The sequence below is a fragment of the Drosophila arizonae genome, chromosome 2 (genome assembly GCF_054131065.1).
Source record: "Drosophila arizonae isolate 15081-1271.41 chromosome 2, UAZ_ARI_1.0, whole genome shotgun sequence".
Classification (NCBI taxonomy): Eukaryota; Metazoa; Arthropoda; class Insecta; order Diptera; family Drosophilidae; genus Drosophila; species Drosophila arizonae.
This window is the reverse complement of record NC_142922.1, coordinates 1,116,030-1,257,798: the sequence shown is the minus strand read 5'-3', so window position 1 is coordinate 1,257,798 and position 141,769 is coordinate 1,116,030. Positions and strand designations below refer to the sequence as shown.

General features: G+C 42.8%; 14 protein-coding genes, 2 long non-coding RNA genes and 2 other non-coding genes across 32 annotated transcripts; 13 read left to right on the top strand and 5 right to left on the bottom strand.

Annotated features, from left to right (window-relative positions):
* Window positions 1-7,583: 7,583 nt before the first annotated feature.
* LOC149270169 (uncharacterized) lies at window positions 7,584-9,330 on the top strand. The gene is made up of 3 exons (XR_016271138.1): window positions 7,584-8,140; window positions 8,217-8,546; window positions 8,608-9,330. It is a non-coding gene; the product is annotated as an uncharacterized LOC149270169 (long non-coding RNA).
* Window positions 9,331-23,595: 14,265 nt separating this feature from the next.
* On the top strand, window positions 23,596-25,574 carry LOC108621662 (uncharacterized). The gene has a single exon (XM_018019103.2). The coding sequence runs from the start codon at window positions 23,683-23,685 to the stop codon at window positions 25,039-25,041; it is 1,359 nt and encodes a 452-aa protein (XP_017874592.2). The 5' UTR covers window positions 23,596-23,682; the 3' UTR covers window positions 25,042-25,574.
* Window positions 25,575-35,221: 9,647 nt separating this feature from the next.
* Window positions 35,222-38,137, bottom strand: LOC108621667 (uncharacterized). Its single transcript, XM_018019118.2, has 2 exons — window positions 37,874-38,137; window positions 35,222-36,971 (listed from the first exon to the last, which is right to left on the bottom strand). Exons 1-2 carry the CDS (start codon window positions 37,889-37,891, stop codon window positions 35,637-35,639), a joined length of 1,353 nt encoding a protein of 450 aa, XP_017874607.2. The 5' UTR covers window positions 37,892-38,137; the 3' UTR covers window positions 35,222-35,636.
* An 18,924-nt stretch (window positions 38,138-57,061) lies between these two features.
* Window positions 57,062-88,580, bottom strand: LOC108620934 (uncharacterized). Of its 8 annotated transcripts, XM_018017977.2 has the most exons (8): window positions 73,216-73,671; window positions 68,143-69,706; window positions 65,019-65,821; window positions 64,295-64,892; window positions 64,053-64,227; window positions 60,102-62,888; window positions 59,634-59,939; window positions 57,062-58,947 (listed from the first exon to the last, which is right to left on the bottom strand). In XM_018017977.2, the coding sequence occupies exons 2-8, from the start codon at window positions 68,792-68,794 to the stop codon at window positions 58,926-58,928; spliced, it is 5,343 nt and encodes a 1,780-aa protein (XP_017873466.2). In that variant the 5' UTR covers window positions 68,795-69,706; window positions 73,216-73,671; the 3' UTR covers window positions 57,062-58,925. The 8 variants fall into 8 exon arrangements, with proteins under 8 accessions (XP_017873466.2, XP_089318197.1, XP_089318198.1 ...); XM_089462071.1 differs by having other exon boundaries at window positions 64,295-65,821; window positions 68,143-69,748; window positions 73,614-73,727; XM_089462072.1 differs by having other exon boundaries at window positions 64,295-65,821; window positions 73,614-73,715.
* Window positions 79,992-82,222, top strand: LOC149270168 (uncharacterized). The gene is made up of 2 exons (XR_016268553.1): window positions 79,992-80,299; window positions 80,360-82,222. It is a non-coding gene; the product is annotated as an uncharacterized LOC149270168 (long non-coding RNA).
* On the bottom strand, window positions 80,670-88,580 carry Usp12-46 (Ubiquitin-specific protease 12/46). 2 transcript variants are annotated; one of them, XM_018017987.2, is made up of 2 exons: window positions 88,442-88,580; window positions 80,670-82,409 (listed from the first exon to the last, which is right to left on the bottom strand). In XM_018017987.2, exon 2 carries the CDS (start codon window positions 82,096-82,098, stop codon window positions 80,842-80,844), a length of 1,257 nt encoding a protein of 418 aa, XP_017873476.1. In that variant the 5' UTR covers window positions 82,099-82,409; window positions 88,442-88,580; the 3' UTR covers window positions 80,670-80,841. The 2 variants fall into 2 exon arrangements, with proteins under 2 accessions (XP_017873476.1, XP_089318206.1); XM_089462080.1 differs by lacking the exon at window positions 88,442-88,580 and adding an exon at window positions 82,501-83,768.
* On the top strand, window positions 85,142-86,722 carry LOC108620944 (uncharacterized). The gene is made up of 3 exons (XM_018017992.2): window positions 85,142-85,332; window positions 85,429-85,610; window positions 86,000-86,722. The coding sequence occupies exons 2-3, from the start codon at window positions 85,599-85,601 to the stop codon at window positions 86,564-86,566; spliced, it is 579 nt and encodes a 192-aa protein (XP_017873481.1). The 5' UTR covers window positions 85,142-85,332; window positions 85,429-85,598; the 3' UTR covers window positions 86,567-86,722.
* Window positions 87,350-88,119, top strand: LOC108620946 (uncharacterized). 2 transcript variants are annotated; one of them, XM_018017993.2, is made up of 3 exons: window positions 87,350-87,496; window positions 87,574-87,650; window positions 87,710-88,119. In XM_018017993.2, exons 1-3 carry the CDS (start codon window positions 87,479-87,481, stop codon window positions 87,984-87,986), a joined length of 372 nt encoding a protein of 123 aa, XP_017873482.1. In that variant the 5' UTR covers window positions 87,350-87,478; the 3' UTR covers window positions 87,987-88,119. The 2 variants fall into 2 exon arrangements, with proteins under 2 accessions (XP_017873482.1, XP_089318208.1); XM_089462082.1 differs by having other exon boundaries at window positions 87,356-87,496; window positions 87,552-87,650.
* Window positions 88,581-88,610: 30 nt separating the features above from the next.
* Window positions 88,611-91,683, top strand: Nepl15 (Neprilysin-like 15). The gene has a single exon (XM_018017986.2). It carries the CDS (start codon window positions 89,518-89,520, stop codon window positions 91,573-91,575), a length of 2,058 nt encoding a protein of 685 aa, XP_017873475.1. The 5' UTR covers window positions 88,611-89,517; the 3' UTR covers window positions 91,576-91,683.
* A 336-nt stretch (window positions 91,684-92,019) lies between these two features.
* Nepl14 (Neprilysin-like 14) lies at window positions 92,020-94,215 on the top strand. Its single transcript, XM_018017984.2, has one exon. It carries the CDS (start codon window positions 92,068-92,070, stop codon window positions 94,150-94,152), a length of 2,085 nt encoding a protein of 694 aa, XP_017873473.1. The 5' UTR covers window positions 92,020-92,067; the 3' UTR covers window positions 94,153-94,215.
* A 782-nt stretch (window positions 94,216-94,997) lies between these two features.
* Window positions 94,998-102,836, top strand: Nepl13 (Neprilysin-like 13). Of its 6 annotated transcripts, none has more exons than XM_089462077.1 (5): window positions 94,998-98,762; window positions 98,861-99,225; window positions 99,861-99,958; window positions 100,054-100,173; window positions 100,240-102,836. In XM_089462077.1, the coding sequence occupies exon 1, from the start codon at window positions 95,040-95,042 to the stop codon at window positions 97,329-97,331; it is 2,292 nt and encodes a 763-aa protein (XP_089318203.1). In that variant the 5' UTR covers window positions 94,998-95,039; the 3' UTR covers window positions 97,332-98,762; window positions 98,861-99,225; window positions 99,861-99,958; window positions 100,054-100,173; window positions 100,240-102,836. The 6 variants fall into 6 exon arrangements, with proteins under 6 accessions (XP_089318203.1, XP_089318200.1, XP_089318202.1 ...); XM_089462074.1 differs by having other exon boundaries at window positions 99,459-99,958; XM_089462076.1 differs by having other exon boundaries at window positions 98,861-99,958; window positions 100,240-100,434; window positions 100,491-102,836.
* A 253-nt stretch (window positions 102,837-103,089) lies between these two features.
* LOC108620940 (O-glucosyltransferase rumi) lies at window positions 103,090-104,801 on the top strand. Its single transcript, XM_018017988.2, has 2 exons — window positions 103,090-103,333; window positions 103,399-104,801. The coding sequence occupies exons 1-2, from the start codon at window positions 103,207-103,209 to the stop codon at window positions 104,490-104,492; spliced, it is 1,221 nt and encodes a 406-aa protein (XP_017873477.1). The 5' UTR covers window positions 103,090-103,206; the 3' UTR covers window positions 104,493-104,801.
* A 331-nt stretch (window positions 104,802-105,132) lies between these two features.
* dgrn (degringolade) lies at window positions 105,133-106,503 on the bottom strand. The gene is made up of 4 exons (XM_018017990.2): window positions 106,344-106,503; window positions 106,033-106,288; window positions 105,856-105,975; window positions 105,133-105,760 (listed from the first exon to the last, which is right to left on the bottom strand). Exons 1-4 carry the CDS (start codon window positions 106,389-106,391, stop codon window positions 105,300-105,302), a joined length of 885 nt encoding a protein of 294 aa, XP_017873479.1. The 5' UTR covers window positions 106,392-106,503; the 3' UTR covers window positions 105,133-105,299.
* Window positions 106,504-106,529: 26 nt separating this feature from the next.
* Window positions 106,530-107,591, top strand: Sec20 (vesicle transport protein Sec20). The gene is made up of 2 exons (XM_018017991.2): window positions 106,530-106,724; window positions 106,788-107,591. The coding sequence occupies exons 1-2, from the start codon at window positions 106,644-106,646 to the stop codon at window positions 107,388-107,390; spliced, it is 684 nt and encodes a 227-aa protein (XP_017873480.1). The 5' UTR covers window positions 106,530-106,643; the 3' UTR covers window positions 107,391-107,591.
* Window positions 107,592-107,996: 405 nt separating this feature from the next.
* tex (THO complex 3 homolog tex) lies at window positions 107,997-112,242 on the top strand. Its single transcript, XM_018017989.2, has 4 exons — window positions 107,997-108,205; window positions 108,277-108,811; window positions 108,869-111,772; window positions 111,915-112,242. Exons 1-3 carry the CDS (start codon window positions 108,116-108,118, stop codon window positions 109,210-109,212), a joined length of 969 nt encoding a protein of 322 aa, XP_017873478.1. The 5' UTR covers window positions 107,997-108,115; the 3' UTR covers window positions 109,213-111,772; window positions 111,915-112,242.
* A 20,720-nt stretch (window positions 112,243-132,962) lies between these two features.
* TRNAT-CGU (transfer RNA threonine (anticodon CGU)) lies at window positions 132,963-133,034 on the top strand. Its single transcript has one exon. It is a non-coding gene; the product is annotated as a tRNA-Thr (tRNA).
* Window positions 133,035-133,343: 309 nt separating this feature from the next.
* Window positions 133,344-133,415, top strand: TRNAT-CGU (transfer RNA threonine (anticodon CGU)). The gene has a single exon. It is a non-coding gene; the product is annotated as a tRNA-Thr (tRNA).
* Window positions 133,416-138,145: 4,730 nt separating this feature from the next.
* Ktl (BTB/POZ domain-containing protein Ktl) lies at window positions 138,146-141,534 on the bottom strand. The gene has a single exon (XM_018000907.2). It carries the CDS (start codon window positions 141,161-141,163, stop codon window positions 140,471-140,473), a length of 693 nt encoding a protein of 230 aa, XP_017856396.1. The 5' UTR covers window positions 141,164-141,534; the 3' UTR covers window positions 138,146-140,470.
* Window positions 141,535-141,769: the final 235 nt, after the last annotated feature.

The window sequence follows — 141,769 nt, the reverse complement described above, 5'->3', positions numbered from 1 at the left end:
GAAGACTAAAGTATAAAGTAACCGAAAGCTTTCTTAAGCTTAAGCTAAACCACTATGAGTCATAGCTCGATTTAACTCAGACTCTAGTTGTACGATCTTAGTGAAAACTTGAGGGCTGAAGAATGGTAATTAGATGTATGTGTATGCCAGAACTCAAGAATATACTAGTCGAACTACCAATTTTATTCCTCATTTCTCATTTCAAATTAAGTTGATGCATCGAATTCTTATCGATTATAGGCGAATGCTATGATTTATCGGAAAAAGGTAAATGAAGTATGTGGCTTTGTATATATGAGAATCTATATTGTAAATTTCAAGTCTCTACGTTTCATAGTTCTCGAGATCAAGTCGACGAAGATAGACAAACAAGACCAGCTCTGGCTTGGCTTTGTTTCACCTTGCGCTGCCCGTTACATAAATTGGACTCGAGTTCTGATATTCTCTCTGTACATTAGCAATCAAGTCAAGGTATAAAAAGCATCAAAGCCAAACATGCGAAAGCCACAAAACCATTTTCCCACACACAGAGAGGCACGCACGAATGGGCCATTCGATATGGTTAAGCTGTTGAGGGCTGCTGCTGAAATTGAAGCGTAAACTTGCCAAAGGACCTTCGATAAATGATTATTAATTATGTAAACACTCGTTATTTTCATAACGACAAAACAACAACAAAACATTTAAAATTCATGCCCTCCACATGCTGGCCATGTGATTTGTGAAGTTTTAATTGCTTGGAAACTTTGTGTAATACTTTAGGCAAACGCATGTCGCATTGTTGCCGCCTCACTGGCTGTCTGTGAAAAAGTTGAGCAAATCCAATTTGCAGAAGCCTGAGAGAGACAGTTAGAGAGAGAGAGGGATAGAGTGAGAGGGTGAATGGGGGTAGGGTGAGCGAGAAATATGGGTAACGCATGTGGTTTTGGTTTTTGCACTGCGCAAAGTCAATCGAAACTTGAGGCGGGCACGAGTCAATTGGATAGAAAACTAAAATCATCCTAAGTGCACGTTGCAATCAACTAAAACTGACTATGAAAAACTAATAAAATGTTCAGCAACGAAAATTTGCCAATGCCAAACCGCAAATGTCTGGCAATTGATACGAAAAATTTAATAAACCCTCACTCAGCCACCATCTCTCTCTCTCTCTCCCTCTCTCTCCCTCTCTCCCGCTCTCTCGCTCACTGTGTCTGTCTCTGCTCATACGAGTTAAGTAATTTGTGGGCTCATGCACAATTTGTGGAAGCAAAAACTGAAATTAGAGCAAAGTGCAAGACAGACTGAGCTCCAGGGGTAGCCAAATCCAAAGGTTGCCCCAGAGCTGAGGCTGATTCAAGAGATATTTCCCATAAAGAAATATGAGGCATTCGTGGTCGGATTCCTGCAGTGCTCGCTCGGCATTTAGTTTCCATAGTTGTTAGTGGCATAGCCTCAATTCAAAAGCAGGCAGAACTAATTACTCGACTAATATTTGCTTAAGTACGAGGCATTTGGCCCCGCTGACCAGACCACATAAATTCCGTCTTGGCTCTCATTAGAGAGCCGCTGCAGCTGCTCGCACGCACACACACACACATATACAGGGACACATGAACTGATGATAAACGGAGCTTGGAGTATGCCAAGTGAAGGGGCGAGGCGCTTAATAGGCCACACACACATGCAGAACTAACAAATACATGACTAGGCTCAAAGCACGACATGTGTGTGTGGCTCCACTGTACAGTGAGCATTAATACTGATAGATAGTTAGACAATGCAGCAGCAGCAATTAGCGTTGGCATTTTTGTCCAGCTTGGCCAAAAACTAAAGCTGGCTAGACAACTAGACAACTCAAATGAATATTTCAGCAAAACACGGAGCAGCAGCAGCAGGAGAAGAAAAGAAATATTTTGTGCAAATCATTTTGTTGCCAGAGAAAGATAAATATTAATAACTCAGATGGAACTGGTCAGAGCTCAGATAGAGAGAGAGAGAGAGAGAGAGAGAGAGAGAGAGAGAGAGAAGATAAAAAAAGCAGAGCTGAACAGAAAAAAGGTGAAGGCTAAGCTGATCCCCATCAACGAGCTGCAGTCACAGCAGTTTTCTGTATGCAGCTCAGTTCGCAGTGCAAACAAAAACCGGGTCGATGCTGTCACTGGGCAAACTGAGCCGAGAGCTGAGCTGAGAGTCCCAGCGAGGGCGCAAGAGAGGGGGAGAGAGAGCCAAAGCCTTTTAAATAATAACAGCAGAGTGCGGTAGATATACACACACATATATATATATATATATGTATGTATGTATGTACAGTTGAGTAAGGGCAAGACAAGTGAATAGTCGAATGGCTCTGTTGTTGATGACAATACGGCAATGAATGAAAAGCAATGAAAGGCAAAACAAAGTGAGCGCCAAATAGCCCCGGCGCATAATAAAGTATGGCCAAGGCTAAGCCGAGAGGTGAGCTGGGCGAGAGAAACTGTTTTATATTATGTGAGTGGGTGAGCGGGTGAGCGGGTGAGCGGGGGAGTAGGGCGGCAGAGGTGGGGCTAGCCTTAGGTAGCTGGCTAACTGTATCTGTATGCAGAGCCACACAGTAACCGCCTAAACGGTCCGGCTTCACTGAATATTAAAATTCATACGCCATGTTGTACGGTCAAATCACTTTCAGACTATGGCCAACAACGGCCACGACAACGGCAACGGCAACGGCAACGACAGCTACGACGATTTGAGTTTCTGGCAAACAGCAGCAAGCAACGGCAGCGGCAGCAGGAGTAGCAGCAGCAGGCAGCAGCAGCAGTAGCATATTTTACATAGGGCCGAACGAATACAGCTGCACAGAAACAATTGCACAATTTATGTGGCATTTAGCATTTGCACATCATTCAAGTCCGGCCCAACCCACTCGGCCCTGCTCGGTCACCTAATGCCTGCTGGCAAACTAACATGCCTCGTGCACCTCCCCAGCCCCGGTTGGCCCCAGTGTTGCCATGAAACGAGCCGTTAAGCATTAAAAAAGAAAATACCACTAAGACTGGCATAGACGAGGGCGTGCATGACTAAAACATACCTGGTACAGAGTAATAAACGTTTCTTCTGTGCAAGCTGAGAACGAGGACGGTCGCATTGCTCCCTTTAGCTTTATGTAGCCACTGCGCTTTCCCAGACCCATGCTAGAAGTTGTAGATGCTGCAGATATACGATCTTAAGTCTATTTTAATCGTAGAAATACAACAATTCAAAAGACTGTTACTTAAGGTAACTTTTCATTAGAAATTATCAAATATTCTAATTTGTATCTCAATTAATTTTATCAAAATTATAAACTTATCCTCTTCATATATGAAATATCAGAGAGATGACTCTAGCTCGATCCGCTCAGCTCTTTAAATGCGGATATAGTGCCTGGACTCTACCAACTTGTCTCTCTACTCTTCTTTTAACTCTTACTCCTTCTGTGGAATAGCAAAATAAAGAATTGAATTATCATAAAATCACACGTCTATGATATGATCTATACCCAAATTAAAGAGAAGTTTGCATAGAGCCAACCTATTCATAGAATCTCCTGCATCAGACTCTATCACTACGATAGAGTTTATCCCTTCATTGGGTCCCTTGACCCAATGACGTTTTCACTTCAAAGAAATTACTCCTATCTCCTACCTACATATGAACCATGCCAAGATAAGGAGTCAACCGCTTTAACAAATTAGAGATTAGACTTTATAGAGTCCCTAACTTTATAGAGTCTCTTACCCATTACATCCTTGTGAATACCAAAGATTTCGCAGAGTTTATCACTTCATAGAGTCTTCTGTCCAATAGGTTCATATGAGAAAATTCACATTACAAATCAGGCTTTAAAGTCTTTGAAGTCGTATGTCGATAAGCTAAATATGATCTATGTAATATTGAAGTGAAGATGATATAGACTTCTTTCGATCCCCTTACCCGGCATATGAGCTCTACCAACTGAAGGAAATCACTCCATAGACCCTATCACGTTATAGATTCCCCTGTCTATATATGACCCATGTGCTCTACCAAAACACCCGACTGAAAGCCCTTTCCCAGCGATTCATGATGAGTGTGCAGGTCAGACACTCACTACAATTCATTTTCGAGCCGTTCTCAACACATGGTCGACAGCAAACTAACCTGCAAAAATATTACAAATTCAAAATGCTAAATGTGCATTTAACTTATGTATTTATGTAAATCCCTCGAAATTATTTTACCCAGCAGTCCCCTGTACACACACACACACACACATACACAAAGGCAAGCAACTCCAAGGACCAAGCCCTGCCCGTCACACGGCAGGTTACAAAACAAACTGACGTCATTTAAATATACATATTTTCGAGGCTCTATGTGTTTAGTAATACTTTTTTTGTTGTCCTGCTTCTGTTGCTGTTTCTGTTTCTGTTAGCTGTCCTCGGTCGACAGCTCTGTCAATTGTCAGCATTTCAGATTGATGGCATAAGCCGTCCCTCCGTCCGTTCGTCCGTTCGTCCTGCTGCCAGCTCCTGCGGCCAACTCTGGTCAATTTCCTATGCCAGTTTTTATATGATTTTTGCATTAGTTTGCAATATTTCAGCTTTTGTTACATTTTCAATTCATAACTGTGAAGCCGATTCGATTCTGCATATTTCACACACTCGGCCATTAAATTTGCACAATATGTGAGCCAGACTCCCGCCCTGCCCCAGATACGTGCATATTTAAATAGGCGGCTAGCGTGCTCGACTTCACTTCCATCATCATTTATTTACTGCCGAGCATCAAATAATTTAAGATAATGCAGTTAGACCAAGGTGCCAAATCCGATTTGGCCACACTGTCTTTGGCTTATAGTTGCATGCGAAGAGCATGTAAGACTCTCAAATGGAACTTCAATGCAAACAAACTTGCATAAATGCATGCATGATGTGTGGCACAGGGAGTGAGTGAGAGGGAGAGAATGAGAGAGGGCGAGCAAAGGCAGCTGAAGACTTTAAGCTTAAATTTACCTTTCATAGAGTTGCACTCTAATATGAAACACTGGCCAGCAAAGTTGAGTAGCGACTAGGCAAGGCATATGAAACGGCAGCTGAAAGGGGTCAAAGGGAACTTTCTTAGCCCGCCGCAGCTCTGATTCGAGCCTCATCATGCTGTGCTGTGTGATTAGCTGACCGAATCCTTTAACAAACTGGCGACGCAATGCGGACGTCTGTCCGCCCTGTCCGCTCCGTCTGCCCTGTCTGATCCGTCTCGTCTGCAGCGGGAGATAAAGCCATACAATGACGCGCCATGAAGCGCGTCGTCCGCCATTGTTTATCCATTTTATGCAAATCTTCCGGGCGTCAACAGTTTTTTGCACCGTTATCGCTGGGCCGGCATAATTTGGTGAGTGAATTGAGTTACCTTTGGCAGAATCGAACACAGTTGTTGATGATTCCATTTAATAAGCCGGCGATGTCGCGCACGTGCTTAACGCTTAATCAAATAATTAAAATCTAAAACTATTCAAACTGAGTTTGGGAATTTTTACAGAGTCACTGCTCCAGATGCCCCGGAGCTGACAGCGAATGTCCGCCCGCCTGCTTTCAGTATATTTCGTTGCGATTCAGGGAATTTGCCGATTAGCAGTAAGCTGAAAAAAGTAAGCCGCCCAATCCACCCACAGCCAGTGACATATGCGTGGAAGCAAAACTTTCACTTTTCGACGGGATGTCGTGGGCATAACTGAAACTCAAGACTTTTGAATCGCTCCAGGCCGCACTGACACCCACAACCAGTGGCCGAGGCAGTAACTGTGGCCGAGGCAGTAACTGTGGCTGTGGCTGTGGCAGTGGGTCTGGAAGTAAATCCCATGCCCTGGGCTCTACACGACTTTGTCAGCCAGATTTTAATTCAATTACATCTGTAGCTGCAAGTTGTGTGCAAATATTATCATAGGAAAAATTAAAACGCAGCCCCCTGAACCGTGAACCCAAACGCACCCAAAAAATGAAAAAGGAACGAAATAAAAGAACTGAAGCACCCACCCGACACCCCCAGGCATGATGTGCGTGCGCCGTTATTTGCGCCGCTGCTCTCTGGCAGCTGTTTTCAAAGCAACAACAAATTTGGGCAAAGCAAGAATCGAAGCGGTGTGGGAGTGATCTAGTGGGGTGTGCACGACTAGCAGATACCATAAAGTATAAAGAGAGATGGAGAGATGGGAGAGTGGAGTAAGCTTATGAGAGATGAAGAGAAGATGAAGAAAATGAATAGAGATGACTCAATAGAAAGAAGGGTGAGTGAAGACTGGACAGAGGTGAGATGGGAGCGAGTCGAAAGTAGGTAAGGGAAACAGAATTAAGAGTACAGAGTTGACAGTGTAGAGTTGAAAGTTACGAGTTCAGGGTGGAGAGTTAAGACTAGAGAGTTGAAAATGGAAAGTTTTAGAGAGGAAAGTGTAGAGTTCAGGGTCGAGAGTTATGAGTGGAGTGTTGAGAGTGGAGAATTGAGTACGAAAAGTTGGGAGTGAAGGATCGAGAATGGAGAGTTGAATGTGGAAAGCTTAGAGTGGAGAGTGGTGAGAAAGAAAGAGAAGGAGAACAGATTAAATATAGGGAATAAAATCAGAAGAGAGAAGACAAGGGGAACTAGTCTAAAGCGACTCATCATATACTCCTGATCTGCCACGCCTCTTCCCCCATACTGCATATGTACATTTTGTAGAACAGTACAATATACCCTTCTCATATATGTATATTCAATTCTATGAATAGAAAACCCACTCAGAACTTTCCACAACGTACTCTCAAGCCTTATTGCGGCTCAATTTAATTTACAATACGCTTTCGTTGCCCTGGAATAGAGGTGAAGTAATGCCGGAGCATGCTTAAGCTTCTTTTGTGTAAGTATACAATTTATATGCACTGCAAAGGTTCGCTACAATCAATAAATAATAGAGAACTACCGACTAGCCAGGCGCATGTGAGAAACCTCTGTTTTGGCAGCTTCGCAATATCTGGTCTAGTGACACCAATTAGCATTTGAAAGGTAAAACCGGCAGCAGGAATAACAAGAATCGGAATAATTAAAATTAAGACAAAGGCGCTGAGCAAATCCGCCGCAAGTTGCCTGACGCGTGGGATAAGCAATAAAAGCGTTAGGAAAACTTCGCGCAGGAAATCGCTATGGGGCGAAAATCTGTAGCGGAAATCGAAATTTGTTAAATGGAGCAATCGATGAATTGCGTTGGCTCTGACAGCCATGCCACGCCACGCCCACTGCCCATCGCACCCCGCCCGCCGCCTCTTCGCAGTTCGGTTTTACATTTTATCGCTTGTACGTTTGCACCATTTCAATTACAAACAATAACAATAAAATGTGGACGATGAAGAGCTCTGGGACGCAAACGGCTAAGTCGTTAAAGTTCAAGAAAGCGCGTTGCAGGAAAAAAATACGAATGAGCAGGCATCGCTCGGACAGCATCGACTGCAGCATGCTCGTTCGCCTAAAGAAGATGAAATGAATTTGCATGTAAACATATGCAGAGGCGGTTCCGGGTCAGGCACTACCCAACAAGGAGAGAAACATGAGTCATATACGAGAAGGGTCACTACCTAATGAGGAAACTACCAACAAATTTTGAAATTCTTTTCATCATTTCTCCTTTTAGCTCAGCTGGGACTATCTGTATAAGAATCCAGTAATACTAACTCTCAAAACCCTGAGATATACAGAGATTTCCAGTTTACCATGCCTTCAATTCGTGTTTAGATCTCTAGAACCTAGCAGCCTCACATGAGTGTGTCTAAAATTGGAATGTAACCCATTCGATCCTTGGACTCCTATAGTTCAAAAAGATGTAGTTGATATCTTGACATTATCTGACCTACAAAGGTTTATACATTTGAAGTTTTTCAAATGGATTCCAATCCAATGTAATTTCCAGTCTCTAAACCAGGTCAGGTCTCCCAGACCTATATTTACAGACAACAAATATACCCTCTCAAACTCGCTTGAGCGCGCATGGAGAGCAAAAAGAGTAGTGCAAGGGAATTAGTTCACACGGAAGTGGCTGTCAGTTGACCCCAGTGCCGAGGCGCCCACGCTGATATCCGGGTGCACGGCTCATGTCCAGGCGGGCTATTGGCGTACGTGCGGAAGGCAGTTAAAGGTGCGCAAAGGTAGATAAATATTATTGCAAAGCAAATTTAAATAAACATTTTTTCATTATCCGCTCTGGAAAACAGCTTAAAGGGAATGCAAAGGGAAGCGAAATTGCTTACATTATTTTTTGGCCATCAACTTTCAAAGTGCCTAAGCAAAGTTTGGAGCGATTTGGCAGGACGCATCTCATATTGATGGCCCTCGTGGCTGAGAGGTCTGTAAATCTTTGCTGTCTTCCAACTATTCATAGAACATGTCAACATTTAATATCTGCCGACTCGAGCGAAGTTCTGCCCACTAAACATAATTAATGGACCAAGTTTGTGGGAGAGGGAATCTACTTTGCATTAGGCTGTCACAATATCCCGACCTAAGAGCTCTCTGTCCATTGTTGCAAGGACATCATGCAAAAAGTATATAACGAAATCTTATACCTCAAAACTTATTTCATTAGCAATTTCCATCAACTCCCAGGCCAAGTCAAACTTGTATCGAGCCACTCACCACTCACCAGTGGCCACTGGCCACTGGCCACTCGCCACTTACCACTCGCCACTTACCACTCGGACAATTGTATTTCTTTTGCTCGATGCTCTGGTCAATTTAATTCAACGCTAATAAAACTTCAATAAAATGAAATTTGTACGAATTGCCGTTGTTCCCTGGCAAGTCCTTGGCAATCACCGCCGACGATTATCACTGACAGTCGCGCCGTATACGTGACAAACGCTGGCCGAGTGTTGATCTGGAATCGCCGCAGCGCAGTGCGAGATTACAAGCAAACCAGAGTCTGTCTCCACACTAACAGCATAGCCAACAAAGAAATAAATATACTAAGAGCCAGCACACAAGCAAAACTTAGACATAAGACCGAGAAAAATAAATAAAAAATACCAGTGGCATTGAGCCTGTGGACTGTGGACGACTAGAAGATACCGCAAGACGTCCGCTAAGCGTGGCTTATTTTGAATTCCTAATGGGAGAAGCAATGCTCATGACTCTTAACTTATAAACTCTGAGATTGGACACATACAGAGGCGGACAAGGCAAGACGGATAAGCGGACAGACGGACAAACAGGTGTAAGCTAGTAATAGCCTTGGTATAGAGGGATGGACAAATTTAAAGTTATATATTCGGATGAAGGTTCATTGAAAGAATTGGGAGGAACGACGGACGGAGGAACAGACGAATATTAACAAAGACAGGCTCAATCTAGGCCAAATCGATTTCATACTTATTATTAATCCAATCGTTTCTTACACTCACACCAATACAACCAAGATACCCGCTTGCCCATTGGCAAGGCGTGCGGGGCATCAAGGAAAAGAGCAGCGAAAAACTTTATGGTCAACATTTTTAGTTGCGGTCGAATGAATAGCAAAGTGTATTTCGAGTACAACGGCAGCACGCACATTAATACAGCTACTATTGACGTGGACACATACGTAGAAACACATAAACAAATGCATGTGTATTAGTGTGTATATAAAACAGATTTAGGGGCCGCCTGGCAGAGGCCAGCGTTGCCTTGGCAACATTTTTATTTCTTTTATCATCGCAAGTGGCCAGCTGAAAACCACTGATGGCCCCTTGTTCATTGTTGACTCTCGTAGTCGGACTCGGACTCGGACTCGGACTCGCACTCGGACTCGCCTCACTTTTATTATTATTGATGACAGTTTTGAGCGGACAATAAAAAGGAAAAGCGCACAATATGTATGACTAGCACAGGCCTAGCCCGGGCGAGAGCAGCACAAATCAAAATACGCAAACAAACAGAAGATTAAATACACTTGTGCTCGTAAGCCGCTGAATTGCAAAATAATTCCATGTTTATGCATCAGCATGGACAAGGAGTTATTTGTAGAGGAAATCAATTTTTAATAGAATATGCCAAAGGCAGCTGATTGCGGAATGCTGAATGCGAAGTGCTGAATGGCTGGGCATAGAGGATATTGAGTAGATTTAGCTCAAGTCTAAGGAAGGGGAGAGAGAGAAAGAAGGCAAGTTAAAGCTAGACTCTAGGTGAGTTCATGGCATCGGGAAACTTTATCAATATCAAAAGAAATTCATAATAAAAATCAGACATCAACTACTGCGAACTGCCACTAGCTGGCACTTAGCGCTGGCATATAATCAAATAATGTGAGCAAGAAAGAAATCCAGACTTGCGAAAAGAGAATTTCATTAAGTTGGCAGCAGCCGTCACATGAAACTGCGGCAAGTAAAATATAAAAGTTTTGCTCCTTCAAAAAATGTATTTATTTCCATAAAGCGATGTGTGGGAGCCAGGCCACAAAAAATGGAAAGGAAACAGAGCCACAAGGCAAGATAAATTACCGTGAAGCATACACACATAGTATATATATATATATATATATAGGATAGTATGCTCTATACAGACATCTGTTGTCCTATTTGCCGTGAGCAGCAGATACTTTTGTAACGTTTTCGCTCTACAAAGTTAAGCCAACTCTGATGCAGCACATCAAAAAAGGGGCGCAAAAAGTGAGAGAGAGAGAGGGGGGGAGAGAGAGACGAAAAAAATGAAGAAAATTTTGATAATTTTTGCTCCAGTTGGATACAAATGTCTGACAGGCACGTGCTCCATCAATTTTATACTTTATATTCTCCGCCTACTTAGTTTGCCCACACACACACACACGCACGCACACACACACGCCTCCACATATTGAGCTGACACACCCAATTGATTAACCTAAGCCACACGCCGTAGCAAAACTTTGCTGAGCTCAACCATGCAGCCCCAGCATGCCTCAGCCCCCGCCCCAGCCCCCAGCCCGCAGCCCGAGTCCCAAGCTCAGGCAGAGGCACTGGCAAGTTAATTTTGAATCGTTTATCAAATGATGCAGAGCTCAAAAAACTTGAAATGCATGTGCTGCCAGCTGCCAGACTCTTGGCTATGCAACTCTAGGCTGCGCGCCGCTCAGCTATCTGATAGCACATGGCATAATGCAAAATAGCAAACAGGTAAAAGCCAGAAAGTAAGACGTTGCCATGGGGTGTCATGGACTGCATGATGCTCGTTCGCGGCTTGCTACTGCTCCATGAAGAATCGATTTGATTTATGAGCTGTTTTCTTACGAAAGTCAAATAGAACTAAAGTAAAAACTTAACTGATTTTAACTAATACTTAAAGAGGCATATATGTTTATACTCAAGCCTGGTTAAGATGTTCTATTCCAAGTCTACAAAATGCAATAACTCTTAAATCTCCACCACAAGTATATAAGTTTCCCATCTAAAGACAAAGATCTTATCAGAAAGAGCGCAAGAAAGATGTCGAATTTCAGGTTTAGATATTACCGAAACAGACTTATGCAAAAGCCAATATGCCCGTTTCACTCAATCTCTGGGCGAGCAGGGAAAGTACATTTCGGAAGTCAGTGAACGAGAGTAAACATCATATATGACGTTGGGAAATCTATCGGCTCAGCTATTTGTTCAATTTAGGTTTGTTTGGCGCTACAGCTTAGGGACACAAAAAACTAGATGAGTTGTAGAATTTTCGATGGAGCTAAGCGAAGGCCCCGCCTGCCTCGCTGAGCTTAGCGGAATGGGAGTACTTGGGAAATTTGACAAGCGCTGATTTCTCACACAATGCGAGGGCAATTTAAATGCACTTAGCGTGCGCTCGCTGCACCGCACAAAAGGAGTTCTTCATGAATTATCCTTGACACGTATATGCCTTGAGGCGCTGCTAGCTGAGCAGCCACTAACTGCTGAGGTGTAAACATTTGCCGCTCGACTGCAGCGCCCAATGAGGCGACACACAGACGAGAGCATAAAGCATCCGACGCCAGCTGCGCCAGCGTGTGTGTATGTGTGTTTAACTCGGGGTTAACCCGAAAACAAATAACTGAAACAGGGCCGAGCAGGAGTCGCATTGACTGCGCTAGACCCTACGCAGTCGGGCCCAAGCTGATGGCAAGCTAAAGGAGCATCGATGGAGGCCATCTCTAATGGAACGCGAAGCCAGTGTCAGCCCAAGCATCTGACTGGAGCTTCTCTAATTTCGCATTATGCAAGTGCAACCACAAGTCTGTGCAGCGGCTGAGCTCCAGCCAGAGCCCGCCGTACAACGTGTTAAACAAGGCATCCGCTCTCAAGTGCGCGTATTTTCCGATTCATTTATCACAGCAAGAGCTCAGCTCACATTCAGCAGCAGCAGCAGCAGCAGCGGCAGCTCAGCTCAACCGGGCTAACAAAGCAGCAGCAGCCTATAGAAGACCATTATAGCCAGGCCCGAGTATGTGCGGAGTTTCAGAGCCAGTTAACGGAAAAATGCAATAAATGCAGCAAATGTGTTGCTTTGTGTGAGCTGCTGCTGTCGCTGCTGCTGCTGCTGCTGTCGCTGCTGCTGCTGCTGCTGTTAAACGCATTTTATAGAAACTGCATTCATGCAATGCAGCCAACGCCCATTTGTATGCAATACATTTCCCCCTTTTTCCTCTCTTTTTTCTACCTCCCACTTTATGTGAATGGCTTTTATTATAATCGTTTGCGCGCCCAGGCGGGAGCAACTAGCGCAGCGGCTCTTTAGCGCAAATTTCCATCACAAAACGATGCCAATTAGCGAGCGTTTAATGCAAACGATTTCGATTTTGCAAAAATAAGAAATAATACTGTCCAACGGGAGTTGGTAGAGGTACTAAGCTAGTAGGCAACGGGACCAGACTAGGGTAGCCTCAGGTGAACTACCCACGAGTGCGAGCTAGACTACAATAGGCTAGAATTTCAGTTGAGTTCATTAGAGTAGACTAGGATAAACTAGGCTACAGTGCACTAGACTAGACTGAGGGAGCGTAGGCTGGAGTAGACATGACAGCACTAGACTAACCTATCCTAGCCTAGCCTAGACTTCACTCACCTACCCTTAACTCAGCTGACCCCTCCTGGGTCAGACTACATTATATGACTGTAAAATAGAAACAAAAGAAGGCAGGAGTATATAGGCTTTTCCTATATAGAGGCGGCAGCAGGACTCTAGTGAAAAGTAGAGATGAGTACACTAGACTATACTAGAGTAGTCTAGATTAGACTGGAGTTGACTAGAAACGAGTAGACGAGACTAGACTACCTTAGACTAGATTACTAATTATGCTATTAGATTAGGCTAAATAGACTAGTGTTGGCTAGACTTGACTACACTTGAAAAACTAGAAAACTTGACCTATCTAACTAGACTAAAGTGGACTAGACTACACCAGGCTAGGGTACGCCTGACTAGAATAGAATACATTGAACAGGAGTAGGCTAGACTCCAGTAGAGAGGACTAGACTGTGTTACACTAAAGACAGGTGGAAGACATTTGTTTACATAGGATCAGAACGGTGGAAGACATTAGTTTTGATAGGATTAAACAAGACTATAAAAGGATAGACTTGACAACGCTAGAGTAGACCAGAGTGGACTCTTCCTAAAAGCCTTTAAGAGAATACTTATACACCTACCTACGTACACCTATTTTCTCTAACGGTCCTTAGACTTCTTGCGTGTATAACCAAACTCCTTTGTGACCAAATCTAATCTGATCTTCGTATGCTAGCTTAAAAATCGTATGAAATATTCTGAAAGTTTATTTAATAGAGTTTTTTTTTTTTTTTGCTAGCTAAATTAAGTATATTAAAAATGCTTTGCTGTGAAGGCATCTAGTTTTTCGAAACTTTAGCTTGATGACGCATCGCCGTAAACGTGTCAAAGAGCTGAGACAGAGACTGCCGGCGTGTCTCTAGGATTTCAATAGGGTATACATTAAAAACAAAGTCTGCTCCGCACAGCCATAAAACTTGTAGTATGCATATTAAGTCCCACACCGGTATATGCAGGCACGTCAGGTGGAGTCACCTGGGCAGCGCCAACGCACAAATTTGAGTCTCCAGAGCCTCGGGTCAGAGCCAGACCAGCTGGCGCACACAAAATTGCGGATTATCTAACACGCACACAGAATTATCTGGAAATTCCTGGACTGCTTAAATATTTGAAGTTTTAAGTTAAGTCTGTTAAAAAAAATTGAGGCTTCTGAGAACTGACAAAAGCAATTTACATGCAATCGCAGCGAAGGCCATAAATTAAAGTTCTCATCTCACTCTCTCTCACTCAGTCTGTCCCTCTGCCTCTCACGCTCTGTCGGGGCTGACCACATTCAAATTTTTCAAGCTACACAAATCCGCGCTGAATGGCTTTGGCACTGCAAAGCGCCAAAGCAAGGAACTTTGAGCGGAGCGAAAGTATTTGCCCTTCAGATACCATATTCCATGCATCTGGCGCCAGGGCCTGGCCCATGGACAGTGCCGACGAGTGCAACTACAGGGTATATTCAACAAAATTGCTACAAGGGTTAACATGGCCAACTGTAACAGTCGTGGCAGCCACCGCAACAATTTCTACAGCCATGGGCAACTTAATTTCAATATAAATAAATAAAATTCATACAATGTTTTCAGCTTCCACATTTTTTTCGTTCTTCCTCTTCTTCTTCCCCAGCTCTTTTCAACATCATGTGTTCGCGCTGCTGTGAGCAAGCTTTTGCAAAGACCTGCCCAGTGCAGTACCTTGAGCTGTTGGGGCACTCGCAACCGCTCCCACCGCTCCCTCCGCTCCTTGCCGCGCCAGCATAAGCGCTTTAAAAGCAAGTAAGCAAGCTTTGGGGGAGTATTCGACTAACAGATACCTGGCATGGCATTTCTATGTACAAGAATATATAAGAATATGTTCTTCCCACCCAAACTATCAGTCATAGCCTGATTGAACATGCATATGGCAGTGTTATGTGTGTGTGTACCAAAAATCAAAAGTGTGCTTTGCAGAGTAGGCATATTTTCCTTAATTGTTGTAGAATGGGAAATATTATTCATAGTCTGTAGTAGAAACTTAAGCCTACATACTAAATTTGCTTAATGTAGATAATGTAAATAAATATATAGATATTTATCGATATTATGAAGATGAAATAAAATATCTAAGAAAAATATTTAGCTTGCTCTGCTTGAGATGTATAGGATAACCTATATTCAAGTTTCAGGCAATAGCTCTTATAGTTTTCGAGATTCAGCAATCAAAGGCAGACTATCTTCTACATCTTGAACCTTCTGCTACATACATCAGCATAGGTTCAATATACCCGCTTCACTGATGCCCAGGGTGTTCAAAGAAATGCTTGATTCAGCAGAAATGACCTTAAAGTGGGGAATACTTTTCGGAGCCATCAGTCGTGAGTCGTGCGCTCGCCTTTGGCAACCGCAAATGCCACGAAAAAATTAAGATAAATTCAATTTGCTTGGCTCCAGCAAGAGACATACACAAATAATCCCATTTACAGTTCTTATGGCCAGCGCACATCCGGTCAACAAGTTGTTGGTTGCTTGCTCCCTCCCTCCCTCTCTCTCGCTCTCCCTCTTTCTCTCGGTCTCTCTCTTGTCTCTGCTTAAGATGCTGCAGCATCTCTGTGCGCTTTTGTCATTGCCACATAAGTATAAATAAGTGTAGGAGAGCGTATGTCCGCATGGCCATAGATGCTTACTGGAACGACTTTGGTTAGACATTGAAATTCAATAAGGACGACTGCTCGTGGCTTATACTACGCTGGCAGGACGACAAAGTCGTCTATGGCTGGCCACTAACATTGTCCTTATCCCTCGCACACACACACACACACACACGCGTCCTGCTGCTGCCCGACTTTCTTCATCTCTTCGTTTTCTCGTCTTTTTTATGAAATTGATTTCCGCTTAGGGCACTTTGGTGTTGCTTACATGTTGCGTCTCCGCAAACACACACTGAGCGCCGCAGCCGCCCCCTCTCACGGACAGTGCCCGAATGGCATTCAGATGGCGGTGCCTCGAGTGGCCCGAGCTTGAGCTAATGCCTCCATCAGGCCTGCCCTTCGCTGGCAATTAGTTAATCAAATATGTTTACGCATTCAATTAGAATTTCGACTCTTTTGCTTTTTGTTTTCCCTCTGAGTGTTGCTCCGCCTGCTAATTGCTCATAATTGGGCGTTGCACATGCACTTCGAGTGGCAGCAACAAAGGGTAGCCGCACAGTAGCAGCGCATTCCGACGCACGCTAATTAAAGGACACACTCAGCGCCTCGAGGAACATTTTTCTATGGCTGCCGCGAAATTAATTGGCCTAAGAAGATGTTTTGACTTTGCTGCAAACTTAATTGCAGGCCAAGCGCTAATTGCTCGGCGGATGCGGCAGCAAATTGATTGCGTATAATTATGCAGCTCGCAGTGTTTCAGGCGACTCCAACCAACTGCCAAAGGCTCGCTCATAGCTTGCACTGAGGCAGGTGTCGAGCTTAGTTATAGGGCTTCCTGAAGACTAGGGCAGACCACAAGGCAGCTGCCTGGATTCCCAACTGGAGCCTCCTTTGAGCTGTAATTGGCCTCAACTTGCATAAGTTTATAATTTGGAGGAGCTCGAGTGCTAGAAATGTATTCAAAATATTAATAGTAGTACTCCAATCAGATAATTTATATAAATATTTTCAATATATTTCAATTTATATGCAATATTTATTATTCTGTTTCTCTTACTTCATACAAAACATTTTTCAACAAATTTTAATGTTTTTTATGTCTACATTGTATAGACTATATAGACATATTCTCAACTTTCTATACCTTCATATGGTACTCAATCTATACCGAGTCGATAAGTAAATTAATCAGACTTAATTGCGAGCGAGTATTATGAAGTCGTTGACAGCACATTCTGTGACCCGATTCTTATGTTTGACAATGGAAAAGAATATTCCTCTCCATATGCCTGCAGATATCGATTTGGCTAGTCAAAAATAGATCGCAGAGCGCAACGCTCAAAATATTTTGCAGCTAATTGAAAATGGCAATAGCAATGTTGACCAAGCTTTTTACGCGGTCAGAGAGCCAATAGAAGTATGTGTATATAAATCGCGAAACAAACAAAAAATAGAACGTTGAAAGCTGCCTGGATTTGGCGAGGCAAACTAAATAACAGTGCGTATGCTTAATATGCAGCTGCAACCACTCGGCGCCCATTTGGCCAATCAATGCAATTTGCATACTCGTGGTTCTGTCTTCAATAAATCGCTGGCCGAGAGTGTGTTAAAAATGGAATCGCACTTCATTAAATAACCATCAAAACAACTCAATAAAACTACTCTGAATTTTCAGCGAACAGCGAATGAATTGCGGCTGACTGCATCCGTCCCTCCGTCCGTCCCTCTGTCCGACTATCCGGCTGGCTGTCCTCCGCCCATTTGTGTGTGGGAGTGAATCCTAAATGTGTGCGAAAAACACAAACTATAAAAATCACACAAACAACGAAAACTTTTTCGATTCAACTGCGAATTACATGGCGCGTCTGGCCACAAATTTCTGGTCGCGCTCATATTTAGTGGGCACGCAGACAAATGCCGCGCTTGACACGCAGCTAATGGGTATCTATCGGCACAAATAACTGCACATAAATCGAATGAAATTTAATGAAATGCACTCCATCAGAAAGGCACTCGCTCTGCCTGGCCGGCTGACATGCATCTACTAAAGGCTCTACTTAGTTACAGTTCCAAATGCAAAGTGTCCGATCTGTCAGCCCGGGCTATCCGTGTGGCCATCTCTCCTGGCAGCCACCAGCAGCAGCAGCAGCAGCCGCAGCAGTCATGCAGCCGTCGACGTCACGTCAAATTGGATAAACGGTTGGCAAAAAAGAAAATTCTTTACGTCAAGGGAAATTGTCATATGGACGTGAGTGGCTTGTGAGCTAAACCATTTTGAAGTCTCCTAAGCTATCGAGAGGGGCTTGGCGGGGGGTCATTTTGCTTATGCTGGAATGTGTGTCACGAGTGGAAGTAAGTTTGATCTGAAAGCATTATATATTCATGTTTTTTAATGAGGAACAGCTAGCGAGTTGATGTCGCCATTTCAATACGTTCGTCTGCCCATCTATTCATTCGTCCTTAGAACTCGATATCGATATTTATCGATATTCAAATTCAGCAACCCGCTTATATCTCTCTTCTTTAAGATCTATGCTCATCATATTATGTGTTTTCGAAGTATCTCAAACCCAAAATATACAGAAAAAACTCGAATTTTGCTTCTTAGGTGCCTTTTGCCATTCTGCTTAAATTTGGTAAAATTTTTGTTGCTCTCAGCATGTTTTTCTTTTATTTTTTTAAGGTATCTTCCAGTCAACCACTTCCCAAGTGGGGCGCTCATATATTTTCTCTTTGTTGTGGTCTTTTGTGTTATTTATTCCTTCTAATGCCTTGCATGAAGCGAAAAACAATGTTTTTAAGAATACGATTAATTAGACCCTATTAGAATGAAGAAAAGGAAAATGAGAGTGGGAAAACACAATATTAGCTTATTAAAGAAGAAAAACAACATTTGTTTGCATATGTTAAATTTATCAAAAGTATTAAAGAAAGAGATCTCCTCACTCTCTCTCACTCCCTGTCGCCCTCTCGGTCTCACTCTCTTTATTTCTCTCTCTCTCTCTCTCTCTCTCTCTTGCTGACTATGTCTTTTCCTGCTCTATCTCTCTCTCTCTCCTTCTCACTATCTTCTGCTCTCTCTCTCTCTCTTTCACTCTCTTCCTTTTTCCTTTCTCCTTTTTCTCTCTCTCTCTCTCTCACTCTCTCTCACTCTCTCTCTCTCACTGGAAATGTCTGCCTCTATCCAATTTTAGTTTCTCCACGTCGGTGTTTCTGTGCTTAACATCATTTAATATTTCTCGAAGAACATGGAACTGCATGGGACCTGAATAAATTCCAACTGCTCAGCAATCAAGCAATATTGAATGAGAATTTCTGCTGCTTATTGTTGATGTGGCCAAACGAAAATCAATTGTCCAAGTAGGCAGCAGAGCCTCAGCCTGCTCGATGGCCGAGTCAAGTCCCAGGCAGGTCGTTACATGCAGACAAAGAGGAAATGTGCAAAAAGTTGTCAGGACGATGGGATGGGTGAGGGGAATTGAAAGGATCAAGAGGAGTCAATACAATAAATTGCATAGAAGCTAAACGCAAATTGTTGTGGCTGAATGTGATGCGTGGGCAAAGTTTTGTGCTTTGTCTTGGCAGGCTTAGGCATTGTCTTAGCCGAATTCCTGCTGGCAATATGTGGTTCTATTATGAAGATTAATAATGTGGGGCAGAGGCCACGGGGCAGCGGACGAGCTGCCCAGCTGCCCAGTTGATGCGATTTTAATGAGTTGGGCGAGCTGAGAGATTCGCGAACCGCAGCAGCAATTAAAGGACATCAATTAATATTAAATATTTCAACGGCAATTAAATGAAATAACTCGCAGTCAACATCAATCCGGCCACAAAATGGTGCGAGCCGCCCGGCCGGGCTTATTGCCGTCCAGAAGACAGTCCGAGTGTAAAACTTTGTCGGTGTTCCAAATGAAATTTTCATTAACCAAAGAAACCAAAGTGATTTGGCAGTTTACTCCCCCCCCCCTCCCCTTTTTGTCACCACCACCCTCTTTGTCCATCCATGCAACTGCTGGCAAGTTTTCAAGTGAAAAGTTTTCGACTTGCGCCAACTGGACACATGTTACAAAATTCGCAAATAAATTTCTGACTACGCGAAAGTTTTCACGCATTCGAAATGCAAATGAAATGCGCGCGATTGTTGACAAGCCAACCAGCGTTTGCGCTCGCGTTCGCGTTCGGGGGCAAAGTTGGAGTCGAGTCGAACAAAGTTGAACTGCGGCTGCATTTCTTATGAGTAGCCAAATGAAAATATTTCAAAAAGCATTTCAATTTCGCCAGCTATATACGTAATTGAAATTTGCATTTCTATGAGCCTTGCATACGAAAAGCGAAAAAACAAAGCCCGACCGAACGACCAACCGACCAAAAAAAAAACACTGAACTTTGCCCAACTAAGACAAGCAGAAACGAACTTTACCAAAGCTAACTGCCTGGCCTAAAACACCAAAGCCAAAGCCAAAGAAAAAAAAAAAACAACCGCATAAAAACAAAAGCAAAAAAAAATTAGGCGCCACGTCGCGGAATTTTGATTGAGAATTTTCACACCCCACAGAAATCGACAGACAGCTCCCCATTGCTGGTCGATTCCAGAGACTTATCGAATAATAACTCCAGCTAATGTAACAAGAGCATATTCTTATTACACATATATATAATCTTATTGTCTCTCTATATATGCACCCTTCAATCGACACTCTGCAAGAGCTCAGACTCGGAATACCTTCATTTCGGCAGACTGCAAAGAATGCTAAAAACTTCCTCAGCTCAAAAAAAAAGCAACAACTTTACGGGCATTACCTAGGGTCTGTACTGACTGCAAAATACCCTGGCGAAGAATCAATAAGAGGAGCTCACATTTGAAGGATCATAGCTGATCCAAATAGAAGACTGGGATATCGGACCTCTACGACTCGAAGATATTCAAAATTCCGATTTGCAACACACCGTAAACCCCGTTGATCCCATTGAGCCTATTGATCCCATTGACCCTCTTCATCACATAGAACCCATTGATCCCATTGATATCATTGACCCCATTGATCCAATGATCCCATTGATACCGCTGACCCCATTGGCCCCAATGATCCCAATTGATCCCTTTGATCATATTCATCATTGGCATAAGATTTTTGATCAGCATATCAGAAGCTAGAAAGGTGTAAAGGAGAGAGTTTCATTCCGACTTCCAGCCCTCTTTAATGGCTTTCTAGTTATGTCCGGATGTCACTCTAGCTAAGTATCGTTAGCCTAATTGTTGGGTATCGATAGTTAACGATAGTACTATTATCTCTAATTTATATTAGTCTACTACAAGATTACATATCCCTTTAAATATTTTTATTGCAGCCAACATTACCTAATATACCAATATGCCTCTCTCACTGTGTTTACGGGCGTGGAAAATACGTAAGAGAACTTTTTGCCAGCCAAACAACGTGAAAGACCGCAAATTGTTTTAAACCAGACCGAAGGCCGCACATACTCGCGAACAGAGCAAAGAAACAAAAACAACAACAACAAACACAAAGACGTGTAAAAAGAGTAAAGGCGAAGCAAATATTAGTATTTGTGAAAGGCGGCAGCCTTGCGAACGCGGCATGCCCCAACTGCTATATAAATATATTCAAGCGAGTCAGTGGCCAACGCTAAACAGGCCAGGCATTGTAGCGCATTCTTGACCAAGTCGGCAAAACCGTAAATTTTATTGCATGACTTGATTAAATTCGCATGCAACCCTCAGACGTCAAACCCTGCTAGACCTAGCTCCCAGCCGGCCGGGTCAGTCAATTCAAAACAAGTCGCTGTGATGCAGTCCCAGATTGACCGACTAGCAGTTACCCAGCTCACAGACTGATTAGAGCAGCTTTGGGCGTGGCATCTGAATTTTACTGAAATTTTATATTGATCTTAACTGATTCATTGGAAGTGCAAAAAGCTCTCTTGTTTCTCTGCATACCTCTTATACTTGGCGATATCGAAGTATGTTCCCAGATGTGGGAAGAGACGTTTAGATACGGACAGGTGACTGATGAAGGGACAAATGGATTGATAGGTGAATGAACTGGAAGAGGGCAAGACAGCTGAACAGACGGGGTAGACAGGGATGAATGAAATGACGGCCGGAGCGGCAACTGAATGGAAGGATAAACTAACAGAGACAGGCAAACGGATAAACAGATAAAAGATGGATGGACGAATCATACAAGACAGACAGACAAAACTTAGTTAACTAGGTCGAAGATCTTATGGAAGAATCTATATGTCTGCTAGATAAAAGCTAGTTGACTAAATAATATAATCAATGAATGATCCATGAACAGATAAAAGATTACTGATCTATTGATCATAAGGAAGTTATAGATGCTTCCTCTATGGTATCTGCTGCACGTCCTCCGGACTGACTCCTGCCTGTTGCATAAATTACAAAGGGAAACCACATACCCCATTCACGCTCTTTCTATGAGTATTTGGGGTATAAAAATGAAAGCAAAAAGAAGAGAAAAACACAATTTCTGGCTTTTTTTCTTGGCAATTTTCCCAGTTTAACGTTTTAACGAAACTTAATGAACTTTCAGTGTCACAGCGAAAAGGGAATGAAAGGAGTCGAGACCTCGCACTCTGCCTACACCGCGCTCTGCTCTCCTCACCCCGCCTACTCCTCGGCTCAGTTAATGTTATGATGGATATTGTGCAAGGCGAAAAGTAATTTTGAACTTTCTTAAATAATCTTTGTGTGTTGAAGCTATTATGAGTAACAAGTTTTCATAATTTTTTTATATTTTTGTATTTTTGTGTGTTGATTTTGCCGGGGACAAGCGAAGCGTCCTCCAGCTGCATTTAGTACGAATCGTTGCTTTAATATGCCTCACAAGACTTGAAAGCATTTCAAGTAATTAGAGGAAACAAATAGAGGAGCTGCAAGCGCCAAGCTGCACGACTAGGCGATGCTCTGTAAATGTCTTTGCTGAATAAATATTTGATGGCCGAGATCCAGGAATGCGTGTAGAGCGAGTGCCTCTCGCATAGACTTGGGAGACTCTCTTGAAAAATGTGCTGGGCACGCAGTATGTTTGGGTAGTGAGTGGTCTTAGGGCTTTTTGCTGCGACGCTGTGCGAAATTTAACGAAGCTTAACCTCGTTCAATGGAAAAAATCCACTTTACGTACACTTTGCGCTGTCATTTCGTGCGCAGCTCAAGCAGCAATTGTGCAAATACTTTGAACCAACAGAAGGAGTTTGGTAAGTGGTTGAGTCGACTGCGAGCGGGTGGCGAACTTTTGCCAACTTAAAAATGCAAGCAAGAATGATGAATGAGCTGCAGGTAGTCCGCCTCGCCACTCCCCACTCCCCACTCCCCACTCAAACACCCAAACACCCGAATACCCAAATGCCCAAGAGCACACAGAGCGCTCGCCTGTCAAAATGTAGAGTGAGATATTATACTGATTTCTTTTGGGCCAGAGCTCTTCTCGGGCTGACTGCGAATTATGCAAGAAATCTGAAACAGCTAAATCCGAAACGGAAAGTTGCGGAAGTCTTTGGTGTCACGTGACCATATGAAGAAGTGCAGTTGCAGCTGCAGCTCGCAAAAGGCTGACAGCTTCACATGTGTGCGAGTGTGTGTGTGTGAGTGCCTAGACACAGATTGAAAACCTAACCACAAATGCCGGCGGGCGAGCCATTGACAGCGGGCAGCCCAACCACAAGCGTGAAATTCGATGCAGTTGTCGGCGGATCGATTAAGCTCTAGACAGGGGCAAGGACGTTGGCTTAAGAGTGAAAGTGAATGTAATTAATCACAGATAGAAAGAGATAGAAAGATATACTGAGAGAGCGAGGCAGAGGGAGACAGACAATGAACTTGACTTTGAGTGCAATGACCAGACCTAACGCAACTCTATCGTACACATATCGTATTACCCATGCGTAGGGCTGGCTATATAAGCCTCGCTGCCTGCAGTCAATGCCACACTTGACGGCGACTATCAGCAACGTCTGCAACGTCTTCGACTGCTTGGGCCAGCTGGGGAAGAGTCATGAAGCTAAGCAACGCAAACACTCCATTAATGATCCATGAGCTACGCCGGCCTGCGGCCCAGCTGCTGCCTCTGCTGCTATTGCTATCCATAACAATGAGCGCGACGACGGCGATAATGGAGCTGCCAATGAGTGAGCTGCCGCTGGGCACGCCCCTGCGCCAGCAGCACGGCCAAAGCAATTACCACGAGGCGGGCGCTGAGGCGCCGCCAGGATTAGCTGGATATGGGACGAGTGCACGACATTATTACGGGGCAGCCAGTGCAGCGGGCTTTGGCGATGGCGATGGCCAAGGTGACTTGGCACCAACACCATATGCAAATTATGAACGAAAAGCCATCAGTGGTCTGGCTGGCATCGCCCATGGCTTTGTGCCACACAGCTACAGCTACAGCAACAACAACAACAACAACAATGGAATGCAGTCGGGATACTCGGATCGGGGCAAAATCGATTTTGTCATTAATGCGGCAAATTATGAGTTGACTGCCAATGAAGAGCAACACCAGCAGCAGCAGCAGCAGCAGCTCCAGCCTGACATCTACTATCAGAGCTATGCGTATCAGCCGCGGGCATCGCAGCCCAACAACGATTATCATATTGAGCAATTTTCCAATTATCGCCATCCCGCCTCCAGCAGGGAGCAGCAGCGACAACAGCAGCAGCAGCAGCAGCAACATCAGCAAATCACCAACGCCAACGCCTTAGCTTATGCCAACAGGCAGTTGCCCATGAAGCGGAAGCAGCTGCAGCAGGAGGAGCCCTCGCCCTCAGCCACACCCTCATCCTCACAGCTGCACCACGAGGATCAGCAGCTGCTCTACTCTCAGGCGGAGCAACACATTGTCGACATGCCCCACCCCAACGCGCTGCCTCCCATCACAACGACGGTGCATCACACGCCCTCGAGCAGCAGAGCCATCGCCGGGCTGCCGCTCTCCAAGCACATCGAGGTCACGAAGCACGTGCCCATCACGCACTACCAGCAGATCCACGTGCCCTACAAGCAGCCGCTGCAGCTGCGCATACCTCGGCCCGTGATCACAGCCATTCCGAAGCCGATTCCCATCCGCATACCCGTCACCAAGGCCGTGGCCGTGCCCCAGCTGCAGGAGGTGAAAATACCCGTCGAGAAGGTGCGGCCCGTGCCGGTCGAGCGACCCGTTCCGTACGTCGTCGAGCGCCAAGTGCCCTACCGGGTGGAGAAGCCCATCGCCACGCCCGTCTTCTACCCGTACCCGGTCAAGGTGCCCGTCATACGCACCGTGGTCCACAAGCAGCGCCCCCAATACACCATCGCCGCCCAGCCCCTGACCCCACTTGCTGGCTGGCAGTCGCCCAACCATCTGCTGGGATAAGTCCAGCGAAAATTATGATGTTTACCAGAGCTCCTCTCTTATAGATGTATACTTAATATGTTCGTTTGATCTTTGATAATATATTTGATATAGACAAAAACTAACAACTAAGATAACTCCAGTCGGGCTGGCCGACTAAAAGATACCCTGACCCGGATATTGCCCAAAACAAACATAAAACCAACTGCGGAGACTGTAGACCCAAAGAAGTAGTAGACATAGTTTAACAACTACATTGCGGTAATGTTCATACCAATAACATAAGATTAACATTCGAACAATAACAGTGTTTTCAGTATTGATAAACAAACTCAAAGCAGATGCAAAGCGAATTCATTTCAATTAATAGATCGCTCCTATTATTTTATGTCCATTCACTAGAGATTCAAGGGTATCTGGCTAGTCGAGACTGTCGGTCGACTCTAGCACTGCTCACTGGCTTCGTGTGGCTTTGGGTTGTCCTCTCGGTCTGCTGGTTGTTGCCAAGACAGAGGCTTTTAGCCCGTGGGCGTGTGGAGCTGAATAATTGCAATTAGAGCCACAGAGAAGTGTAAAACTGCAAAAGCAACTCACAAACTTGGCTGAGCGTAGCCAAAACAAGACATTCCGAGACGGAGTCACAGTCAGAGTTGCAGCTGAAATCGCAGCCGGAGTTCAAGTCGGAGTCAGAGTCAGAGGGCAAGCTGCAAAATGAAGAAAAGTAGCCAAGGAAAACTTTTTAATTGAGCTAAGATCCAACAAATGCGGCTAATAAATATGTATTGAAGTGCGCCACAGCTGGCAAGGGGGTAACGGGGCAGCGGGGCAGAGGGGCAGCGGAGCAACGGGGCATAGGGCCAATGCAATGCAAAAGGGTCCAAATGCTTGCAGAATGCAGCTGCTAATTGCCAAATGTAACTTCAACAGCAGCAGCAGCAACACCAACACCAACAACAACAGCAACAGCAGTGAGCAACGGCAACAAATGTTCAAGTCGAGCTGAGCGCGTTAGCGTAACAGCAACAGAAATTAGCCGAAAAGTCTTGAGTCAGCGAGCGCTTGAGGCGGTGCCTGATGAAATTCGCTGCGAGTTATTGCCAACTAATGAAATTAACACTAATTGACTCGGAAGTCCAATGCCAACGCTGCCACGCCTCCTGCGCCAACTGCCATTGCAGCATATTTGAGCATGAGAGATTACTTTGTATCTATTTATTTATTTTTAAAGCTATGTTAGGCATTTAAAAATAATACAAACTGAACTTACGACTTTAAAGTGAGAAGAACTTCATATGAGTAGAGGAGAGGTGGGCAAATGGGATTGGCCCACTTGAGACTTAAGATTGATTCGCTTTAATGCTCTAATCAATGGACTCCTGAGAGAGTCCTTAGAGTGTTCCCACTAAAAATGTCAAATCGAGCCTGAAGTATCTATTGGGCAGCCGTATTCCTAGGAAAACGGGAGGCAGCTAGGCCCGCCCCCTTTATATTTTAGTAACCATAAATTCACTAAGCGACTTTTAAAACTTTAGTCGGAAAATTTAAGCAAATTGAATGTTGAGGCGAGCTCTCAATTCTGTTAATTTGTAGCCCCAACGATGGCTTCCGAGTAAACAGGGCGTACGCCTACACTGAAAGAGAGAGAGAGAGATAGAGTGGGAGAGAGAGGAAAGCTGAGTGGCTGTTACGATGAAAGGATACTCAAATTATGCACGGCCTGATAAGCCCACACATTGAATAGGCCTAGCAGAAACTCGAAGGGGGAAGAGGATGCCGAGGTCTAAAGAATCGGATAGCAGTGCGCAAACTTAGCTTGAGTATGGGCATAAGAGAGAAATTTAGCCAAAAGTGAGTTGAAAATGCTTTAATAGTGTTTATAGTTCGAGTGAAGCAAGTAGCTCTGCTCTGGCTGGCAGTTTCTATTCCCTCTCTCTCTCTCTCTCCCTCACTCACGCTCTCATTGTGCAATACACCTTTCGCATAGCTCACATTACTAGAAGTTCATTTATTTCAGCATGCATGTAGATAAATAATAAGCTGTCAGAGAGATGTCAACAGGTCTGCAGTTGTTGCTCGCTTGGCAGCAGTTGCTTTTCTTTTAATTGTCGGTTTGGCATTGCTGCAGTTGAGACTCTGTTTGAGTTTTCTTTCTGTTTTTGCCGTTGTCGCTCATTACGCTCGCTTACCTCTGCTTGGCCACCTCGAACAATGACAAAAGTTTGAAATATGAGTGCTTCATTGTCTGTCGGTCTGTCCCTCTGTCTGACTGCTCTTGCTGACGCTGTTTCCCCACATCCTGTGGGTCATTGCAGGCCACTGCTGTGTTTGTCAATCAGCTGACATCAGCCCGAGATCTGTGCTAATGTGTGATGAAGTATTTCAAAATGAACTCCAACTTGCTTGCCAGGCCTAAGTGAAATGACAGACTACATACCTAAAGTCGGCATTAATTGAAAGCTATAGAAAGTGAGCTATTGATATTTGATACCCTAGGCGTACATAGTGAAAATGGTCCAGTAGGGTACATTGGTTATCTTGAAATGCTTGTTATAGGCAGCGGAACATATGAGTGGGTGAAGAGGAGATGACTAAATGAAGGCCGCTGCAGCTCTGTTCAGGGCATTTCTGTTCCTAGGGAGTCTCTTCAGCAGTGCTGATGAATAAGTTATCGATTAATTTGAAGCTTGCTATAAAACCGAATTTAATCGATATTCAATTCCTACATTTTGAGCATATATTTTAACTTGCCCTTAGACTCTCTTTAGCTTCATCTATGCAAGAATTTCGTATACAAATTTATATGAAGTCAAAAACTTCAGGATATTTCCTAGTCAACATTGTCCCATATTATATAACCTTTAGTCGTAGCAACTGTATTTTGCGATTCATTGCAATTGCAGGGTATTTACTAGTCAGTCATTCACCCCTGCTGCTTGTAGCTGCATTCTCTAATAATGCCTCTTAACTGCAATTGCAATTGCTGGGTATATCCTAGTCGCCCTTACGCGTTGCACCCGTATTTTGCGATGCATTGCAATTGCAGGGTATTTACTAGTCAGTCATTCCCCTCGGCAGTCATTAACCCCTAGTTGTTGTGGCTCCATTCCCTAATTATGCTCCTTAACTGCAATTACAGGGTGTGTCTTAGTCGATCATCCCCCACCCACAGCACCCTTGCCTGTTGCACCTGTTCTTTGTGTTTAAGCATCTTAATTGCAACCTTTAATTGCAATTACACGCTCGACTGTTTGTTTGCTTATGCTCAAAGTTTGAAGCGCAACTAAAAAGCTTTCAAAATGTTCTCCCCCATCCCTCGCAGCTCCCCTCTGTCTGTCCAGCTACAGCAAAGGCGCCCGATTTTATTAGTTGACATAAATCCTTTGATGCTCGTGCTTTTCGTGCTTCTGCTCATGGACTGTGGGAGCAAGGAGTGTGTAAATAGTAGTTTATGATAAGCACTAGATATAATAATAGCTGCACTTTAAGCGTGTGCTGGCCGAGGTCTATGCTGGGCGAGCGACGCGTAAAACGCTCAAACATGAAATATCACTCATACGCCACCGACGGCATAAAGTGTGAAAAGTTGTTGCGCCACAAGCGCACCAATTAAACCCAGCAACGAGCGTTAAACACTAAGTAAAGCCGCTCCCTGTTAACGGCCAAAACAAAAAATTACAACCACCTGAGTCAACGTTTTATGTCCTTCATAAATTTGAAAAACCAAAAAACCCTAAAAGGGTCCCTCCACATGGGTTAAAAGTTTTCGAAGCTATGCTCTAGCAGAGAGTCAGCCATTGCTCTCCTTATCTTCCCCCTCTCTCTCTCCCGCTCTCTCTCTAGTCTGACTGTCATTTTTCTCTCTCTCTCAAAAAAAAGAAGACATTTCCTTTTGTCGCCCCAAACTTTTGGGGGGGACTTTGGCCATTTAACCCTTTCAGGTTGTTGCTTTCTTGTTCGCAGAAATTATCAAAAGTTTTGAGTTGGAAGTGCTGATTAATTTTTAATGTTTATGTTTAGCCGACCGCTGCTCGCATTGCTCCTGCTGGTGCTGCTGGTGCTGCTGGTGCTGCTGCTCCTGCTGGTATACGCCAAGTCATTTGCCACATTATAATGTCATTTTGATGGCTCGGCCAGGAGGCCTGCTGCGCCCTGTTCGAAGACATCAAGCTTCCGATATCTTGGCTAAAGCTGCGAGGGCTGTCTTCAAAGTATGTGGTCTGATGGAGAAGAAATGCTATCATACACTTCTATTTCTCAGTGTAGGCTGATTGTAAGATGAAGAACTTTTCAACAGCTAGATAGATGGATAGGCAGATAGACGATTTAATATATACATAGCTTGTATCTAGACTTCCTATATTGTAAAATCTATAAGTAATCTGAATTTCTCATTTCACATTTCAGACAGAAGACTCTAGTAAATAATTCCTATAGTGTCAGCCACGCTCCTCTTTTATAGAGCCAACTTTATGGCACTTGGCCAATGAAATAAAGAAGTTGCTCTTTTTCCTTTGGCTACTCGGGCACATGGGGCGTATGCGTGATAAATGAATTGTAAACAGAGCAAGCACTACTTTACACATACATACATACACACATGTATATGCATGCGCGTTGCATAAGTAGATTCACGCGCTTGCCAGCTCTCCCATTCGGAATTCGGCATCCAGTGGACATCAACTGAACCAGCCTCATCAGGAGCGAGGTGGGCTTGTCAATTTGACCGCGTGTGCATGTTCATTGCGATTTGCGGCTTTCGCATTTACGCTCGCTCGCTGGGCTCGGTCCAGCTGTCAAACTAGCCGCAGTATTCTTAACGAAGTGGTTTTGCGGCTGCTGCAATTATGAATTTATGTATGCGCCCTGTCACAAACATCCACATATATGTTATACACATTTACATATATATATATGTATTGGATTACTTCATATGGAACTCCATACACAGCGGAAGTTCACAAACCACACAATTGTTTGTGTGTCAATTTGACTGATTATTGCCACGAAATTAAAATTACTTTAATTTGCCATTTCTCTTTTTGGCTAGCCATGCTGCTTTAAAATGGGCGTAAATGGCCTTTACACATATGTATATGCCTATATGGGGCTTATGTGATCAACTTAAGTTCACTCATCCATAGCCGTTAGTTTCAATGACTTGATCTTGACAGCTCGACTAGTCTATATAATATGAGACTAGTCTATATAATATGAGACTAGTCTATATAATATGAATTTTATATGACTAGCCTATGTCAAGATATCGCCCTACTCATGCCTTGGATTTTGCAACTGATAAGGGCAATGACCTTCATTATATCAAACATTTCTCTCTAAAATATCTGGTATTTCATACTGATTTTAATGTAGGTTGAGTACATCACTCGGGCTTTTTATTCAGATCCTTGTCAAACATACTCAAATTATAGCCAACCCAATGTTTGGTTAATTTATCGCGCATACGCCGCATGTGCCAAAGAAGCCCTACAGTAAACTTCTTTATAGCATTGGCAAAGCGCCATCAAGTTGGCTATATTATAGAGTTGGCTACATTAGAGAAAAACATGTCAATGCATGACCCTAGATACGGGAACAGTTAACTAAATTATCCCGTCTATTATTTCTATAGATGAATATATGAATGATTATGTAGATTTAACAATGCATGAAGTATGATTGCCTTAGACTATTTAATATTTATATATAGAAGTATATGTATATTTACACTTCCGTATTCTACCGCGCCTCCTCCTCCAGCCCATTACCGTTACCATTACATTCCCCCAAAAAGCAATACACCCCATTTAGCCATTCGCAGAAGTACCATGAAAAGTCTCAGCCATTTACCATTTTCTAAGTCGATTCAGAGACATTTATATTCGTTTTTCTATTGCGCACACAAATGAAAATTTACGCGGCAGCCAGCTGGTAATTGGTAACTTATTTAGGCCATTTGTATTCGGCAATGGGCTTTAGAGTTAGTCAGGTATGCGGGCAATACATAAATCATTTTATCCAACGGCTGATATAATCCGCACATATGTACTTCACTTAAATAAGTAACTCCTATCCCTGCTCTGAGTGGGGCTGGGGTGGGTCTGTCTGCACGTCGACACGAGGCTGTTTGAGGTTGCTTGAGGTTGCTTCAGCACGTGCCTGTACATGTGTGCCGCAGTTAAGATAGCCGAAAGCCCCAAAACCCCAAAAAGAAATCCTATCACATCGCGAAAAGCGATGCAGCGATCAACCGCACAAGAGACGGCCCCAAATTGTGGGCACATCAAGACGTAAGCAGCTTGAGATGGTATATCCCATTGAGTCGTGCCCATTGCAAAATGTGTGAAGAGGGTATAATGATTGTGGCGGAGTGTATGGAACAGGCAGAGGGAGTGGGTGAGGACTGTAAAGCATAGACTACATATATAGTATATACATGCCTCGTAGAGACAAGTTAAAATGTGCACCTTGCCGTCTAGCCATGTAGTAAACTCAGTGAACTCGTAAACTACAAAAGCTACAGAGTTTGATCTCGAATTACCCAAACTTGTGTACCACATGCTAATTAATTTTTCTTTAATATCTCAACCCATTTCCATCATAATGATAAATATGGCTATTTTCAATTTTTTTTTTTTTTCGCATATTTCAAAAACTGTAATATTAATAACTGCCAAGTTGAATATAAAGTCGAGTAGTATATACCAAGATCATAAATATTTCCTTTCTTAGATATCTATAAACTAATTCCATAAAATAGATAGATATAGCTTAATTGAAATATTAAAGGCTTCAGCTTTGGAATCCACACACATTTCTCTCTTATATGCACGGTCTGTAAATTTCAATACAGTCATACATCTATGCTCATGAGCTGGATCTACTTATCCTGCAGGATATCTGCAAAGCGTGCCAGCTGCAACTAGAGCCTATTGCGAGTGGGTTCAATGTACAGCCACACACTTGGCTAGGCGCAGAGTAGGGTCTAATAGCCGTATGCGTTCCCCAATCAATAAAATGCAAATTAAATTGAATAAACACCAATTTCGTATGAATTCAAGAGTGGAATATTAACAAAAACTGAATGCGTGCTTGAATAAGCGGACATGTGGGTGCAAGTGTGTGTGCGTGGGTGTATCTAGATGTGTGTGTTTCATTAGAGTGCTGTGCGTGCTTCACTCATTTTCATTATGCGAAAAAATCAAATTCTGAAAAGTTGCGCTTAAAATATTTCCACATACGATAAAATAACTCGCCCAGTGTCTAGAATTTGGAAAGCAGGCGTACAACTTTCATTACGCAAAAGTTTTTTAATAAAAGTACAAAACATAGTGGCTGCATATAGAACTCATACACACACAAACACACACAGACTCATATGCACATACGGGCAGACATTATTAAAAGCAACTGTTTTGTTTCCCACTGAATGTGCTTTATAATTGTATTTAGAATGTGGGAATTTTCGTTGTGTTCGGTCAACTTTGAATTGAAATAAATTTTATTTTCATATCTCATCCTCTCTCTCTCTCTCCCTCTGCCTCTCTCGCTCTTGTTGTCGCTCTTCTTTGTGTTGGTGCAAAAACGAATTAAAATTTTGTGGCTCATAGAAAAGTATTAATGTGTTTATGGATATCAACTTATTATTATTATTATAAAGTTTCTGGTTTAATTTTCAAAGTAAACAAGGTTAGCAAAACCCGAAATGCATTTGCCTGTAGCATGGATCGCAATGGAGCACGCTCTCTCTCTCTCTCTCTCGCTCTGTCACGCACAGCAAATAAATAGAGTTTATTTCTAATCTGTTTTAGTTAACAAATTGCACCTGAGGCCTATTAGATTATCTATCTATGCTGCGAGGCCAGCTAGATTTTGCGACTGTCCATAAATATGTTAACATCAATTCATATTGGAATAGAGAGCAGGCGGAGAGGGAAAGTGGCAAACGGGCATATGCAGCTGCATAATTGTATTCAATTATCGATATTCATTGAAACAGCTCGGTGATTGGAAAGCTCTATAGTTTTCTGGAATTGCTGTGAAGCCAACTGCACAATACTCGTTGAAGGTAAAGAATGAATGCATTTACATATCGATATTTATCGGTTCCTAACGAGTGCAGAGAAAAATCTATACAACACAGGTTAGTGAAAGGGTTAGCTAAATGTGGTATTCTAGACTTGAAAGATGTATGCATTATAAATATATAACCATTCATTCCAGTATCGATATTTTGTGATAAACACAAGCAAGAGTATATAAGGCAACATTTTAGGTAAGGAGGAGCCACAAGAGTATATACGCAGGTGTATATCAAATTTAAACTTTCAGCCACAAAATCTCATTAAAGAAGCACTAACACTATAGCAAACCAATATACCCATTTCACTTACCTGAACGAGCGTGCAGCCTTAACTGCAAATGAGGCAAGGCAGGAAGAATTAAGTATCATTAGACGGTGTTTGCTCATCAGCTGCAACTAACGACATTATAAGGGGGACTGTGAACTATGGCGTGGCGGAGCCATGAATTCCGCTTTAAAATAATTGAAATATAAATCTTAATATTTAATATTTGATGAGGCGACTTCAATATGCCGCTGTGCGAATGCATTAAGGTGGAGTCATTTCTATTCACAGTGGAGCAAGGCGGAAGCGCGCGGCCAAGAGTTATCAGCCAGATATTAAGTGTAGACAGCAGACCGAGAGAGAGTGAGTGAGAGAGGGGGGAGAGCGAGGGCAGGGCATATACTTTGTATGCAAAATAAAGTGCTTCAAAAGTCAGTTAAAGTGTGTCGCGCTGGCTGAAGCCGCCCAGCATAAAGAGCGTAAAAAATGCTAAATGATAAATAAAATTTACAACCGCAACAACAAGAGCGACATTGGCAGCAGCAACAGCAGCAGTGGCGACGACGGCAGCGGCAGAGCAGCAGCGCCGACAGCGACATGCGAGGAAGCGACAATGATATGGGAAATGGGGGTGGGTTTTGCACTGCCTGCATGGCCAGCATATGGTGTGAGCGGGACAGCAGTGTTTGCATACATGCCTAGCATATGGTGTGAGCGAGAGAGGGAGCATGTCTCTTTTTTTTCTTCTTTGTATTTTGCTGTGCTTGCTTTTGTTGTTGCTGGCGACATAATAAAATGCAATTTAGACATCAAAAATACAGTAAATAGAGCAAGCAAGCAGAGAGCGAAGAGGAGCGGGAGTGTGGGAGAGTAAGCAAGACAGACTGAGAGACAGAGAGACAGACAGCCAGGCAGGCAGGCACATGACTGACAAGCGGCTGGCAAAGGCAAACGACGACCACACAGACCACATACACAGACACACATACACACTTATATATAGAAATTGCAACAAAGCGAGTACGCAGAACAAGCCATGCAAATGCCTAAGTGTGCGTGCGAGTGTACAAAATGGCGGCAAAAGACGCGCAGTGCATGCAAGCAATTGAGTTTTATATTGTCACGAACGTGGGAAGATGAAGACAGCAGCATGATGAATGATATATGTGTGTATGTATGTGTGTGTGTGAGTGTGTGTGTGTGAGTGTGACAGTCTCTGCCTGTGTGCTTATAAAATGTGAATAAATAGGAATAATTTAATGACAGTTAATGTGCCTTTTAAATAAGCCAAGGCAAACAGAACTTGCAGTTGATAAAACTATATATACACATGCATACATATATGTGCATGTGTGTATGTATGTGTATACCTAGAGTAGTTCAAGCAACTGTCACTTGGCTTAAGCAAAAGCACAGAGTGACAGCAGGTCAAGGCAGCAGCAAAGAAGAGCAAGGAGATAGAGAGTGAGAGAGAGGGAGAGAGAGATAGAACTAGCGACAGATAGATAAGACCGGAGAAGAAAATTCTGTGCATTCCAAGCCGTAGCAACGGCAAACAAAAGGTGTGCTCTTAATTTAATTAGAGTTTGCGTGCCGTTAGCTTTTGCTAGCTTAAATTACTTGAATTGCGCCATAGGCATAAGGATGTCCCGCTGCCAGAGCCAAGATGCGGATCTAATGGTCTGGAAATAGCATTTGCCAGTTTTCACAAAACAACAACAGCAACAGCGCAACGTCGCCTTCATGAATTTCATTTCATTTAACACAATTTCATTTAAGTAAATAAAACTTAAATAAATATATATACAGTACATAGAGAGAGAGAGAGAGAGAGAGGGAGAGTGAGAGAGAGAGAGACAGAGAGTGCGACTGCCTGAATGTACGTATACATAATAAATGCAGCATTAAATTGCAGCTTAAAAAACCTCGAATGAAAATGAGTTAATGCGTTTTTTTTTTTAATTTTTTCGCTCATTTTTACTTGTTTCTGCGTTCAGACGAATGCAAATGGTTGTAATGTTAAATGAGTCACAAAATTGGTATACAACACAGGATTTTGGCTTAACAAAATTAATTTCAACTCAGCGATAAGCGCAGCACGAACACATTCCAAATGCCACGGCATGACAGCGTTTGCAAAATGCCTCGCGCCACGGGTCGTATGAGTAACGTAATTATTACATAACTATAAATGGTGAGTGGGGAGTGGAGGGGTGTGAGAGCGGGGTGAGGGAGAGTAAAGGGAGTAATGGGAGTAACGGTAAACGGGTATTACCACCAGCTCTTGACCTTGTGCAGCACCGTCTTAAACACGGGCACCTTCACCGGGAAGGGCTTGGGCACCTTGATGGGCAGATACTTGATGACCGTGTAGGGCACACGCTTCTCTACGGGCACGGGCACGTGCTTCTCGACGGGCACGGGCACCAGGCGCTCCACCGGCACCTTCAGCTCCTTCTCGACGGCGACCTGCACCTGCTTGGTGATGGGTATGTGGATGGGCACGGGCTTCTTGATCGGTATGATGACGGCATGGGAGATCGGAATTTTGACAGGCTTCTCGACGGGCACATGCTGCGTCTTGACGTGCTTCACCGGCACATAGTTGATGATATCCACGTGATGGTGGTGCTGGTGCTGCTGGCCGTGGCTGTCTTCGTGAGCACTGGAGTCGGCTAGGAAATTGCCGGCGTGCTCATCGCCCTCTGATTGCTGCTCATAGTCGGCCGGGCCGCTGCCCGCTGAGTCCGATCCGGCTGACGGCTCGCCCTCGGTCTCGTGAGGTGTGAAATAGGATGCGTGCTCCAACAGCTGTTGCTGGTGCAGCTGTTGCTGCTGCTGGTGCTGCTGCTCCTCGGCATGGTGCTGCTGGAATGCGTCGTAGCCAGAATTCAGAAAATTCCCCACCGACATTTTGTCATAGGCGTAATGGCCGCCGCCCGCCTCCTGCGCCGCCTGCTGCTGGTAGTGCGCCGGCGATGACGGCGTCCACGCCCCATGCTCGGCTCCACTGAAGGCCGGCAGATAGCCAGCCGCATGCTCAGCACCAGCAGCTGGAAAATTGTAAATCGCCGAGTGCTGGCCGCTGCGACCCGCCTCCGCATCGCCGTAATCGCTGGCTGACGCCGCCAGCGCCGCAACGGCCGCATCCTCGTGCTGCTCCTCATAAATTGGTATCTCTTGTTTTGACGAGGCGGCTGCCAAGGCTTCGGTGTGCGTGGGCGCCACTGAGGCATAGCCGTTGCTAATGTGTCCCAGGCCCGAGAGATTTGTGAGCCCATTAAGCACAGCTCCCACACCGCCACCACCGCCCCCGCCGTGTCCGCCCAAACTAGACGAATCGCTCCTATAGCTGCGGCGCTCGCCCGCCGCCCCATCGTACCGCAAGCCGTAGCGCTGCAGCATGGCCGACATGGATGACACGGCCTCCTTCTCGCCCACTGGCCGCCAACGATTATCGTAGTGCCTGGCACCGCCTGTGCTGCCATAACTGCCGTAAAGCGCTGTCTGGGCTCCAGCTGGCATTGATGAAGCTTTCGTCGACGCTGTCCCTGTGGTCGGCGGCACGGCAATCCACACAATTGCAGCGGCCACAAAGAGCGGCATCTGCGGAAGGGACGCTTAGTTTAAGTCCATGAAAATTATTTTAGCAAGTAAAAGTGTTCGAGTCGAGTGGGTCCGACTAGCAGATACCGTGCATAGGCATGCCATATATAATTATGTGTGCATATACATACTATAAATATGTATGAGCACATATGAGGGTGGGTATAGGGCCCAGTTGTTCTTCGTGCTTCAGCTTATGAGGAATAGACTCATTGAACTTGGATTCTAGTAGTCCGATCTTGAGGAACTTTTCAGAGCATGAATATGATATCCAATAGGGAGTGTGTCCCAAATTTCAAGACTCTGCCATTTATGTATTTTGGAATAATGGGAAGTGTTTTCCAAAATTTGTTTATTTTACAGTCTTAAATCGACTTCCTCGAGCCCCAATGGTTCTAATCAATATTTATCGATAACTATGGAATGGGATGATCTATGTGAAGAAAATAATAATCTTAGGATTCTTTGATTGTCTAAGATTATATATTTACAAATTTCAGGCTCTAGCTTATGTAGTTCTCGAGATCGATCCATTTATTCTAGCGGACAAACGAATATACAGACAAACGGACGGAAAGAGCTATGCAGTTCATGCACCTACACAAGAATAAAACCCCTATCACAACGTCTGTTGCAATATACCCTATTGCGTTTTCCGATGCTCACAGGGCATAAAAGGAAAACTCCTTTGATGCAAAGTGCTAGAAAATTGCGCGAGAATAGCAAAAGCGACAACGCCCGAGCGCCTCTTTGACTAATGCATTCTTAATAAGCACCAAGAGATTAACAATTATTGTCCACAATAAAAAGCACTTGCACTTGCCACTTGCCACTTGCTGCTTGCTGCTTGCCACTTGCCTCTGGCCACTCGGCTCTTCACTGTTTCCGCTCATTGGACTCACCTTAATGTTGTTGGCCATTTGGCTTGGATTTAGGCTTAGACTGGAAGTAGTCCTCGGGTTACTTGGCAGCAGACCTCGTTGGCTGCACGGCTGCAATGGAAGTGTCTGCAGTTTGAATGCGGCTCGCGCTTTTATACCGCAGTTTGGCGCCACTAGGACAACAGCTTCCAATGTTTTTCCTATTACACAATCTGCAATCTCAGCGGCGCAATTTCGCAGTCGCTGTTGTTGTTTGTAGAAGGCGGCCGACGCCGCCGACGTCGTGCAGGTGAGCCAAAGTGAGTGTCTTTCATTTGTTGACCTGCCCGTTTCTTCAAGGCCTCTCGCTCGCTCCCACTGCAGTGGGCCCACGAGGAAAACCGTAATGGCATAGCATTTGATATTGCTATTTCCAATTTCGCGCCCATTTCTCTCTCTCTCTCTCTCTCTCTCTCTCTCTCTCCCTCTCTCACGCGATCTCTTTCACTGGGCATTTATGAATTAAGTTACGCGATCAATTCAAAGCTGCCAAAAACCGGCTGAGCCATAACAAAACGACAATCGCACTCGACTAAACAATAAAGTTCAAAGTCATTTTCCATTTGCCACGGCAGGCGAATGCCAGGAAAAACTGCGGCGGCACGCGCCAATTTTTAATAGCGAACTGCTCAGCGCACTCCAGCCACAGCCACAGCCACAGCCACGATCACGATTTGCCCGACTGCTCCGGCTGCCTCAGCGTGGCCTTCATAATCAAAACAAACTTGCACTCGTTCAAAGTCGTCATCGTTGTCATCATATGCAAAGCCAAGACGAGGGCAGACAGCGGACAGCCGACAGTCCATAGTCCACGGCCCACAGTCGACAGCTGAGCCCAGCTGAAAAGTTGTTTGGCCAGCCACCAGCCGCCAGCAGCCAGCGAGCGACTCCAATTGGAGTGCAGCTCAGATTGGCAGACAAAAGCTGATTGCTGTGACTGACAAAAGCTGCCCGCTGGGCATTGCATGGCCGAGCCGTGGGCTGGCGTAGAAGCAGACGTCTGTCTGAGATAAATCGATGGAGAGATGGGCATGGTTAGATATGGGCCGGATTAACAACTAGGCAGACTTGCCTGGGGCCCCTGCAAAATAAGAGTCATTAAACATGTTCTTACAAACAGAAAGCTCCAGAGAGTCAAAGAAAAAGGAGGGAAGAGGCGTGAAAAAAAATTTATGATTGCCCAAAGCCTAGTTGAGGCTTAATCCGTCCCTAGGTTAGATCTCCATAAGCTATTATAACTTTAAATAAAAATATATTTTGTAAAACTTTAATTCAAGAATTGGGATATTATTTGTATAATTATATATTCAAATATTAATATATTTATAAATTTGTACATATAAATATTAATATGTACTTCCCAAGCTTGGCCTCACTTTGTTTTGCCTTTTACAGGCAATCATGCATAAACAGTTAGGTGACCAAGTATGAGTAATAGGAAAAGCAATTGCAATAATAACAAAAAACAATTGAGATATTAATTTTTTGTTAAAATTTATTTAATGGCTATATTTATGGCATTTTATATTAAATGATACACCATTTAAATGACTGTAAAATTGAATACAGCTCAGTTCAATATGTTAAATCTGCGCCCATGGCCAATTGATCGGCTGATCGGCGCAAATGCTTTAATACGAGCCATTACGGCGCTTATATCTTTTTCACTTCGTGCCAATCTCCGCCTGGATTATTGATCATAGTGAATAAATTTTCACTCATGCTTAAACGCTTCAATTGTGTAACGAATTGATTGCGCACAGAAGCCGTGACCTATATCACGATCTGATGTTTCGGTATTTGCTTACTATTATCTCCATATAAAATATTTTATAATCACGTGGCATATCTTTAAAAAAAAAAAGTATCTTTATGCTATATTTCCGGTAGCAACTGTTGATATATTATTATCGGAAATAGCTTTGCTCTTGCTCTCCATGCAGTCGAAGTGCAGTTGCCTCAGGCTGACAAAAAGCTGGCTGCTGCAGCTGACAAAAAGCTGCCTGCTGCTAGAGCTGAAACATTGTAAAACGTTAATTTGCATTGTCTAAGCAAACGCTGCCAACTGCTTTGCATTTACTTTGTGCAAATGTCCAAAAAAAGGTTAATTTTAATTGTTTTACGTCGCTTTTTTATACCCTGAACCCATTGAAAATGGGAAATCAGGGTATAATGGTTTTGTTGAAATGTATGTAACAGGCAGAAGGAGGCGTGGCAGACCCCACAAAGTATATATATTCTTGATCAGGGTGACGAGCTGAGTTGATTTGGCCCTGTCCGTCTGTCTGTCTGTCCGTCTGTCCGTCTGTCCGTCTGTCCGTATGTTTGAACGCGTCGATTTCCGAAGATATAAGAGCTAGAGACTTCAATTTTTTTGTAAAATGTTCGTAATTACAGCGCGGATATCGAGTTTATCATTAAAATTCGATAACTCATCCCGATCTTTTTTTATCGATGAAAAACCTTATCGAAAACCAGTTATAAAATTATATCTTCTACACCTTTATTGCTAGAGTCTCCAAATTTTGAATGTATGCTTATATGCAATTTATACAGTTTCGGTTTTTGTTAAAATTTACCCCCACCTCTAAATTCACCCCCTCACCCTCACTTTTGTAAAACGCGTATTTCAAATACTAGAGACTTGTGCTTTGGCAATTACATGCATATTCATGTTATAATCATAATCTGAAAGTTTCATGAAGATCGTACGTCCACAACAAAAGTTATTAAACAATTAAGTTCTCATAGTAAGCGCACACTGCAGCCCATGCGTGTTTATGCGTGGGTGCTTGTATGTGTATGTGTTTGTGTATGTGTGTGTGTTTCTTGTGTAAGCTGAAAGACGCGAAAAATTATTGAAATAGCTAGCACTCCAAGGGTTCAGGGGATCTCGTAGTCGAGCAGTCTCGACTAGAGCTTTCTTACTTGTTTTTTTTTGTTATTTTTTTTTGCTACTTTTGGTCATTTGGCCATTGTTCAGTTTATGGGCCAAGCCAGAGGGCGAGAGAGAGAGCAAGGGGCGCGGCCATAAAAAAGTGAACGCCTTTTAAGTGCACCTGCAGACATGATGCTGCTGATTATATTTTACTTGCCAAGCGTAACAGCTCGTTAGTATTTTCAAGTGATTTCCACTTATTTTCTTTGCCCCAGCCTCAGCGCCACTTCAACAAACGAAGGCGAAGGCGAAGGCAAAGGCGAAGGCGAAGGTAAGCGGGCCAAAAAGGAAGTGTACTGATTTGAAAGGAAACAAACATTTCGGTAACCTCGCTGACTGCCCAAGATATTTCTTTCTCTCTTCCTTTCCACTGGCCTCTCTCATTTCTCATTTTGTAAGTTTCTTTCTGCTTGTTTTTTGTTTTTATACCCTGAACCCATTTTCAATGGGAAATCAGGGTATAATGGTTTTGTTGAAATGTATGTAACAGGGAGAAGGAGGCGTGGCAGACCCCACAAAGTATATATATTCTTGATCAGGGTGACGAGCTGAGTTGATTTGGCCCTGTCCGTCTGTCTGTCCGTCTGTCCGTCTGTCCGTCTGTCCGTATGTATGAACGCGTCGATTTCCGAAGATATAAGAGCTAGAGACTTCAAATTTTTTTTAAAATGTCCGTAATTACAGCGCGCATATCAAGTTTATCATTAAAATTCGATAACTCATCCCGATCTTTTTTTATCGATAAAAAACCTTATCGAAAACCAGTTATAAAATTATATCTTCTACACCTTTATTGCTAGAGTCTCCAATTTTTTAATGTATGCTTACATGCAATTTATACAATTTCGGTTTTTGTTAAAATTTACCCCCCACCCTTAAATTCACCCCCTTACCCTCACTTTTGTAAAAAGCGTATTTCAAATACTAGAGACTTGTGCTTTGGCAATTACATGCATATCCATGCTATAATCATAATCTGAAAGTTTCATGAAGATCGTACGTCCATAAAAAAAGTTATTAAACAATTAAGTTCTCATAGTAAGCGCACACTGCAGCCCATGCGTGTTTATGCGTGGGTGCTTGTGTGTGTATGTGTTTGTGTATGTGTGTGTATGTGTTTGTGTATGTGTGTGTGTATGTGTATGTGTGTGTGTATGCGTTTGTGTATGTATGCGTGTGTGTGTGTATCTGTATGCGTGTGTGTGTATGTATGCCTGTGTGTGCGTACGTGCCTGTGTGTGTGTGTGTGCGTGTTTCTTGTGTAAGCTGAAAGACGCGAAAAATTATTGAAATATCTATTGCTCCAAGGGTTCAGGGGATCTCGTAGTCGAGCAGTCTCGACTAGAGCTTTCTTACTTGTTATACCCTGAACCCATTGAAAATGGGAAATCAGGGTATAATGGTTTTGTTGAAATGTATGTAACAGGCAGAAGGAGGCGTGGCAGACCCCACAAAGTATATATATTCTTGATCAGGGTGACGAGCTGAGTTGATTTGGCCCTGTCCGTCTGTCTGTCTGTCCGTCTGTCTGTCTGTCCGTCTGTCCGTCTGTCCGTCTGTCCGTATGTTTGAACGCGTCGATTTCCGAAGATATAAGAGCTAGAGACTTCAAATTTTTTGTAAAATGTTCGTAATTACAGCGCGGATATCGAGTTTATCATTAAAATTCGATAACTCATCCCGATCTTTTTTTATCGATGAAAAACCTTATCGAAAACCAGTTATAAAATTATATCTTCTACACCTTTATTGCTAGAGTCTCCAAATTTTGAATGTATGCTTATATGCAATTTATACAGTTTCGGTTTTTGTTAAAATTTACCCTCCACCTCTAAATTCACCCCCTCACCCTCACTTTTGTAAAACGCGTATTTCAAATACTAGAGACTTGTGCTTTGGCAATTACATGCATATTCATGTTATAATCATAATCTGAAAGTTTCATGAAGATCGTACGTCCACAAAAAAAGTTATTAAACAATTAAGTTCTCATAGTAAGCGCACACTGCAGCCCATGCGTGTTTATGCGTGGGTGCTTGTATGTGTATGTGTTTGTGTATGTGTGTGTGTTTCTTGTGTAAGCTGAAAGACGCGAAAAATTATTGAAATAGCTAGCACTCCAAGGGTTCAGGGGATCTCGTAGTCGAGCAGTCTCGACTAGAGCTTTCTTACTTGTTTGTTTTTGGTTTTAGCTGGAAGCTTTGGCTGCTGACTTTTATTTTTTTATCGCAATTTACGCTTACTTCATTTCAATTACAATTACATGATTTCTTTCTATAGTCTGGTTGTGCAATTTAATGGAAGTAAATGCAGAAATTGTTCCCCCAAATGATGCAACGCAGGTCAAGCTTTAAATTTTATTTATGGCCAAACCGAAATGAGATGACATCTTCGCTTGTCACACAAAAAGCATCGCAGCTGCGGAGGTTATTCGAATGAATGGAATTTGCAACTTGTGAAGATCTATTGCCTTCTCTTTCCCTCCCTTAACTTAGGAGCATGTGTAGCTTCCGTTCACAGAAATAATGCCTCAGGTGATATGACAAAATACTGAAGACTTCAATTAAATGAACTTTTATAAAACATAAATTATCAGAATAAATAAAATATTCAGTATTAATACGCAGCTTAACTCTGGCTAAATCCAATATTTCAATTAATAATTTTGTATAGTATCTAATATGAAATGCAGTTTAATATTCAAAGAGAGTAGAGGCTAAGCAATTTCTAATTAATTTCTAATTAAATCTTAATTAATTGAGTTATGCGCATTTTGCTGTGTGCATATATAAAAGAGACACTTGACACTAAAGCCCAGAGTATTTAAATATTTAATATGTAATATAACACATAAGTAAGGCTGTTCCTAGTCTAAGAATAGACTTGAGAAATATCCTTAACAATTTCTACTTCAAATTGAAATATACAAAAATCCGGCATTCCAATATAAGCAAAAAGACCTTTCTATGCATCTCTTTCATAAGGAATGCAGTTGCGGTATTTGATATGTGACACTCTAGCTATCTCTGTAAACTTCTATACAGAAACATATTTGGGGACTGAAGGTTTTAATAGAATTTCACGAAACGATAAAAGTTGTTAATTCCATTAAGCAAACTTAATCTGCGCAATGGAGCAGCACACATGAAGAGACGAAATAGATACAGCAAACATGTGAGCAGACGGACATATAGACAGATGGCCAGACGGGTGAATGGACTGGACAGAGTTAAGCACACACAAATAGACAGGCAGACAGACGGACAGACAGACAAATTGGCAGATCATACAAGCAAGCAAATGAAACGGAAGGATGTACGAAAATAGAAGACAGACAGGTGCTTCAGGCATACACAGACAGACAGACAGACAGACAAATAGACAGAAGATCAGACAGGTGGAAATATGAAGAGAAGAGAATGGATGTTCCTATAGCCGACGAAGAGACAGACAAATAAACAAAAGATCAGACAGGTGATGATGGGACGGCCAGACGAATATACAAAGAGATGGGGAGAATAAAGAAATGAGTGAATAAAGAAAAGAATGGATTAACATGGTAAAATCGACAGACATGTTGACAGAACATTAAATAGGCAGACGAACAGACGGAAGGAAGGATGGACAGCTATAGATGCCTTTGATTAGCTCTGACGAAACATGCCACCTCTTATGGGCTATTAGCTCACCTTGAATACCCTAAGAATCAGTTACTGTAAATCCTTCCTTCCCCCACTAGCAGCCGCTTAGTGCAACTATTCATACAAATGTGATTCAAAGTTAATAATAAACTCTCACAATCCCGTTATTCCGCTCGGTGTGTGAAAGTGCTCAAGGAGAGCGCAAAGAATCCTGCCAAAGATTATTTTTAGCTGGCAATCAGTTCGACCATCAAAGATACATAAGCTCACAGCAGAAACAACAACAGCAACAACAACAATAACAACAACAACAAAATAACAAGCATGCAACAAATGGAATTCATAAATGAAAAGAAGAAGCTGAAACAAATAGTAAAATGCTTTGGGAATATATCTGTCGCTGCCTTTGAAACGATTTGAAACGAAATTCTATAAAACGCTGTGCAATATTTTTATTTTCGCTCAATGCTGCATATTTCAAGGGATATACATATGTATAAACATCTATATCAATGTAAATACATACACATCTATATCCATATTGTGCGAGTGTGCGTGTGTGTGTGTGTTTGTGTATTTGAAATACTCGTGTAAAGGGCGTTTGCATTTGTTTTTATTCATTCAAATTTTTGCTGTTGTTTATTGTAGTCGCTGCAAAGCATTTGTGAATTTGTAACGCATAAAGGATGCGAAGACAAAGAACAGCCAGCAAATACACAAAAATGGAGGCGAAAAGGAAACAAAGTAATATCTAAACTAGTTTGAGTGCGCCGCACGACCATGCACGACTAGCCGATGCCCTTCATATGCCTTGAATGAAGCTGGAGTATGGGAATATACACACCTACTGCATGTATATAGCAGAACCTCTATGCTTGCCCTTGTCACTGCTACCCAACTATGGGAAGCTGACTGATTGAACTTGGCTTCTAGCCGTGCGATCTCAATGAAATTTTCTGAGCATGATTATAATAGCAAAATATGTGAGTGTGTGTATGTGTGTAACAGAGATCAAGTATCTACTATGGGAATATACACACCTACTGCAGTAGAGAGATAAACAGCTATGCTTGCCCATAACACTGTTACCCAACTATGGGAAGCTGACTGATTGAACTTGGCTTGTAGCTGTGCGATCTCAATGAAATTTTCTGAGCATGATTAGAATAGCAAAATGTGTGTGTGTATGTGTGTATGTGTGTAACAGAGATCAAGTATCTACTATGGGAATATACACACCTACTGCAGTAGAGAGATAAACAGCTATGCTTGCCCTTAACACTGCTACCCAACTATGGGAAACTGACTGATTGAACTTGGCTTCTAGCTGTGCGATCTCAATGAAATTTTCTGAGCATGATTAAAATAGCAAAATGTGTGTGTGTATGTGTGTATGTGTGTAACAGAGATCAAGTATGCTTGCCCTTGTCACTGCTACCCAACTATGGGAAGCTGACTGATTGAACTTGGCTTCTAGCTGTGCGATCTCAATGAAATTTTCTGAGCATGATTAGAATATCAAAATGTGTGAGTGTGTGTATGTGTGTATGTGTGTATGTGTGTAACAGAGATCAAGTATCTACTATCCAATTCTGCAGAATGCACTGCAATTAATACTATACACACCTCGTTTCTATTCACTTCTTTCATCAGCCCCATTTTCAATGGGCTCTCGAGTGCAGGGAATGAAAAAAGCGCAGCCTGCCGCGTCATAAATATTTTCTATTTCCACAATATTTACCGACATACACAGAGTACAGGCTCTTTGAAGGCATTGCACATACATCCACACATACATCTATATGCATATACATATGTATATGCATGTTTCTGTATATGCATAAGTATTTAGCGCGAATAAGCAGAAGGCCCCAGTCAAGTCCCCAAGGCTTAGCGAGCATTCGAAGTAAACGTGGCACTTGCATTACACAATTCACTCTGCATTGTGTGTGTGTGAAGTGTCATAATAAGCCACGTTAACACACACACACACACACACACACACACACACAGTGGCAGAGGAGTGTTTTTTAGAGCCGTGTCGTTTCGGCTCTGGCTTTCATAAGCGACTAACTAATTAAGATAAGTGTGCCTGATTTTCATATTAATTGCTCCGCAAAAGGCAAAACCCGTTGCGCTGCTCTTATCTCAAATGCGTGTGGAGCTCCAAGCAAATCGTCAAACGTTGCCTGGTGACCGATGTCTGTGTGTGCGAGTGTGTGCGAGTGTGTGTGTGTCGAGACTAGAAGGAATAGTTGTTAGTAGTGCTGAGGGGGAGGGGGCGGGGAGGAAATGGGACTTGGCGCAAACATGAGCAACGTGCAGCGGACGTTGCTTACATGAGCATGTGTTTTTAAGCCTCGTTGGGTACAAAACAATTAATTTTATGCCACGCCCACACTCACACACACTCACACACATGCAGCCTCCTGTGAAATGTGTACCACAACAGCAACAGCAACAGCAACAACAACAACCGGAAACGGAAGCGCACAACTCTTTGCGCGAATTAATCACACAACAAGCAAAGCAACAACAACAACAACAACGCCAACAGCAACAACAATGAGCGACAGGGAAAGGACACGGTCACGCATAAAACGGTTCGCCTGGACATTATATTACTTCACTTCACTCTAGTCCAACTCCACGAGTGCGAGCACGAGTTGACTTCACCTCCGCCTCGGCCTGACGGACAGCCCGTACAGCAGTTGCCTTTGCCTTCAACGGCAGCGGGTCACTCAGCGCTAGTGGCGCCGCTACCCTTCAGCACCGTCCCTCCGCCTCTACAGCTCATTAAAATGCGTGCTTACACCCTTCTGGCAGCACCAGTTTCTAGAGCAACGGGCCCAACGGGCCTTGCGTGATGCCGTGCTGCTTTGCTGCTTTGCTGCTAAGGGCGTAATTATACCCGCTCACGAAGCACGAAGTGAGCATATTAGTTTTATTTTGTTACTCTTTTGTTAAATGTTCGTTTTACTTCTGTCCGGGAAGTGAATGGAAATGCGGAAAGTTTATAAATTGTTTGTATGTTTCTTTTGGGAGCGTGTCATATCGGTAGTTAGTTTTTATTTTGTCATTTAAAGGGATACCACTACTTTCCATGATGACAGTTGGACTATATAGACATACTTGTATAAGCCACCACTTCATATGGTAATATCGATTTTAGTTTATATAAGGACTAGCTGATAAATGACATCGAACCCTAAGACCTTAGACCAGAAATGTTGTCAGAGCACCGTCTTAGATCTCCTCTACGAGTAACCCAGAACCGTCTTAGACCTCCTCTGACATCGAACCATAAGACCTTAGACCAGAAATGTTGCCAGAGCACCGTCTTAGATCTCCTCTACGAGTAACCCAGAACCGTCTTAGATCTCCTCTGACATCGAACCCTAAGACCTTAGACCAGAAATGTTGCCAGAGCACCGTCTTAGATCTCCTCTACGAGTACAAATCTAATCAGCATATTCCACCTAGAGTGCCAAAATGCGTCAGCTCTCTCACTCCCAAAACCTGAACGAGCATTGCGCAGTTAGGTGGACCCGTCTGTTCGTTGCTATGTGGCAACGCTGGCAACATATCTTGGTGTACATACCTTCTATTTTTGGGGCATATTTGTCAATCATTTTGCGTTTTATTGTTTTTAAAATGCGAGCACGAGCACGAGGCCAGAGCCTGCGCCAGCGCCAGCGCCAGCGTCGGTGCCCGAGTCAGAGCCAGAGCCAGAGCCAGCGTCGAGGCTGAGGACGGCGCCAGGCGAGCTGCGGCAAGTGAATTTAATGGGCCTCGTTTTATAATGCAAATGAAATAAACATGATTTTTATATGATTTCGGTGCATTGTCTGGCCGGACTCGGGACTGGGGACTGAGGACTGAGGACTGAGGACAGTTGGCCGGACAGCAGCTGCGCCGCAGTCCTGCCTTCTTCTGACGTGCGCGTTGGCCGTGTCAGTTTTATGGGTCGTCAGGCATTTGCCGAATGCGACATCTGCAACGCCTTCGAGTGTAATTTAATTGAATAATTAACTTTTTTATAGTTGTTTGGCTGTGAGTGTGTGTGTGTGTCTGTCTGTGTGTGTGTGCGAGTGTATAAATATGCAAAACGTGTCATTTTAATTTACGACCATGATGTTTATGTAACCGCGACGCGACGTCAGATAATAAACACGCGCAATATTAAGTATACGCCCGTTGATACTTAGTTGCGTCTGCTGCACAGCTGAGAGAGAAAAAACACGCGAACGCTAACTTTTCGTATTACTTACACCAGCGCCACTATCTTTAGTTAATTGAAGTTATAGTTGGCTGCTTAAAAAACTTAGTAATAGTTTTATTCTCACACTTGCAGGGGAGGATGCACTACGAGGCTCGAGTGGGCGGTACAACAGCTGCACGGTGCTCGTTTTGGCTAGGGGCGAGCATGGCGAGCCACGTGCATACTGCATAATAATGGTGTACAACCGAAGTGACTTGCCTCTTCATTATGTCTTTGGTATCACAAGAGGAATACTTAAATTACACTTCTCTTATCTGAAGGGACCTGCTAGATCTATTCTAGACCTATTTCACTCTTCCTGTCTTTAATATCAAATAATAAAATGATAATAATAAATAATGCTTCTATTCCACTTCTCTTATCTAAAGTTCATATGGAACCCATTTCACTCTTTTAATTTTGCTGTCGATGTACATGCATGATTGACCGTGTATACCCCATGATTCTGTTGGATTACTGTCAATTTCGCAAATGCTGCATTCCATTTCTCTTTTGTAAGCTCAATCCAGTTCATTCCCTCTATCTTCCTTTTATATTATTCTGAGCTTCTCTTGTGTCCATCTATATGCAAAACGATGTCAGTTCCAGCTTGATTCGACTCCTCTTGCCATCGCACATAGCACCAATTAAACATATCACTAATAATATAGCAGATCGTGTTTCCTATATGCCCCACATGGCAATCAATGTGCAGCGACTGCAATTTTTCGTTTTAAATGAATGCTCACATCAATTGACGGTTGCGTTGCATTCGCCTGCTCATTGACTGTCGAGTCGATGGTTGCCCATTTGTCATGCCACAAGCTGCCTCTATCAACTACCTGTAGAGCAGCTGAAATGAAATTGTATTGAAAAACTTGTCGATTTCGAATCAGCACCTGTGAGAGATATAGTTTAATCCAAATTAATAAAAAACTATTAAAATAATAAGTAATTAAATTTAAAAGAGTTCATATTTTAGCTTTAAAACTGCAGTATTCATATCTGTTCCAACAAGAAAATGGAATATTCTGACACCGTCAGCTTGACTTGATATACCCGCAGCCAATGGAATGATTTTACAATATTATTATGAGAGTCATACACTGTATATGCCGTATATACACACATATATATAGCCCCCTGCCTCCTCCCATCAAATTTTAACTCTAGCAGACAACTTAACTCCACAAAACTAATAACCCTTTTGCTTCCACGAATCAATATTGAATATACTTCAAAGCGCTTATATATTTCGACTTTCGAGTGAGGGAAATAATAATAGTATACGTAAGTAAGCTCGCCAGATTGATTAAATCAATAATTACTTTGCTTTTATAAGACCCACAAGACTCAAGTTCTTCCTACATGCTACTCGATCCATGCTATCCCATGCTTCCTGGGCAAACAAATACCTGGAAAAGGGTGGCCTGACTAATGCACCTGTCTCTTCATGTTGGCTGTGCTCAGGTTGTCTGCCGCCAGAGCGTTTAGGCAGCTCACCTGTGTTTGCTTACTTGTATATGCTAGACTTCCAGTAATTCCGGGCATTAATTTATAATGTTGTAACTGCGACTAACATAGGCATCTATCCAGGAAGCTATGTGCAATTCTAATGAGTTGGCTAATTCTTTAAGGGCCATAGCTGGAATTCAGCTTGTTAAAGCGAAGCGTTTAAAGTCTGCTGCAGCCCAATCGATAAACTGCGACTACAAGTGACAATGATTAGAAAAACACGATAAAGTTGACTCGATAGGAAGTGCTGGAATAGGAGATACCCTGCAGTGATAGGTGGAATTCTGTTTTTATAATACCAGCCTTTTAGTATTCAGACGTTTAATCTGGTTATACCTCTTTATAATGTGAAATGACCTGACTGAACTTGGGTTCTACTTGTACTATCCGAATGAAAATTTTGGGGAATAATTATAACTTGTAAATGAGCTTGCACACCCAAATATAAGTCTCTAATACTTAGAATAAGTTTATACATATATGATATCTAGGTGAATGGTGCTATATCTCCTACATTTGAATATGTATTGATGAGCATATTCATTAAAGAAATCTACATACCAAATTTAGTGTCTTTAGCTTGTGTGCTGTTCAAGTAATACTCTTACAACCAACAAAATATTTCCCTATTTATTGATGTAATGAAAAGAAGATCAGATATTTTATAACAAATAAAAGGGTTATACTAATTGAGATCTTTAAAAATATATATTTCCAATTTCAAGTCTCTAGCTTTTATAGTTCTCGAGATTGCTTGGTTTAAAGGAATCTATTAAAGGTCAAATGAGCAGAAGAATAAACTTAGCTGAATTTGTCATTCTGATTAGGTACATATGAACTGCTTGAATTCAGGCTAGTCAACACCAATTTAAAAGCAAATCTAGCCAATTCGCATTGTGAACAGGGTATGAAGAGGATTCGCTGCAATTGCCAAAGTTTGGCACACCCCCTGACAATTGGAGCTAGATTGTTGCACTTGTTCTGGCTCTACTGTTTAAGCGAATGCTTAAGCTTTATTTAAGGAATTTTTTCGTACATTTTTACGGCTAAATTGTGGGAGTTTTCCTCTTTTTCTCCTCTTTTTTTTGGGAATGTGAGCAATATCTATAAACGTAATTGGATATGTGGGTTGACTCTGGCTGGAACTGCGGACTGCTGTAATAATACTCCACAGGAATATTGGCCATGCATTTTGAGGAGTCCCATGACAAGGCCCCAGCCAAAGGCACGCGTCTCGTTTGCCTTCTGTGGGAGATTGGCAACAATTGTATGTGCGCAGCCACAAAATGGCAGCCATAAAAAGTTTTATGAAAATTTCTAAACGCGGAACTCGCCTTGCCATCAATTTGCCAATTACTCGACTCGATGTTGAGTGCATGTAATGTGGCCATAAGCAGGCGATCCTTGACTAACACCAGACGGGGGAATATTTTAAGCTGTTTGCATTTATCTGGGCGAGCTTAAGTGCTATCTGGCACCTTGTCTTGCCTTTAACTATTGTCCTTTGGCCCCTCCTGATTGCCGCCTCTAATTGCCGTAATATCGCCCACTCAGCCCACTCAGCCTTATCGGGGGGTGGGCCGGGGCGGTTCGCGCACAACACTTTGCTTGACTTCAACTTTTGGTTACATGTCAAGCTGGTCAAATGCCTTCCGCTTCTTGGCCATGCAACAGCTGCAGCTGCAGCTACTGTTACTTCTAACTTTCAACAGTTCGCGCAAGTTTTGTATTTCTAAAAGGAACAAGAAAAAAGGTAAAACAAGTTGAGCCGTTCATATGCTGGATGTGACTGACTTGGAATTACCCTGATTAGAAATCGCCCTGACTAGGAATTACACTCAATCAATCAAACACTTTACGATGCAGACGTGCAGACACACTCTCATTAAATTGCGTCTCCTGTTGCACACTTCAGACTCAACCCCATGAAAACTGGTTTGATGAAACTCCGATTCTAGCTGTGCGATCTTAATGAAACTTTAAGGGCTTAAATATAACATGTAAGGGCGTATGCATACCAAAGCTGAAGATTTTACTATATACAATGAAAGTTTTTCTTCATTACGGGAGTCTCTATACCAAATTGGATTTCTCTAAGTCAAATAGTATTTGAGTTATGCATAACCAACTCAAAGTATGGATACTTAGCGATGTAAGGATTATAGTTGCTGGTGTCAAAAATAGCGAATTATTGTATGCAGTATATAATGGCCCATAATATATATTTCAAGTTTCAGCTTGACAGCTTTTGTAGTTCTCGAGATCGACTCGTTCATACAGGCGGAAAAGCACATTAACTTAATTAACTCTGTCGAATAGTATATATACTATTGACGCTTTGTCCAATTCATCTTCAGCCTATCTTATACATAGTTGTTTTGATCTATATACCCATACTCGCATTTTCTCCAGGGTATATTTTATAAAAAGACTTGAAAATTAAATGCAAATTCGTGCATCTTTGTCAGTTCAGTTGCGAAAACTTCTTGTTGGTCCGAAAAACTTAGTTATCTTCAATTTTTATTACAATATTGGCGCTGATTAAAGCAGAAGACGAACCCAAAGCAGGAGACGAGGAGCCGTCCCAAAAGTTCGGCATGTGTTGGGGCCATTAACTTGGCTTAATATTTGCGCGATTCGTGAGCCACCTTCATTTTGGCCATTTTGCACTTAGCTGCAGTTGAAGCATAAAATTGATTTTTAATTGAAAATTGTTTGCATATTTTGTGGCCGAGAGCCCCCGTAGCGGGACAAAATTGAAAACTGCAGGGGCCGGGGCCGGGGGCGGGGGGCTGCCGATGGCAGGGCACTCACTGCCAGTAGCGGCGGTGGCGGTCGCGCACTTTTCAATGAACTTTTAAAGTTGGCTAGTAACAACGTTGTCTAATTTTGTGGCCAAGTGCGGCGGCCATTAGGCCAGAGGCAGCGTAGGGCCATCAATCAATATGCAGGCATGCGGTTGTAGCTGCAGGTGCAGGTGCTGCAAATATCAAATCAAACCACACACAGAACAAACAAAAATGGCATGCAACAATAACGGCACATTCGAGCCACCATAAAATGCTGGCCAAAAACAAAAACAAAATCACAAAAAAAAGACAGAAGAAACCGTAGCGTAAATAGCCAGCGAAGCGGGCCAAGCCAATCCACGCACACACACACACACACACACACACAAACACATGTGTGTTGAACTAGGTCAGGCCTTAACAGTAGCCGTGTGAAAATCGCCGCACCAACGCACGGGCAGCAGGCAGGAGGCAGTCCCCACGTGTAACGGCACTCGCCCCAGGCGACGCGCCACACGCCGTAGCGACAGAGGAGCATGCGCTGCTGCCACCAAGCGGCCGGCAGCTGGCAGCTGGCGCCCCTCTGGCGCAATTCGCCGCAGGCGCGCAAATTCGCCGCAGGCCAATTCGTGCCCTTATCAGCCGCCCCTGCGCGCACAGTGGGCGGCTCGCATTGTTTTGCTTTGTCTTGTTCTCTGCAATTTCGCTTTTGAATATCAATTGCATTTTATTATGTGGGCTTTCATTGCTTCGCTTTTACTGTTTGCCGTTTTCAGTTTTCAGTTTTCAGTTTTCGGTTTTCGTTTTTCAGTTTTCAGTTTCCATTTTTGGGTTTTTCGGTTTTGCATCGCGTGTCCGCAGGCGCCCCCCAACCAAAAAAAGTTGCAGGGAAACCAGCAGATGCCACAACAACAAGCCACGACAGCGACAACAGAAGTTTTCTTTGCCATTTGGCTTTGTCGAGCCGTGTCGTGTCCTGACATTTGCCAAAAAACAACAAAAGCAAAAAGTCGAAAAAACAAAGCCGCAGAAAAGCTCGTGCAGCGGTCGCCTGTGCCATGTCTGCTGTCTCCTGTCTGCTGTCTCCTGTCTCCAGTCATAAACAGCGCCGTGTCCTGCCCCGTTAGCTCCGTTGCCTTCCTGCCCCCTGCCTCCTGCCTGCTGCTGGGCCATGTGCATGTAATTATTTTTGCGAAAAATATTTCAATGCAAATATTGTAGAAACTCCAAGTTGCGGCGCTCCCCCTGCTCCCCCTGCTCCCCTGCACCCCTGCTCCAGCTGCTGCCACTCCGCCTGCTCCTTGCATAGTTTATGCACTTTTGCTTTTCGTTTGACAGCAATATATGTATGTGTATGTGACCGAGTTTTGGCTTAACTGTGTAACTGGTAGGCCGCCATTGAAGTTGGCTTATTCTTTTCTGCTCGCAGCCGCAAATTAATCAAAATTTTAAATTGTATTTGCCAAATGCCGCAATAATAAAACAACAATTTTGTATGCAAATTGATGTTGGAACAGTCGCAGCAGCAACAACAGCAGCAACAACAGCAGCAACACCAACGGAAAATGAGCAAACTTAATGGCCAACAAATTCGAAGTGAATTTTCTCAGCTAAATATTTACTCAACAACTGGCTGAAAGCCTTAACACAGTTAGCCAAAAACTCTTCAGCCAGAAGCCCACTCAACCCACGCACAATATGTATTTGCAATGGAGTGAGAGAAACACACACACTCAATGGGAAAGTGAGAGTGAGAGGGAAATTCGCACTGCCTAACGATAATTACACTGCTTAACATAATTACGCCTTATTTCTGTTCGAATGCGGCAGCAGCGACTCACATAGCTAGACTCTAATATTTATTCTTGGCTTTCTCTCAAAACAGAATTTTGTGAGTATAGCTGAGAATTCAAGTTTCAGCCTTTTGGCTAGATACTGAACTTCCTATGACTTGACTACAGTCTATCAGGTGTGACGATTTGATATGCCTTCTATACGAAAGTTTAAGTTTAAGAATTGAAATATACCTAGAAGTTGGTCCGTTTTATGGCTCCTTGAAAGAGCAAAGTTTAAGCTTTTCTTATAAATTCAAGAATTAATATTACACCTTAACTATTTCTAATTTTTTGTAACAATTACTTATTTTTTCATATCTATTTTGAGCTCTTCAAAGCTATCACTATCTGATAGTATTTCCCATGCTGAAAGCATAAATTCATAATATCCTTCGTTTGGGATCTAGTTTGTGGTCTCGGTGAGGCCTTCATTTCCCTAATCGAAGCATCGTCTCTTCAAATTTTGAGCAACCACAAAATGTTACATCATATTAGATTTACGCCATACTTGCTCCATTTCCCAAACAAAGCAGCTGTCTAAAGTAATCTGAGTATTCAAAGTGCAGGGATTTCTTCTGATCCCACGTGAGGCACAGGAGTATCACCAATGCAATGCCTACCCCACAGCCCAGATAATCGAAATGAACAGCAAAGACTTCACTCAGCCTCACACTTTTTAACAATTTCCTTCAGAAAACTTGTTTGACAGTGTTTTCAAACACACACACAATCGCACATACTCACACACACTCATATAAATAGCAAATGACCGTAATTACATACCCTCTCCATATGAAGACAGCATACGTACGCAGACAGGGTATTTGCTAGTCGAGCTACGCGAATTTCTTTTGCAATTTGAAGTCAAATGTGAGCCGAGAGCTGAGAAAAAGGCGCAAGGCAAATTCTCGCGCTCTCTGCAACTTTTGCGTTAACATTATTTTATTTAATTAGGCAAATGTATGCAAACCCACACACTCACACTCACACACACGCACACACACACACATAGTTAAAAGTAGCACAACACATGTTGTTGTAATTACAACGAAGTTTAATAAAGATGCCTTTGCCTGTGCCTGTGCCTGAGCCCGGGCCTAGGCCTCTACCTCTGCCTCTGCCTGTGCCTACAGTGCGTATAATTGTAAATATACTTTAAGCACAATGTGTGTGTGTGCACGTGTGTGTGTGTATGTGTAAAGGTAGCAATGTATTTTAATTGTTAGCCATAAAACTTTAAAGGCATTTTGAAAAATTAACTACCCAACTTAGGGCACAAGTGTGCTTTAGCGTCAACCGAACTCTACCGAATTTCCCGTGAGCTAGACGAGTTTCGATACATTTTAGTATTATTAAAATTTATTCCTCAGCCAACTAGGCGTAAAAGTGACATACATACCTGTTAATAACTTATCTATATGCATCGAAAATCGTTCATATCAAATATCTAATTAAAAGTGAGTCAGAGAGAGAAAGGGGGAGAGTGCCTTAGTCGGACGTGCTTGACTGGAAGGCAACCGGAACCCATCCTACACACAGATAATGTGCTCGTCAGTCTGAACTTATTTTAAGCACTCATAACATTCACACACACAAGGATATTCTAGAAACTTACACATTGATGAAGCGCTTTACCATGGGAAATCTCGTATCTCATATTTCTAATAGAGATTTCAAGAACAACAGTAATTGCCACAGTATACGTCTCTAGCATCTGATATTGATTTTGCTTTTCTAAACAAAAGCAGAAAACATCGAAATCTGCGTACTAATCATAGAGAGCTCCATGGGATAGTCAAAAAAGCTACAGCTTCTGGTCTTCTAGCTAAATAAAATCTTAACATAAATTATTATCAACATAAATTATGTTAAATGAAATGAGTGATATGAAGAGTGATGGGAATATGAATATCAAAATTCAGATATATATTAGTTGAGGGTTAAAAAATAGCTGCGTTCGTTCGGACAGACAGACAGGCATATGAACTATCAGACGTACGGAAAAACGCACGGACGGAAGATATCCTTCCGGCTGGTTGTCCTGATACAGAATATATTTACCGATTATCGATTATTAATGAGTGATTATTATAATTATAGGTAATGATAGGATAAGAAAATAGCAATATTCGATCATCAGTTGATTTCATATCTTTAGATTAAAATTTATAAAAATCAACAAAATTCTAAGTTTGATTTTGATAATACTTTTTCTTTATTAATATTTTTTATTGAATTTGTGTTTTATACATTTTTTTGTTTCTTTTTCTTTTCTTTTTTGCATTATTTATAATATATATTTATTTATATATATATATATATTTAATTCTCCCGCATATCCTTCTCCATGATACAGTTCACCCACAAATACATTATGTTTTCTTTTGCTTGTAAATATGATATACAATAAAAATGTCTATACAATTAAGGATACAAAAGTTGGTTAAATGTAAGGCTTAAACTAAAGTTATGTCTTCCAGTAATTAAGAATAGCAAGAGTTTCCTTCTTTTCTGTTTCTAGTCAGCTTGAAGTACAAATCATAGTAGGCGTAATTAATATAGGCGTATTTATAGAGTACAATCTTAAATCGTACGATTTGAAATCACGTGAACTTAGGCTTAGGCAAAGCAAAAAGCAGACACAATAAACTCAAAGTAAAAACCAAAATCCAAAATCATCGTCAAATATACAAAATTGCTAAGCGGCTTATCTGTCTGTGTGTCTTAAGTGTCTTTCGCTAAATATATTAAAGGCAATGTAGAAATTGATTTACTCAGTGTTGTAAAAGGCCAAATAATATGCATTTGATATCTGAGTACATGAATCAAACATTACTTTCCAGAAGTCTCTTGACTGACTGTAATCATAAATCAAACTGGCTGAGATATATCTCTTATAGTCCTTGAGATATTCCTTACTCTTAAAGATCATTTTGATAACTGAAAGAACTACTTAAACTGTTTACAAATTTGTTTATCAAAAATATTTCAACTACTGAGTAAGACTTGAAGGGATTAAGGAGGGAAAAAAGATGTTATGGACTTTTGATTAGTAAATTCAATAGATGATATTTCAGTGATATTAAAGAATTTTTTAAAAATGTAAAAGCAGATTTATAGATGAGGAGCAGTAGGTTCAGTTATCAAAGTGATCTTTACGCAAAATAAATTCAAATTCAGATACTGAGTGTTTAGCTCGCTTAACTCGAAATACGCTCATATCATAAGCTTTACTCAGTCAAAGATCTTCTGGAAAGTATTATCAGCTGCTTGATTATGATATTTCTTAAATTTTGTTGGCCTGTGTAATAAATATTATTATTCCTTGCTTTCAGGCATAATTATAGTAATTTTTGCCTCAATCATCGATTTGAGCATTACACATCTTCTCTCTCTTTCGCTTATCGCGCTCTCCTTTTCCCAGAATGTACTTGTATAATCAGCATTACGCACATCCTGCTCTCTCCCTCTATATATATATATATTATATAGGTATAAATTTGTGTGTCATAAATATGTTTATCGTTTCTTTTTGATTAGCTAAATGGAAATAACTTTTAAGTTTGCGTGTGTCTGAATGAGTGAGTGTGTGTGTGAGTCTCTCTGTGTGTGTGTGTGTATATATACATCAAAATATTTGCATATTGGCATCTATGTCTTGTATAATTGTCAAAAAGGAAATCCAAAAGAAAATTTAGCTACCTCCGCCATTGCTTGCACTTGAACTTAAAAGTCAATCAAAAATACTTTAGCACTTGCGACTGACCGCTGCTGCGCACCCGTTTCCTAATCAGCCGATTTACCCGATCTTACTTTGAGCTAACTCTCTCTCTCTCTCTCTCTGGTATCACTCTACCCGGGCGCTGTTCAGTGGCCAGTTGTCTAAGCAAAAGAGCCGCGCAAAGCCTTAATCTATATTTATTTTTTATACAATGTTTCATTGTTGTTTTCTTGTTTTTCTCGCAATATGCTTGAGTTGGTTTTGGATATTGTTAAACGCGCGCCACGCCCTTGTTGCGTTAAGGTCGCTTGGCTTCCATCTAGCGCTTCCATTGTTAACGTACTCGCGATGTGGGTCTGCAAGGAAATTTGAAGTTAGTAAAGTTCGCTGAGATTTTATATATAGAGAGTATAACGAGATTGGCGCTGACTTGATTTGATTTTTATTCCATTCCTCCTCTTATTCCATTCTTTCAGACCTCCAAAGTGCTAAAGGTCCAGTTCTGAAGACTCATTTAAAACCAGACTGTACTAACTGTTGGTCAATGTCGGTTGTTGTATCAATTCTCAGCTTAAACTTAAGTGCGGTTCAGATTCAGTCAGAATATTTTCATTTTTATAAAGAAGTTAAAATCTTATTGATATTATCTTGATCTTAGCAAAAGATCTTGAGAAGCTCTGTCAAATTAGTTGATCTAGATTTTAGATGATATTTAGACATTTAGCTAAGAGATTTCTACTTCTGCTTTTCAATTCATATTGATTTGAATGAATATCATCTCACATCAGTAGTAATCTCAAAATGGAGCTCAAAAGAAGATCTGGCTTACATTCTATGTGATCTTACATCTGTGGAATATGACTACAATTTAACTGACAGACAAATTCCTCCTCTAACATTTCCAACTATTAAGTCTGACTAAAATTACAATCAAATCAGTTCAGTTCATCAATGATTCATCGATGATCTTCCCGGCTTCACCACCGCCTCTCTCTCTCTCTCTCTCTCGTTAGTTAGCAACCTTCAACACCTGCTCACACACCTGGACGTTGCTGCAGCTACTTGACGCTTGGGGGTACTGGGTGTGGTCGCTGAGGCGACGCCGCCGCGTGCCGTGGGGGTGCGCGCTCGTCCAGCCGTGGGCGCTGCTGAGGAAGTGGGCGTGGTGGCCAGGCTGTACCGCTTCGGCTGCACAATGCGGCTGGGAGATCGGGTGTTGCACTTGCCACTGCTGGCCGCGTCGTGCACGGCGCTGACTCTGCAGATTTGTGGGGAGATAACATTAGCAGGCGAATTTCGCTTAGTCTGGCCGACTGCCGCAGGCGAGGCGGCACTTGGCTTCGGACTTCTGTGGTCCCGGCGGTGTGTACGGAAACAAAACACAAACATAAATCATGCCAAACGATAAATGTTCCAAATGAAAAGAAGAAGAAATCAAATTTAGCACAAAGACTCCAAAAATCATAATTTCGAAAATCGAATTCAGTTTGTCTCCCCCACGCGAACTCACCTGCCCGCCGGATAGCTGACTGGCCGTGGGATGCGGGACTTCTGCGCCGAGTTGGAATTGGCTGAGGTCGTCGAGGTAGGCGTGGATCCACCGCTCTTGGTGGCCTGCTCGTTGGCCAGCTCCTTGAGCATGCTCGAGTCCTTGCTCATGAGCTCCCACTGGATCTGCAGGCGCTTGAAGCGATTGCTCTCGATCTTGCGCTGCTCCTGCACGTCGAGCGTCTCGCGCCGCTGCAGCGCAGCTATGGAAATGTTGGGGGAATTCGGTGGCGTCGTGAAGCGCTTGCCCTGCGCCTGCTGCCCCTGCTGCTGCTGCTGCTGCTGCAGCTCGGCCTCGCAGCTGGCGCCGTCGTTGAAGGAGACCTTCTTCTGCTGGCTGAGCACGCGGCTCACCTCCTTCTTGAGGGCCGCCGCGTCGTACTGCACCTGCCCACCGGAAGACTCTAGAATCGCCGCTATCTCCGCGTAATACTTCAGCTCCGAGCGAGGCAGCGAAGCCAGGAAGCTCTCAGCTCGAGCCCGTGCGTCCAGATCCTTGCGCGATAGCCGCTGCTTGGCTGGCTGCGTTGCGTTGGCTGCCGACTGCTGCTGCTGCTGCTGCTCCTCCTCCTCAAAGACCTCGGCCAGCTCGTCTGTGGAGCCGAGGGCGTAGTTGTGGGGCGGCTCCTGCAAGCTGCGTCGCTTCTCCAGCTTCGACAGCTGCTGCGTCTGCTTGGCCTCGATCATGGAATTGCGCTTGGTGCGCATTTGCGCCGAGTTCGCCTTGCGCAGGATGCTGCGCGGCATCGGCTGCGGCTGCGGCTGCTGCCGGCTGGCAGGACTCGTCTCCGCGCCCGAGTCCATGCGCTGCTGCTCGTACTGGTAGACATACATCTGCTTCATGGGATCCGCATCGACCTCCGAGTCGGTGAGCAGCGTCGACGAGCCGCGATACCCGGAGCTGGGCGGCTGACTAGAGCCCGAGCTGGAGGCCTCGTCCAGCTGCGTCTGCTGCAAGCTCTTGGCGCAGTCGCAGATGCTCGGCCGGTTGCGTCGAATCGGCGGCGACATGCAGAACAGCGGGCGCTGCGAGAGCTCCGCCTCCAGCTGGCTCGTGATCTGGCGCACCTCGGGAATGTGTTGCAGGCGCTGCCGGTACTCGGCGGGCAGCAGCGTCACCAGCGACTGCCAGTCGGCGATGTGCCTGTAGTCGAGCGTCCTGAACAGCTCGTTCTGGTTCTCCCTGGCGCCCTGGCTGCTGCGCTGCTTCCTGCCCAGCGAGCCCGTCGAGCTGCCGCCTGCCCCTGCCCCTGCGCCTGCGCCGGCACCGGAGCCGGCGCTGTCCAGCGTCATCTTGTAGTTGAAGGGCGAGAAGATGACGTCGGTGCTGCTGCTGCTGGTCTTGACGAAGCCCAGGTCGGGCAGCGCGTAGTTCGGGTAGATCACGTAGATGGGCGCCTCGCACTGCTCGCCCAGGTTGTGCAGCTTGGCGAGGAACGAGGGCGGCACGCACCGGTACCGCTCGCTCAGGCTGCTGTGCGTCGTGCTGAGGGAGCCGCAGGAGGTCTGCATCGAGCGCGTGATCATCTCCGAGCTGGAGGCGCACGACAGCGGCCGATTGCTCGAGCCGCGCCTGGGCTTGCCTACCGCCTGCATGGGCACCTCGGTCAGCTGCTCCGAGTTGCTCGCCTCCGACGACTGCTGGCTGCACTGCGTCTGCGTCTGCGCCTGCGCCTGGGTCTGTGAGCTGGCCGCCAGCTGATAGAGCTGCGGATTGCGCAAGGGCATGCTGCGGCGGCGATGCGCCGGCGAATTGGTGGCCGTCAAGGAGCCCGTCGAGCTGGAGCTGGCGCCGTCGTCGTAGAACACGGCATCGCAGCGCGTGCGCAGCTGTCGCTTGGGCGTCGACGCCGTCTCGCCGTTGCCGTCGCCGTCGACGTCAGCGTCGGCGTCGGCATCCTCGTAGTTGTCCTCCTCGTCGTGGCGACTCACGGCCGAGCCCTTGCCCGAGTCGTGCATGCTCTTCTTGCGCAGACGCTTCTCCAGGGAGCCGCTGCTGCAGCTGGAGGCGGCGGCGTCGCTCGACGGCCAGCAGCCCGAGGAGACGTCCATGCAGGTGAGCGCGCAGGCCTGGTTCTCCTCCTGGGCGCAGCTGTTGCTGTTGCTGCTGCTGCTGTTGTGGCTCTTCTGCTTGATGAACAGCTTGACTAGATTGAAGGCGGCCGGGTTCGAGTTGCCCGACGAGGCGGAGCCCGAGCCCGAGCCCGAGCCAGAGATGTGGCCATGGGAAGCATTCGAGCAGAAGTTCTGGCTGCCCTGCGTGGAGGACAGCGCGCAGCTGCAGCGATGCTTGTGGCGATGCTGATGCGAGTGATGATGATGCTGCGTATGCTGCTGCTGCTGCTGCTGAGGCGTGGGCGTGGGCGTGCCATCCTTGTGCCGCTCATCCGCCTCCTGCAGGCGCTCCGAGACGGACACGCTGATTGAGATCGGCATCTGGCACATGGGCAGCAGGTTCCTGGAGCGCGTCGAGCACGATTCCATGGTCGAGGTACTTATCGCCTGCGAGACGTTCAATGGCCCCGAACGATCCGACTGCAGCTTGTCCTCCTCCTGCTGCTGCTGCTCCTCGCTCAGCGTCAGCTCGCTGGACAGATTTGGTAGACTGTTGCTCTTGCGCACGCTGCATTGCGGCAAATGGCGCGTGAGTATAATGGTTTCCCCTGCTGCGCCTCCTCCTCCTCCTCCGCCATTGTTGTTGTTGCCCGAAGGATACCTGCGCGCGGGCGAGACAAGGAGAAGCGAGCGTCTTTACACAGCGCAGACACAGCAAACATTTCACATTATAATTTTGTTGTTTTGTTTTTGTTGGAAAGTTTACGAAAATTGGTTTTTGACTCGAGCAAAGGACGTTCTGGTACTACCTGCGCCTGCCCCTGGCGCCTGCATCTACACCTTCTGGTTTCTCTCTCTCTCTGCCTCTCCCTATTCAGGTTTTCCTAATCTACTTTCACTTTCTCTGTCTCTCTCTCTCTCTCTCTTTGGAAACATTTGTCCCACTCGAGCTCTGTTTATTTTCGCATGCCTCTCGCAGTCGAGCGTCAATTTGCTTGCCATGAATATGAAACCCAATTGAAATCAATTGAAATGACCTCTCAGCGCGGCCTGCATTCGCAGCAAAGTCGGAAAAAGGGGACAGCGCAAAGTGGGTTTACTCAGACATCCGCCATGCGTTGCTCGACAGTCAAAAACCAATCTGAGGGTGTGTGTGTGTGTATGACTGGGTAAGTGTGTGTGCACATACAGTGATCCCTCCGTGAACGAACAGCTCAATCATTGCCCTCAACCGCATTAGTCTAACAGACTCAAAGTCAAATATTCCCATTATATTTACGGGAAATTATACTCAGGGAAATTCCAGGAATCAACCCTGTGTGAAACCCTCTGCCCACATTTATATTCCACGCCTTTACGTAGGGTTAATCTATGGAATTTCTCTAATAATAATTTCCCTAAATATAATGGAAATTTTAGACTATTGGTTTACCCCTTCAATTTGAGCTATTTAGTAACTCTGAAACTGACGGATCCCAACTGATTTTAAAGACATTCTAGACTATATTTGGTATATCTGAAATCCTCCCACATAAACACTAATTCTACTTTCTAGGAGGATTTATGAGCTAGAATCGACTGTGGTATCTAGGAGAGATCAGTTAACGTGATAGACTTTATGTCCATTAGGGTACTGCATACCCTACACCCTATACCCCCACCCTCTTATGAAAGTCTATGCTCATCTCACATGGTAATGAATTCCTTAAACTACAAACTGATCCAAGTGCCTAAGGAATTCGCCAGCAACAAACATCTAGCTTTTCCTTTCAGTTCTTCTAGAAGTCCGAGTGTTCATTCACAGCAGTTTTCACTGTACATGCACTGTGTTGCTTTCTGCATGCTTGCGTTGCCTCACCGCTGTAGTTGAGCTTTAGTCGGCGTCTTTGGTGACTTGCAGGGCAGCTGAAAAGACTGGGCCGAGCGTGACATGGATACCTCCAGGGCCTTGTTGCGCTTCACGATGTCGTCCAGATTGCTGTGCAGATTGATGCAGTTCTGTTTGTTCCTGGCGGCGATGTCGCAGGGCTCCGCTGTAAACAGATGGAGAATGCAGTGAAGTCGGATTGCCACATTGAATGACAGCAGGCAGAGGCTTACCATAGAAACTGTCGTCCGAGTAGAGGACGCTGCCCTCGAAGGCGATGGTGTAGTTGTCCTTGTTGCAGGTGAAGATGATGTCGCCCTCGTCCGGGTAGGCGTCCATGTCCAGCGAGTCCACCGATATGTGCGACTCTTTGACGGGCGAGAAGAGCAGCTCCGATTTGCAGAATGAATTGTCAATTAGCTCGTTCGTGGACGTGGTCGAGGTCTGCGACATGTTGTGCGCCATGTGCTGCATGTTGCTCATCATATTGCTGTGTTGCAGCTGCAGCTGTAGTTGTTGCTGCTGCTGTTGCTGCTGCTGTTGCTGGTGCTGTTGCTGCTGCTGCTGCTGCTGCTGGTAGAGCAGCGACTGCTGCAGGCGACTGTTGGCGCCGCCCAAGCTCTTGCAGTAGGCGGGCAGCTGGGAGAGCAGCGAGTGTATGTCCTCCGCCCGAAAGCTCTCCATGTCCACCTCGGCCAGATTGGCGTCCAGGTTCTTGAGATCCTCGTAGTAGAAGAAGTCGCCCATGGCATTGTACGAGGCCGACAGCGAGCTGAGCACGCTGCGCTGCATGCCGCCGCAGCCATCCCGATAGCCGTAGTCGAGGAACCACTGATAATCGGAATTGTCGTGAGTAAAGTCTTGCGACGAGGCCAGCGAACAGTTGAGATTGTTGCCACCACCACCGACACCACCACCACCACCACCGTTACCACCACCACAAAGCATACCACCTACCCCCAGTTGCTGCTGCTGCTGCTGCTGCTGCAGTTGCTGTTGCTGCTGCTGCTGCTGCTGCTGCTGTGATCCCGGCGTTGTTGCATTGCTGTTGTAATCCGATTCGGGCGTGAGCACAGCCGCCACATTTGTCGCTGCCATGGCGCTGCTCCTCACTGAGACGTTGTTGTTGTCGGGCTCGGCGATGTTGTCGAGCAGAAAGAGGCTGTCGCTGCTGTTGCTGCTGATGTGGTTCACCTGCTCGTTCAGTATGATGCTGCGCAGCGCACTGTTGTAGCGATCCAAGTTGCTCAGGACGATGGCCACATTCTGCTTGAGGCTCTCCTCGCTCAGTTCCTCATTGCACTGCTGCTGCTGCTGCTGCTGCTGGCAGTGCTGCAGGTGCTGCTGCTGCAGCAGGCGGTCGTTCAGCTGCTGCTGCTTGTACCGCTGCCTGCCGGCCGTCGCATGGGCTAGCGTGAACAGCGAGTTGTTCGGGCTGTTCAGGGGGATGCGGTAGTGCTGCGGGGACTGCGGGGCCGAGCCTGGGCCGCTGGCGTTGGCCAAACTAGTATTGAATGCAGCCGTGTTGCCGTTGTATTGCTTACCCCCGACTCTCGACGATTGTTGCTGTTGCTGCTGGGTTAAGCGTGAATTCAAATTGATTTGCGTTTGATTTGGATTAGTTTTGGCGTATGGTTTGTGAGTTGTGGGTGAACTTTGTGGCGAGGTGAATGGGTGTTCGATATGGCGCTTGATGTTGCTGAAATTGTTGATGTCGTTCGCTGTTGAGATGTCGGTCATACCACGTCGCAAATGAGTACCTGCAAGAGAGCGAGAGCGAGAGAAAAAAGAGAGAGGGAGGAGAGAGGTGAGAGCGGGAGAAAAGGGGAAGGAGGCGAAAGCGGGGGGAGCGAGAGGAAGAGAGCGAGAGCGGAGAGAGAGAGCGAGAGCAGAAGCGAGAGCAGATCGAGCGAGAGCGAGAGGACGAGAGCGAAGCGAGAGCGAGATAGAGCGATGAGCGAGACGAAGCGAAGCTATCTATATCTATATCTATTAGAGCAGATCTATATCTAATCTATAGTCTATATCTATATCTATATCTATATCTATATCTATATCTATATCTATATCTATATCTATATCTATATCTATATCTATATCTATATCTATATCTATATCTATATCTATATCTATATCTATATCTATATCTATATCTATATCTATATCTATATCTATATCTATATCTATATCTATATCTATATCTATATCTATATCTATATCTATATCTATATCTATATCTATATCTATATCTATATCTATATCTATATCTATATCTATATCTATATCTATATCTATATCTATATCTATATCTATATCTATATCTATATCTATATCTATATCTATATCTATATCTATATCTATATCTATATCTATATCTATATCTATATCTATATCTATATCTATATCTATATCTATATCTATATCTATATCTATATCTCTATCTATATCTATATCTATATCTATATCTATATCTCTATCTCTATCTATATCTATATCTATATCTATATCTATATCTATATCTATATCATCTAATCTATATCTATATCTATATCTATATCTATATCTATATCTATATCTGTATCTATATCTATATCTCACTCTTCTATTTTGAATTGATTTTATAGTTTATAGTCTATGGAACATTTATAGCTTCTAGTTAATGCGCATTAGCATGCCGCGCGTTCTTTTCCCCTGCTCCCTCCCTCAATTAGCTTATTTGGGCATAACGATTCGGCAGCTAATGGAAATCAAGTTTTATGACTCAGCAGCGACGACAAGCGCCATGACCCAGGCCGAAGAAACTCCAACTTGACTCGGCTCTGCTCTCAATTAAATGTGGCATTCAGAGCGTTGCACATGCAACTGCAGAGGTGAAGTCAATTAGAGCGGGCCAGGTGAAAGAAGAAGAAAAGAAGAAGACTTGCGTGACACGAGGCGATTTCTATTTCGAGAAGGCAGCGACAACTCAAACGAAAATTCAATAAAGATAAATAGAGCGCAATATGTCAGAGCAACTGCATTATTATATGACTTATGTAAGATCTATGATATATACACATAAGATATCCCGTGTGCTGAGCACATTTGATTAGCTTTGCAGATAAGACAATTGAACCAGCTGCCATTTTGTAAGAAATATGTAAACAAAACTTGAGCTAATTAAGATTTCCCCGACTGAGAGATACGTAGGAATCCATTTAGACCTATTGTCTATGCATACTCCGAGAGAAAGATGTGCACTCACACACATATACATAGTAAACACCCACTTAGATGAGCACACGCTTCATTTACAGCTCACTTTAAGCGGTGGCTGTGCCTGATCCGCCTACAGCTACCCATAAAGGGGAAAATAACTTAATTGAACTCAGCTTCTAGTGGTACGATCGTTATGAAATTTTTATAGCAACCAAACTGAATACGAAGTATGTGGATATATATGAGAACATCTTACTTCTGTTACCCAAGTTTACCTAGAAGCAATTTAACAAATAAAAGGGCTCTACTCGGTAGTGCCAGACTAAGAGATGCCCTGAATCTTAACGAACCTAACTAGACTCAACTTTTCAATTGTCAACGAACCATTTACATGCTCTACTTGAGTATGCCCGACTAGCAAATACCCTGAGGCCTGACGGACATAGCTAGATCTATTTAGCTTAACCAGAATATGCTTCTTTCTTTCTGTGTGCTTCAATTTCATAAAATGAATTTGCATTTCCATGGGGTTCAGTGCATATATGTATATTAAGCTCTTATATCATATTGTATACAATATCTCTGTAACAACAGGCGACTGCAGTTTGCGCTTCGAGATTAATTAACGGAGCAGGAATTCACTTAAAGTCCACTTTTTCGTTATTAATGCCAATTATGTTTCAATTGAGGAAAGTCTCAAGAGACTCCGCAGCGCTCGTTGAGTAAAGTCAATTTGAGCAAGAAATAATAATATTGGCCGAGCTCTTTGGCTGGGCAAATTATTTGCAGAGGCCCCGAGAAACGAGTTCAAAGGCGAACAAACAAAATTAAATGGGAATTGACTTAAAGACAAAGACAAAGACTTAGGGCTAAGACTGCGCACCTTGAGCCACATTTGGGCCAATACGAATGTTGTTGTTGTTGTTGATGATGGTGTTGTTTAGATTGTAGCTTTTGTCCAGCTCACAGTTGTTGTTGTTGTAATTGGCAACATATTGTTGCTGCTGCTGCCTCTGTTGCAGCAAATATTGCTGATTGCAGGTGAGTCCGGCTGTTGTTGTTGTTGTTGTTGCTTTGCATACATTGACGCCCTGGTCGCGCAGTTGCTGCTGCAATCGACGACGCTGCAACAATTGCTGTTGCAGCAATTGCAATTGTTGCTGTTGCATGCATTGATAGTAGCGCAGCTGCTGCAGTTGCTGTGCCGTTAGGCCATTGTTGTTGTAATATTGCTGCTGTTGTTGTTGCTGCTGTTGCTGCTGTTGCGGAGCATAGTAGTTCTCCTTGGAGGAGCTGCTGCTATCACAGCCGCTGCTGGTGCTGCTGCTGTTGCTTGCGCTAGGCACATGCTGCCAGCACTGCGTGTTGCCATTGGCATCAGCAGTTGAGTTGTTGTTGCTGCAGCTGTTGTTGTTGTTGTTGTTGCTGCGCGGGCATTCAATGCCAGCGCTGGCACACGACGTGCAGCGTTGACGCCGTTGCATTTTGGAAATGTCTACGAATCTCATAATGAAAGCAAGCAAAAGCAACAACATCGAGTTGCAAAGGCGCTACTCAAATGTTGCTGCAGCAAATGTTGCCCGCTGCTGTTGCTAACGTTGTAGTTGCTATTCAAATGTTGCCGCAGCAAATGTGGCCAGCTGATGTTGCTATCGTTGTAGCCAAGTTGTTATTCAAATGTTGCCAGCTCTAGATGTTGCCGTTGCAATTGTTGCTAGCTCTTGCAACTTCTCAGCAAATGTTGCCAGCTTTATGCGCCTGCCAAATGTTCTCAGCAAATGTTGCACTGTTGGTGTTGCCGGCAGAGACTCGTGTTGCTACGACAAATGTTGCCTTCGTTTGTTGCTGCTGTTTTTGCAGTTTCTAAAATGTTGCCGCAGCAGATGTTGCTTGCTGCTGACTGTTGTTGGTCGCAGCTTTTGTGGCTGCCCGCGTTGATTTTATTTTTGGTATATTGGACTGTTGTTGGCGTTACGTTGGACCAACGCAGTCTCAGGGACAAAAGACCCAATCGATGTGGCTGCTTCGGGCTGCTGCTTCACTTCACTTGTTGCCAACTTGCTTGGCGCTGTTCTTATTTATAGTTATAGTCACTCGCTCCCCTTCTCCCTTGCTCTTTAAGGGCTCATTCCATTGATCGGATTCACACTTTAGCTTTATAGAATTTGTTTTTGTTTTTAGTTTTCTTGTATTTTTTTTTTTTTTTTTTTTTTTTTTTTTTTTGTCTTTGCGACGATCGACGAGGATGACGCTTTGACTCTGCTTTTCACACTGCACTTTTTGATTTCGATTTTGATTTCTTGGTACTTTTTTCTATTTTTAAATAGTTTTGTTTTGCTTCCAATGCGTAAGTTTCTCTGCACCAACTACACTCACATATATGCATGTCTCTGTGTGTGTGTGTGTGTGAGTGTGTGTGTTTGCTGTGTGTACAGTCACAAAGTTGTCTATATACATAGATATTTATTTATATTTTGTTTTCATTCTGGCTGAGCGTATAGAAATGATATTTATGAGTTTTCTGCCAGCAGCGGCAAATTATGCATTCTGTTTCTAGTATACAAATTCGACACAGAGCAGGGCAGGCATTATGGGTGCCTCTGCCTCTGCCTCTGCCTCTGCCTCTGCCTCTGCCCGTGCATGGAGTTTTAGCCAAAACGAAACTTGCATCGAGGCCAACTGCCAACTGAGAGTCCTTGCTTTTGGCCATTTAGCCCACTTTGCCAACTCGCTAAACGGAAATGAAATTCGACTTCACTCGACGTTTACTGCAACGAAATCTATTTGAAATCCGACAGCCGCAGAGGCATACGGTGTGTGTATATAGCGGCTATATGCAAACATCACGGACACTTGGACTATTTCGGCCGACTCACATACAACACACATATCGCGAATATCGCCTGAATTGCGAATCGCGAATCGTGAATCGTGTGCCAACAACCCAGGTGTTTTGACATTTTTGTTGACTGACATAAGCAAGAGGTATATATATCCACAGACACATTATATACATGCAGATAAGTAAATTTTGAGGCAAGCGACAAGTCCAGAGACACGCCCTGTTGGCCACAAAGGAACAGCTCAGACAACAACGCAAAAAACTCAACTCGTAAAAATCCCATTTTGAATGCAGCAGAAGAAAACTGAAGGAAAGGAAAACCCAACTACAACAAGGAAAAACATATCGAATATTGAAGAAGACTCTCTCTCACTCGCTATCCATCTCTTTCACTCCTTTAACAAGGACTCTACTCATTATACGTGAAGCAGCAGCAGCAGCTACCGAGGCAACAGTAAAATGGCTGCCAAAGCTATATAAACGCTGCACAGTGGGCCGTACAGCTGAAATGCCTAAAACAACCTACTTGAATTTATAAACAATTCCAAAAAAAAAAAAAAAAAAAAAAAAAAAAACTTTACCTTTTATTTGATTTGAAAATTTTTATAATAATTATTATATATATATTTTATAATCATTTTAATATAATACTCCAGTTATGATAGCTAATACTGGGGAACTATGATAGATCTAGCTAGCTAACGAGAGATAGTGGTTTTAGCTAGAATTCAGAGACAGTTATGTTAGAAAGACATGATAAAAAGTAGCTCTGATTATATATCTACCACAGTATAAGAGAGAAAGGTTTATATCGTTCATATCTAAGCTATAATAAATAGTTGCTCTAGATAACGATCATAAATATATAATGTGATTTGATTTGTGGCCAGAATTGAGAGGTATTTTTAATAGATAGCTATGTTAGCTAGTTATAGTAGACAGACTAGCTAGATAGCTAAAGTAATAGACTATATAGCAGAAAACTACTCTGATTAAATATGTAGCAGAGTATACGATAGATGTGAATCATATGATATGATAAATAGCTACGCTAGCCAGTTCCCATAGATAAGTTAGCAATTTGAAAAGTGCGCCAAGTGAAAATATTTTCAGTGATTACATTAAAGATAATAGAAAATATATATAAATGTTTTCGTCTTAGACAATTGAAATTTTCCTAAGTTTTCCAAATTTTATTTTCAAATATCTAAGCAAAAGTTGCCTCACTTGCCCCACTGTGCCCACTATACACAAGGGCTGCTAGCAGCAGCAGCAGCAGCAGCAGCAGCAGAAGTTTAGATTAACTGGCAAGCAGCCAAAACGAGCAGCAGCGAGGAGGCACTGCGGGCTGCTCGGCTGGCCTGGCTGAGGGCGCTGCTGAGTGTCCAGAGGAAAGCACGTTAAAAACATTTTAGCACACGCAATCGATAAATACATTTGCCATTTGCCACAAATCGCTTTGCCTGCCTTTGCCTCCGCCTCCTCTACGAATCACAAACAGGAGGACTTAGCCATGGCCTCAACTAGCTGTAAATAGATCTTGGAGCAGAGCTAACCCGAGGCAATTAAAATCGTGATATGCACATGTGCACCTTAAGTTCAATCACATTTCGACTTGGCCACAAAGTGAAATATTTTCTGTCTCTATGTGTGAGTTTTTCTTTCTATTTTTTATGTGTTACATCTGGCCAAACTTTAGCTGGCTGCAACTGGCTGCGAGCTGCCTGCGCCCATGCATTCCTTGCTCTATAGAATAATAGAAAAGAGCAATTTGTAGTTCAACGCACTTGTTGGCCTACATTGCAGTTGCTGCTGTTGCTGCTGCTGTTGCTGTTGTTGCTGTTGCAGTGGCCCGTTTCAGTTGCCCACTGCAGTTGCATAAAATGAACAACTTTTACTCTTTAGATTCGGCTAGCTCTTCTAGCTCCTCTAGCTCTACCTTGGGCTATGCATATGCAGCTGCATGCCTTTTGCTCTAATTTTTAGTCGGCCTCCACCGCAGCTTCCATTTGACTGTACCTTAGGTTCTCCTTCTAAATTTACCTTTAGTTCCAGCTCAACCTGTACCTGTACCCATGTCTGAGTCTTCTCCTTTCCCCACTCTCTGCTTTCTACCCTTTCTCTCTTATCGCAAGTCTCGTCGCTCCTCTCAGGCTGCAGTCTCTCATCGCTCGTTGCTTATCTCTCTACTTTGCTCTTAGTATCGTTTCTCTCTTCTCTAGTTTCTCTCTGCTGTCTCCCTCTCACACCACATTTCCATCTGTCTTATATCTCCTCTATCCTTCATCTCCCTCGTCCTTTATCTCCTTCTCTTTCTCTCCTCAGTGCTTCTCTCTCCCCGCTCTGCTCCCTCCATAAACCAATTTTCTTCTCCTCTCTTCATTATCCTCTATCTCTATCTCCTCCCCATTCACTCCCGTCTCTCAACTGTCTTCATTATCTTCTATCCTTTCTCCCCACTGTCTGTCTCTTTCCTACCTCTTCCTCGCCGTTCTCAAAAGTATTCGCCTCTCTCCCGTATCTCCTGTCTCCTTATTCTTATCTCCCTCCCCATTCTCTTTACATTCTTCGCTATTTCTTTCACTCGTCTCTCTTCTCTCGTCTTTTTCATTACTCTACATTCTCTTCTGTCTCTGTTTTCTCTCCCCACCCCCATCACTCGCCTCACTAGACTCTTCTCCCTTTCCACCTCCCCCTCACTGACTCTTTAACCTTTCTCTGGTTTGCATTCTCAATCGAAACAGCATCAATTTGCCGAAACCCATATCAAAGTCTGCTCGACAGCAGCTACTGAAAATGCCTTTCGCTATTCTATTTTTTAGCCAATTGCATTTGGCAACAATGCGGAAGACAGTTCAGGCGAATGCTTCAGTTTCTGGCCATTACATAGCCGTAGTCGTTGCCGTAGCCGTAGCCGTAGCCGTAGACCGAAGAGGAAAAGTAGAAGTAAAACTTTCCGTTGGCCACACGCAGATAAAATGACAAAAGAAATAAAAACGCATTTCAGCATTCGATTCGTTCCATGGCTGTGGATGATCTCATTTCCAATTGCAGAAAACTCATATTCATTTCATATACACTTTACATATGTCATAATTATACATATATATATACTCTTTGTATATGCAGTAGTCACACAGTCACTTGTCAACCGGCATTGCACGCAGATAAGATGGTTAGCTTCATGCGTTTTTTTTTTCTTTTCGTTAATCAGAGACACAGACTGAAGCACAGTCATACACATACACACATACATGTATACTTTGTATATGTGTGTATGTAATTCATAAATTGAACAAATATATTTGGCATGCTGCCCGCCCACACACACGCAGACACTTCAAATGTTGCGTTCAATTTTCTTCTTCTTTTCTTTCTGTTTGCTTCGGGCGTCCGTTAACGAAATTATCATTTTGCACAACAAATTATTTGTTATCGAAAGCAACATTTCTATACACATAATCATCATATAATCATACGCGCACACATATTATATATGCTTTTATATATACATTTCAGAAACTTTTCATATTTTTCCTAAACAGACGCGACGCGGCGCACATTTTCACGGTTGCACAAGCCCAAGGAGACTGAGACTGAGACCGAAACTGAAAATACACGAGCGCCGCAGCAATGCGTTCGACCACAAACAACAGCAGCAACAACAGCAGCAACAACAACAACAACAACAACAACAGCGAGCAGCAACGCTGACGACGACTACAAAGCGACGACCGCCGCCGATGTGTGGCAGCGACTCTCCCGGGCTCTATCTATGTGTGTGAGTGTGCGTGTGCTTATGGGGGCTGCTAGCATTGCCTCCCAGTGTGTAATCGCTCTCTATGCATGTGTGTGTGTGTGTGTGGTGCTTGCAAGTGCAAGTGAAACAAATAAGAACATTGCAAGCGGGCATTCCAGACTGCCTAATACACGCCCTAGGTACATGTTCTGATTTACTTGATGATTGAATGGAATATTATCCTGCCAGCTATGCTATACAATCTATCAAAAGCAACTCCTTTTGCATCACATGCATAACCCCAATAGATCTAGCTGTAGAACTGTAGATCAACACTTCTATATAATATCTATATAATAACTATAATATCTATTCTATATAATATATATATCTATATAAGCTTCGTTCCATCTGCAAGAACGTACTATAGTACTGCACCTGCCAAATTCAATGATGCTTACTGAACAATGCTGACGGTTAAGGGTTTTCCTCAATTGGAACGCGCTTTAAAACATTTGTTTGATGATGATAGGTAGATCACTAAAGATTTACTCTTGGTACGATGAGCGGTTAGTCAATTTGAATGTGGATGTGGATTAGTCGACAGTAACATCAACACACACAACATTTGGGAGTTCTAGGGGAGTTAAAGAGTGCAAGATTTTTATAAAAAGTGAATTGCCAGTGAAATATTTCAAAATTTTCAGCTTGGGAATAATGTTGAATATCTATCATATCATATCATATCATATCATATCATATCATATCATATCATATCATATCATACATATCAGCTTCAACTGTGAACCGGCACACAAACCTATATACCCGCCCGCATACACTTCTCAACCGAGACAGACAAAGAGCATGAAAAGCAACCCAAGTCAGGCAGCCAGGCAGGCGGGCGACAAAGCATCTGAGAGCCGAGAGTCGTACGATTATACAATGTGCGTTCGAATTAACCCCAAATGAATGAGGAGTCAAAAGGCCGTATATATAGTAATAAGATGTATATAGATCTATATTAATATATAAACTCTCAAGTTCTACAGAGTTGGCTAGCCAGTGGAGATGGAGATTTATGCTGCCTCTAATGGGGCACACGATAAACCATTTACTCGTAGCCCAAACGAACTCAAGTGCGGCCTGAGAACATCCTCAATGTCATGAAAACAAATGAAGTACTTCGATAAGCCAAAGACTCTCGCCGGAGACAGAGGGCCAGAGGACAATGCTGCTCGAGAGTGCGCATGTGCGCGTGCCTCGGCTGCAGTAAACATCTGCGCCCCCGCAGCACCCGGAAGGGAATCGGAATGCAGAAGGCGGCTGCAAGTGCTCATTAACGCTGACAATAGAGGAAGAAATGCTACAAACTGTTTCCAATAAAGCAATTACAAATGCGCATAAATTTTGAAGAGAATCCAATAAGGGCGTAATGTTGTGGCACTGCATGGAACTCTGGGAGAATACACAAAAAAACATGTGCAACATCTCTTCCTCCCACGCACAGAAGTTCCCAACTCCAATTACAAGTAGAGCTACAAAGTGAATATTATATATTATTGATATATGTCGATTTATCATTTATGGCTCTGTCTGCATAGATATAGTCTTGTTTACTGATATGTGAATATAGCTCTAAGTATGACATGTTCGTGTCTAATGGGTGATATAACAATAGAATAAATATATTATCCGATTTATCATAAATAAATTTATATATAGTAAGATTACTCATTATACCCTGAACCCATTGAAAATGGGAAATCAGGGTATAATGGTTTTGTGAAAAAGTATGTAACGGGCAGAAGGAGGCGTGGCAGACCCCACAAAGTATATATATTCTTGATCAGGGCGACGAGCTGAGTCGATATAGCCCTGTCCGTCTGTCCGTCCGTCCGTCCGTCCGTATGAGTGCGTCGATCTCAGAAGTTATAAGAGCTAGAGAGCTGAAATTTGGCATGCATACTCGTGAGTACCATACGCAGTACGAGTTTGCTTTATTTTTTCGATAATTCGTCCGATAACTTTTTATCGAGAATAATCGAAAAATTGATTTTGTTTTTTTAGCCTAATTTTTAGAGATGGAGTCTTCAAATTTGCGTTGTATATAAAGGTAATCGATACAAAGATTTTGTAATTTACAGATTTTGGATACCACGCCCCCTTCTCCCCCAATTTGTAAAAAACGCATTTCAAGTACTAGAGACTTGGGCTTTGGAATGTGCACACATATTTACCATATGATTACGCTCTAAAAGTTTCATTAAGATCGTATGTCTACAAAAGAAGTTATTCAACAAATAAATTCTCATAATATTGCCCACACTGCAGCGCAACCCAAGCGCAGTCGCTGCTTACTGCGCAGTTAGCAGAGCGCAGGCTTATGCGTGCGTGTGGATGCATGTGTATGTACATATGTGTGCATAAAAGAAGTGCGGAAATTAGAATATCAGCTTGGAGGGTTCAGGGTATCTCCTAGTCGAGCAGTCTCGACTGGAGCTTTCTTACTTGTTTTTTACTTGCCCAACTTCAAGATATAATCATCATTTATAAACAATCTATAAAATCGAGTCTTCGGGTCTTCATTTGCTGTTGCTCCACGACTCCACAGATAAAAGCTATTCAAACTTCATCGTATCTATACGTGTCTACATTTCAAATTCCGAGTCTGTAGCCTCTATACGAAGAAAGTTATCAAGGGTACAATACTTCTTAGTCTATACACGTCTCGATTTATTTCCCGTATCAGATGAGTTATTTTCGATTACAAATCTTAAGTTTCATTCCGGATTTACATTGCACAAAGCTAATATACCCCTACACTACTACCATAAGAACGAGTATAAAGACTTTTGGGTAATTTTTCACATTATTACAGTTGACAACAAACTTTTCAAATTTATGTCACAAATAGTTCTAGTTATCTCATCGAGCTCTGCACATTCTGCGAATAAGTTTTTTATGCTTGTTTATTCACAAACAGCTGAGGTATACTAGATGAGTAAGGTCATTTTGATCATCGGTCAATTGTGTAAACAGCAGACCGAGATGCCTCTTAAAATAGTCATTTAAACGAATATGAAAAAACAAAAAACGAGAGAGTAACGAAAAGGGAAATTTATTGAAAAATAAAAGAAAAGCATGCTTTTAGGTGCTCTATAATAATACTTGAATAAAGTAGAGCTACAGGGAAATTTTTAAGATTCTGAATTCAATTTCTTATTTCAAATTCTACTCTCTAAGCACTCGCTCTTTAACGAGCGCCCACTGTACTTGGCTCTTACTGCCAGCTCAACTGTTAGGCATGACTCATCGGCCTCACACACTCAAACTCACACTCACACGGACACTCATCTATGAGACATTCATTTCACCTCCCACCTCGCATCGTTGGCTGAATTCGCGCCAGGCGAACACAAATTAGCGAAAAACAACTTTGAACTTTTTTCCGACCACCCTCGGCTTAGATATATACCACATATATGGCCTCCCACTTCAACAACGAAAATAAATTGAGTCTCTTCAATTCTGTGTTTATTCGAGAAAACAGCAACTGCATTGGTCAGACACAGCTCACATGGGTCCTTACAGCATTTGTTTATCTTAACTAATCTATCTTTAACCGCAGAGCCAAGAGTTTATATAAAAATATATTTATAATTAGTAAGTTCAGTTCAGTTCAGTATAGCCTTAGCCTAGTCTTTACTCTAGATCTAATTTCCATAAAGATCTTTATAATATTTCAATCGATTTAATCTCGATCCCCTCTCTTTGCATATTTATACATTACTTCGAGAATCAATTGACATATTTCATATCATAACGCATCGTAATTATGTCAGCGAGCGCGAGATTTATGTCTTCTTCTAGAAAGCAAGGGGTGATCTTACTCCAGCAGCAACGACAGCTCGCACCACATGTGGTAAATAGCTAATTAAAGACATGATGACCCCTTTTTATGCTCTCTGTAAGAGAACCGCTCAAGAAAGAGGGAGTTTCGGTTGCTTGTCAATGCAAGTAATAGACAGGAGAAGAACTGGAAGCGACCATACAGTATATAGATTCCTGAACAATATGATACCATGTATGATCCATGTATACTATATCCTGGTTATCGGTGCATGAGATTTCTGTTTGTCTGTCTGGTTTGAAATGAGTCGATTAGTGAAATGATAAACTGGGAGATCTCATCTAGTAACTATTTTAAGAATAGTATTTTTATTTTCTTAACATCGATAAATATTGATGTTTGTAAATTAATTATTTTATGCTGTTAATCATACCAAATTCTCGGAATGAATATCAATATGTAGTACTAATAAATAATGAGTATACCTATTTCAGAATTAGCATAAAAGAAATAAGAACAAGTATTGCTAATGCATAAATGCTTGGAACTGCGTGGGTTCTCTCTTTCCAGACATGATTCAGACTCAGATTGGTAGCTCTCGGCATATTTGAGGGCAGCATCTAGCCAAGCACTCCCAACTAGAACACTCTAACTTAATTACATATGCCTTATGTCCGTCCATTGCCCCGCCGATCCATTCGACACACAAGTGCTGCCCGGGCGACAACAAATGAGATACAGAACTGTGGTAATAGATTTGCGTATCGTGGCTGGCTGGGCGGACAGCTGCCACGCCTCAGCATATTGACAGTTCATCATACATAACGAAATGTTTTGCTTGAAACTCTATGGGGAAACTCTAGCTACAAATGACTCTGACATATGTTGCAACTTCAGTTGACACGCCCCTCGGCTGCTGCTGTCAGCTAGATGTTTCAAGACTGACAGCCAGAAGCACAAAATATGTCACAGATTACATTGCTCAGATGCCAGCAAGCCCAACTATCCATAAATATCATTCAAGATATGAAAATTGCGTAAAGTTTTTCCTTTCGTCAAGTTGAGTGAAAGTCTTTTTCCAGCCGCCGTGCGTAATAGCCGGGCGCACAAATGCGGAATTGTCTACGCGCTCCATAAGATACAACTAATCAATCCAGTGCGCTGCGGGACCAACGCAACGGGTTCAGCGACAACCAACCCAACAACAACAACAACAACAACAACAACAAGTTCAAGCAACAGCAACCATAAAGTGTGCTCCAGTCGGAAGGGTACGACTAGGAGATACTTGCTTACGTATAATATAGAATATAGGAGCGTGTGGACTATGCAAATCTAGGCACATATATAATATGATTCAGAAAAATTATTTTCCGATATATTTCCGTTTTGGGATTGAAGTGAAAGTATATAAACTGTTGCGAAATACTGAAGATCCAAGTAAACATGAATCTTGAGGGCTCTCTTAAATTTACCGAGATATGCTGAAATAAGAGAAATACAAGTTATCGAAGATTTTGAGCCAACTTGAGCACTATTCACCTCCCATATAACCTATACACTCTATACCCCTACAATCACAAAGCTAATATGCTCCTTTTAGCCTCATAAACGAGCACAAACTGCGTCAATTGGCCACACACATAACCATTTATGTATATACATATAATGGAAAACGTTTCCCAATCAAACACACATAAACTCGCAGAGCCAAACTCCAGCTCTGATATTTCATTAGAGCTCCAACCGGTTTTTGGCACTCACCCGTAGTTTTCACTTTGGCCAGCGTCATCAAACGAAATGAAGATTGAAGATCGTACTTAAGATACAATAATTGACAAGTCTCCAAGACCTCCAGCCACAAAACAAGCGACAACAAATTGGTTAACTCCAAACTCCACTCAGCTGACTGTGGCTAATGGAGTTTTTTCTTTTTCGAATAAGTCAAAGTGTTTTCACATAAACAATAATCGCTTGTTAAGCACTTGACAGGCTCAAAAAGTAAAAGTGAGCCCGACTAAGAGATGCCCTAAAGCATTAAAGCCGAAAATATATATCAAAGTCATCCATGTATCCAGAGGCAGATGATCTATCTCTCTCCTATCATAGTTCAGTTGATGATATTGAATATTGAACAGCGTTGTGAAATAAGCAGATACCGGGAGACTTTACACTTGATCATCGCCAGCAGAGGATCACATTTTGTATACATTGCTTGAATATCATGTGATTCGCAACTAAAATCAATCAATACTGAGTAAAACTAATCATAAAGACTCAGTGTAGTTCGAGGAACTGGGCAAGTTGAACTTCATACTTTAATATACATATATATATATCATATATATATCATATTGGCTCGATCACCCTTCCCTCCGCCTCTTGCATACATTTTAACCATACTTTATTGTTATTCAGCTCCCTTTTCCCCAGTTTCAGATAGTTGATGGCATTAGCTATCATGTATTATTATATCATAAATTATATACTACAGAGTATCTAGTAAACATGACTAAAAATAAATCCACAATTTCATACAAACAGTTACATATTATGGCAAGAAGCTGACTACCTTCACGGAAGCATGAACGATCACGTGGCTTATGGTAATATTAACTGTAATCATAGTATCGATGCAAATCAATAGACTTAACGATCTGACGTAGTTTTGATTCCCTAGACAAAAGCCAGCTGCATGGCTCGTGGGCGCCCATGACAGCTGTGACTAAGCCAAGATTGGAATTGCATTAGCTGTCGCCACTTGGCCAACTGAGCGCGAGCCAAGCGCAATACAGAAGAAGAAGAGGCGAGTTCCATGGAAATGCGAAGCGTGGCGATCATTTAGTAATTAGCAGGTTGCATGGGAAATCTCATGATCCACTACGAATGGAATATAATATATGGAGAGCTAGATATATGCATATTCAGACACGCCCCTAGGCAACACTGACCTACCGCAAAAGCAAAGACGAAATGCTCGCTAGAGATTATCAATGTTTATTATTGTTGTTATTAATATAAAATGAATGAACATAGAATCCCGCCTTGATATAGGCTAGGAGAGTATACAGTAATACAATATAAATGGAGCTTAGAAAACTTTTTACTTAAACCAAAAACAAAACGTTTACTTAAACTTCGAGTTTATCTAAGCAGCGCAGTCGCGCGACTGATAGAACAATATATAGCCCGTTTCGGAGGACTTGTGTATGTCCGAGGTGAGGCCGTAGAAGTCCTCAATGGTCGAAGCCTCGATTTTGTCAACCATGTCGTCATCGAAGAGCAGCCAAAGCCCGTGACTCTTGACAATGCTTATGTAATGGCCACGATTCGGGCCCGAGCCGCAGTGTATGACGACTGCGGTCAGATCGTAGAGCCTATCCGGATTGACAGCGTCGTCCGAGGTGTTGAACAGCCGCAACTCAAGCGGAAAGACCACCCGATGCGACACCTTGATATGCCGATTGAATTGCTCCATGTACTTGAAGCGCTTCAGGTGCAGGGCCAGTATCATGGGCAGCTTCTTGACGCGCATTCGCTTCTGCGCCTCCTGGTAGCTACAGCAGTTGTCGCACTTGAACTTGTTGTCCGAGCAAAGGGTTTCCGTGTTGCTGAAGCAGCGCAAGCAATGCGTGATCGACGTGTTCTGGTCCACGTCCACCTGCAGATCGAAGAAGTTCTCGTCCTTGCTGCTCACGGTCTCGCAGTTCAGGCAGCGCGTCTCCGACGTGAGGATCCCCTGAAAGATCTCGTGCACCCAGGTGGGCTCCGTGTTGGCTCCATTCGTCTGACCTATTGGAGTTGTGGTCGCTGTGACGCTGCCACTGCCGTCCAGAACGCTCAGCGAGCCCGTCGAGTTGCTGCAATTCCCGTTTGACGTGGAAGTCGATGTGGAATTGGATGAATTGGAGTTCGAGCTGGACTTCGCGTTCGCCGCATTCCCATTGCCCGGAGCTGCGCCGCCGGCCAGGACCGGCACACCCGACGACCCGGCAGCCGGTGTCTTGCCACTGTTGCGTTCGGCCAGGATTATTTCATTGATGTGGTTGATCAGAAAGTTGAGAAACTCATGGGCATCCTGCTGCATATAGTTGTCGAACTCCTCCTTCTCCTTGCGCAGCCGCGTGATGAACTTCTTCGGCGCTATCGAGCCGACCTTCTTCTTCTGCGTGGCAATGCTATAGAAGAGGTCCGCCAGGCAGGAGAGCAGCGTTTCCTTGGGCCTCTTGTTCTTGGCCTTGTACTCGAGCACCTTCTCGCGGAACGGCTTGCAGAAGTAGAGCGCCTGCAGCACCGAGTTGCTATAGCATGTGTTCCCGAAGTTAACCAGCCCGAAATAGTGCTCGTTGGGCGGGAACAGTTCGGAGCCGATCTCACGCTCCAGCTGCGATACGTTGGCGCCCATGGTAGCTAATGGCGCTGCCGCGGCACAGCGGTACAGAAAACCCCACACTGTGTATGCTTACGCGTTTTCTCGTTTGGTTAGCCGATTCGATAAGTCGATAGGTGGCATTAATCGGTTATCGCTATCGTTATCGAAAATGTGTTATTGTTATCTTTCTCTTTTTCTCTCTGTCTCTCTCTCTCTCTTTCTCTGTATCTCTCTCTATTGAGCCTATTCAGCTCGACTCGACTTGTCTATAGAGGTCTTTTTTTCCTGCCAGCCGCGCAAAACACTTTTCTATTTACTTTTTCTTTATATTTTATTTTTTTCGTCTGAAAATAAATAATTTTGAAGAGGGGAATCACGTGAGTTTCTTTCGCATAAACACAAACAACAAAAATAATAAAAATATTTAAGGTCTACTTTGCTTTCACTTGCTCCTTCCTTTCGTTTCATTTGCTTTGTTGTTGCTCATCGACATTTAAAACTAAGATTTTGTAACTAATACAAAAAAAAGTAGTTTTAATAACTAAAACGGGAAATATAAAAGAAAATTTTGGATATGCAATATTCTCTACGCAAAAATCCCCTCTCAAAAATATATTTTCAAACATTTCATTTACAATTTTTTCAATTTGTATTTGCAAGTTTTTAGAATTTTCATAGATTTTTCTGTTAGTTGTCAAAATATATTCAAATTTATGGCAGAATTTTATATGTATGTATGTTAAAATAAAAAAAAAAAGTATACGTAAAATGTAATAAGAAAATTATTGTTAACATATCGCTCTCATCGGGACTGATTTTTAATCAATGTCCAAATGAGTTTTCCTCTTAGACTTGATGTCGTCTCTATGTGTTCAAACTATGCCTCAGAAGCAAAGCCGAAAAATCGATATTTATCGATATTCTTGTTTTAAGTCAAGAGAACAGTGAATTCAAATGGATCAGACAGAGAGGCTCAGCTACTTGTCCTGACTGGGAATATATTTCGTTTATAGGATTTGACTCTCCTCTCTTTCTGTTTGACCATTTTGATAGGGTTCAGCCCATAAGAAAATATTCATATTAAATGCTCTCTTTATACATTTAGTTGCATTATAAAACCGTGAGTCATGGCCAATAGATAATCGATACACTTTGCATGTGATATTGGATCTATTAAAAGTCGCTCTTGGATGACTAAATGTACTGAAATAGTATTATTTTTAATGACAGTTAACGGCTGGAGCCGGTGACTTTTCTTTTGTGTCGAGAACCGTTGGAAGTGCTCTGGGAAATTTCCGAGCGACTGCAACACGAATCACTGACGTGCGCCGATCTTACATCTGGCTACGTGTCGTGTGCCGTGGGCAATGCACTCGACACCTAGACGCGACTATAAAAGTCAACGTACGATCATCTCTTCAAATCAATCCACAACTAATAGCAAGTCAACAAAGTACCAGAGACACAAGTGACAAGCTAAACGCTAAGCTTCAACGAAATCCCCCAGCCAAGCATCAGCTAAAATTTCCGCAAGGACCAACAACACAAGCCACAACTAGTAGAGACTTTTCTCCAACAGATCTTCAGAACTTCATCGCATTGGAGCAAACTTCCTTAACTCTCGCCAACAGCCAAATTTATGCTGTACTCCAGAAAGAAATCAACGGCAATTACGATCGGTATCCAGCCGAGACAGTAAACCATCTATCCGGAAAACTACTAAAAATTCTGGCTTAAGCTCAGCAAAATATGTTTGTTAAACATATTCTTGACTTATAAAGGCATCGATTACAATTATGAACGGTGTCCAGCCGAGACAGTAAACCATCTATCCGGAAAACTACTAAAGATACTAGCTTAAATACCAAAAAGAAAAGAAAAGCAAATATGTTTATTTGCTAAAAATATTCTTAAGTTTATCCATGTTATTTTAACTGATACTGATCAAACCAAATAGTGATAAATTAAAAGTTCGCTTTTAAAATTTTAAGTTCATATTATTAATGACTAAATATGATGCCACAAAATAAGTTTTAAATAAATTACATAAAACCAAATTACAGTGTTTTTTAATTTGACTCAAATATTCTTTAATTAAATGAACAATCAGCCATAAGCCTGCATTTCCATCTTCTCAGCGGGGGCGAAACCCATTTCCGACACTTTCCTCATTTGCCCAACGAAATTCCCAGTCGGTTGAGAGCTACTCCCATTCAGGCTTGATGAAATTCAACTGATCAAGTGACGCAAAGGCATACATTTAGATTATATTAGCCATCAAAGTTTATTGATCTTCAACTAATTAAAATCAAGTCTCTAACATGTTGAAAGCGTACATTAAATCATAATTGTTTTGCTGCTTGATTGTTGTTGCCTGCCAGTCTGAGATTCAAATTCATGTTTTGGGATTCAAATTCATGTTTGCGCTTGGAGATGAGCCCAGAATTGGTGAAATGACCTTAAAAGTTCTATCAGGCTAAGCTCATTCACAATGATAATCTTTTAATTTGATAAAACCGATTACTTATGTCCATTAGCTGCATTTCGAACGGGAACTATCTAAGAGCTTACATCAATTAAATCAAAATGTACTTAATACAAGTCCATATAATATTGCAAATTGGGGGCAAAGGGGCAAGTTATCGGATGAGTTATCGAAAGAATATGAGAAGCTTGTACTGCTTATGGTGCACACGAGTATGCATGCCGAATTCGAGGCACTCATACAGGCGGACGGACGGACGGACAGACGGACAAGGCTATATCGACTCAGCTCGTCACACTGATCAAGAATATATAAACTTTATGGGGTCTGCGATGATTCCTTCTGCCCGTTACATACTTTTTCAGAGAACCATTATACCCTGAAAACGTATATTAAGTCATAATTGTTTTACTGCTTGATTGTTGTTGCCTGCCAGTCTGAGATTCAAAATTCGGGAATTCATCGCACTTATTCGTATATACCCTCTTCTCAAATAGTTCCTATAATATCAAGTTTAGCTCATCTCCAAAAATTCTTCACAACATATCATGCTTCATGTTCAAATTTACACTTGTTCCAGGGGAGCCCTGGATTATAACTCGCTGAAAAATAGAAATTTTGAGAAACTTTAGATGAAAGTTGTACTACAAATGTATTTTGTTTTTTTTTTTTTTTTTGGCAAGAGCAAATGCTGGAGCGGCTGGCCAAAAAATATAATAAAATATCTTTAAAGACTAACACAAAGCCAATTTAGTATCAGAGACATTTCCACATTTATCTAGGTATTTTCCGCATAGAGTACCAAGTTTTTCAATTTATTTATTTTCCCTACACTCTACTAAACTCTCCCTAAACACATCGGCAACTCACCTAATTAGGTCTGGATTTTTTCCCGAAACTCCATTCGACTATTGAACTGTTTTGGATCTGTCACGCCCAACGTCGAACTTGTTCGATTTCAATGGGTATTTCTATGAATTGCTAACGAAGCATCGAAGACTATAAAACTTACTGAGCTGTGAATCGAACGAACAGTTCACCAGCAACAATGCAGCCAGCTGTAAGTATTAAACTGTTTAATCAACTATAGCGCATACTAGAGGCCTGCACGAATGCATTTAAAACGCTAGCCGAGACACTCGTGTTTTGGTAGTGAAAATTGACATTTAAAACCATAATATCATTAATCATGGCCAATTAATTAGCCAATTCTAGCCTGATTTTTCGTTTCGTTTGTCTAGGTTCTTGTTTTACTCCGCTCAAAGCGTAAAAAGTAAAGTAAAACAGAATTCTTGGCGACTCTGAGTACCATTCGTTTCGTTTTGCAGCAATGCTTGCGATGCTCAAACACTTGCAAATATCAGTATATTTGGAAGGCGACCGCAAGCACGTATACCCATGCAGGGCTCTAAGGCATACTTATATTCGATTTATTTATGACTTTTCCAGATTTTCTATACGATTGTGTTGTTCGGATTGGGATCGGTGGCAATAGAGGCACGCCCCTTCAACAGTGCAACAGAAGATCGCTCGATCACATCTGACGCAAAGAATAAGTCGAAAATTGGAGTTCATATGGATATTTCTGAGGATATGGCAGTTGATAAGGAGAGAACAGTGGAACCCTTAATACCAAACTCTGCAACAATAAGCCCCAGCGTAATGGCCAGGGCTCAACAAGAAAACGATAAGGATACAACAACAACAAGCCCAGTAAAAGCCAAGTCCTCAACAATTTTCCCAACGATTACGATTCAACAACGGATTGATGAGGATGCATCAACTGCAAGAAATACCCTTATGGAGCCCATAGAAGCCAAGTCTTCTATGACCAGCGCCAGCCCGAAGATCAGCGCTGCAACAGTGTTGAATAACGGCAAATCCAGTCAAAGCAAGACAGCAGTGGAAACCTTGAAGTCCAGTTCCGCATCAACAACAACAACTGATATGACACCGCTTGGAATTGAGCCCAGATTGAGTGTTACGCTCCTAAAAATTCTAACACGTGTCGGCTAAGTTCATTCACAATAATAATCTCTTTAATCAGATAAAGTCAATTACATATGCCAATTAGCTGCATTTGGAATGGGAATTATCTAAGAGCTTACATCAATTATATCAGAATGTACTTAATATAAGTCTATATAGTATTAAAGTGAAAACTTTTCCAAATGTCTACGTGATTTTCCCCTCAGTATTTAAATTGCGCCGCTATTGGTGTTGCTGTTGCTGTTGGTAATCAAAATAGTTATTAGTGTCAATCTTGACTCTCGCTCAATGCAATCGGAAAATCGAGCTCTCAACACCAACACAGAACAGGTGGGACTAAGGCAGACGGGCATAAGCGACTGCAAAATGCTAGTTTATGTTAAAAAATATAGTTACATTTATGAAATTGATAGAGATTTATGCCAGTATAACTATAATAAATACAACTTTCTTCTCTATTTCCCAAAACTCTTTCAATATATAGTCACTCTAGGAACTAGAATCTGGAATCAGATTATTCTACATTTAAGGGTGTTACGCTTATCAGGCAGTTCTATTCCAGAATATATCATTCAAAGCTCAATTGTGTTTGGCTCTAGATATAGTAATTCCCCATTTGCCATGGGCATTCTCAAACATCTGAAGCTAGACCTCACACAAACTGCATCACAATCAATATACCCCTTTACCCTTCTGAGCGAGCAACAGTACATTAGCTTAAGTTAGACAACTTGTTTATGTGATAAAACCGTGGAATAAACAGTGCGGAATGGCTAGCTCATTCAATAATTTCTGATTCCGAGTGTCTCAATTGCAACCGGTCCAACTAGTTTGCATTACTATATGGAATCACGATCAGTAGATATATTGCTCGGCATATATCAAATATGGATAAACATTTTCAGACACGTTTAGTGCATTGTAAGAGCTTCAACTAGAATGTTGAAGGGAATCGCAGTGAGTATGCAATTGTGAATTGTGAATCGAATCGTGAATCGAATTGTGAAATAAGTTCGAATATGAATATTTCGCAGTTATTGTGCTTCTTGCTGTTGCTTTGCGGGTACATCAAGCATAATCATGCCGCGACTAAAGTATTTTACGAATTTCAGTAAGTTTAGTTAAGCTTTTAGTAAATGAAATAAAGGAATTCTCTATTGGCATTTTTAGCATACGTGAGCAGAACACTGAACGCAATGAAACGGTGCTAAGCACTCCAAACAACAATAAAACAGAAGTCAAGCCCGATTTGATTATAACAGGCAAACACACCTCGAGTGTCCTGCTGAATGGCAAGGATGAAAACTCACCCAACAGCGTCTATACGGAGACAGCCTTCTACACAGCCGACGATAGCGGCTATCATGTCACCCACAACATAAGCATCCAGCCAGCTGTACTGGACCCCCAGCTCAACGGCGTAACACTAAAAGTGATCGTGGGCTAACGGCAATTGAATGTATTACACAATTGTCTATAAATGGGAGCAGGGAGTTACAATATACGAACAACTAATGTCGGAAGATTAGAATTATTTATTCAAATAAACCAGCTCAACAGACTGAGCATGTTTTACAGTAGTGGAAAATCTTACTTTCTAAATGAATATCGTAAACGATCTGCATGTATCGTAAATGATATTCATGTATCGCATTTATATAATCATATTTACATATCACATATAGATGTACATATAGGATAACAGTACCCATCTATAATAAGCGGATTAATTTGCCAATTTGCATATACCAATTTGCATATATCGTATACGATATTCATATATCGTAGGCGGAATTGCGCACACCATGAAATGATTTGCATACTTTGTCAACAATATAGTAATAACTTAAGCGACATTCACATATCGTATACGATATTCATATAGTACAATTATTTTCTTACCGTTTGTGAAGTTTCTCTTATTGCTGCGTTGCCCTTCACACAATGCTCGTAACAATTTCTAGTCAAACACTTTTAAGGCAATTCCGAATGAGCTACCAGAGGCTGCTTCAATTAGAGAGGCCGGTCGTTGAAAGTGTTACAGAAATTTGAGAAGAATAAATCTATTGTTTTTCCTGCAAAGAGACAACCGAAATTGTAAATAAGGGATACATTAATTAGACGTAAATAGTAGATAAACAAATAGCTTAAATGAGGAAAACACAAATTTTCATTATTCACTCATTCACAATTTCTCGGTGCTCGCTCGTATGTAAAACGATCCCAGCCTTGGCCAGGGCAAAGCAACTGAGAAAGTCATAGAATCATTGGAACTAAAAGCGAGAGGCAATGCAAAATTATGAAAACAAGAAAAGCAAAGCAAGTGAGAGTGCTCTAAGCGAATATACCCGACTACCAGATACCCTAAGTCTCAGTCAAGGCTGTCCTTGCAATCAGCCTGGACTTTATGTATTCAGATGGATGTCCAAAATCGAGAACATAAAATATCCCTGACAGGAATCTAATATCGCGTTTTCTATCAATAAGAAAACGAGATTACATATTGAATAGTCGAACATAAATCGAGAGAACTAAACTAAGAATTTAAAGATGTTTCGTTCCCTCGACCAAATCAATTTACTCCATTTGCACTTTTTCAATGTTTACAGGGTATACACCACATACTACCTTGTGGGTCAAGTGCGCGAGAGCCTACGAACAAAAATAATAAACAAACAAAAACAGTGATGCTGCCCGGCCCGATCAAGTGAGAGTGAGAGAGGAACAGCGAATTGAATTGGGTCAGCGGGGTTATTAAAATGGAGAGCAAAAAATTTGTTGCAACGGTTAATAAAGCTAATTAATTAATCAAGCGAGCAAACTGACGAGACTGACGAGGTAAGAGAGGCTGGCGAGGCTAGCGAGGCGGTCGACGATAAGCAGTTGTCGCCGCCGCCCCAAGTCAAAAATCGACGCAAAGCTCAATTCGAGCTTAGTTTTCTATCAGCAACTAAACGGAGCGCATCAGCAATACGAGAATGGATCTTAGCAAGCAGCTGCTGGTGGGCGTGGCGCTCTTGACGCTGGCCTGGAGTACTACCGGGGCGTATCCTGCGGCGAACAACTACACCACGGACATACTGCGCCTGGCCAAGGCAGCGCACATCAAGGCCTACCTGAGCACGGGCGAGCCGAGGCCGTGCGAGAACTTCTACAACTTCGCCTGCGGCAATTGGCCGCGCCTGCATCCCGCACGGCTGCACAACAAGAAGACGAACTACCTCGAGGAGCTGCAGGAGCTGTTCGTGCGCAAGAGCGCGGACATGCTGAAGAGCAGCAAGACGAGTGCCGACAGCAGCGCCGATCGCGTGCTGAAGCGATTCTACGTCTCCTGCCACGCCCAGGCGAACGACACGCGCTCGGCGCTGGAGGCTCTGCTGCAGGTGACCGACTTCCGAGGCGGCTGGCCAGAGATTCGAGTGCCGTCGTGGTACTACTACGAGTACGATTGGCTGCAGGCGGTGGCCATGCTCAAGCGGCGCCTGGGCGTCGATATATTCATTGGCCTGGACGTGGTGCTCGACTACAAGGAGGAGAACATGCATCGGCTCAAGATCGGCGCGCCCCAGCTGCCCCTGGGCCAACGCCGTCAATACCTTGATGCGGCCTTCCACGAGGCACGCGAGCGCTACGAGGAGGCCATTCGCCAGAAGCTCGAGGGCTACTTCCCACAGCAATCGGAGCGCTGGCAGCACGAGGTCGCCGCCCAGGTGCTGCAGATTGAGCAGCAGCTGGCCAAGGGCTTGCCCCACAATCCCGCGCTCACGCTGGAGCAGACAACGCGTCTCCGCACAGCGGCCGAGATGAAGGCGGCCTACGGCAGCTACGTGGACGTGAGCCGCTACTTGCAGATGATCTACAACGACACCCTCTACGTGGATCTGTACGAGACGCCGGAGGACTACATGTCCAACCTCGTGGATGTGATACGAAACACGCCAAAGCTCCACCTGGCCAACTACACGATCTGGCGTGCCCTGGACACGCTCGATCAGGCACGCGTGCCGCTCAACGCTCAGCCGGGCATCTGGTGTGTGCAGCTGGTGCGCCAGTACTTCCCGCAGCACCTGGAGAGCCTCTTCCATCGCAACTTCAACAACATGCAGATGATCAACGAGCTGCAGTCCACCTGGGCGGACATCAAGCGCGTCTTCCGCGAGGATCTGCAGGCATCCACCGATCTCCACTGGCTCACGCTCGAGACCCGGCAGAAGGCCATTGCCAAGCTGGAGGCCCTGGAGCTGCAATTCCGCAACCACGACGACACCCAGCTGATACGACAAATGCACGGCTTGAATCTGCACCAGGATCAGTTCTATGCGAACCTGGTCAAGGTTCTGCAATGGCGCACCCAGCGCCATCTGGCGAAACTCGTCGAGGAGCCGCGGCTGACGGACAAGGTGTACAAGGTGCCGCACTACGAGCTGACCACCAACAAGATGCAGATCCCAATCACCTTCCTGCAGGCCCGCTTCTTCTGGGATCCCGTCTACCCGAACGCCCTCAAGTACGGCACCATCGGTGTGCTGCTGGCCCGCCAAATGCTCCACGGCTTCGACGACGTGGGTCGGCGCTACGACCGACACGGCTATCGCAACAACTGGTGGGACCTCACCTCGGAGACTTCCTACTTACGTCGCGCCCAGTGCTTCCAGGAGCAATACGCCGTCTTTGTCCAGTTCAGAGACAAGCCCGTCCAGGACAAGGGACTGCTCAGTCGAATCGTGGCCGATAACGGCGCCCTAAGCATCGCCTATCGCGCCTACTCCAAGTGGCTGAGGAACTCGGCTGAAACATCGGCGACTTATCAACGCGAACGCCTGCCCCTGCTCGACCACACAGAGAACGAGCTCTTCTTCTTGGCCTATGCTCAGCTTTACTGCTCCGACTATCCCGAGTCCGTGGAGCTCTACGAGGAGCTACCAGAGCCGTTCCGCGTAAATACGGCTCTTTCCAACTCTGAGCAGTTTGCACAAGCCTTCAGCTGCTCCAAAAGCGATAAGCTCAACGCTCGCTTCAAATGCGCACTCTATTAAAATGTTTGCCCAGACATCATTTTTCTATACACACACACACACGCACACATACGTCCACATATTAATATATATATGTACTAAAATTCCAATAAAACTATGCACATTTTAGACTCTTCTTGATTTTATAGGGAAGAGAGGGCATATTGAAGATGTTTGCCAACCTGATCGTCTCTCTCTCTCTCTCTCTCTCTCTCTCTCTCTCTCTCTCTCTCTCACTTTCTCAGACAAGATATCTCGTAAACTCTAAAAGCTATAGACCTGATTCCTTCTTATAGCAATGCCTAACACAAGTCAAGTAATGCAGGGTATCTATTTCTTAGTCTGCTCAGACTATTGTTGCCTCTCGCTCAGCACATCTCGTCGTGTTTCCTCTCCCTCTCTCCATGATAACCTCGGCATGAACTACGGCGCTCTTATCAGACTCTGTTTGAGGCCGAGCTCTGCGGCGAGCGTTGACGGTAGTAGTTGAGAGCAACTCAAAGATGCAGCAGCATGTTAGAGTCTGGCTATACAACGGTTCTGCTCGCGCTGGCGCTGATGCTGCTGCTTGCTGCAGCTGGTCAAGCACCTGGCGAGGATAGCGTTGGCTTTCAGCGGGTCTATCAGACGGAGGAGACGGTGCGCCAGAGCAAGGCGCAAGAGATGCGTCGCCAAATCAATCTGCGCGCCAATCCCTGCACAGACTTTTACGAGTACGCCTGCGGCAATTGGGAGACAGAGACGACGCCGCAGCTGAGGGTCGAGCATCGCATCAGTGCGGAGCTGCAGCGCCTGCTGGAGGAGTCCGTGCACCGCAAGGACAGTGGGCTGGTGCGCCAGGCCAAGGAGTTTTATCAATCGTGCCTGATTGCCGAGGCGCAGCGCAGCCAGCAGCAGGTCTTCCTCAGCGAGTTCATACAGCAGAATGGCGGCTTTCCGGCGGTGCCAGGCGCCAAGTGGAGCGCGTATAATCGGGACTATAATTGGGCGCAGGTAGCTGGAAAATTAAGACGGCACTACGGCATGGACATCTTGATTGGACTGCGTGTTAGCTACAATTACGCCAGCGTGCAGGAGAACAGCATCTACCTCAGCGAGCCCTCGACTCTGATACCCAGCGAGCTGTGCAGCAAGCGCCGTCTCAATAGACTCGATGCGGCCTATGGGGAGCTCGAGCGCCTGGTGACGGAGCAGCTGCGCACCTGGCTGGCCATGGGCAATGAGGAGTCGGCTCGATTGGCAGCCGAGATAATTCGCTTCGAGCTCGAGCTATGCGACGGGATGCAAGGCCTCGAGCCATGGGATGCTGAGCTGCATCTGTACTCGACGAACTTCACGCGCAAGACTCTGGCGGAACTGGGGCAGCTGTACGGCCTGGATTTCGAGACCTACGTGACGAACGTCTATGAGCAAACGGTCTTCAGACCCGTCTACATGGCAGCGCCGAGCTATTATCGTCAGCTGCGGCGCACGCTGGGCACACGCAACGGCACTCAAATAGCCAATTACATAATGTACCGGGCAGTCGCCGCTTTGACATTTCCGCTCGGGGACACGCCGGAGCACAGGCCGGCCCTCTGCTTGGACAGAGTTAGGCAACTGCTGCCCAGAGCGCTGGGCGAGCTCTATGAGGCGCGCTACGCCCTGGAGGAGTCGAAGCAACAGCAGCTGCTGCAGCTCTACGACCACCTGAAGGAATCACTCAAGCATAGCGTCAGCGCCGAGTGGCTGGAGGAGGGCAGTCGACGCATCGCCCAGCGCAAGCTGAGTCTACTGCAGCTGTCAATGCCCAGCTATGAGCAGCCGCTGATACTGAAGCTTCAGCTCGAGCGCCACAACTACTGGCACAATCTGCGACAGCTCATGGAGCAAGTGCAGCTGCAGCAGCAGAAGCGGGAGGCCGAAGAGAACCTGCCCCTGCCCACTGATCCAGTTGAGGCGTACGAGACACGCGTGGTCTATCGGCCGCTGCAGCGGCGTCTGGAAATGGGCTGGGCGCTGCTGCAGCCCCCGGAGTACGACGAGCGCTACGGCCACGCCCAGCGCTACGGCACGCTGGGCGTTGGCCTAGCCCGTCCGCTGGTCTCCGCCTTCGATGAGCTGCACTGGTCGGCGGGCTTGCTCGAGCACGACAACTGGGACAGACTGACCGCCTGGAGGTATCACAACCGCAGTGAATGCTTCGCTCGCCAGGTCGAGGAGTACCTGCAGCGCAACGAGACCGCAACGAAGCAGCTGATAAATGACAGCGCCGCCTTAAATATCGCCTTCAATGCCTACCTCAACTGGCTGAGTCTGCAGGCGCCCAACAACGACTTCGTCCGGCTCTCCAAGGAGACTCTGCCTGGCCTCAACTACTCCAACACGGCGCTCTTCTTCCTCTCCTTTGCCCAGCAGCACTGCCAGCCCAGGGACAGGGAGCAGCGCCAGCCGTGGCCCCAGCTATGGCCCACGCTCACGTACAGCGCCAGGCAGACGCACAGCTGGACCCGCTTGGCAGTGAATGGACCGTTGCGCAACTCGGCCGAATTCGCACGTGAATTCCACTGCCCACCTGGATCCGCAATGAATCCATTCGACAAGTGTGTCATCTACTGAGCTAGCTTAGCTGATATACCTTTATAAATGCGCCTTCAATAAAGTATTTTCTACCCACTCAAATTCCCATGATTTTCCATCAATACCCATTTAGCAAGCAACAGGAAGTGCTCGACTAGTAAATACCCTGAACTCTGCATTGAGCTGTTGTTACAATCTGTCCTAGGTTTCTTCTATATGCATTATCAGCGCTTGCGCTTGGCCTTCCCACAACATGAGAAATAGTCTAGCTGAACTTGGATTCTACACGATTGACTTGAATCTCTAATCTTTAATATTTCGGTTGATTCAGAGCATATGTAGAAAATGAAGGTTTTATCCATTCATAATTAATATTAACACATTGGATTTCTGCAATTGAAATATTCTTCAAGCTATCGATATTTATCGATATTTGTAATTAATTGTTCATCAAAATGTCTTATGAATTATCTTTGTATTCAAAACCAAATCATACACATTTCTAATATGATATCTCTAGCTTTAAGGCTCTTCAAGCTTTGCTGATATCGATATTTATCGATTAATTTAATCTGGCATAATTTATCTAAAGCAAATAACAAACTTTTTAATGCACTAAGTATCCAAGAACGACTGACGAACGCACAAGCCGCCCCAACAAACGATAGACCTGATTCTTGCTTTCGATAACAGTTACATTCATTGAGAGCCAGCGACGTGCGAGGTCGACGTTTGTTTGCTTCTCTTTGGCTTTCGAAGTGCTCGTCTCTTTGGCGATAACCCCAGGAACCAGAACGGGAGTACATTGAGCGCACACTTGACCCCAATTCGTCAAGTTCATGAGCGGAAAATTTATACGACTAAGCAATGCTTATCAATCCATCAAACAGAGCTGGAGCTGGCTCAGTTGATTCTAGAACGCTAAAATGAGAACTACACGATTTGCACAGATTTTTACGCTCTGCCTGCTTCAGCTGTTCGGGGCAGCTTTTGCAGCTGGACCCACGTACAGGTACAACAACATCAACACGAATCGTGGCGGCGCTGCTGCTGCTGCCATGCACATTCACGGGCACGGCCACAGCAATAGCCACAGCAACAGCAACAGCATTGTGGACAGTCGCCAGGAGCAGAGAATACGCCAGAGCATGTCCAGAGACATGCTCAAGTATATGAACCTGAGCTCAGATCCCTGCGCCGACTTCTACGAGTATGCCTGCGGCAACTGGGGCCGTTATCACACGCGTCAGCTGCGCGAAGGTGAGCTGATAACGGCGCAGCACTTGATGGAGACCCGCATTGTGGAGCAACTGCAGCAGCTGCTGACTCTTCCGCTGTCGGCCAACGACCTGAGTCCGGTGAGCGCTGCGAATGTGCGGAAGGTGCGCAGCTTCTACGACTCCTGCGTGGCCGTGGAGGCCAATGCGGCGGAGCGCCGCCAATTCCTGATGAAGGTCCTGCGGGAGCACGGCGGACTGCGGAATGTGGCGAACTCCCATTGGAAACACGACTACCACTGGCTGCAAATGCTCGCATCGCTGCGGCGCAACTATGGGCTGGACATACTGATCGGATTCGATATCGATCTCAATCTGCAGCAGATGAGCGGCAAAAGTGTCTACCTGGGCGAGCCTCAGCTGACCATCATTCCGGCGGAGCACTGCAACGCACTCGCCACGCGGCAGGCGAACGTGCGCGACGAGGTCTACGAGCAGATCCAGCAGCAGGTGGCGGACAACATGCGGGATTGGTTCGAAATGGAGAGCGGCGAGGCGGCGCGCTTCGGCGGCGACATCATTCGCTTCGAGTTCGAGCTGTGCAAGCGCATGCGCGAGCAGGAGACGCTGCCTCCAGTGGAGGCCAGCAGTCCGGAGTTCCCGCCCGTCTACAGCGGACGGTCGCGCGTCGGGCAGGAGCGACTGCGTCAGCAGCAGCCTGGCGGCAGTCCGCAGTACCCGCGCATGAAGCTGATCGAGCTGACCACCAAAATGGGCACCTGGCTGGACTTTAAGCTCTTCGTGGAGAGCATTGTGGAGACCGGTTATCCGGACTACGTCTACCTGCGCTCGCCCAGCTACCTGGCCCACCTGGCGCGCACGGCGAAGAGCAACAACCAGGTGACCATTTCGAGCTACATTCTGTACCGAGCTCTGTTCGAGCTCAACCAGCCGCCCGAGGAGCAGGCGATGATGCGTCCCCGCCAATGCGTGCGCGTCATGCAGCGACTCTTCCCCCAGGTGCTGGGCGACATGTACCAGAGGCACGTGCAGCGCGACGACGTGCAGCACGACATGGAGGATGTGTTCAGTGACCTTGTCAAGGCCTTCGATCAGCAGCTCCGGGTCGAGTGGCTGGACGACAGCGACCGGCGCACCGCCCGCACCCGACTAGCCCAGTACCACACACAGTTCCCGGACTATCAGGGCGTCGACCTAGCGGGCCTGCACTTCCAGAAGAACGAGGACTACTGGCACAAGCTGGAGACGACGCTGCGCTACAATTCACGCGAGTATCTGAATCAGCTGCGCGGCAACGACTTCGGGCAGATGACGGAGAACTCGCTCAACGCCTTCGAGGTGCGAGCGGCGCTGGAGCCGCGCCAGCACGCGGTGCTCGTCGGCTGGGGCCTCATGCAGGCGCCCTACTACAGTCACTACTACCCGAAGGCCTTGAGGTATGCCCTGCTGGGGCAACGCCTGGCCGCGGCACTGCTGCAGGCCTTCGATGACGAGGGCTGGAACAGGCATCCGCAAGCGACGGCGCCCTGGAACGAACTAACCATGTCTGGCTATCGCAATGTCACCGAATGCCAGCGAGCTCAGTACAGCAACTACTTGTCGGATCAGCCCAGCGAATTCCGCAACGCCACGAGACTGAGGGAAATCATAGCCGAGACTGGAGCTCTCAACGTGGCCTTCAATGCGTACTTGAGCTGGTTGGAACAGATAGACTCCAAGATGGTTCCTTTGCTCATACGCGAAACACTGCCCGAACTGAACTTCACCAACACTCAGCTATTCTTCATCTACTTCGCCCAGCTGCGCTGCTGGGCCAAGCAGAACGAGGAGCCCCCCTCAGAGGCCATGCCGCTCCTCCAGCACACGCCACAGCGCTGGGATGTCAATGGGCCACTGAGCAACTCGGAGGAATTCGGCAAGGAGTTCAATTGCCCTCTGGGCACCAACATGAACAGCGGCAATAAATGCTTGATATTCTAAAGCTTAACTCCAGATAGTTGCAGTTGAAACTGGAGTGTCGAGTGTACAAAGTCTCTGCTAGGCAATAATATCGAATATAATATAATCCATTCATGCTCATTATATCTAGTTAATAGAGTATACAACAAATACACAGATGTTTAGGCTAATTGAGTTTGTCTTTTACTTGAAATTAATGAATTTTTTAGGGTGTAACCGGAAATGAGTATGGAGCAAATAAGAACCGACTGCGAAATACTCGTCCCAGACTCAAAGGCAACTACAAATACTTCTACGAATGCGAATATTTTCTGATTGTTGGGACTTGGATACGCTGGCTTCTTGATCTAATTTAGTCCAAGCTCTAGCTTGTCTTCATATATATGAAGAGAAATATTTATGCAAAGCCAATATACTCCCACTTTAGACAACAGCATATTTAATCCGTATCTCAAGATTCCATAAGTATTTATAGTTTATCTTCTTATTTTCACAAGATAGATTTTACAAATAAGATAGGTGAGGCGTGAAGTATATCTAGTGGAAATGATCTATGGGAATATATCGAAATTTTATTTCATAACTCAATATTTATGTCAGCAAATACGAAGAGACTTCTTCAACATAAATCTAATAAATTTTTAGGGTGTGACAAGAAAAGCGATGGGTCTTACACATAGCCAACATAGATGTTCACATATATATAAATACACATATACACGTGTATATAACTATGTCAACGTCGATGGAGGCGCAGTTGAGCGTAGCATGCGATTCGGTTTCAAAGCAGAATTAAGCACTTGAACACGCACCGCCAGCCAAGATGGATGCAGAAAAAACAATATTGAGCTATGTGCATGTGTATCAATATATCTCTCTATATATAAGACAGATATATAAATATACCAGGCACACATGTGCTTATGTAGTCGGAGCGAAACTGCGTATGTAGGTCGTTGTTGACCTTCAACTGACAATCGATGACTTGAATGGCGACTATTGAAATCGTTTTGCTTCTTTTGTGACTCACGTACTTCCGTCTTATAAAGGATTGAATATGGATTGTATTACAAAAGAGAACAAAAACACATATGGGGGAAAGCAGCGGACTTACTCAAATTTAACAAGTTTGCAACGTTCTCTGATATGAGCAACGGTTCTTTATCAATTTACCTTTTAATCGAGCAAGTCATTTAGAACAGTCGATTTAATAAAAATATAGAAATATATTATGTTACATGTATTAATATATATGTGGTTGGTTTTATGTTTTAAATAAAGCTGTGTGTGAGCGTATCTGAGTTCCTTACACTAAAACAAAAGCAGAAAAGAAAACTCTGTTGCCACAGTATTGAATTACGAATGGATAAACAATATGGAATCCAATTATTTATAACAACTTGCGTGAATCATATGAAAAGAAAGAATACTCGAAGCGAGAGTGCTCGGCTGGTAAGTACTTTCAATCGATACAGCTGTTCGATAAGGCTAGGGTATTGCAGTGTCTATATATTGAATTTGTTTACTCTTTAATCTATATTCATTTGAAGTTTGTTATCGACTTTCATTCCTTCCCTCGGACGGATTCTGGAAACAAGAGCAGATTGAATCAAGTCGACTCGACCACCATATGCAATGTTTTCTCAAGAAAAAAAGCAAAGAAAAAATTCAATAACTTGAAATCGTAATGTTAAATAATATCCGTTGACATTTAATAATTTCAGCTGCATCAATATTACAGAGAAAATCTATTGAAAAGCAGCTGGAAATGCCAACAAGTGACTGTGACAGCACCTGAGTCACTTTTTTCAGCTAACAATACGAAAGGTGCATGGAACAGAAATAAAATAGTCTCCCGGGTTCTTCAGATAAATCAAGTAGACAAACCCTCAAATAAATCAAACAAACCCCATGCGTAAGTTTCTCAGCAGCAGATGACCCAGTTTCCGACAGAGCCAGAGCCCCTCTGCACATAGATAGATACCCCAATGATCCCTCCTCGGAGTGATATTTGTCTGCTTCGTGCTCGCTGTTGGGGCGAGCGCAGCCACTTGAGTTTGCTATCTTGGCATTATGTATAATACGTTATTTGATTTACACATTTTTGACCCCAATGCGAGAATGTTTTACATTTATTTCTAATGACAGGGGCGCTTCTGGTTGCAGCTCTGATCAAGTGCCAAATGGGTTTCCTACCAGGGTTCATTAATCCTAAATGATGAACAAGTAGCGTTATCTACAAAGTTTCGGGAATACTAAACAAAACGAGCTATCTGTTATGGGACATACTTTTAGAGTTACGAATACTTTACACTGGACTACAAGAACTCTTGTAGGAGAAATCAAGGGACATGACATGATTCTAAAGAGTCTTCCACTCGTTCAGGGATTGCAAAGATCTTATGCGATGTTCGTATTGTTTTCCGGCGGCGTAAATTTAGTTTACTTTGCAATTCTAGCCTAATCCAGAAAAACTACAGAAATAAACTTGGGAACACTAACACTAATTATTCATGTATCACAAAAATCAAATTATATTTTGTTGTACAGTGCAATCAAACATACACATATGTATGTACACACATCCACCTCGTGTGTAGGCGTCGATGACAACTCACAGACTCTTCATATATGGCCTGGATATTCAAGTATGAAAACACTTTACATTCGAGTTTGGCAAACAATTAATAAAGAAATTTATTTTGTTATTCAATTATTCGTATCTATCTGCGTATGCGAGCAGCAAATTTTGGACACGAATGCGAAACTCCTATTTGGCCTTAGATATTTGCATAAATATTTACACTTGGAAAAATAATTACATGAAGCCAATCAAAATCTGTGAGAAACAGAAAAACAAAATGTAAATATTGAAGTTAAGCATAATTAATTCATTGAACTGAAATTAACACCGTTTCGATCCGGTTAGGTGGCAGCAAAGCTATTGCGACATAGCTGAACCCCAGCCGAACGAACAGCTGGTTCATGTCAAGGTGCGAAAGAGAGACAGCGAGAGAGAGAGAGAGAGCGTCGGCGAGAGAGCTCCAGAGAGCGCGCATACATATTTGATAAAGAGAAAAATCGATTTTTCAAAACAAATTCAACCTTTTGCCACTGCCACGGGGTTGTATGAAAAAACATTCATTTAGAGAACGGAATTCATATTAATTATATTTTCAGCTGCATGCACACTTACTTAAAGAATGTATATAACGTAATCAAATGAACTCCGTTACGAATAACACTTTGCAACACACTTGGCCATTGTTTCAATTATATACACATGACTCTCGAATCGATAAAGCTCCAGCACGTAGTTTTTATAGAACTGTGCGATAATATGCATACGTATACTTTTACATTTATACGTATATATGTATGTGTGTTTAAAGAATATACATACTAAACACTTGCAAATTAATCAGTTGCCACACACGAACTTTTCCTTGAGCACTTGCCATAGATTAGCATTAATGTTGAAATGCACTACGCACTGGAAACGAAATTCTCAACACGCTCGGAGAGAGCAAAAGACAGCGAAAGACAGCGAAAAAGAGAGAGTGCAAACGTTGCGTTATGGTGGGATAGAGCGAGGGGCACTGCGGGTGTGGTGAATACAACGAAACGCGCCTTGTGCCCTGTATATACACACACATTGATTAATCAATACGTGCCGCAAACAAATAATAAAATGTTATTTATACGTTAAGAACACCAACCACTTTGTTTAAACAATAAACTTGTTGTTTTTGTTTTTATTTTTAACTAAGAAAATAATCGAATAAACGCAACGACCGTCCGAACGAACAAACCCAATAAACGGGCGACGCGCAACCGTCGCTGTGGGCCGCTGCTTTGTAACTCATCGAGGCGTTCGCGCTCGCACTCGCACTCGCACTCACGCTCGCTCCACAACTCGCTGTGGCGCTGCCGCAGCATAAGCAGCGACGTCGCCTGCTCTCCAGGCGCATAACTTGACCAACATAATCGCATATGTAAGTGCAGAGCAACGGCAGAGAGACGGAAAGAAAGAGAGAGAGCGAGTTCTTAGTCACCCGTTGGGTGGGAGTGCATGCAATAAAACAATGAAATTGGAACATTCTGTGTGACACACAGTCGGGCTACCTGATAAGCTACAGTTACTGTTAGCGCACCGGGAAGCCAAATATCAGAGCAGATCGTCTCGTAGTATATGTATGTATGCTTATATAATTAGCGTTATAAATGGGCAATTTGTGCAGGTAAACAAACGAAGTAGTTTGATCAATGAGTACTACATATAAGGAATACCCCCAACCTATCAACTGAAATTTCAAAAACTTTCAATGCGCAGGCCCATAAAAATATCTCTTTGGAGCATGGAGTTTGGGGTAGCATTAAAAAAGAAAAACCATCCATAATATATTATTTATGTTTATATTGCATGCATAACAGTTGAATAAACTCTACACACTCTCTGCCAATAAGATAAGACAGCCGTCCAATAAAGCCAGCTTTTACTGTATCTTCAATATCGAAAAATAGTAAAAGTCGTGAGAGCGAAAAATACAATTCGAAAATGATTTTTTTTAAGAGATTCGAAAAAAATGTCGACAAGATACTGTTAAATGGAAAACACAAGATAAACAGAGACGTGATAAAAACAAATGCGACACCAAAGCACAAAAGAAATCAAACAGCGGCTGCCAGAAGCGAACAAACGAATCAAAGCGGAACGGAAGCTGAGCTCAAAGCCAACCAAAACGCGGCAGCGAATTAAATTAAATCACAGCAGTGGCAGCCCCCCTGGTTCCCTCTCTTTCTATCACACACACACACACACACATGATTGATGCAGACGCCCAATACGAAATTGTTTTTGTTTCTTTTATAGCTAAATACAAAATATATAAAGTAAAACTCCAAAGACAGCCGTATACTAATTAGCACGGCACATCAACACACACACACAAATAAACATTCATACACCCATATGTATGAGCAATTCACACATACACACACATACAAAGTTGCACCTACAGGTTGATTGGATGAAATTACCTCTTTTGCATTGAATTGTATTAGGCAACTATCTCGACAAACATCTGGCGGGCTGTTGTTGCTGCTGCGCTGACGCTAATGGCAAAGGCAAAGGCAACGCCAACGCCTTCGCCTCTCCCACTTTGTTGTTGCGAATTCCAATCCGCTCTTGCAGTTTTCCAATGTGGGAACGTTTCGTTTAAGCTTCGTTTCGTTGCCAAAAATTTCGATTTTTGTGTTGATTTTGTTGCTTCTCATGTATTTTCTTTTCTCTTTACGTGTGTCTTCCGCTGTTCGATAATTTACTTTTGAATAGTTACTTCTGCGTGTGTGTGTGAGTGTGTGTTTGCAGTTATGTCAACTGTGATTGCTCTTTAATCTTCGATTCGTTTCATGTTTTGTTGTTGCAAAATTCATATGTAAATTATGGACAATGGAATGAATGTACACTCGCGCCTGATTCGTTTGACGTGTTTTCGATTTGACTATATGCCACACGTAGAACAAGGCGACCGCAAAAAAGAAAAGTCGTTCAATTAATTTATGTCGTCCGCAATTTGTCGTGTAAAATTTATATATTTAATACGCAAACTTTCGATGTGGTGTTGGTTTCTCTTCACTTCGTCGCGGCCAGTGTGTACACCCCGACATGACTGCGATAAATAAACTCCAACTGCCAACTGTTACAATGTGAGTGTGACCAGAGCGAGATAGCTGCTGAGAGTGTAGTTGATTTCAGTACGCGAGTTCATGCAACTCAGAGAAACGGTCTCTCTGTCGGCGTCGCAGTTGCAGCAATCAGAACGGTTGTGCTCGCGCTGCCACGCACGTATCGATAACTTTTCGCAAAGCGGCAGGCCAGTTGTTTATTCGAAGAATGAGCAATGTTTTATTAATTATTTTCATAATAACCTTAAGCCAGGCAACATGTGAGACACAATGTGATGCAACAGGGCAATCTACCTGCATTAAAAATGAAGAAATAGAAGTGAAGCTGAATGCAAGTAAATAAACTCAGTCTTGTTTACATCGAGTTTAGGTACTTTTCATATTTTCATATTTTTTTTAGAATTTGATAAATTCACTCGAAACATAGAGAAGGCCTTAGCCAATTACCAGCCATGCACTGCGGATGAAACTGACGTCAATTGCACCTGCTACGCGGCAGGCATCAAGCGAGATCTGGCCCCATACAAATCAACAGGTTTCACCCGGAAGATGATCGAAGACGCCGGCAAATATGGCACGCGGTACAAAATCTATGGGAAGCAGCTATTCAGGGAGGATAACTGTATGTTTCCGGCGCGCTGTCAGGGCATCGAGCACTTTCTGCTGCAGCTGCTGCCGGAGCTAAAGAACATGGATTTAGTGATCAACACTCGAGACTATCCCCAGCTGCATTCGACCTGGCAGCACAAGGGACCCGTTTTCTCGTTCTCTAAGACTACAGAGTATCTGGATATCATGTACCCCGCCTGGACCTTCTGGGCGGGTGGTCCGGCCACCAAGCTGCATCCCACGGGCATTGGACGCTGGGATTTGATGCGTGAGAAACTGGAAAAGGCTGCCAAAGCGATCCCATGGCGAGAGAAGAAGGAAATTGGATTCTTTCGCGGCTCACGCACTTCGGACGAGCGCGATTCGTTGATTTTGCTGTCCAGGCGAAAACCTCAACTGGTGGAGGCGCAATACACCAAGAATCAGGCATGGAAATCGCCCAAGGACACCCTCGATGCGCCGCCAGCGAACGAGGTCTCCTTTGAGGATCACTGCAAATATAAATATTTATTTAACTTTCGCGGCGTTGCGGCCAGTTTTCGCCTGAAGCATCTGTTCCTCTGTGAATCCCTCGTGTTCCACGTCGGCGACGAGTGGCAGGAGTTCTTCTATCACCAGCTGAAGCCTTGGGTCCACTACGTTCCCCTGCACAGCTATCCCAGTCAGGAGGAGTACGAGGACATACTCAACTACTTCAAAAGCCACGATGAACTGGCTCAGCAAATTGCCCAGAGAGGACATGAATTCATTGCTCAGCACCTGAGGATGCAGGATGTCCAGTGCTATTGGCGCAAGCTCCTGAAACGCTATGGGAAGCTGATGAAATATGATGTGAAACCAGATAATACAATGAGACGCATCAGAGGCGGCAGAGATGAGCTCTAGTATTCAAAACTTGCGATCTATAGATCTAAACACTTCAGGAGAAACTCTAACATGTTCCAATCCATTCTATCTCATTTACAAATAAGGAAACGTCTCAAAATGCAATAATACATAAAAGAAAAGCCAATTTTTCATAGAAATGTTTTCGATTTGCTTTTCTTGTACCATTCCATTCTATCTCAAGTATTAATAAGTTGAAATACCTCCAATATATAAGAAAGAAAATCCAATTTTACAATTTTTTAAAATAATTTTACTGGAAATAAATAAGTTTGGCACTATTTTAAGACGTGAAATTTTTGAAAATGATCTCTGTTCTTTTATTTCCTTCCATTCCACTAAAAATAATTGTGAATGGAAACGAACACCAGGTGCATCTATCCTTAGTTATAAATATCTAGAGTAAATGGAATATTACTTGCACTGAATGTTAATATTTGTGCAATTCCATTCTACTCCATTGATAACTTAATAGTCTTATGTTTCTAAAGTTCTAATAACAGTACTACTTTATGTCAAACTGGTAATCAACTTGACTCCACGAAAACATACAAAGTGGAACCACAGATCTGAATTAAAAAAAAAAAAAAAAAAAAAAAAAAATATTTAAGCTTACTATTTCAAATGAAACTTTGGTGGATTCTGTTAGTGTGTTTGATGATGGCGATGGGCTGAGTTTAATGAATGATATTAGTTCTGGGAAAATGTGATTTTTTTTATGAGGAGGAACATTCCATTCGTTAACAACTAAATTATACGCGAATACAGACAATTATAATGTAGGATAAACATAAAAAGGTACGGAACCTAAAGATAAATACGAAATAGCGAACGCTTGGTCGCGCGCTTATTGCAAAGCGGGCATTTGTGGGTGGTAGAAATAGCTGTTTCGATGCAGTGCTTGCAGAAGATGTGACCGCACTTGGTCGAGTAGGGCTCGCGCGTGCGAACGCATTCCAGGCAGACGGGACATTTGTAGGCTTCACGGAATGAGTCCGACTTGTCTAAGTCTAGGCATTCACGCTTTGGACTCGAGGCACCAGCATCAGGCTCTGCAGCTGCTGCCGGCGGGTTGTTGTCGTATAGACGACGCCGATTGACAGCTGTGGGCTCATTGCTCGAGTCCGTCAAATTGATGAAGGCCGGAAGACGGCGGCACGGCTCCGGAGTGCACAGATCGATAACAGCCTCGGGAGTGCGAGGTCTTCCGCTGCGACGAGGTGGAATAAACTCTAGATTGGACAGATCAATAACCTCTTCGGGCTCATCTGTAAATTATAAATTAACCAAATTAATATGCAGCAAAGGTCTGCAATCCTAGTTATCGTCCGCTCATGGGAGACTTCACTGTAGTTGCACTTACTCCTGCCCGTTAAGCGATTATTACGGCGAGCATATGGATTCCTAGGCGTTGAATTGCTGCCCACTGGGCCCAGGCCAATCTGGGTCAAATTATTATCCACTTCCTCGCAGAAGAGGCGAACTAAAGCAATTGTACATGTTTTAAAAATTGAACTATTCAACCAGGTGGGCTACTTACTGCTCGCTATTTCGGCTTCAATTAGATCATGCTGAAATGAGTCGTCCGCTGCCTCCTGCAGGACGTCATCGGTTAAGTCTAATGTGTCTGTCGAGGGCTCCTCCTGAGGTGAACGATTGAAGCTGGAGCTGGAATTGTCCGATGTCATGTTCGACTCGATGGTATTCTCGGGGCTAGAGTTCGATTCGACGGTATTTTCGGGGCTAGAGTTTTCCATCAGCCCGAAAATGGGCGAGCTTACGACGGCTGCAGATGTCTGCAATTGGTGCAGCAATAGAATGAGTTTTTCCAATTTTCAGCAATACACTTACCGCAGGTGTCAACGAGTCAGAAAGTGAAAAATCTGAGAAGCTGGACATATCGCTCGGCTTGTGCAAATTTCAAAAAAGATTTAGACATTTAGGCGGCCTCATCAAAGAAAAAGACATCTATCGACAAGCAGCTGTTGATAGTCTATCGATAGGCGCTGAAATCGCTTCGAGTGTTGAGAAGCGAATCAGCTGCGATATGCCAGCTATCGATATGCCACACGTCACATCAAAACAATACTTCGAGTGTCTAGCAGAAAAACAACAATAAAAAAATTAAGAAATAGTTGACGAATCGCAGCAATGGACAAGGACAGGTTCACGCTTCAGTCCATACGGCAGGACTTGATTGATAACAATCTGCAGGCAAAGGCCATCATACAGGCAAGCGATGAATTTTATGCACACAAACATAAATGTAAACATAAACATAAATCCGCACTTCAGGACATACTCAACAGCAGGTCCTCAATCGCCGAGCTGGAGGAGCTCAATGAGGCGGGACGCGCCAAGTTGTCGGCGATACGAAAGAATATCGAACGGCTCGATGATTGGGCCAGGGACATGGGCGATCCCGCACTGGCCACAGAGGTGGACACACACCGGGAGCAGTTCTCGAAGACTTTACAGGCATTCCGCAAGGCCAACGTCTCCACCATGCTGGAGATAGAGAAGGCCAATCGAGAGGAGCTGATGGCCATCACAGGCGAGAGCGAACTGAGGCAGCGCTCCACAGGCGGCGCGCGGCACAATCGCAGCAGCCTCGTCACGCAGGAGAACGACGTCACAGAGAAAATGCTGGCCATATCGCGACACCTCTCGGAGACCACCCAGAAGAGCGCCGTCACGCTGGAGACCCTGGTCGCCTCCTCCCAGAACGTGGCGGCCACCAGCGACGAGCTGCACAACACAGCCGGCAGCATCACGCAGTCCGGCAAGCTGCTGAAGAAGTACGGGAGGCGCGAGTGCACCGACAAGATGCTGCTCTTCTTCGCCTTCTGCCTGTTCCTGGCCTGCGTCTTCTACATAGTGCAGAAGCGCCTGTTCTAGATTGTCGAGGTGTGTCTGCCTAGCAGCCGGAATTTTGCAACTAGTTTATAAATATAGTCGGTATATGATATCATTCGAGATGAGGGTGCAAAATGCTTTGCTACTTTAAGGGTTACTAATTGTAAACGCACGTATATATACATATATTTATTTCAAATCACAACTGTAAGTTTACCTCCTTGAATAAATACAGAGATTGGATGAGTTTAGTACGGACATCTGGGAACATTGCCGGGATTTGTGAAGCCATTCGTGTTGACCACGCGGCAAATCTCTTTGTAGGATCTCTCCTGGGCTCTGCCTCTGGGTCTCTGGGGTTGTCTATAGGCTGGTGAGGCGGCGGGATAATAGTAGCCTCCTCTTGGCTCGCTCTGGAAGAGTTGATCGAACAAAGTTCTGCCACTGCTGCAAGTCAGCAAAGAGAGACAGATGGTGAAATATATGAATAAAGCGCGCATTTTGACTTTTGGCGGAACTAACTTGAAATGAGCTGATTCGAGTGGATGCTGTGCTACTTATGGGTTTCCTATAACCTTGCACTATTTAAAAACAAAATTTATTGCTGGCTGATAACAGAAATTGATTCAAAAGCAATTTGCGACGTTTTACAGCACTGCCAAGCCGGCGTGCCACAGCTGACAGCAGCCAGCGGCAGCACTGGCAGAATTTGTTTGCGTTTCGTTCGGTTTGCCGGGAGATATTAAGCGTTTTGATAAATATTTATTATGAGTCGCAGCGAGCAGACATTTGAGGATCTGAAATCCTACTTTCGATCTCACAGCAAAATACGCGAGCAGCGGCCGCATATGTCAAAGGTGAGTGCGCCAATGCACGCAGCATGCCTCGATATGTTTTGCAATCTGCTTCTTCTTCGCATTCGCCTTAGGTGCATTCGGTTTGCTGGAATGCAAATGGCTGCCACTTGGCATCGGGCTCCTTTGATAAGACTGTGGCTGTCTACACCCTGGAGCGGGATCGCTTTGTGAAGAACAATGTGTTCCGCGGCCACACAGCCTCCGTGGACCAGTTGTGCTGGCACAAAACGAATCCGGACCAGTTCAGCACGGCGAGCGGCGATAAGACTGTGCGAATCTGGGACATTCGAGTGGGCAAATGTGTCTCAGTCACCAACACAAAGGGCGAGAACATCAACATCGCCTGGTCGCCCGATGGCAAGACGATTGCCGTGGGCAACAAGGAGGACCTGATCACCTTCATCGACACGCGCACCAACAAGATCCGCGTGGAGGAGCCCTTCAGCTTTGAGGTGAACGAGATCTCGTGGAACAATACGAACGACTTGTTCTTCCTGACCAACGGCATGGGCTGCATGCACGTGCTCAGCTATCCCAGTCTGGAGCACTACATGACGCTGAAGGCGCATCCCGCCAATTGCATATGCATTGAGTTCGGACCCACTGGTAAGCCCGACACAGACATGAGTGTTAAAAGCAAACAGTGAGTGAATTTGATTTTAGGCAAATACTTTGCCACGGGCTCAGCGGACGCGCAGGTCTCCCTGTGGGACGCCAACGAGCTGGCCTGCCTGCGCATGATCAGCCGACTGGAGTGGCCAGTGCGCACCATATCCTTCAGCCATGACGAGCGGCTGATCGCCTCGGCCAGCGAGGATCTGCTCATCGACATTGCGTACACGGAGACGGGCGAGCGAGTCACGGATATCCATGTGGACGCCTCCACTTTCACTGTCGCGTGGCATCCCAAGCAGTATCTGCTGGCCTATGCCTGCGACGAAAAGGAAACCATCGGCGATCGGCGGCGCGATGTTGGCAATGTCAAGATATTCGGATTCCCGGAATAATCACGGGAATTAAAGTTCGATTTGTTTGCATTTCGCATGCCTTTAACACGCCTAACAACCAGACGTGTTCTCAATTCAAAGCAGGCCAACAGGATTTGTTAGCCAACAATCAGTTTAGACTTTTGCGATGATTTCTTAACAAATCTGAAATTTGGTTTACCTCCGTCATGTTTTTAAGAGATTCTACGGCCAATAGATGTTTTGTAAAGGTTTTTTGGTAGATGAGAACTTGTTGGCCCGTCTCTTTTATATTATGCAATTAATTTAGGTAAAATAAATATGTAATTTTTCTATACGAATCACTATTGTATATATGTATGTATGTGTATGTAGTACTGAAAGTTAAGAGACTTACTGCTAGAATTGATATTGTTTTACAATAATATTGAATTACTACAGCTAAATGTTCATTAAAGTCTCCTGTTTCGGTTACATATTTCAGTGAAAGTAGTTCCACTTTCCATCTATATCTAATTCTTTAACAGATAATAGTTTGTCTACTATTAATAATCTGGGTTTTCCTTACATTTAATCTATTAGAATGATGCTTATGTAGTATATACATATATAACTTCTTATACATATATCATATATTACAATAATATATTTGTATATATATACTGGAGAATCGTATATCTACACAGGGAACATATAAGGTCTACCTGCAGCCGCATCAGATTTGACAATAGATATAATCTTATATTATATGTATTATATTTTTAAAGAGCAAAACCAAATGCCACATTGAAGCAAAGCAAAAGCTAATTATGACCAGATTATTCGGGCTTTACGACACACAAATAGAATACGGAAATTAGTGGGCATGTTGCACTCGGGCATAACTGACTGCATAATGCACATTCACAACTAAGTAAGAAATGGAAGTTAAATTAAATGGAATAGTCAATATCGGGAATAGCTGACTGCATTATAGGTAAGATATTTGCAGAATAAAAGAATATTTTTTAACAATTTTATGAAATATAAAGCTTATTTTTATAGAAATTAATTTTTTAAATTTTTAATTACATCCCATATAATCTTAATATTCCCATCTTTTACATTACCAATTACAACTCCTCAAACAGTTGTAGACATAAAACCAATACACCCCGTTCGCTTGATGGGCGCGCAGGAAGAGCATTTGCAATCAGTCAACGGCCTAAACCGCAACAGCAAACCGCAGGAGCAGAGCAGAGCAAAGCAAATGCTTGTTATATTTCAGGGTCTGGCATGTAATTAAAAAGCTGTGCAATTTGCGAAATGTTCCACTGGCTCCCAGCCTGCAGCCCTATGGCGATAGTGGCTCTCGGCCCTTGGCTTGTCTTTGCCCTTTTATCTGCTAACTTGCAAGTAGAAATGTCTGTCATATCTCCGAGATATATGTGCACACATCTCCTCGACCTACGTAGCTGCTAGCTGGTATGCACCTGTGTAGCTGTGTAGCTGTGTAACTGTGCATCTCTATATACCTGTGTAGCCCCCTCTATTCGAACTGTTTGTTGTCGTGTAATTTCAGGTCGAGTGCCCTCCAGTTCCGTTGCTTTGTCAGCATTTCTGCAGCTCATTATGAGTTTTGTAATTAATTAGGCATTTGAGCATGACAGCACGTCCTTTTCATGCTTGTTAACTCGTTTATAATGGCAAACAATCAGCTCGAACTCATTGGCCTCAGAGGCCGCACATCTATGGATTACACGAGGAAACGAATTTAATTGAGTTCCAAAGGACATTCAGATTGAGATGGAGATAGACTGAGCCCACAGAATTTTATATGTATTTACATAATTTTAATGAAATTAATTGTTATACCCTGTTCCCCCATTCTGAGAGACTAAATAGGGCTCATTAATTCATATTTAAGGCAGAAGAAGGTGAAGCTTGACCATGGTTTGAATGAATAATCGGAGCTACTGAAAAATCTGCATAACTCTAAAGTAATAATAAAAACGAAATGTAAGTATAGGAGAATACAAGTAAAAGAGTTATTATAAAGATATAAGCCTAAGACTAGTTTAATAAAGCGGAAACAGTAGAGGTCATAATGAAAGTTGTACTACAAATGTTCTTTTTGGCAAGAGCAAATGGTGGAGTGGCTGGCCAAAAAATATAATAAAATATCTTTAAAGTCTAACTCAAAGCCAATCTAGTATCAGAGACATTTCCATATTTATCTAGGCATTTTCCGCATAGAGTACCAAGTTTTCAATTTATTTATTTTCCTTACACTCTACTACACGCAACTATTAACCGGGTTAATCAACTATAGCGCATACTAGAGGCCTGCACGAATGCATTTGAAACGCTTACCGAAATAATCGTGTTTTGGTAGTGAAAATTGAAATTTAAAGCCCTAATTTCAAACTATAGCGCATATTAGGGGCCTGACCGAATGCATTCGAAATGCTAAGCGAGAACCTCGCGTTTTGGTAGTGAAAATTGTAATTTAAGACCCTAATTTCATTAATCATGGCCAATTCGAATTTGTCGCATCGAAGACTATAAAACTTGCTGAGCTGTGAATCGATTGAACAGTGCACCAGAAATAATGAAGTCAGCTGTAAGTATTTAACTTTTTAATCACTGCATTTGAAACGCTAAACGAGACCCTCGTGTTTTGGTAGTGCTTGCTGTCTCAGTGTCTCGTTTTTTTCAAAAAGTGCGCGGCATACTTATATTCAATTTACTTATGACTTCTCTAGATTTTCTATACGATTGTGTTGTTGGGATTGGGATTGGGGGCAATAGAGGCACGGCCTAATGTGGATGCAGGAACTGAACAAAATTTGCTAATCGAGGCCCTAGAAGCCAAGTCTTCTTTGCCCGGCCCCAGCCCAAAAAGTGATTCGACACCGCTTGGAGATCAGCCCAGAATTGGTGGTACGGCCTTAAAAGTTCTAACAGGCTAAGCTCATTCACAATGATAATCTTTTAATTTGATAAAACCGATTACGAATGTCCATTAGCTGCATTTCGAACCAGCTCTATCTAAGAGCTTACATCAATTAAATCAAAATGTACTTAATAAAAGTCTATGTTGTATTGCAAATTGTGGGCAAAGGGGCGTGGTATCCACAATCTGTAGATTACAAAATGTCTGTATTCATTATATGTATTGTATATACATAGTAAGTCTGAGGTCTCTAGGTATAAAAGTGTTCAAATTAGGCTGAAAAAAACAAAATCAAAATTTTAATTATTCTCGATAAGCAATCGGATGAGTTATCGAAAAAATATGATAAACTTGTACTGCGTATGGTACACACGAGTATGCATGTCAAATTTCAGCTCTCTAGCTCTTATAACTTCTCAGATTGACGCACTCATACGGACGAACGGACAGACAGACAGGGCTATATCGACTCAGCTCGTCACGCTGGTCAAGAGTATATATACTTTATGGGGTCTGCGATGATTCCTTCTGCCCGTTACATAGTTTTTCACAAAACCATTATAGCCTGATTTCCCATTTTCAATGGGTTCAGGGTGTAATAAGAGCAGACGAGAATAAGAGAGAACCAAGAAGAGAGAAGCAAAAGAGTTGGATGATATAAACTATGGAGGACTACGTCAGCCCTCTGCTTTAAATTATAAGAGCATAGCAGTTTGGCTTTAGGTAACCCCTAGTCGGTCACTTCCAGCAGCGGCACTCTTGGCGAAACATTTTCGCTTCCTATCTCCATCATCGTGTAAAGGCCAACATTTTCCGACATGTATTCATGTTTATATGTGTGTAATTCCATTCTGAAATTTCTTCAATGAAATTCTTTTCCAAAAAGGCCACGTCCGATATACATAGATGTAGAACTTGATTATCTGGAACCTAATGGATTGGGGGTCGGGATGGCCAGGGCGAGTCTCACAAATCGGCTGTTCGCTGTTTTTATAGGCGCCTTCAATCCATTTTGTAAGCCATTCTATGGCAATAAAGTCCCTCAAGTGAGTGGCTCTAATATGAAATTGAATTTAAATAAACGCAGTCGAGGTCGAGTAAAAGCCGCCGGCACACGTTCCGAATCTGATTTGATTTGTTTGCTTGGGGTTATTGGAGAAGGCAGGGGCATGGGCTTGGCGATTGGGAGGGGGATGGCTGTGGGGGAGGGGGATGAATGAGGCAGGAGCCGATTCGCCCAGCACTTAGCCAAAATTTAATATGCAACAATCTTTGGCAGCAGCGAAATGGAAGGCGCATACAATCAGCCTCATCTACAGTAGCAGGAGGCGCAGCAGGAGCAGCAGGAGCAGCAGGAGCAGTAGGAGCAGCAGGCACAGCAAGAACAGGAGCCAACGGCCAGGAGATGGCGCCGTATGCTTTTATAGCAAGTAAACGTGCTCTAGTTGGCTGTGCCTGACTAGAAATTGTCTTGAAGACTCTCTGTTCTTCATACATGGATTTCACTTGTCGACTCTTCAAGTAACTAACATATTTGGGTGTAAGTATACATGATTAGAAAATGAGTAGGATTCTATTCATTCTAATTTCTATTTCTCCATTTCTTCTAATAAGTTACTCTAAGAATTTCCTTAAGTATTTCATTAAAGTATTTTCCCTAAGTATTTGCTCTAAGTATTTTCTCTAAGTATTTCATCTAATTGTTCCCCTTAAGTATTTCCTCTAAACATTTCCTTTAAATATTTCTTTTAAGTTTTTTCTTAAACAATTTCATTTAAGTATTTTCTCCAAATCTTTAATACTTGGCTGAACGATCACACACTTGACTTCACTTTACTGCACTACAGGACAAACACCCACCAGGCTTGAGAGACCGAAGAAATGCTGCAGCTGTTGCCCTTTATATAGGGCGACTTTCACTCAAAGCCTCAGTCGCGCTCAAATGTTCAGCCCGGCCAGGTAAGAGTCGTTGTAGCCGACCCTTAAGTGACCTCTCTACTGCTCCTAGCTCCGTTTCACTTGCCAATGAGTACTAAATGAGTTCATATATATCTATATCTTATCTGTAGTTCTTCTTCGTTCATTGCTTTTGTTAGGCAGACGGAGAGACAGACTTTGAGATAGACAGGGAGACCGATGTACAGACAGAACGAATAGATATTGCCTCATTAATATCTGCGTGATAAAACTGATGCTCATTCATAATTTTATTTAATAGATGCTATTAACAGCAGTTTCAGCTCTTCGTTAGTTCACTTAAAGACTAGGATTTAGTCTGCTAGGACGCTTAGTCTCGCTGGCTTTAAAGATGTGCAAGATATCCATTGTTTAACTATGTTTTTTAATCGATAACAACGCAACGAGGATAGTTATCGATTTTTAGAAAAAAAAAACTGCACATGCCATACGTGTTCACGTACACCTAAAATATGTAAATAACTTTACTAGCTGAAGGGCTGGATTGGGAGTCAACCCAAGCAGCAGCAGGAACAGCAGCAGCATAACTTCGGCGAAGCAGCTGGATGTCAGGGCAGCTAGTAGTAAAAGACACCCAAATAGCAATAAAAAAACGAGAGCTACTTCTCGAAGAGCAAACAAATTTATAATTCACCAGATTCATTTTGATTGAGGTCTCCGTTTAAAAATGAGGATAACGTTCGGCTTTGGGGGTTCTTTTTATACGGTATTTGAAGAGGGACTACGCGTATGCGTAATTTGTCGATTTCCCTAAATTCGTTCGCCTAACATCTTGTCATACATTTCATCATACGGCCGAGACGAGCGCTTATATCTCCTGAGATCGACGCGATGGAGCATACGGACAGACGGATAGGCCTACATCGGCTCAGCTGAGTTGAGTCAAGCTGAGTCGCGTCGGTGGCATTCAGTGGCAGTCTCAGTCTCAGTAGAGTCTCAGTCTCAGTCTCCGTCTGAGTCTCACTCTCATTCTCCGTCTCAGTCTCAGTCATTGATTTAGGCAATTAGCAATTTGCAATTAGCCGACAGTTTTGTCATAATCTGCTCAACAGACACATAATTCCTAATTGCCATGTCGCCCACTCTGTTGTCACCTTTTTTAATGTGCCTCTTGGCCAAAAGAGTGTCAAGTTGTCTCTGAGCTGCTCTTCCAGCAGTTTGTGCCTGCCAGCTGCGCCTCCTGTCGACTCTCGACTCTCTAGCACTGGAGTATGAGTGCATAAGAATATAGTAAAGGAGTATAAGAGTATAGAAATAGCATATGGTGTGGCATACCACATAACAATATAAGTACGTGAACGTAAAACTGTTATACAGTATACATGAAAATTGTTCCACAGTATAAGAACCAAAATATACTTTAAAAATTTGCGAGAGCACAGAGAAGACGCGCATAATGAGATAAATTGAAAAACTTCTTTGGCGCAAACAAGTATTATACAGTCGATCATAGCCGATATTCCCGCTTGTTCAGTTTGCCCTTTTCGTGCTCGTGTCTCTGATTGCGTAATTGCGAGTTGTTTTTCAATTATCAAATAAGTGTCTACAAGGGCTCTGGAGTCGCATAGACCTCAGCCATGAGACAGGTGGAACTCTGTGAAACAGGTGAGCACTTACCTGCTGTTGGGTTAAAGCACAGGTGAAAATCATGTTGAGTATGCCGAATGGCTGGAGCTGCCTTATGTTCGCTTTGAGAATCAATATTTTATTTTACTTTTTTTATGGAAATTCTTGCATTGCGAGGGCTCATCAAAAAGTAATCAAAATCCTACCTTTTCGGGGTCAAAACTAAAAGGAAAGAAAAAGCCTTTTCTGCCTCGAGGGTTGCGACGCTTGTTGAGAGCTTTATGAAAATGTAAGCCATGTTTTTCTTACATGTTTGTGTTTGGGTATGGGTGTGTGAGTGTGTGTGTGTCTGTTAGTGTGTGTGTGCTTGTGTGTGTTATGTTATTGCATACCCAACGTCTGATTATCATGTGACAATGAGCTCACAAAATAATATCAGCATTTGCACATTTCTTAGCGAGACAAGTGTGTGTGTGTGTGTGTGTGAGAGAGAGAGAGTGTGGGTGGCTAGTTGGGTGGGTGTGTGTGCGTGGCACAGCTGTTAGTGCCCGCAGCCGTATACAAGGCTAACAACTGCTAAATACGACAGTCGACAGGCCTGCTACAGTGGAAACTGGCACGAAGGAACAGACTGGTTTTTGACTTATGTTAGCTGTTAGGAGGGCAGTCACTCGAGACTCCACTGTGTGCCACACTTGCATCTCCTCTCTCTCTCCGTTTGGCTCGGAATGAATGTGGGCTTCGTGCAGCTTCGTGGCGGACGTCAGGCGGGCGTTCACTGTACCTGACGTGCGTCAGCTCGCATTAACTTTAACTTCCAGATTCCAGCCTCAATTTGCGCCAACTACTGTAAAATCTTTGGCTTCCTGCCAGCCGGTGAAGTCATATTCAATATTTCAGAATATTCAAGGCTCCAACTTCGATGGGGAAATCTGAAATCGTTTGGAGCTCCATTAAATGCGCTCAGCTCAAGTGTGGCAACAAAAAGCGCGTGTTTACACCGAACTTAAGGGCCTTTATTGCAAAATTTGCTGAAATCCAATTTCGCTTATTTATGTACAGGGTTAATTCGCACATAAAGATAAGGCACAACATGGGCTGCCTACAGCAGATAGATAGCGCAGGAGTCGCTCCTCGTTCTGCTGCTGCTGCTGCTGCTGCTCCTGTAACTGCCACTGTTCATCCTTCTGCTCCACAGGCTCCTCCACAGGCTCCTTCTACTCCTGCTACTGCTTCTAGTTCTGCTCCTGCTCGTGCTACAATTTCTTCACTTTTACAGATCTCCTCCTTTTCCGCCTACTCCTGCTCCTACATTCAATTTCTTGTATACAGTTCCTCCTTTTGCTGCTCCACAGGTTACCTCCTCATGTTCCGGCTCCTGCTCCTGCTGCTCCTGCTACTATTCCATCTCGTCTATAGAATTTCTCCTGCTACTCCTTCATAGGTTGCTACCTCATGCTCCTGCTCCTGCTCCTGGTACTGCTTCTGCTCCTATCTTTGCTACTATTCCATGCTCGCCTTCTCTTTACTCTATTGCTCTGTCAAAGCTCTTGCTCCGCTTCTCCCCCTCCGCCGCCTCCTACTCCACCATAGCTGGCACCTGCGCCAAAACACAAACTTTTCTATTTACAGCCCATCAAGTCGGCTTCATTTTCGTGGGTTTTCTTTTGTTTTGTTTTTTTGGCTCCTCGCATCTCTCAGCTAAATTTTGTGTGCGCCTTTGTCTATTTCAGTTCACACTTGGCTGCCTTCGCCTGGCGCACTCCTCGCACATTTTATGCGCTTTTTACAGTGCGTATCCCCTTTTTGCATGTCGGCTTAACGCTTCGCCTTTTATTGCAGTGACAAAAGGAAAAGTTACCTGAGCACGTCCTTACGACGAAGACTTCCTAATGCAGCATCAGTCAAAATGTTCCGCCCTTTCACTTATCGCAAGTGTATAAATAGGGTATATTGATTTTGCCAAATTGAATACGTGAAAGGTAGAAAGCGAAATGGATGTCTCTAAGCTGGAGAGAAGACTCACAAGCACAAGATATAAATGGTATTCGAATATAAGAGTGTAGCAGGATGAGATTGTAGATGAGTATAGGAGTAGATCATACAAGTATAGGTATATAGGTAGAATATATGTATTTAAATATAAGAGTATAGGTATACGAGTATAAGAGTATATGTATATCAGAGTATGAATATAAGAGTATAGGTAATTGAGTATACGATTATAAGCAGAGAAGGAGTATAAAAAATAAATGCCTCCTCCATCTATCATATAAAGTTTTTAATGGATATTCATACATTTATGTACGTTTCTAGGGTAACTGCTAGTCGGTCAGTCTCTTGAAGACCACTCGGACTTTCTACTTTTGTGTTCGGTTGCTATGGCATGCACGGGTTAGTCTCTGTTTGTGAATCATTTCTCTCAGCTTAGTCAACGACCTTCGCAACTATTGTTCAATTCTCACTTAAATTTTCAGAGTCGTTTCAATGCCTTTAAATGGGGCCACAAATGAGGCACCTCTGCTCCGAGGAGCTTAAGTCAGACAAATAGGTTATGGGCACGTGCGGGTGTATGAGTGTGTGTCAGTGTGTGCATGCTATGTGTGTGTGGGTGTTCGTTGGGGAATTGTCCAACTGAGGACACAATATGGACTACATTCTTAGCTTAAAGCTTTGTTGAGGAACATTTCAAAAATTGCTTGGAAATTTATTCTTCGCTCTATTGCCAAGTGTCCCAATGGGACAATAGGAGTTACGCACACACACACACACATGCACACACTCACATGTGCATATATAGCTCATGGCTTGACAGTTCATTTCGTTCCGGGCCACATACGAGTCAGAAATATTTGTAGTACATACAAATTCGACCAAATGCTGCTTGCCTATGACCCAAGGGCTATGCTCTTTGTCTCTGCTTCTTCTGCCTCCCTGTCACTCTCTATCATTGTCGCTCTCTATAAAACTCTCTCTCTCTCTCTCTCTCTCTCTCTCTCTCTCTCTCTCTCTCTCTCTCTAACACTCTCCCACTCCTTTTCCTCTCTTAGCTATCCTCTTGTAAAGCACTCACAGCTGACCCCGAATTGTTTTTCATTCCAGACGTATTTTCTCTAGAGCACAGACGGTTTGTACTCGTTCCCAAATGGAAAATGAGCTTATTGGTTTTGCATATATTTGAAACTATATATGCATGTCTATAGTCTCAGGTTTTATTGTTTCTAGCTCTCTCTCGAGATGAGGAACTTCCCTGTACTACTCTAAAACTATCGATTTTTGCATTACATTTAGCGTGCATTAAGCAGTCAATGCAGCCCGATTGCAAAGTCTTTGCTTGTTTTGCTACTAATTTATTGGTTTACCGAATCAAAGTTTGCCATTTTTGTAAAGAAATCAAATTTAAAATGATATTAGATATAGAGCTTACCGAAAAAATGAAGAACTTTTTGACATGTTTTGAGCTGCTTCAGCTAAATAGCTAAGTGGCTTTAACTTCTTGGCCACGTCCAAGCTAAACGCTAGAAAATGAAGTTGAGAAACAAGTTAAACTTCAAGGAACTGGTAAATTGGTAAATTCTTAGATATTTGCAATCCAATTAAACTTGGTAACAAGGTGAAATGTTAGATAAATGTTAAATGAGCCTAAAAATAGGCATTTCATTATGAATCCCGCCAGGCCCGCCGACAATTGTCGGCGCCCCTTTGGGCCAGGTCGGGAGCGATTCATTACAGCTGGCATCAATGCGATGCGATGACATCGCAAATTGCTTTGGCAGCAACTCGAGCCGAAACTTTCGCTTTGCACAAAACTTTTCAAAATTAAATTATTATTAGTCTCTTGCTGAAATCAAACTAATTAACGAGCCGCTTCCCTCTGCCCGCGGACTGCGTCGCATCCTCTGCCAGACGTAGCGAAAAATGAAGATAATTTAAAATTCAAACAAGCTGAGAACAATTTGGGCGGGATAAAGCTGGGAGGGGAGTGGGAAGAGGTGTATCGCTAATGGGCATCCATATTATATCAATTGGATAGATAGTTCAGGACTATGATTCAGGTGGTTTGTGATAGCTCTGTGCATCAAATTGCGTAGCTCCAGTCTCTTCAAACGGCTGCGATGTGGTCTAAAGGTTGTTTAGGTTTTGTGGACAGATGACTGGGAGGACTTCTGGATGGCAGGACAAGTTGAAGGACGAGAGCTGGTTTATCGAACTTGGTCGATTCCAGCGTATCCGAAAACGGCTTCAATGATCTGAAATACACTTTATGAACCCAACTAGCTGTTACACCAGTATAAGTAAAGGAGTATTCTTATACTTATGTATTCTCATACTCAGATACATGATTATAGTCGTCTACTCTCCTATAGTCCCATTGTCTTACACCCACATACTTTTGTTCACTTGTCTTAAATATGTATCTTATATTTTTATACTCGTGCACTCTAGCACTCTTATACTAGTATACTCTTATATATTCGTATTCTTCTATATTTTATTCTCTAGTCTTATATCTTTTATCTTATGTTCTTATGCCCGCATAGCCTTACTGTCTTATACTCCCATAGCTCACTCATCTTATACTCATATATGCCCATATATTATTGCACTCTTATAATCTTGTATTCTTAAACTACACTGTTCTTATAGTCTTGGCCAAACTCTAATCAGAAAATTTATTTGGAAAGACTGAAGCATTTACAGCTTTTAGCCTGTTATCTTATAACCTTATATTCTTGCACACTTCTACTCTTATATTCTTCCTCAAACTCTTACTGGAAAAGTTATCTGCAAAAGCTGAAGCACTTACAGCGTTTAGCCTGTGTGAATCTGTGAACGTTAAAGAAGTCTGAAAATCCACTTGAAACTGCTCGAAAAATGGCTGAAGACTCGAATTTGTGTTTGTCTTCCGAAAAGCTACTTCAGTTACTATGAGAAAAAGTAAATGAAAACTACATATTTACACCCTTATATATTTCTATATAGATATGAGTGAGCTTCTGTAATAAGCCACTGCAAAGCCTGGCCAGCAGCCCAACGAGAGGACAAATACTCATGTGAGCGGGAGAGCTTGGCTTTTTAAAGGTATTTGCGGTCGTTGCTTTGCCTTTTTTCTTTCAGTTGGTCAGTTGGACAGTTCGTAAAATCAAAGTTGTGACCGGCAAGTGTTTTACCGTTTTATTGGCAGTGAGTGGACGAAAGGGGGGCGAGACTGTAGCCAGGCCACGCCCACGCTCTGTGAGTGAGTGACTTTATGGCTGGTGAAAACTTTGCCATTTGGCCAGGAAATGGTTTTAATCTAACAACAAAGTTGCTAAGAACTTTGGAGTGGGGGCCGAGTGGACTTGAGCCGAAGTTGAGATTAAATTGTTGTGAAATGTTTTCCAATTTCGTATCGAGCCACCAAATTTAAGTTGCCCTTGAAATAAAACGAAATCCAATTTTATTTTGTTTGTCTTCCACTTGCCCCCTTCGCTTTCGATAACCCAAAAAACATGGTGAAATAACATTTTAACGCATTCAAACATGCCATCGGGCCCCGAGTTAAGGGCCAATTTATATAAGTAAATCTCAAGTGTTCCTTCCCAGAATTGCCGCTTTTCGAAATTCCCTTTTGCTCTATGCCAGCCAGCTCGAAGCCACGCAAAGAAAGCTCCTTATAAATTCTAAGCGCCCGAAAAAACGAGCTGCAAAAGTTGGATTAATTAAATGCTGTGAGCTGCCAAAGAAAACCGTCAAATAGCTAAAAGAGTGGAATGGATTTTCCTTTCTTTGCCTTCTTTTCCTCGGGCTTTCCGTTTTTTACTTTCAATAAAAATTAATTAGCGCTGTGCGCTGAGTCTGAAGCGTTCGGCATTAATTATGACGCCGGCCCAAAAACTGTGTGCCCCGAAAAATCGATAAACCAGTTTAAGCAGCGCCCATAAACGTTCTAAGACTCTTTTAAGTCCGATTGTCAGGCTAAAGCACTTTAAGGCCTTATTCCGAGCAGCTCGCAGAATCCTAAGCTAAAATGTGATTAAAAATGGTTAAGTCGGGTATATTGGCTTGGTACAAATGCATGACTGAGCTTTTTCAGTCCACCTATTCCTCATCAGTCTAGCTCCCTCCTCAAGTGTGCGCCCAACGAACTCGAGATCTCCAATCGCTAGAAAGTTTAATATACATTTTTATATAGCAATGCAGTAATATCAGAAAGTTTTATCAAGTTATCGATAAATATCGCTATATTTTTGCGTTTTCTGTGCATAAGTCTACAACAAAACGGAAGGGCCATCAGGCTATTGCTCATAGAAGGATGCTATAAGGAAAGACAAGCGCAGCCTGTGTATAAAATATTATATATATATTGTAGTGGGTATTTTCTAGTCGTACACTCTGCTCTAAAACAATCATAATCTCTCCCTCTCTAGTTCTAGTTTTTCTAATTTACATTTTATTTATGAATTCAGCTAAGCATAAATTCTAGACTTATTTCACTAAAGCTTATTCCTCTCTGAGCTCACAGAGAGAGAGAAAAAACAATTAAAATTCAAAAATATATTTAAATATTTCAGTCTGCGGACACTGACGACGGCACTTAAGAGTCATGAAAATATTATTACTCCACTTGTGGGCGGGCGCGTTCGTTTGTCTTCCGCCATGAGCAACTGAAATGACTTTTGAATTTCTAATTAATGTGCCGATAGGACTTATATGTACATAATATAGATTAGAGCTGGGATAGCGGGGCCCGCCGCCACCAGAGAGAAGCCAATTGGAGGCCAATTCGGGGAATGTCTTGAGATTGGCCTGGAAGCATCAAACAGATTTCGCTATCACAAAAAATTGTCATGCACAATGTAAGTAAATTCAAAGCAATGCAAATCTCAGGGGCTCAATCAGTTTATCGATTTAATGCTGCTGTCATAAAATCAAAAATGTAAAATTCAGCACCAACAAAGATGTGCCCAACTGACTGCATAATACTCGCTCACAATGGAAGGTTGAATTTGTATCCACATGTAGAGTTGATTCAATGATAATCCAATAACAATTTGAGATTCTAGCTTTCTTACCTTGGAAAATATACGATAGAATATTATAAGAGTCAGCAGTTTCTTACCTTGGAAGATATACGATAGAATATTATAAGATTCAGCAGTTTCAACCCGAAAATAAGTGCTGCGCTTTTCATATGAAGTACCTTCTAAACAAGAACGTTTTCTTGGAAATTAAAACCTCACTTTTAAATTTTCCTGATTTTAAGTACATCAACAAAAGTAATCAATAATTCAAAACAAAATTGAGAAAACATATTCATATACTTAAAATTAAATTCTTTTAGAATTTAGGAATGAACGAAGAGGAATGACAGGACAGGGATGGACGCATGATGCATGGAGGAATGGATGGACAGGAATGCACACACAGAGATACTGAGGAACGGATAGAAATAAACCGACTGGTGTATGAGGAAACGTATATACATTCAACTGCTAGTTTTTATGAAGTATAAAAGCGCTCTTCATTCAAAATAAATAATAATAAAATACATATTTTTATTTAAAATTTCGAAATTCCTAAGCAAAACCTCAAACCTCAAAGCCAATATACTCTCTACAGTTCCAGTGTGCGCGTATTAAAATAAAAGTGCTATGGGGTCGATGCAGAGGCCTCCCCCAACACTTTGTTACCCTTTCGAATTGCTATATGCGTTTCGCAGAGCTATAAAAAGTTGAGGTGACCTAAGCAGCGGAGGGAGTAGGAGAGTGGGAGAGAGTGTGAGAAAGTGGGAAAGAGAGAGGGGCCCGAGAGAGAGAGCCCCTGCCATAGGCGAGCCATAAGAGCCATAAGCGAAGCCTTACACATTTTTGTATACCTAATGCGAGTCATTTTAGAAAATTCGAAGAGCTGCACGAGAGGGAGGGAGGCTGGGGCGAATGTGAAAGGATATTTAAAGGTCATGCAGCGGGATGGTTACCTTGAGCAGGCGTCGCGCTGCGTCTCTATTTATTGATTTGCCATCAACGCCTTCCAATGCCCATGCAACGTTTTCGGGGGCAGTATGGAAATGACCCAGCGAACACATCTATATATATGTACATACATACATACATATCGATAACTTAATAAGATAAATTCTTTAAATTTCGCTGTGTTTGGCTGTGCCCTAATTATGTCGTCTCTAGTCTGACAGGTGAAAGTCTCGCGGCGCCTGTGCCCGTGGGGGAGAGCATTAAAATGTATATTGCGGCAGCAGGTGGCACAGCATGAGGGCATCCGCATCTCTTTCCCTCTCTTTCCCTCCCTTTCCCTCTCGTTCGGTAAGCATTGGATGATTTATTTGCCATATCTGGCATATCTCGTGCGTTCTTAAATTTCATAAATTTCTACGCTTCATGGCGAATTTATGCTAACAAAATATCCCCTTTTACCTTTATCGTATTGAAAAGCGATTATTCTTGTTATTTTTGTTTCCTGTACCGGAAACCCTTCTTATCGATTTTGACATTGGAGCAAGCCTCTTGCGCCCCAGTATTATTTTACTTTAATATCGCTGCAGTTGGCTTAGACAAACAGAGGCTGAATATAGACTGAATATATTGAATATAAGCAAGTTGGGAAATGTGCATACGTGACAGGTTGAGGGATGCTTGGCTGAGTCCTTTAAGTAGATATATGTATTCAATCAGAATCAACAGCTAACAAGATATTGTTCTGCGTTTGTTTCTGTCCCCCATCCGTTCATTTCCTTATCTCTTTGCCAGAGATTCTATGAATAATCTATAGTAACATGATACTGCTGCTGCAGCTTCAATTCAATTCAACGAATTCCATTTGTTTTTCAGTTTGTTTTCCCATTAAAAACAATAAAATTTAATTAATTTTCCTGCGAACTATTTGCGCACACGCTGAAATCCGAATTACATCGAGTTTTAATTTAATTTCTATCGAACGTGGCTAAAATTAATTTTCCATTTGTTGTACACGTGTTTGCATGGAAATTGGCATTTTAATTGCATTATGGCTAAAACTAGTTGGCAATTTTAGTGCCTTGTATACACATGCCATAAGCCGAGCCATGCAAAAAAGGATTCTAATCTAGTGAAATGTGGAATGGAAAAATTCTGACAATAAAATAAATGAGATGCTCAACAATTGTCCAATGCAATTCAGCAGCTGCGGCCAGCTGCATTTCGTGCAGTTGGACGTCTATGGCTTCTAGCTGGATGGGGGGAGCAGGTGAAAGGGGCTGATGCGAGTGCCAAGAAAATCCCATTTGGAAACTCTCGAAGCTAACAAGTTTGCTATGCAATTGACAGAGAGTGTATTGAAACCTTATGAATGAGTTATCAGAGCAAACGGAAGCAAACGAAGAGGTCGAATAGACTTTGGCTTGTGAAAAGATATTTTATATGCAAAGGAAAGCAAAAGTAAAGGTAACAATTGCAATGACAATGACAATGACAATGACAATGACAATGACAATGACAATGACAATGACAATGACAATGACAATGACAATGACAATGACAATGACAAAGGCAATGACAATGACAATGACAATGACAATGACAATGACAATGACAATGACAATGACAATGACAATGACAATGACAATGACAATGACAATGACAATGACAATGACAATGACAATGACAATGACAATGACAATGACAATGACAATGACAATGACAATGACAATGACAATGACAATGAGCCCCTGCCATAGGCGAGCCATAAGAGCCATAAGCGAAGCCTTACACATTTTTGTATACCTAATGCGAGTCATTTTAGAAAATTCGAAGAGCTGCACGAGAGGGAGGGAGGCTGGGGCGAATGTGAAAGGATATTTAAAGGTCATGCAGCGGGATGGTTACCTTGAGCAGGCGTCGCGCTGCGTCTCTATTTATTGATTTGCCATCAACGCCTTCCAATGCCCATGCAACGTTTTCGGGGGCAGTATGGAAATGACCCAGCGAACACATCTATATATATGTACATACATACATACATATCGATAACTTAATAAGATAAATTCTTTAAATTTCGCTGTGTTTGGCTGTGCCCTAATTATGTCGTCTCTAGTCTGACAGGTGAAAGTCTCGCGGCGCCTGTGCCCGTGGGGGAGAGCATTAAAATGTATATTGCGGCAGCAGGTGGCACAGCATGAGGGCATCCGCATCTCTTTCCCTCTCTTTCCCTCCCTTTCCCTCTCGTTCGGTAAGCATTGGATGATTTATTTGCCATATCTGGCATATCTCGTGCGTTCTTAAATTTCATAAATTTCTACGCTTCATGGCGAATTTATGCTAACAAAATATCCCCTTTTACCTTTATCGTATTGAAAAGCGATTATTCTTGTTATTTTTGTTTCCTGTACCGGAAACCCTTCTTATCGATTTTGACATTGGAGCAAGCCTCTTGCGCCCCAGTATTATTTTACTTTAATATCGCTGCAGTTGGCTTAGACAAACAGAGGCTGAATATAGACTGAATATATTGAATATAAGCAAGTTGGGAAATGTGCATACGTGACAGGTTGAGGGATGCTTGGCTGAGTCCTTTAAGTAGATATATGTATTCAATCAGAATCAACAGCTAACAAGATATTGTTCTGCGTTTGTTTCTGTCCCCCATCCGTTCATTTCCTTATCTCTTTGCCAGAGATTCTATGAATAATCTATAGTAACATGATACTGCTGCTGCAGCTTCAATTCAATTCAACGAATTCCATTTGTTTTTCAGTTTGTTTTCCCATTAAAAACAATAAAATTTAATTAATTTTCCTGCGAACTATTTGCGCACACGCTGAAATCCGAATTACATCGAGTTTTAATTTAATTTCTATCGAACGTGGCTAAAATTAATTTTCCATTTGTTGTACACGTGTTTGCATGGAAATTGGCATTTTAATTGCATTATGGCTAAAACTAGTTGGCAATTTTAGTGCCTTGTATACACATGCCATAAGCCGAGCCATGCAAAAAAGGATTCTAATCTAGTGAAATGTGGAATGGAAAAATTCTGACAATAAAATAAATGAGATGCTCAACAATTGTCCAATGCAATTCAGCAGCTGCGGCCAGCTGCATTTCGTGCAGTTGGACGTCTATGGCTTCTAGCTGGATGGGGGGAGCAGGTGAAAGGGGCTGATGCGAGTGCCAAGAAAATCCCATTTGGAAACTCTCGAAGCTAACAAGTTTGCTATGCAATTGACAGAGAGTGTATTGAAACCTTATGAATGAGTTATCAGAGCAAACGGAAGCAAACGAAGAGGTCGAATAGACTTTGGCTTGTGAAAAGATATTTTATATGCAAAGGAAAGCAAAAGTAAAGGTAACAATTGCAATGACAATGACAATGACAATGACAATGACAATGACAATGACAATGACAATGACAATGACAATGACAATGACAATGACAATGACAAAGGCAATGACAATGACAATGACAATGACAATGACAATGACAATGACAATGACAATGACAATGACAATGACAATGACAATGACAATGACAATGACAATGACAATGACAATGACAATGACAATGACAATGACAATGACAATGACAATGACAATGACAATGACAATGACAATGACAATGACAATGACAATGACAATGACAATGACAATGACAATGACAATGACAATGACAATGACAATGACAATGACAATGACAATGACAATGACAATGACATGACAATGACAATGACAATGACAATGACAATGACAATGACAATATGACAATGACAATGACAATGACAATGACAATGACAATGACAATGACAATGACAATGACAATGACAATGACAATGACAATGACAATGACAATGACGATATTATATATTACATTATAATGATAAGCAGATTTATAATGACAATCAAGATGCTAACAATAGCCATGATAATGATTATCATAACTTTTTTCATTAAAATTATGATTATGATTATAAATTTTTGATGCAAATTCAAAGGACGTAAATTTTGCATGAATCAAAAAGGTTCGCACTTTGTAGCCGTAAAGGTAAATTAACTTTGGCCCCGCCCACACATGTTTTTCAGGCGTGGGGTGTGTACGTATTTTAGTAGCTTGTTTTTGTTTTAACCCCCCCAGAATTTATTCGTATTTGCTTGCGCCAAAATACCGTTAAAGCAGCTACAAAAACATTTCATTTGGGAAAATTTAAAATTTATGCATTTTCATTTATAAGTTGAGAAACTTTCCGAAGTGTGGGTGGATGAGACAGTGAGTGTGTGCTCACTTGTATGTGTGTGTGTGTGTGCATGTGTTCCCTTCTGTGTGTGTGTGCCGGTCTTTGATTTCCCGATTCGCTCTTGAATTGTTCTGCTTTGCTAACTTCGTGGCTGCTCTTCATTTTCCTGTGCCCCATGACAATTTACAATCGAAGCTCCGTTGTCTGCCTCCGCCTGTTCCCGTTGGGGCCGTTGCTCCCTCTCGCTTCACTCACAATCCTACCCCCTCGCCTGATCCGAGTCATTAATTTGCCCGTTTCAAAACGTTTTTTTGTTTTTTTGTTTCTTCTCTTTATGCCGATTAGATTAAACGAGCACGATTTCCGCATCCGCCGCCATTTTTGCCCCGTTTTTCCGCCATCTTTAAAAAACGTTTCTTTGATATTCGCCTTTGGAGCCGGTGCGATTGTCTTAAATTGTTTTGTTTACAGAAATACTTAGTTTTATAATAATATAAAAACCTTTAATGAGGTTAGCCTCCGTGAAGGACAATCAATTATGCTCCACATGTGTGCGTGTGTGTGTGTCTGTGTGTGTGTGTATGTATGTGTGCGTATGAGCATGTCGCTTGCAGTTAATCGAATTTATTAGACCTGCCATTTGTTATCAAGCTAACAAAGTGTACAGGCTCACTCAGACCCTCCGCGCACTCCCCTGCCAGCGCCTCCGCTCCTGTTGCTGCTGCTTCTTCCTTCCGCTGCCAACAATAGGTTCATAATATTGCCAATGGATGGCGTGTGTGTGCGTATATTGTTGATGTGCTATAAAGCATGCTCACACACTCACACACACACACACTCACTCACTCTTTGCCAGTAGCCAGGCATCGACGCTAATATTTATGACCATGTCCTTGCGGCATTTGTTAGCGGACAGGCATCGCATCGTATACCATATGCACACTCGCACATATACATATAAAAGTATATCTATATATACACACACATATATACAGCTGAGCAGTCAACTTAATCTTTATCATCGTCGTTAGTATGAATATTAACATGAAAAACTTTCCACTGGCTATAATTCAGCCGCCATCGGCTGGTTGTTGCAGCTGTTGGGGCAGGTATAAGACTTTATAGCTAGCCTCTGAGAGTCGAGAAGACAACAAGTCAGATGCAGAGGAGTCTGAGTCTTTTAGTGCCCGAAATGATGCTACCGCACGCTGCGGCAGCCAAACGCCGAATTGCTTGTAAATTACATTTACTTTGGGAGAATATTCATACCATTCATGCTTCAATTACCAAAGTCATATATCTACTTAATGGATGAGCACTTCTGAAACAAATTTCAGTTAAGCGAAGTGCTGAAGCTCATACTTACCGCTAAGACTTATGCTATTAATATTCTTAAAGTCAATTTTGTTTACTCTGACAATCAGACTCATAGTTGTAGTTAGTCTTATACTTACTGTTATTTTTAAGTGGTCTTACACATTTCCCTATACATAGTCTTATATTTTAAGTGGCTTTACACATTTACTTCTATGTACATACTCTTAGACTTTGTTGGTCTGATATTTCTAAGTCGTTTTACATTCTATTCTTATATTTTTGTACTGACTCTTATACTGCGTTTACTCAGTTTATTGTCTTTTCTAACTATTTTAGACCCTTATACTTTTATTCTAATGAAGTCTCACAGCTGTAATTTCGTATACTCTGTTAGTCCTATACTCATATACTCCTGGATCCTTATACTCTTTTAGTCTTATACACATATAGTCTTGTACCCTTGAACTCTTATACTCTTATGCTCTCATATTCATACTTCATACTCTAAGTGCAGAGACTCTTATTCTCTTATACTGTTACTCAGTACCTTATATTTCTATTCGAATACACATGCAATATCTTTTTAGAGCTCCCATCTATTCTATTATACTTTGTTAAGGATCAGACAATTACAAATTAGTTCCCTCGCTGGCTGACAGGCCCACAAAGCAGACAATAGGTGCGCCATTTTGCCATTTGCAAGGTGCTGATGCCTACTGTGCCCATGTCCACATCCATGTCCGTGTCCATGTCCATGTCCTGGCCCCACATCCACATATGGTTTGTGTGGCTCTGCCTCTGTCATTCTGGTTCTCTTCTCTCTCTCTCTCTCTCTCTCTCTCTCTCTCTCTTTCCATCTCTATGTGTGTTGGTTCTTTGTGCCTAACTGTTTGTTGTTGATGTTATTGTTGTGTGCGTCCTTTGTGCTTTTTATGCTGCTCACTTGTTGGGGGCGACAAAAGTCGACATGAAACAAGTAAAAAACGTGGACGTCGAGCAGTAGCTGACTGCCCAATACTCGTTCGTCCAGCTATTTAGTCAGACATCTTAGCTCTTGAACAGATCCTGTCTGAAAATTATATCATCTTTTGGTATACTAACTTAGTTGGCTTACCTCTAACGGGAGGTAATACCAAGACAGACATTGCCCCAAGCCAATATACACGCAAAACTCCCTTGAGCGAGCATAAACAGATGCTAATTTCATTACTCAAATGCAGAAGCACAAATGAATATATATGTAGGAATCTGAATGGGCATTGTGTGAGGGGAGTGAATGAGTGAATCACTGAATGAATGAGTGAGTGAATCAGTGAATGACTTAGTGACCCGCTCGGCGAGCAGCGCGTCTATTTGTGATTTGTTTGCTTTCCCTTTATATTTTTTGATGCACTTATTTTTTAATTTACTGCGGCATTCAGTGCGTCCTTCCTCTGTTAAATGCTCTGCATCCTTTATTTGCTATTTTCTCTCCGCTTCTCCCTCAGTTTTTGTTGTAACCAACGAAAGCCGCTTAGTGCTAAAACAAAGCGAACAGCCACTCAGTTGAGTTTTCGGAGTGGTTTCCATTGTTGCCTTTGTCATGCCGTCTTTTATCTTTTATTTTTTTTGTGTACCCCGAACCCTTTGTTAATGTGTGTATATACTATATATACACAATAATGAATAGCTCTTCAACTTAAGCTACTTTTGAACGACATTAATGAAATACAAACAAAAATTATAAATTGAAAATTTCAAATTTTCGACTTTGACAGAAACAAAGAAATTTTATTCGTGAATAATGTAATTATTTTGAGTTTTATTTTATTATTTTGAGAATTCTCATCTGTTCTTGACTTCCATTGAAATTATATATATATATAGAAACAATCTCTTCGAGATCTCATTAAATTTCTTCATTGACCACACACAAATAAAATTGCTTTATTTATTTTGCTACACTTTAATTGTTTCTATTGTTTAAGTAGCAATTTACCTAGTTAAATAAATATCGAGAGTCGACACTTATATTGCAGATCGTAAGCTTTAATGGAATGAAATGGGCAACGTTGAGCGATTTGTTGTCTATTTGGATGAGAAAATTGTTAAGGTGTGGGCGTGGGAAAAGTATGCTTTAGAAATCGTTAGCAAAGTAGACTCAAATAAAGAAAGAACTCTTAGTGCTGCCTAGTTTTGCTGGGTATAAAGGTACAAGGCCCAAGGGAATAATTAATTGATGAAGGAAGAAGTAGAAAAGACAAAGGAAAAACAGCTGTCAGAGTCTACGATTAATTGACTTATTGAACTAAAGATTTGGCTTTTAGATAACAAATATACAGATATATATATGCATGTGTATGTATATATGTTTAAGTATTTATGTGTATATATGTCTGGGAATACCTTCATTTATCAATGGTAAAGTTGACTAAATCAATGAACATGTGACTTTTATCTCGAGCTCATTAGCTAAAAGACGCAGAACCAAAGCTCAAATGTTGCACACTATGCGAGGGATGTTGAAGAAGTTAAATTCTATATATAAATTAATTAAAATGACGAAAAATTTCTTTTTATTTTCTAGTTTTTAACACAAATTTTCTATGCTTCAGTATAGAAAATGGATTGCCCCTCAAATTGAGCGTATCCCCATTAATTAGCGTATGCAAACTATTATTATCACCCTATTCATATTACTTATCATTTCTGATAAGCCCATTATATCATATATTCCCAATCTCCATCTATAACTCACGTCTACAAATGAAGCTCCCAGGGAAACCGGCATTAACTGTAATTTGCTCATAGTATTAGAAAATACTAACAATACTTAGTTTAAGCATGAGTACAGCAGGTACACACAGACTTCAGTACCACATAGCTAATTAGCATGTTGATTTTGTCTTGTGCGAGAGGGGGGCGGGATGAGCCAGTTAGTTAGCGGGTGTTAATAGCTCGTTAGCGTGTCACTCTCACTCACTCACTCACTCACTCAGTCGGTAACTGTGTTGCGCGTTCAATTTGCAACTAATAGAATTGTCACTCACATATCTCATACATCTGTTTGCCCAGCCCCTACTCCTGTCCCTGTCCCTGTCCCTGTCTCTGTCCCTGCGGCTGCCACTGACACTACTCCTGTTCCTTGTCCCAACAACAGAGAACAGACATCGTTGACTGCCATCATTCATGTCGCTCAAACAATTGTGTTGTCGGACAACTGAATTTGTCATGGTGGTAAAGTAGAAACAAAGCCAAGGCCACTGTGCAAAGAAATACTACAGCACTGAATGAGATAGATATATTCAATTAGAGTAAGATAAACTGCTTCCAGAGTGCGTTAGAGTCGCAGATTTCTAGTGAAAAATATACACTACTTACATAGTTCCTCTGCTGCACAAAGAAAATACATAAAAAATTACTTTACTCTTTTTCAATCATTAAAACATTTTTATTGTCAATTTACAAGTCTGTGATACATCTACAAAGTTGTTTAATAGTTCTGACCGTACACAATCGTGATAAGCTGTTATCACAACCAGACCCTTTCTCTACACAGTTTTCATGCACTATTTGTTTATTTCATTTTTTTCGCCCAGGAATGTATATAGTGTATACATATACTTTTTAATGTATGTATGTGTAGGCATATAAATGTAGAGCACGCTTTTCTCTTACGCGTTCAGCGTTGAGCAAATCGGTTAGCAATGCGCACACTCATTTCATTGACTTAATTCTGTACTCGTTCGTTCTCTCAGAACACAGGGCGCTCACTGTGTTGTTTTGTATACGTCATTGTGCTGCGCTCAACGCATCGCCTCTTTAGCTCAGTGGTAGAGCGTTGGTCTCGTAAACCAAAGGCCGTGAGTTCAACCCTCACAGGAGGCAGTTGACAATTCTAACTTTTTTAATTTAATTAAATGATATACGTGTTTAAATAAAGTTTATAAAATAATTACTTTGTGCAAAATTCTATTTTTAAATTGTTAACCATATTTTTGTACCAAATGGTGTATGTATATATTCCGTTATAACAACTGCGCATGACTATGTTCAACATGTGTTAATGGAGAAGCGATCTTCACAGCATGCTCAGCTGTCTTCAAAATGTACTGTCTCCGTCTCGTTTTCACTTATCACAATCGTGCTGTCTTGCTTTACATTTTGTATAGGTCATTTGGCAGCGCTCTTCTCGACGCCTCTTTAGCTCAGTGGTAGAGCGTTGGTCTCGTAAACCAAAGGCCGTGAGTTCAACCCTCACAGGAGGCATCGTGAATAGAAAGTTTTTTTTTTTTTTTTTTTTTTTTTATTAATATAATTTAATGGAAAAAGTTTTTAAAAAATAATATTTATATGTTGTCAGAAGTTAAAGTTTGTTTTTTGTTCGCTGAACTTCCAGTTTCAGCAAATTCAACGACGCAAAAACTTTATGTTAGGGGGAAACAAATAAGGAGAAAAGCATGTTTTGGCGCCAATTCAGGGGAATCATCAAGTGGCGCTCTGAAGAAACCTAATTGTGTCGGAGGCATAAATAGCTCTCATGCGCAATTATTTGCCTCTACTGTTATTTTACGACCCACATACATACATATATGCACACACATTCAGACTCATACATATACATGGGCGCACGTTCGAGCCTTTAAAACTAACGGCAAATAAGAGTTGTACGTTCTGTTTTGGAGTGTAGCATATGTGTGTGTATGTATAAGTATACGTGTGTATGGTAAGTGATGCGGGCGCTCGGCTCGTAAAAACTAATACATATACATAGCTGACCCGTGCTAATGTCCATGTGTCTCTGTGTGTGTGGGTGTGTGTGTGGGTGCGTGTGTGCGTGTGAGTGCGTGAGGTACACACGCAATGACATTTGTTTGCGGATGTTGGGAGCGAAATTAAGGCAAATGCTTGTGACGCCATTAAAATGGAAAATAAAAATAAATTCAAGCATGCGAATAAATCAGTTGAAACAGCTTAACCTTTAATATAATATACGGACGCCCAGCGGGAATGCTTTTAATTAATCTAAGGCGTGTTTGCATTCTGAAGCCAGCCGCTATTTCGGCCAAGGCTATTTACGCGTTATGTTAAATACTTTCTTCCAGCTGTTAACAACTGTGGAATTCCACTGCTCCGCCTTTGTCTATTTATACAAAATTGTTTTTCTTAAAGGGAAGATCTTCTGCTTGCGCCAAGTGTTGGCATATACGCCATGTTTGTGATTCGGGTTCAAACCCCGCTTAAGGAATTTGGGCAACGAAATCCCATTAAATGTTAATTGACTCTATTTTTATTTTTTTTTTTTAACATTTTTTAAGTTACTTTACAAAAACAGTTTTTGTCTTTCTCTGTTAACAACTAAATAAATTTTAATAGCTCTCCTTTGACTTATTTTCTATTTATAGAATAATGTTTTTTTTTTTTTTTTCATTTCCTTAAAGCCTTGGCTCTTGCCCTCGCGTGCGCACACGCCATGCTTGTTGTTGGAGGTTCAAACCTCGTTCAATTAACTTAAAAAAATTCATTAGGCTTTAAATTTATTAAATTTAGTTCAGCTTCATTTTCAAAATCCGAGCATTTTTTGACATAGCTATTCATAATTAATGTAAAACACTGTAAAAACGTAATGCTTTTCACTCTTTCCTTGTCTATTTATAGATTAATTGTTTTCGTTCTCGCACGCAGGCTTCTGTCTTGTAGAAGCAGTGCAGTGGCTTAGTGTGATGCGCACACGCAGAAGCTAAGCTGTGCTTGTGGTGCGAGGTTCAATCCCCGCTTGGCGAAGTTTTTTAATGCAGTTTTAAGTGAAGAGCTTTCAGCTAAACTTTCAGTGCACATTTGCAGCTTGCAGCATATGAGCGCATTCAGTGAGCAACGCCTACTTAGCGCTTTGAGTGCTGTGAACTGTCATAAGCGCCACGCTTCAGCCTTTTCAATTAAAAAGTTTTTAATGTCAATTAATGCGGGGCGATGCTATGGGATGCGATGCGAATATCTCAAATTAGGCCCATCATGAAGGGGGAAAGTGTACCTTTTCGCCACTTGCCACTTCACTTCCGTGTATAACTGAAAATAACTCATCTTAGCATTGAGAGTGAGCGTGTGAGGGTGAGCTAACGGTAAATTAATGCTATATTTGCGCCTTGGCCAAAGAGTGCTTCAGCTTCAGCTAAAGGGCTAACAAAGTGGTTGACAGGGGGAGGGGGAGAGTCGCTCACTTCTTCAGTTCGCTGACATAAATTTAAAGCGTCTTTCGCCACGACCTAGGCGCAAATGCGTATTTATGAATTAATAAGGCAGCTGATGGAGCCTTGTGCTCGGCATTAGCCCTGCTGGGGCTGAAACTAATTGAAGGTGACAGACAGGGCGACAGACAGAGAGAGACAGAGACAGAGACAGGTGGCATCAGCAACATTGTTGCCTTTTGCCGGCTTAGCTGGCGCTGCCATTGATAATGAAGACGGACGGACGGAGAAGGCCTGCCTGGTGACGTCCTGGCCAAATCAAATCAAGGTAATTTAGCGTAAAAGACAAAAAGGCATCATTTCATCTCCATACGCTCACAGACTGCTACGCCTCATCTGAATTTATGGGCGTGGCATGGCTGTCTGTAATTTATATGCGTATATCTAACCTTTTCGTTTCTTTATTTTTGGGTTTGGATTTTTCGCTGTGCCTGACATCTGCGCACTTTGCATATTATGTTAGTCCTGGGCATATATAGTCAATAAACAGAACCCCCTCAAAAAAAAAAGAAAAAAAAAAAAAAAAAAAAAGAAGCGCAATACGTGAGTCGCCTCAGGTAGAAGGTGCTTAGTATGCAGCTGACGCAGACGGTGACCCACTCACACACACACATCAGCACAGCACGGTCGCACACCTGTACCCACACCTATCCATCCACTCGTCTGTCTTTCACTGCCTAATGCTTCCTGATTTCAAAGAGAACGAGCGCTGCAGTTTCTTTTCCTTCGTCTTTGCACTTGCTCCATTTGCTTTGGCTTTGGCTTTGGCTTTGGCTTTGGCTTTGGCTTTAGATCTGAAGCATACTTCAACACCTTTTGCCTTTTCTCGCTTAATTTCAACATTTGCATACTCTAAATCCATTGATATAGGATGAGCAGGGTATATAGGTTATGTGCGTATGTATGTAACAGGCAGAAGGAGGCGGGGATGCTGTGATTTGTCATAAAGATCAACAGCTAAAGTTTACGTCATCTGGAATATAAGAGTGTAAGAGCATGAGATTATAATGTTGAAACAGAAACAGAGATATACGAATACCTATATACCTAGATATTCTGAGTAGTGCTTTAAGTTGTGCTGGAGTATAAATATGTAAGAGTCAAGTGTAAATAGTAAAAGCGTATAGCTATATATACATATAAATATAAAGGTATATGATATACATATATAATATTACAGCATTATACAAATATAATAGTATAAGAGTATTCAAGTTGTAATATATAAGATATAAGAATACTAGTTCAAAACTTAAAATTGTATATGAGAACACTTTTATAAATATAACTGTATTAGAGTATGATTATTAGCGTATGATTATATCAGACTACACTAGACTTTAGATTTTATATGAGCATAAAAGTATAAGATTTAAAGTGAGGCTCTTATTCTACTCTTGTATAATATTATAAGAGAAATAAAGTATAAGAATGTAGAATATGATAGTATTAGATAACTAGAGTATAGTAGAGTAGTAGTACAAGGGCATAATAGAAGTCGAGTATAAGATCATGGGAGTATTCAATATTAAAATGAAATACATGCAGCAAAAGAGTACAGCATTTAAAGAGTATAAGAGTTGCACTCATATGCTACTATATTTTCACACAGAGGATTGGTCTAAGCTGTGCATATGTTCCACACACACACACACACAGACACATAGAGAGATGAGCTGCGTTAATAGGTCAGGATAATTGCTAGTCAGGCACACCCGACTGGAGCACTTATACTTATTAGCACTAGTCATAGCTCGTTGTGGCCTCTGCTGCTGTTGGCTCTAAGCTGGGCGATGCGCGCGTGCCGATAGGACTTGGGGCGTGGGGCGTGGGGTGTGGGGTGTGGGGTGTGGGGTGTGAGGTGTGGGGAGTGGGTGTTCTTTGTGCCACGCCTCCTCCCGCTGTCGCTGTCGCTGTCGCTTCCTCGCACTCGACTAGCTGTGTGTAAGTAAATGATTGTAGTCTGCCTTGAATTTAAACAAATGCCAGATTGTTGTCGCTTTTTCATCTCGCTGCCTTTTCAGTTATTTAAATTATTTGTTTGTTGCCGTTTCACTGCCTTCGACATTTGCGGGGCGATTCCCAGCCAGCCTCATGCACCTCTTTATGGTCGACTGTTCAACGTTTCCTGCATTATTAATGCACTAATGAGTTTTTTGTTGCTTATTTTTGTTTTTTTTTTTTGTTTTTTTTTTTTTTTGTGCGAGTAGTGCGAGCAGTTCATAAATTTGATTGCAACAATGAATAAATGAAATGTCATAAATATCTAATTAGGACCGTGTCGAACTGACTGAAAGCACTGCCAATTAAATTGCCAAATTGAATTTGTGGACAGAGCGTGGTCATCGCCCATCCATCCTCGCATTATATATTCCATTGGGCCTCGGGCTATAAGGATATATGGGTTAAGGCATAATGTATTTGATAGGAGGAGGCGGGGCAGATTACCTGTTGTATTATCCGTCTTCAAGCTTATTCCGGTTAGTTCGTCAAGAGTCTTCTCTATTTCTCGAGAACTATAAGAGCTATGGTCTTGAAATTTGAAATATGTATTTATATACCAAATCTAAAAGTATATAAATATAATTTTTTTTTTTTTCATTTGATATTTGATTTTATGAACAAAAGCGTTTGCTTTTTGAAGATTTCTTATGAGGAGTTGAAGGACCTCCGTCAAGGTACTACCTAGTCCTCCCAAAATCACCAAATTCAGACACCTTCCATAATCTACAAGTCAATTGAAATAATGCCATATCTAATGTTATAGTTATTTTTATTGGTATTACATATATTATTTATATTTTTACATAGTGTTAGCTTTTGTTTTGTTCGCACTTTGATAAACTTGTTGTTGACCTCTACATAGCGTCTACATTTGGATTCATAATACATTTTAGTTTTTATTTCGTTTTTGGAGCTCATTAATACATTGTTCATATCTTCTGCTTCTTTTACTTTTACTCAAATACTCATTCAATGCACTTTGAACTTAATACTAAACATTTATAGATATACATATTTATATATATATATATCATATATATTCAATATCGACAATTGATTTGCATGCGATTTCGATTTTTACACTTTTTTATTTGTTCTTCCAAGAATTTTTCAAATATTTTTACTTTGCGCTAAACCGAAAATCATAAATAACAATTTTCTTTCTTATTATTTTTAAGATCGTTGATATTTTATATAGTTTGATTGTTATCTGGTTTCAAGTTGAAACAATAAATTTATTAATAATTTTTTTCTTTACTTTATTTCAGCAAATTTTGTTTAATGGAAGTTTATTAGACCGAATATTTCTTGATATTTATAACACATATTTAACAAATCGAGTAGAAGATAGAGATAAAATATATTAATATGTGATAAGCCATAAATATTTATAACTATATAATACTTCATTCCTTAAAGCCGCTAAAGTTTCAATAAATTATTAAAAATTATGATATTCAAATTATAGTAAAATCTATTCAAATTTGATATTTGTAAACGAGATATATCTACTTATAAATTCTGATCCATTGATTTTCTCTATGCCAATTTTTAATTGAATGCAAAAAAAAACTAAAAGAATTTCATTGATTTACTAGACAATTGGATGACAATATTTTATAGAGCTTACATTTGGCAAGATATACATATATACTTATTAAATTGTATTCGATTTTTCAATATTTTTAATTTCATCCATTATCCTGATTAAATGTTCAATTATCTATTTTCCGAAGCATTTCAAATAATTTCCGGTGTGGCTTTTCTGCCCTGAACCCAGGTGCTAAAGCGGGTTCCCGCGTATATAAGTATCGGATAGAAGTGCTCTATAGCATAAAGTTCCCGTTCAAAGGGACAAAGTAAAAGTCATGCCATAGTTCAAACGGGTTTTCAGAGCCTATCGTCCCTCTGAAAGCGTCTTTCTCGAAAACTATAGAAGCCAAAAGTTTTAAATTTGAATTATATATTTCTAAATTTAAAGATAAATGGTAAATAAATATTTTCTTTCAAAAACTCAACAACAACAAAAATCTGGCATTCGCAGCACAATTTTATGACCTAGCTCAGGGTTCAGGGCATCTCCGGTCGCACACTCACATCTAGAGCCGTATTTCTGTTGTTGTACTATGATATATACATATATAACATATATATATATGTATGTATTTAATATAATATTGAAATTGATTTTGCTAATTACTTTAATGCTTGAACTATTTGTGGAGTACATTTGTTATCGAATAGTCTAATACTCTAAGTTTGCAATTCTCTTAATCGGTGTGAGTAAGAAGTCGTTAAAAGTAAATTTTCCTTTACTGATTTTCCATTATTTTGGTTGTGACCCGTATTTAAATAGTTCCTTGTTGTAGTTGTGGCCGTAAGATCGTTGATAAATTCTTCCAAATCTGGCCCTACCTTATATAAGTATAAATTTGTTATGTGTTCTTGTTGTAAATTTATTTCTAGATTTTCTTCAAATTACGTCTGTTTGTTTGTTTGCTTCTGGTTTCTTTCATTAGCTCGCTCATTGCTCAATTCAAAATTCTAAAATTTTCAAATTTCGAAACTTCCGAATTTCCTGTTTCTGTTTCGGGTTCTGTTTAGCCTTTTACGCATCTTTCATAGGCGTGAATTTCGATTGTTATTATTCATCAGCCTGTCTTTATAGGATTCCATAATTCCTCGTATATTTCATTAGCTTTGATTGATTGGTAAATAAATGGGCTTCTGCTTGGATTGTTCTCGGGTGTTTGCCTTTGAGGGAATTGTTTACTTAATGTTTACGCTTGAGATGCTGTCATGTTGGAATATACATATATTAAGGTGGGCTTAAATCATGCCAGACATTGGGATGCTTTCTAGACCATACTCTAAAGTCTCTCTCGATGCTCGGAAGAGCTACTCAGATTTGTTCCCATACAAAAGAAAATGAATTTGTAAAAAATAATTTATACGTATATAGAACTTATCGATTTCGTTAATACTTGTCCGTTGCCTTGGCAGGAGGCGTTTTGACTTTTACTTTTGGATCGTATCACAAGCTTAAGAAGATTATAGGAAACCCGTCCGCTCTGCTTAATCCCGTATGAAGACAAATTCATTGTAATGATTCCAGCGATTCTCCTCCGTGTCTACGCCGGGCTTGGGCTCTGCCGCGGATCCAGCCGTGCCGGAACCGCAGCTGCCGGCCATGCGATAGCCGTGCTCGTGCAGATTGTCGAACGCCTGCTCGATGAAGCAGTGCTTGAGGAAGAAGCGCGACGTGTACCGGTCCGGGCCACCATGGTCCGGATCCCGGGACTCGTTCAGCGTGTCGCCAAACACCTCGCGGCACTGCGCCACCCGCCCACAGACCAGAATCCGCGACAGCTTGCGGAACTTGACGTCGGCCAGGCCGTCCTTGCCGAACTGGAAGCTGCCGCGATAGCCGATTGTGATGCAGCCCGGTGGGCGGGCATCCCGATCGCCGCGAATGCACTCCAGCATCGCCGTCAGCTTGAAGTGCTCGGCCTCGCGCAGCAGGCGCTGCCGTTCGCGGAAGCCCTCCGGCAGATTCAATGCCTTGTCGCGCAAAAAGTCCAGTATGTAGCGGAAGAGGACGCCGTCGCGGTCCAGAAAATAACGGCCCTTGCTGTCCTTGGCCAGGGAGTCGCGCCCCTCGGGCCCCTCGAACAGCTCGCACAGCAGCGTGCCCTTCTCCTGCAGCAGGGTATTCAGCGTCGTCGTATAGTGCACGCCGCCCACATTTAGCTCCACGATTTCGGGCATGTCGATGCTTGCTTCAAAGTGTCAAACTTTCGAGCTCTCTCAACTGTCTTTGCACTTACTGACTGTGTTTACAGTTACAATTATTTACAGTTGCCTTCGAGCGCATATGGCAAGCCTAAAGGCTTTGCTTGACTGATGTCTCTATCTCTCTCTCTCTCTCTCACACACACACACGCGTGCACGCACTGCTCTGCTTGCTGTTGCTGCAGTTGCAATTTTTTGGCGCTGTTGCTGCTGTTGTTGTTGTTGGTTTTGGCACGCGTTTTGTTATTTGCTTGAACTTCGCTCGAACGGTTCTTCTCCTGTTTAGTCCGCTACGCGCGTCCGCACTCGCTCAGCTCTCGTATCGAACTGCGGGGTTGCTCTCGTTGGTGTGCTCTACAAATATGTGTGTATGCATTGTAGAAACTCGGCAAAGAGAGCGCCAAAGAGAGAGAGAGCGAGAGTGAGAGAGCCGAAGAGCAGCAGCGCACGATTTGCGCACACGTTACATTTGTTTTGTTATTGAATAATATTTTTGTTTAACAAGTGGTTAAATTCTACAAATTTCGGGCATGGGCAACTGACGTCTACATAATGTACATATGTATATATATATGTATATTG

What these genes read in the sequence shown, in the direction of transcription:
- Nepl15 (XM_018017986.2), top strand. Translation starts at nt 89,518, where the DNA reads ATGGATCTTAGCAAGCAGCTGCTGGTGGGCGTGGCGCTCTTGACGCTG.
- LOC108620934 (XM_089462071.1), bottom strand. Translation starts at nt 68,794, where the DNA reads ATGTTGTTGCTTTTGCTTGCTTTCATTATGAGATTCGTAGACATTTCC. An exon ending in TGGCCCAAATGTGGCTCAAG is followed by an intron (nt 65,822 to 68,142) that starts GTGCGCAGTCTT and finishes GCTCTCTTGCAG; the next exon opens with GTACTCATTTGCGACGTGGT. An exon ending in ACTAAAGCTCAACTACAGCG is followed by an intron (nt 62,889 to 64,052) that starts GTGAGGCAACGC and finishes CGCTGTGTAAAG; the next exon opens with ACGCTCGCTTCTCCTTGTCT.
- Sec20 (XM_018017991.2), top strand. Translation starts at nt 106,644, where the DNA reads ATGGACAAGGACAGGTTCACGCTTCAGTCCATACGGCAGGACTTGATT. An exon ending in AGGCAAAGGCCATCATACAG is followed by an intron (nt 106,725 to 106,787) that starts GCAAGCGATGAA and finishes TCCGCACTTCAG; the next exon opens with GACATACTCAACAGCAGGTC.
- LOC108620946 (XM_018017993.2), top strand. An exon ending in AAAGTATTTTACGAATTTCA is followed by an intron (nt 87,651 to 87,709) that starts GTAAGTTTAGTT and finishes TGGCATTTTTAG; the next exon opens with CATACGTGAGCAGAACACTG.
- dgrn (XM_018017990.2), bottom strand. Translation starts at nt 106,391, where the DNA reads ATGTCCAGCTTCTCAGATTTTTCACTTTCTGACTCGTTGACACCTGCG. An exon ending in CTGACTCGTTGACACCTGCG is followed by an intron (nt 106,289 to 106,343) that starts GTAAGTGTATTG and finishes CACCAATTGCAG; the next exon opens with ACATCTGCAGCCGTCGTAAG. An exon ending in TGAAGCCGAAATAGCGAGCA is followed by an intron (nt 105,976 to 106,032) that starts GTAAGTAGCCCA and finishes CAATTGCTTTAG; the next exon opens with TTCGCCTCTTCTGCGAGGAA.
- Nepl14 (XM_018017984.2), top strand. Translation starts at nt 92,068, where the DNA reads ATGTTAGAGTCTGGCTATACAACGGTTCTGCTCGCGCTGGCGCTGATG.
- Nepl13 (XM_089462078.1), top strand. Translation starts at nt 95,040, where the DNA reads ATGAGAACTACACGATTTGCACAGATTTTTACGCTCTGCCTGCTTCAG.
- Ktl (XM_018000907.2), bottom strand. Translation starts at nt 141,163, where the DNA reads ATGCCCGAAATCGTGGAGCTAAATGTGGGCGGCGTGCACTATACGACG.
- tex (XM_018017989.2), top strand. Translation starts at nt 108,116, where the DNA reads ATGAGTCGCAGCGAGCAGACATTTGAGGATCTGAAATCCTACTTTCGA. An exon ending in AGCGGCCGCATATGTCAAAG is followed by an intron (nt 108,206 to 108,276) that starts GTGAGTGCGCCA and finishes CATTCGCCTTAG; the next exon opens with GTGCATTCGGTTTGCTGGAA. An exon ending in CATTGAGTTCGGACCCACTG is followed by an intron (nt 108,812 to 108,868) that starts GTAAGCCCGACA and finishes ATTTGATTTTAG; the next exon opens with GCAAATACTTTGCCACGGGC.
- Usp12-46 (XM_018017987.2), bottom strand. Translation starts at nt 82,098, where the DNA reads ATGGGCGCCAACGTATCGCAGCTGGAGCGTGAGATCGGCTCCGAACTG.
- LOC108621662 (XM_018019103.2), top strand. Translation starts at nt 23,683, where the DNA reads ATGAAGCTAAGCAACGCAAACACTCCATTAATGATCCATGAGCTACGC.
- LOC108620940 (XM_018017988.2), top strand. Translation starts at nt 103,207, where the DNA reads ATGAGCAATGTTTTATTAATTATTTTCATAATAACCTTAAGCCAGGCA. An exon ending in AGAAGTGAAGCTGAATGCAA is followed by an intron (nt 103,334 to 103,398) that starts GTAAATAAACTC and finishes TATTTTTTTTAG; the next exon opens with AATTTGATAAATTCACTCGA.